At 45.6% G+C, this 144179-nt stretch overlaps 3 protein-coding genes across 3 annotated transcripts in view; all 3 read right to left on the bottom strand.

Annotated features, from left to right (window-relative positions):
- Positions 1-1265, bottom strand: part of NCF1 (neutrophil cytosolic factor 1) — a 9149-nt gene extending 7884 nt beyond the window's left edge. The window contains exons 1-3 of the mRNA XM_054394429.1: positions 1194-1265; positions 674-754; positions 310-385 (exon numbers count right to left, since the gene is read on the bottom strand). Coding sequence (XP_054250404.1) covers positions 310-385; positions 674-754; positions 1194-1265 — 229 coding nt within the window. The remainder of the gene's footprint in view (positions 1-309; positions 386-673; positions 755-1193) is intronic.
- A 5702-nt stretch (positions 1266-6967) lies between these two features.
- GTF2I (general transcription factor IIi) lies at positions 6968-65529 on the bottom strand. The gene is given in 37 exon segments (XM_054394572.1): positions 6968-7322; positions 8610-8684; positions 11214-11250; positions 12978-13051; positions 14102-14130; positions 15123-15303; positions 16611-16694; positions 17396-17506; positions 18408-18460; positions 19058-19241; positions 20670-20735; positions 22225-22320; positions 22834-22910; positions 24010-24075; positions 24589-24772; positions 25991-26062; positions 28733-28809; positions 29108-29291; positions 30007-30078; positions 32314-32358; positions 32389-32402; positions 34086-34269; positions 35944-36009; positions 41058-41261; positions 41845-41958; positions 44484-44546; positions 46197-46256; positions 50795-50869; positions 54611-54639; positions 54831-55014; positions 55456-55587; positions 60211-60285; positions 61263-61291; positions 61483-61666; positions 62113-62237; positions 63908-64056; positions 65434-65529. Coding segments are annotated over 36 exon segments (3534 nt in total). The 3' UTR covers positions 6968-7322; positions 8610-8625.
- Positions 65530-94914: 29385 nt separating this feature from the next.
- GTF2IRD1 (GTF2I repeat domain containing 1) lies at positions 94915-141925 on the bottom strand. The gene is made up of 26 exons (XM_054394170.1): positions 141803-141925; positions 138786-138927; positions 134709-134855; positions 130654-130837; positions 129287-129582; positions 128726-128815; positions 127781-127864; positions 126489-126672; positions 125256-125281; positions 122512-122632; positions 119217-119254; positions 118611-118691; positions 116199-116288; positions 115605-115652; positions 115092-115157; positions 113731-113914; positions 112736-112794; positions 112495-112560; positions 110755-110838; positions 109685-109868; positions 108524-108552; positions 99576-99653; positions 98318-98510; positions 96789-96826; positions 95735-95871; positions 94915-94989 (listed from the first exon to the last, which is right to left on the bottom strand). The coding sequence occupies exons 1-26, from the start codon at positions 141923-141925 to the stop codon at positions 94915-94917; spliced, it is 2847 nt and encodes a 948-aa protein (XP_054250145.1).
- Positions 141926-144179: the final 2254 nt, after the last annotated feature.

Below are 144179 nucleotides of genomic sequence, written 5' to 3'. Positions count from 1 at the left end.
CAGGCTCCCTAAAGCCAAACTCTTTGCACCAGCCAGGAGTCAGAGCTGATGCTGTGGGATGTGTCTCTGGGGTGCCCAGCATTTAGGGAGGGCCTGTGGGGCTGGTGAGTGTTGGGAGAAGCTGCTGCAGCTGCTCAGACCTTTCTGGAACTTGGGTTTCAAGCCCAGTGGGCAGGAACAGAAAATGCCTCAAGCATCTGTACTGGAGGCAGCCTGCTGAGCTCAGTCTGCCCAGCTCAGCCTGCTGGGGAATTTCCCAACCAGCTGCAATTTCTGTCTCACCCCCCAGCCCCAGCAGCTGTCCCTCACCTGGCAAGTGTGGGATGATCCGCTTCTCCATGTTGATATCCCCGGATTCGATGGGGAACATCTCCTTCAGCTCTTTCTGTGGAGCAGAGCCAGGCACAGCCATGAGGATCATGCAATCACAGACTGGTTTGGGTCAGAGGGGACCTCTAGGGCTCATCCAGTCCAACCCCACTGCAGTCAGCAGGGGCAGCTGCATCTAGAGCAGGTTGCTCAGAGCTCCAAACAACCTGGCCTGGAATGCTTCCAGGGATGGGGCATCTACCACTTCTCTGGGCAACGTGGGCTAGTGTCTCACTACCCTCAGTGTAAAAAACGTCTTCCTTCCCTCTAGTCCACACCTCCCTTTGTTCAGTTAAAGACTCACATGGAATTCGTATATCTCCGTAAAGCGGCGGTAGATGAGCTTTTCCGAGAGGTCATTCCACTTCACCAGGAACATGTAGACCTGAGGGACAGAGCAGAGGTGCTGCATCTGGACCCCACACCTCACTGCATCCCAAGCTCTCAGGCAGCCCCAGGGATGTTTCAGTTTCAGAGAAATTGTGGTTTTCTTCCACCACCTCAACGTGAGGAGCTCTGCCTGGGCAGCAAGCTTGGCACCATTAGGAAGCTCAGAAGGGACAAAAAGGGGACAGAAACATCCAGACAGGTGGGAGTCAAAGAGGGAAAAGCTCTAAGCATGCAAAGTAACTAACAATTTGTAGAGGTGGTGCCCAAAATCTTGTGTGTTCAGAACATTTTAACCTCTGGCTGTCTCCAGCTCATGCCACCAGCCATGACTCCCCCTAGAATGGATCCCCTTAGACCCTCCCTCACATTTATCTAAAGAGATTTGCTGTCCAGCCCTCACTGCTCAGCATGTCCAAAGGTCAGGATGTACTCACATAGTGCTGGCTGGGGAAGAACCTTTTCTCGTAGCCCAGCAGCTCGATGTGCCGGATGAAGGCATCCCCCATAGCTGCTCCCAGTTGTGGTGGCCTGGTCTGGCCCCTGCTCCTGCTCCTGCCCCTGCTCCTCCCCCTGCTCCTGCTCCTGCTCCTGCTCCTGCCCCTGCTCCTCCCCCTGCTCCTGCTCCTGCTCCTGCCCCTGCCCCTACTCCTGCCCCTGCTCCTGCTCCTGCCCCTGCCCTTGCCCCTGCTCCTGCCCCTGCCCTTGCCCCTGCTCCTGCCCCTGCCCCTGCCTCTGCCTCTGCCCCTGCTCCTCCACCTGCTCCTGCTTCTGCCCTTGCCCCTGTTCCTGCCCCTGCCCCTGCTGCTGCTGCTGCTCCTGCCCCTGCCCCTGCTCCTGCTCCTGATCCTGCTCCTGCCCCTGCTCCTGCCCCTGCCCCTGCTGCTGCTCCTGCCCCTGCCCCTGCTCCTGCCCCTGCTCCTGCCCCTGCCCCTGCTGCTGCTCCTGCCCCTGCCCCTGCTCCTGCTCCTGCTCCTGCTGCTGCTCCTGCCCCTGCCCCTGCTGCTGCTCCTGCCCCTGCCCCTGCTCCTGCTCCTGCTCCTGCCCCTGCCCCTGCCCCTGCTCCTGCTCCTGCCCTTGCCCCTGCTCCTGCCCCTGCCCAGGTGTCTGGGCAGCCTCTGCTCCCCTCTGCCTCTCACGGCCCCGCTCTGCTGTTAAAGGCTCGGGGAAGAGGAAGTCCTGCTGCAGGCACACCCCTAATTCTGCACTGCTGTGGTTTGTATTGAGTCCCTGCTTCCCCAGGGGAGTCTCCAGATCAGCTCTAGGACTGGGGAGAAGGGGGGTAGCAATGAGGCCTTGGGGATGCCCCGGAGGTACCTTTGAAATCAGAGAACAGTGAAGGTCCAGGTCAGCTGCACCAAGTGATCCCTCTCACCCCTGACACTGGCCCATGATGGCACTGGGTGCTGCAGCACTCATTCTGCAGAGGCTCAAGGACAGACAAGTCCTTGGCAGTGGCAATGTGGTTGGCAGTGGCAACCTGAGGAGTCTTTACCCTCTCAAGTGGAGCTGGATGGGCTTGGTAAGGCACATCACACACTGCCCAAGCCCAGGGCATCAATGGGAGACTGTCCCATGCTCCCAGGGCAGGTAGGGAGGCTGGGGACATGGCACAGGCAGGATGGGGCAGTCACAGAGTGTGGATGCAAGAACTCCTGCCCTTGCATCACAGTTTCCTTTCAGTTACCTATAGCTTCCCCAAAAGGCTCCCTTGAGCAGCCCCCAAGGACCTGAGCCAGCCCCAGCACTGCAGCTCTGCTTGCTGCCTTACCTGGGCACTGGGCTGCCTGGGAGCACTGGTCACAGGGGACCCTAGCCTTGGGGAAACCCCAGGGTAGGCTGGAGACAGATCCCTGCCTCCCTCTGGGAGAGCATGAGGGTTCCTTGCAAAGCCCTCTGAAGTGGCACCAGCATTCTCTTCCTCCTCCTCACCCAGCCCTGAGCAGAAGGGCTGGGAGGGCAGCATGGATCAATCCCACACTGTTCACCAGAAAAGAAGCACCCAGGAGCACTTTCATCCCCAGCAAGGGCACCCTCGATGACAAAGGGAGACAGTGCTGGGGCCTGCTCTCCATGGGATGCTTGGGAAGAGCCTGGCTCCAGCCAGCCACTCAGCCATGAGCCCTCAGCCTCATCCCAAATTCCCTCTGCTGCATGCCCTCCAGGAGCCCATGCTCAGGGGCAGCTGGTGTCCCTGGCAAGCCAACACCTTCTGTGAGCTGGTTGGCAGAGCAAGCCCAGAGCCACCCTCACACAGATGTTTTGGTCAGTGAGGCAGCACCTCTGTCTCTGTTCCTGGCACGCAGCATCCCCAAACCACCAGTGCAGCCAGGATGGGTTCTTTCCACTGAACATCAACACCAAGCCATGGCACAGGATCTGATGCCCTCATGAGCTGTAAAGGCAAAAGCTTACTCTGGCCACATGAAAAAAAATCAAATACTAACCATAGCTTTCCCCTGAATCTCAAGAACAGTGCTTTGCAGCTGCTGAGATTGGTCCTTTGAATGTGGGGATTTCCCTGTGTGATATGAACAGAAACATTAAAAATGTCCCTCCAGGGCTGTTTTGGGTTCTGCTCTGTCAATAGCCAGATTCAGAGATTCACAGAATGCTTTGGGCTGGAAGAGGATCTTAAAGATCATCCAGTTCCAACCCTCTGCCATGGGCAGGGACACCTCCCACCAGCCTAGGTTGCTCAAGGCCTCATCCAGCCTGGCCTTGAACACCCCCATGGAGGGGACATCCACAACCTCCCTGGGCAACCTGTTCCAGTCTCTCCCCACCCTCACTGTAAAGAATTTCTTCCTAATCTCCAGTCTAAATCTGCCCTCCTCAAGCTTCAATCCATTCCCTCTCATCCAGATTTTGCTTCTTATACAAACCACCACAAACCAATTGCATAATTACACTTGTCTGTACTCAACTGAGAACTGCTTCACAGACAGAGCATTACTGGAAACCTCCTAATTCACATTTCTTCCTGTTTCCTCTTTCCTCATCCTGTGATGTGAGAAATGAAACAGAGCTTGGCTGTCTCTCTGCTGGCAATGGGTGAGCTCACAGTGAGACACAGCTCAGTGTCATCCACTGCTTAGTGTTTCCACCAGCTGTCTCCCAGAGTTACTACATGTCACCTACCATCATTTCAGAACGACACTGTGGGAGGATTAATGACCCATCTGAAACACAGGAGGAGTTTAAGGATTCCTGATCGGATTTATGTTTTGAGACATGAGGCTGGCATCTGAATGCAGGACCTGATCTTTGCGAGACAGAGAACTGCTGGCCTCCAGATGGAAAACTGGTACCTGAATTGTGCAGCAATGATCCCCTGCTTTGGAGTGAGAAGCAGCAGGCATGGGACTTCAGGTGACAGATTTCCATCGAGGTTATTGAAGATGAAGAGCTGGAGATTCAGAGTTTCTTAGGTGAACGGAATGTCCTCTTCTCTGTAGTGCCTCACCCAAAAGCAGTACCAGAACCTCCTGGAAATTAACAGCTGAAGAAAGGAATGCCACCCTCATTTTGCTCCAAAATGTCTTTTTTGATGTTTTACTAGTTTACATTTAAGCTTAATTCAACCCAGAGCCAAGGGAGACCTTGTTTGCGTCGCTGTGTGAACAGAACTATGTGCTCCATGAGCTGCTGCAAAATGACCAGGAGTCTGTCCTCTTCCTTAGCACTGTCACTACTGACAGGGCAGATGTAGAAAGACACAAAGGAGAAAGGGTTCAAGTTTTGTACGTGGAAAACTTCAAATCCCAAGGCAAAAATACTGACCAGCTGCTGCACAACAGAGGTGCTGGACCTCATCTGACACCTGATGGTTACCACTGAGAAATGCTGTGGTGCTGAGCCCCAGGAACACCAGGCTCCACCATGGGCACCCTGGGTCATACACTATGTGGGTCCAAACCTCCTATCTAAGAGAAGGGAGCCAGCCCAAGGCACAGGATGGGCCTCTGAAGTTCAACAAAACCTGGGGAATAAAGACTTGTCTGCTGCTTCATCAACACGAAGCTTCTCTGCTGGAACAGAAAAAAAATAAACCTTCAGAGCTCTGGTAAGTGGTTGCAATTTTATTTATTTACTTGTTCATTAGTACAAGGGTTTTTGGGGCATTGTCATTCAATACCCAAAGAGTGACACAGCTCATGTAGTACTTGTTTGGAAATGAGTCAGGTTTTCATACATGGTCAACACCTAAACCTCTGACATCTGTTAGGACTCTCTCTATATATAGATATATATATATTTTTTTTAAATATAAAATTGATATTTGGAAGTTGCAACGAATATTGGTGCAATTATTTTGTCAGTTTAATTTCTCTACTGGACAGCCTCAAGACCAAAAAGAGACGTCAGTGTTGAACACTGAGACATCCATCAGCACTAGTGCAAGCCCAGCAACAGGGCAGACACAACACAAACCACTCCTGTGACTCTCAGCATTACATAAGGACTCTAAGTCCTTCCAGTAAAACCACTGCACCAGTTTTCACTTCTTTTTTTTTTTTTCCTTTCTCAGCTCCTGCACACATTGCTGCAGGATGACTCCACTCTGCTGTCACACACATGACAAGGCAGCAGCCTGCAGTTACTCATCTCCACAGTTCTGTCGCTACTCTGCCTCGCCCTCATCTGCACGGAGCCCTAAGAGCTCCATCAGTGGTATATGTGTAGCCTTGCTGGGCAGGCAGCTGGCAGAAAGTACTTCCTAAAGATAGCTGCCAGTGAAGAAGTATTGGACCATCCTTCCACTTTTCAAAAGGGGAAGCTGAGAACCAGCAGAAAACCCCAGGGAAAGCTGCATGAGCTCACTTCCCCATTCTAAACATTTCTAGCATGGCCATTGCCCTGACAGCAACCTCTTTATGAAGGTGCATTAACTGAGCCTGCCTCTTCATCAGCAGGGAAATACCTCAGTGGTTACAATGTGGGACAGTACCCACACTGCTGAGCATCAACACGGTGCCCAGCAGGCTGCTCCCCATGGGACTGAGGCAGGGGCAGCTTGCTGAGGGATGGCAGTGCTGCACCAACCACCTCTGGCAGCTCCCATCTGGAGAGCTGGAAGGTGCAACTGGGATGAGCCTTTCCAAAATGACTTAAGATAGAGCTAACCCTACTCCTACTGACATCAGCAGCACAAGATCCCACTCTTTAAGTGGGAACACTTGCATCTGTAAGGAACAACTGTGAAAAGACAAGCCCATGTCCTACAGCTCACCCTTGCTTCCAGATGATGGAGCATGTGTTGCTCTGAACTCATCTGCTGAACTTCAGGTTGCTCCTAGGGAACAGACACTGTATCTGATTGAACTTAAGGCTTCACATTTTTCCTTGAATTGCAACCACCTCACCGACCCAGAGCTGGAGTTCTGTCTGAAAGCCATGACTGGAATTTACCTCCTTCACTGGCTTGCTCTACCTGCCTACAAAATGACTGCCAGAACTTGGTTTGTTGTAAAATATGTGAATGTATCCTGCATGGACAGTCATGAAAACCATCAGAAAGGCCTTTATTTCTTAACAGGAAATAAGGTTTAGCATTTGTGCATGATGGAGCCATGCCAATAAAAGAGAAACCTTTCCTATCACCTGCATCTCTGCTATAGAGATTATCATACCCAGGCCTTTGCATCTCTTATGGTTTGTGAAACTTAAATGTGTAAATGAGTCTTTTAAATGATGTGGGGCATAACCAGGACTATGGGAGACTTAACTTCTGACCTGGTAGGACCTACTAGCAATATGCTTCCATAACTAGTTCTAGATGAACAGCAGGGAATCCCCCACAGCCTGTAGGACAAAAGCTCTCACTCAGGCCCATGCAAATTTTGCCTACATTAGGACTGCAAGACCAGACCCATCCTATACAAAACCATCTGATAATCTGATGAAACACTACTTGGACTTGATGGAGCAAACTGTAACAGGGCTTAATTTAAACTGGTTCCTAATCCACACTCTGAAACCATTCACAGTCCATCTCATCAATGCATACTAACGGTCAAGTGAAGCAGTTTATCTTTTATTTATGGAAAAAACATGAATTGTGAGAGGTATCATAGGAAAAAAAAATCAGTTCAAATGTACAGACAATACTGTCTAACCAATCATTTAAAAGAGTAAAACCACAGAATTAATTTCTTTCCTCCCCTCCTTTCCTCCTTCCCCCACCCCCAGGTAAAACTAAAACTGAACTTCTGGCAGGAATTTGTCTTTATTACAGAAGCTGAGGTGCATCCAGGTGTGGTGAAATCCAGCTGTTTGTTTTGGGAAACGTAGACAGGCTCTGTTAAGTCCATGTTGATCTTAATCTCTGTCATCTTCCCAGCACTGCTGCATCACATTTTGTGTCTATAATATATTCCAAGGTAAAACCAGCCATTTCAAATCTACAGCCAGCCTTTAAGTCAATTCACAGAACTGCTGAAAAAGTAGATATTTCAATCTAAAAGTACAAAACCAATTTGTATAGAAGGTATTTCTCTTATACAGTTATATTACACAGCTCAGGTGAGTCCTGGCAGGCTCTTCTCAGAACTGGAAGCTTCTGACTAGATAAGAAAAATGACAAAAGCCAGTTAGTTTCACTGCAGCTCTGGATCTTATTACAAATACAAGCAGTTTGTGTTGCTTTTTTGAGTTCTTCAAGCCCAGATTCATAGAGCATGCAGAAGCTGAATATTGCTCTCAAGAACTATGAGATTAAATGTGTGGCTTCAGTGGTCTCTGTAAGAATTTAATCATAGAATGGATTAGGTTGGAAGGGACCTCAGAGATCAACTTTTCCACCATCCCTGCCCTGGGCAGGGATGCCTCTCAACTAGACTTGGCTGCTCAAGGCCTCTTCCAACCTGGCCATGAGCACCCCCATCCACAACCTCCCTGGGCAACCTACTCCAGAGCCTCATCACCCTCATACTGAAGAACCTCTTCCTGAGATCCAGTCTAAACCCACTCCCCCTCAGCTTCAAGCCATTCCCCCTTGTCCTATTGCTAGACACCCTTATGAAGAGTCCCCTTCCAGCCTTCCTGTAAGGATCCCTTCAGGTACTGGAAGGCAGCTAGATCAAATACTTGCTTTAGCTTAAATTCAGTGGGTGGCATAAAGCATCCAAGAAGCTGAAGCACTGCAGCACCACATTGTGCAGCCACTGCTCAGACAAAATTTCTATGACCTTTAATGGACAAGTGACATGGATTTTTATACCTCCCCTGGGTGAAGTGCTTCCCATGACAAATTAAAAGGCTTTTTTCAGCATATTTTCTTCTGCCACATTCAGTTTAATGACAATTATTTCCATAGCAAACTTCACCAGTTTATTAGGAAGACTACTGCTGTACCCCCAGTTCTCAGGGCACAGACAGCTGTGCTGGGTGCATCCCTTCAGTCCCTCATCCTGATGCCAACAGCAGCCCCCTGTGCACAAGGCTGTGTTTATGCTGCACAGATGGGGCCACGGCCAAGGCTCTCCTTGTATCCAAAGAGCTGGATGGTGCTAGGAGTGAAAGCCACAGGCTCCAGGCTCCTCCAGTCACTGCTTCATGTGAGGGGCAAACCACATTATCTCTCTCAGCTGCTCTGGCCAGCAGAAATGAAGACCCAGAGTTGGCTTTTGCTGACTGCTGTCCATGCCCTCAGAACTGGAACAGTACACAGATGTGTTCTTCTCTGAGGTGAATACCACATCTATTTCTTACTAACGCTAAACAGGCTAGATCTCAAGCACACTAAACAATCATATCCAGCTTTGTATCAATCAAGTCTTCTCCCCACCCAAAACCATAAAGATATTATTCCTTGACAGGTGTTGACTTCAAGAAACACTAAATTTTTTTACCTCATACTGATGACATCTACCACGTTGGGTCTGGTTCTTTCTTTGATTGAAAACTTTCTTTTGTTTCTGTAACATCTGCTGAAAAAGCAATGATGAATGAAAAAAAAAAAAAAGGAACTTCCCAACCAATTTTGTCATTGTTGTACTTAACAATTATGAAAATATGCAAAACATTAATTTATCCTTTTAAGCTATTAATGATAAATGAAAACGTATCCACAACAATCTGATTCTGTGAAAACTGCCAGATTCACTTCAATGTAAAGCAACCTGGGATCTTAGAGAACTGTTTTTTTAAAGAGCAGAAATAAATGTTGGTATTAGATGTGTATGAAACTTTCAAATGCTTCTTATGTAGCTGAAGTACTCAACGGGCTGGACAGGTACTTAATCCAAAAGGGAAAAAGCACATAATCAGTGCAAACATGTCAGGTAAATCACTGTTTTGCTCTGCAGCCTGCTCTTCAGTCCTTCTCCCTCCTCTCTGTCAACCCCCAGCACCATTCCCTCCTCCAACACCTCATCAGTTATGTGATGCTGGCTGAAGCTTTTCCAGCACTCACAGGTAAGCTCATGACTTCAGACATCTCAGGCACAAACACTGCTTCACCTTTAAGATGCTGTCTTCAAAAGCCAGCTAACAACATGGGAACCTACTTGTGCTCGAGTCGTGCCTTCTGGGTTAGGGACTGAATTAACATTCACTGCACAAACTCTTCACTGCACTATTGCTCACATTTTTTGTCCATCTCTTCTCAACACAGACTTTTGCATTATTGTATTTCAGTCTGTCCAAAGCAAATTTTGACCCTAGCTGATTTTTCTTCTTCAGTGCACAATATCACATAGGAAGAGGCATCATAGGATCATAAAGGAAAAAAAAAAAAGAAAGAAATGTTATCTTGTTGGTAGAAGCATTCATCATCTTTTGATAGAATTCTTTTCATTTCCAGGAGACTTCATTACAAAAATCTTTGCTTTTTCCTTTTTCACAGGGGCACTCAGAGGTAAATCAAAGAAGTCTCCTGCCTGTGTAACACAGCCTGTATGACCCAGAGCCTGATTTTGTTCTTTTTATAAATAGACAAGATAATGTTGGAAAGAAATTGGTTTTCCACTGAAGTTGTTTGGGACTGGGGTAATACATCACTACATCATTTTATACCTTCCAGCCTAGCACTGAAGTGATTTTGAGTTCTTTAGCAACTGCAAGCCTTTTCTCAAGATGACTTCTCTGGTTGCAGGGTCTGAATCCAGGTTTGGATGACAAATTCAAAACCATGCTTGTCTGCTTCTTTCACAACCACCACTCTTGAAAGCTCATAGCTAGATTTCCTCCACATGAAGGTGTTCAGGAATGGTTTCTCTCCACCATCTAATAATTTCTGTGATCCCACTTATTTTTAGCATTATAAAGACATCTGATATTCCAGCTTTGGGTAACTGTGAGCCTGAAATCTGCAGCTCAGCTCTTCTAAAGTTTGCCTTCTTTTTGTCTTGATTGCTGCAACCAGACTGATCCATACTTGGAGTAAGACCTACTCATAACTCTTGGAGTGAATCTGTCACTGAGCTTCTAACAGCAGTTCTGGCTGAGCATCTTGGCTTGTCTCAAGAGTTCAGTCACATAGCAGGGCAACTGAAGCACTGGAGATTGGAAAGGGCATTTCCATGGAAGAGCATACAGGAGAATGGGAGTGCTGAGACTTGCTGCTTTCTCTTTTGGGGGAACCTGAGCAGGATTAGGCAATGAACTCAAGCTGAGAGTGCCAAGATGGCAAGTGCTGATGCATGGCAGCCTCCACCCAGTGCTGTTGGCTACACTGCTGCTACTGACACATCATAGAGCCCCTCTGAGAGTACCTGGCACAAAGGTAGCACCCCATCAAACTGCCACAGCACCTCAGATCCCCTATGCCAGCCACTGTCACCCAGGCCCATGGTGACAAGCTGGGACTTCAGCAGAGGCAGCACTTACAAGACCAGAGCACCCAGCAGACACCAGTATGCCAGTTCTCAGATCAAGTCAGTGTTTCTAAGCCTCAAAGACCATATGCAGAAGCACAGGGAGGGTAGAAGATCCACACCCTCCTCAGTCTCACGTGTATCACCATTTGAAAAAGATACAGCTCAGGGAGATTCTTGGACAAGAGGAAAGCTGGATCTTTTTCAGAGCTCAAGTTCTGGAAGAACAACAGTACTTTCCCTCCTCAAAACAGTATATTCAGGCCAACATGGCATTCAAATTTCCTGATGATGGCAATCATTCACTTGCATAAATTGTGGAAACTACTGAGCTGAATAACTAGCTGCATGGCTCAGGATGTGAGCAATCACTCCAAGCCTATATATAGTGATGACTCACCAGCCAACAACAACGATTCATAAAACTCCTTTGTAAAATTACTTGAATAATAACTTTTGCTGCAGGGTATTTTTCACATGATGCTGCATGACATTAATACAGATGAAAAAATATCCTGGGAACCAATAAAAGGCCTTTTTGTTTTGACTGACTGTCTCCTTCATAAAACAAAACATATGTAAGTTTGTTCAAAGCTACTTACAAATATTTGTTGACAGTAACTGATGACAAACACTTACCTTCTACAGATACTTCTGTTTGGCTTGGTTCAGCTGACTCTTAAATGAAGAAAAACAAAAAAACCCAACAGTTAAATTAATACAAATACAGGGAAGTCTTAGAGCAGCCTTCCAGTACCTGAAGGGTGTCTACAAGAAAGCTGGGAAGGGATTTTTTAGAAGGGCTTGTAGTGATAGGGTGAGAGGGAATGGATTGAAGCTCGAGGAGGGCAGATTTAGACTGGAGATGAGGAAGAAATTCTTGACAGTGAGGCTGGTGAGACACTGGAATAGGTTGCTCATGGACGTAGTTCAAGGTCAGGTTGGATGAGGCCTTGAGCAACCTGGGCTGGTGGAAAGTGTCCCTGCCTATGGCAGGGGGGTTGGAACTGGATGATCTTTAAGGTCCCTTTCAACCTAAACCATTTTATCAATCTATGAATCAGATAAGCAACTTAGAAAAATGAGGGAAATTAAGTTTTCTCTGAGAAAGTGTTTATTTTTTTCTATTAAGGCACAAATATCTTTGCCTGAGATAAATGTGTGCAACTCTCTACAGAGTCTGCAGCAAAACATAAAAAAATACCCAAACATGTATTACATTGCACTACCTAAACTGTTCTCTTCCAAGCATGGTTCACTGCAGCACACATATCATGAGACCCAGCAGAACATAATGTGCACTTGCACAGAATATACCAAGTGTGAAACAGCTTTACTCAAGCTGCTCACATATAAAACTGTATTTTTAAAGAAAGAAAACCCTTCTGGTTAGTATTGTCTTCAGTGATGTGTATGAGTATCTTGGGGAAGAGTGCAGAACAGAGGGTGAAAGTGTATTTTAATTCCATGATGATTATCCATTATCTGTCTTGATGGATTGTGGATGGGCAGGTGCTGGGAAAGTCATTTAACTTCTGACACTGCAGATGAGGTAAGGACAGATGGACTACAGCAATTCACTGAACATCAGCAGCTGTTTCCCCCTCCTCCCACCATCTCCAAATGTAAACAGAGGAGCCAGTAGTTTCCTTTGTAATGATTTCTACCATAATGTGTCCCTCACTCTTAAAATGTTTCCTGAGTGTTCTCTCTTAGTTTCCCAGCTTCTCTGACTAACAGTTCATTCAGGCAATTCAAAAGTCTTTCCCACATTGCACCAACTCAGGACAGACATTTTTAAAGGTCTGTGAACGTTCAGAAACTATACTGAGTCAAAAGGAAGTTGCTCAACTACGTTCACTTGAGCTATCCATAGCACAAAGCTAAGTTCTCCCTTCAGACTAAGGTAGGTGTGTGCAGTCTAGACAGTCTAGCAGGGGTTAAAGAGCTGTGCAGAGGGCACAGCTTCCATTAAGATCCCATTCTAGGTTCTTAAATGTTACACAAGCAAGCTGCAGTTGACTGAACATCTATCTGGTGCAGACACACACGTACTTTTGAGTAGGGATCATTAATAACTGGATACTGAATTGGCTTTATATATTGCCCCTTCTAATTCTTCTTCTCAGCTCACTCATCATCTGCAAAAATCAAATCATGGAATATGCCAATGACACAGCTTGAAGGAAGCAATGGCTCTTTCTATTAATTTATTAATATTTAATAGCTATAAAAGTCACTGTCACACACCATCTCTCAAAATAAAATGGTTCATCCTGAGCACTGCAGACTCAGGGCATGACTACTAATATCATCTGCCAGTGAGATCCAGAACTCTACACCCTAACCCTCCTGCAAGGACATGCACCACACTGCCTCACCTGCTGGTACTGGTGCTGGTACCGGTGCTGGTACTGGTACTGGTGCTGGTACTGGTGCTGGGGGTGCTTCTGCTTCTTCAACTTTTTCCATCAGCTCTAAAATTAGACATGATCACTGTTGAACTTCACAATGAAAATGGTCCACATGTAACAAAAGGGCAACTTTGCTTCTTGAATCTGCAAGTCCTGAAACTTGTTGCATGAGCAGGTTACCAACATTTGTCATTGAGCTGCTCTTCAGTATTTTTTATTACAGAAAAAAAAAAACCACCACATTCCCTATCTTACCTGCAAGCACCAAAAATGTCCTTTTAAGTTCTTCCTCAGGAGAAAGCATCGTATCTACAAACATTAGGCTCAGAGAATAGTAAGCTCAGAGCCTTTCAATCTTTCACCTTGCTATCTGTCAATATCAGATCATTTTGATCAGAATTAATACATGGATAATAAATGAATCTCCAGTGGACAGTCTGCTCCTCCAATGATGGAAGAAGGTCAGCTGTGTTGCTCTTATCATCTACTCCAACCAGCCATGGGCAGGGACACCTCTCAACTAGACTTGGCTTCTCAAGGCCTCATTTGACCTGGCCTTGAACACCCGCAGGGAGGAGGCAGCCACAACCTCCCTGGGCAGCCTATTCCAGTCTCACCACCCTCATACTGAAGACCTTCTTCCTAAGACCCAGTCTAAACCTACTCTCCCTTTCAGGTAGCTGTACTCTGCCTCTCTGAACTGTTCCAGTTTCAGCAGAAAGCAGCATTTTTCACTGGAATACAGCTGTGCAGCTACTGGAATGTTCTTAATTAGTAACCTCTACTGCGATGGATCTGAACATAAAATGTATAGGCCCTGCCATGTAAATCTGTCACTCACTCAGGGTCCTAAACCTCTTTGGGACTCTGCAGCTGAAAAAACACACAATCAGTATCTTGTATTTTCATATTAAAGTTAATGCTAATCTGATGCCATTCTGTAAATTTATCTCAGTGCTCTCAAGTTCATTGCACCTGCACATTTAGTCGAGAAATCTTACTGAGGGTAACACAGACAGGAGTTAGGCAAAGAATTTAACCACTGTGCAGCCTCTGCCACTGAGCCAAAATGTAGAAAACGAATCTTGGTATCAGTGTCTCACCAATACTTACGATTGTTAATCACAAGTCCTGGAATTGGCCTGTAGAAAAAATAAATATATTTAATAAAATAAGATTTCACGGATTCAAAAGTGCACTGCATGAGATTTCCCTCCCAAGGCAACCTCACCTAACCTTTGGTAACAGAAGTCAGGAAATTGAACTAAACAGAAGGAGCTGCCATAGCAACTCTTGGGCACTGTCGTTTGTTTGCTAGCATTTTGAAAAGCAGCATACACAGAAAGATCTAAATCCTTCCTTTGGTCACCACAGACAAGGGAGTCACCTCTTCTTCAGAGCTCAGTTAAAAGTATCAAGCAAGAGTTCTTTCAGTTGGAACACCACAACATGACTCAGGGTTGACAGTTCAGATCCTTCAGTAAAATATATTCAAGAAATTTCTGTCTCTCTAAAGATAACCTGAAGCTTCTAGACTCCTCTGAAGCCAACTATGACTTGAGAAGTTATATAAGCTGCTAACATTTTATTTTCAGTTCCTGATCTTCTACTTGCTATGATTCCACTTTCAACTACCCTGCTTCAGGCATACAAACAGATTTTGTATATACAAATAAACTTCACTCATATTGTAAGCAGACAATATTGTAGTTTTTAAATACTGTAAGGCAAAGTCATTTTGAAGGGAAAAAACATTTATCAAAGAGCTTACCTGAACACAAGTGAAATATTTTAACAATATTAATATTACTACAAAAGTCGTAAAAGTCAACAAGCTCTGACCTTGTCTTAAAATTTGATCTTAGAAATGAGTGAGCAAGGCCCAGAACAATTCAGGACTCTGGTATATAATATGATTAGATTTCAACTTAAAAGACAGATTGCTCTAATATGCCCTTTGTCACACTAAATGGGGCATGCCCTCCAAAGAGTTACCCTCTTCATTCATTCCATTAATGTCTGGGCTTCATTTGACCTGATACATTGTTGTTATCCCAAAGAGCCAGCATCTTCCACTATTTAAAGGTGCCCTGCAACTTCTGTTCTTTCAAACTCATCAATGGCAGCTACATACCGAACGATAGTAAACTTGATCGATTCTGGTGATTCCAAAATCTTCCTCATTGAGCTCATTTCCAGGTAACTGGGAGCTTTAAATTCCACCCCAGGAGGCAACCCTTCCACCGCCACACAGCCAGGGTAATTAGTGATTTTCCTGTAGGGGATTTTCATAGAATCCACACCGATGGCTTCAGCTAAGGGAGAGAGAGGGCAAGTTTATTTGAAAGACTACAGAGAACCATAGAATGCAAGGAGTTGGAAGGGCCATCCAGAGATCGAGTCTAACCCCCCTGTGAAGCAGGACCACTTAGGACGGGTCACACAGGAATGCATCCAGGCAGGTTTTGAAGATCTCTACAGAAGGAGACTCCACAACCTCTCTGGGCAGCTTGTGCCAGGGCTGCAGTCACCTTCATGGTAAAAATGTTTTTTTTTTCTCATGTTGAGATGGAATTTCCTGTGACTGAATTTAAGACCATAGCCTCTCATCCTATCTCTGGCTATCACTGAAAAAAGACTGGCTCCATCACCCTGACAGCCACCCTTCAGATATTTGGGTACATATGTAGGATTATATTGAAAATCCTCACATGATTAAGAAACTAAATGCAAACCCAAGCCTTCTATCAGATCTACCACGAAAATTCACTGGACAATGAAACCGTTGCAGTGGCAGATGTTTTGGATTACACTCATGAACACTGCTACATGACTGGTAGTTAAAACTCCAGCTCTGACAGTTCAAAAAACCCAGGTTCTGTTATTACTTTAAAAAAAAGATACAGAACAGGATCTCTAAGGAAATGGCTACATTAAGGAAAACAAAAAGCAATTCAACAAAGCACTAGTGAAGGAATTTCAGATAAACTCCGGTTGCTATTGCTGTACAGTGCAAGTACAGAACCAAACCAGAAAACTGTATACAGCAAAAGGTGAAGCTTCATTTTTTAAATTACTTTAGTCCCAAGTATTAAAAGGTCAGGATTATGAAAGCCTAAGAAGAATCATGGATTGTCAGCAATTAGTATTTCATCCATGTTAAGAGAGAGCAAAAAGGTAAGCAGAGAGGGAACACAAAGCAATGCATTTGGATATAAGGAGGAAGTTCTTTACAATGAGAGTGGTGAAATATTGGAACAGGTTGCCCAGGGATGTGGTTAAGGCCCCATCCCTGAAGACATTCAAGATCAAACTTGCTGTGGCCTTGGGCAGCCTGATCTAGTTGAAGGTGTCCCTGCTTACTGCAGATGACCTTTGGGGGTCCCTTCCAAGTCAATGCAAGCTGTGAATCTGTATTCCCTGAGGATTTTTGTTTTAAACGCCAAACCTCTCGCACCGCTTCTACAAGATTCTTTTTGAAGCCAAAGCTCACCATTCATGTACCACTCCCATATGTGTTATTTTAATGGCTGCATAGATAATTCACTGTGATTTTTCAGTAACTTTTGATATATGAACACCATTCACACCTAGGGAAAACTGGGGAGCAAAAAGCAATTACCAAATTTCCGGCTAAAAAGGTCATTTACTTCCTCTCTCAAGTGTCTGGCCCTTTCTGCTTTCCGCAGTCGCTCACTTTCATCATCTGGAAGAAATGGTGAGAACAGCATCAGAATTCTACAGATAGGTTTTTTTTTTCCCTGAAGCTTGTTCATCATTGCATGTTTGCTCAAAGCAGGGATACCTGAGTGCCTCGACACAGGGTCTGCCTTTGCTCCTAGTTTTAGTGGTAACACCGCTAAGTTATAGAAACACACCCAAACAGGAGGTTGGTATGAAAAGCTGTGAGAAGCTTCCAAATGGTTTAGTGCGACTTGGTTTAGTGGTGACCTGGCAGTGCTGAGCTAATGATTAGACTTGATGAGCTCAGAGATCTTTTTCAACCTAAACCATTCCATGATTCTGTAATACATGCCTGAGGAAACAGTAATCAGTGTTGAGACAAGGCAATTGGACCTGCATGGCTATTCAGTTCAGTCCAAGTACTTATCTCTTGAAATTGTCATGTAAACTTCAAGCCAGTATTTAATTTATTGCATGAGAATAAAGGGGAAAATGTGGGCGCCTCTTAACAGGGGGCTGGACCAAGAATATTCTAGAAATGGTGCTGAATTTATGAGTCTTACAAAATATTTAATATCTCAGTAAAACCAGAATGCTAAGTTATGTTCTTTGTTGACTGTATTTGTAACTCAGTGAAGCAGCAGGAAGAAACCTCATTGGACTAAACATATGTCATGAAGAATATAAGCACAAGTAAGATGTGAAACCAAGTTGTATACATACCTGATAGAGTTACTTCAATGATGTTCACATCTTCAGAAGGATCAGGTTTGCTCACCACTGTGTTTGTGGCGGTGCTTGCTGTGTTTGACACACTAGATGAATTTCTTTTTCCTGAAATCACAAAAATTTCTTCAAAAAAAAACATTTGTAGAGAGCTCAGAATCTTGAATGTTCTATAGATAAAGAAAATACTAGCATAGTATTATAGGTAAAGAAAATAATAGCAGACTCAGTTCCATTTTCACAAGCAGCTTCCTGTAAGATCTATTTAAAGAACTCTGTCTTTGCAATTCAAGAGGAGAAAGAGGTAGAAAATTTTGATCTTTACCTAGCTTGTTTTCTAAAACTAATATTAAAAATAGAATAAAAACAAACAAACAAAAATAACACCAAAACCCCAACCACAGAGTACGTGGAACATGTATTTTGGTACTTTTATTAACACAAAAATCCTAGCCCTAGCAGTTACTTTATTAACACCTACTGATCCATTCACAAAAGAAATCCCTCACTTACAGATGGGAGCCTCACTGCCCAGTGGCACAAGCTAGCATAGTACAAGTAACTCAAGAGTTTTGCCAGCTCATAATAACAGACATTTATATGAACCAAAACATTTAATCCAAGACCTGCCTGACACAATTTTCTGCTGGCTATCTGCATTCCTATTTGTGGAGCACTTGTCACTTAGATAACATATGGATTAGGTGCAAATAATTTATCTCTAGATCTGGACTGTGGATCAGACATGACTTACAACATTTGATAAAAGATAGTAAAGAATACATTAGAGGCATGAATATTGTGAATAACTTTCAAAATAATAATACTCCTTTGCTAAAGATAAATGTAAACTGCAACTGGTAAGTGCTTTTCCCATCTTATAAATAAAACCAACCACAAAGTGGAAAGAATCTTTCAGGAATTGCTTAACACCACACAGCTCTCGCAATTTGCATTTAATCCTCACAAGAGATTGTTACCCAGAACATTAAGCAGTTGCAAAACTCACTTTGGGGGCCTCTAGCAGTGTGTTCCTTAATAGCTGCCTTAAACTTCTCAGGCCTGCAAACAGATTGAATATTTCATGTAAAATAGTAACATTACATTCAACACCACCAAAGAAAATGAAATAAAATAAATGAATTGAATTTATTAAAGACAGGAAGTAAGTGACAGCCTCTTAGCCAAATAGATAGCCAGGAATGAAGTGGCTGGAAGATTCCATAACTCCTCTTCCCACTGTTTCTGCAGCTGGCAAGTGGGTATCTAAACCTATTCTAGAAAAGAAAGACAAATTCTTGCAACCACCCAATATATGAATCTCCACTTTTCAGCTCTTACTACACTGCCAACAAGATTTATGAGTAACCCAAAAGGAGTCTATGCAGCAGACACTAAACCAATGCTGAGATAATTGAAAAGGGCTGTGCTAAGAAATCAGGACTTGCTGTTCCTCCCAAACAGGCTGTGATTATCTATTCAGAACAAAGAGATTGCTGTACCTTGCTCCACTTCTTCAAGAGCTTTCTGAGCATTTCCTCATTTACTCATGTTATCCCAATGTGTATTTAACAGAGGAATTTAGCAACACTATTTCATTTTTTGGTCTATATTGAAACTCTTACAGAACAGATTATCAAGTACATACGAGAGTCTTACTTTTTAATAATGAATTTTATCTTGGATTTGCTTCTCAGGATCTTCTCTAGCCTTGGAATTCCAAAGGTAGAAGGCCGTCGGAATGGCACTCCCTCAGGTAGTCCTTCCACAGAGAAAACGTCTGGGTGGGATTCAAACAACCCATAGGGCACCTTCACTGGCTCAGTCACCCCCAATGCTTCCGCTGAAATGCAAAACAGCAAATGAGCTGCCAGATGGGCCACAGATCATATCCTAGGCTGCATCCTAGGCTGGAGTGTGGCCAGCAGGCAAGAGTGATGATTCTGCGCCTTTACTCTGCTCTTGTGAGACCCCCACCTCCAATACTGCCTCTAGTTCTGGTGTTCCCATCGTAAGAAGGACACAGAGCTGTTGGAGTGAGTCCAGAGGAGGGCCACAAAAATGATCCAAGGGCTGGAGCACCTCGGCTCTGGGGATAGAATAAGGGAGCTGGGCTTGCTCAGCCTAGAGAAAGGAAGATCCCAGGGGGAGCTTATAGCTGCCTTCCAATACCTGAAGGCATCCTACAAGAAAGCTGGAGAGGGACTTTTCATAAGGGTGTCTAAGCAACAGGACAAGGGGAATGGTTTGAAGCTGAGGGAGGTTTAGATTGATCTTAGGAAGAAGTTCTTCAGTATGAGGGTGGTCAGACTCTGAAATAGGTTGCCCAGGGAGGTTGTGGATGCCTCTTCCCTGTGGGTGTTTAAAACCAGGCTGGATGAGGCCTTGAGCAGCCAAGACTAGTTGAGAGGTGTCCCTGCCCACGACAGGCAGGCTGGAGGAGATGTTCTCTGAAGTCCCTTCCAATCTAAGCTATTCTATGTAATAAAAGAAAAACCTCAGGTATAAATAGTGTAAGAGCTGGCACATATATACTAGATTAGGTGGAACCAGCAGGCTTTGCCTTTTTTTTGGTGACGGCTATGAGTAGGCAGAAGAAAATTAACAGATGGTCTCAAACCACTCATTCTGTTGCAGTTAAAGCTGATCCCAACTGGAAGTTGAAAAAAATCAATAATTTGCAGCCAACTCATGCTACTGGCTTATTCTGCACAAAGGAATATCCTATTTGGAGTCCACTTTGTTACAGGCAATGCATTCTGTCTCTGCTAGAAAACAGCACCAAGGGCAGGTGAGATTAGTGCTCTTGTTCCAAACACTGCATTCAGACAAGTAGCTAGTTGCCATCACTTTCAAAAGTCATTAGCTTCCAAGGACCCTGCCCTAGAAAAAGGATGGAACATACCTCTCCAGATACCATCCATAACACACCAAGTCATTCAGAAGCATAGGTCATACAAAGCCCCATTCATAAGCAGAGCAAATAAAGCTAAAACAAACGTGGCAGGATGTGGAATCACTATGTCTCTGGGTCACAAAACAAGTAGTAATCTGACCACAACTTCTTCATTTCCAAACCCAAATAAAATAACTTGTGGAAATGTGTCACAGAATTGAAAGCAGCCCACATGAGAATGAACTCTAAAGAGAAATTGCCTAGAGTACACAAGGACTGCAGGGCCTTTGGAATAAAGCTGTGACCGTATCTCTCATAGGTCTAACTGCATGTTCCTAAGAAGACATCTCAGTAAAAAAGAAACAATAAACTTACCACACTTTTCACTGAAAACTTTGTCAACTTTCTGCTTTAAGTCATTTATCCTGGAGTTCCATGAGTCTGCCAGGAGGAAATGAGAATAATTAAATTAACACTCACACAGTGAATCAGGCCTTGAAGAGTATCTTAATAAATGACTAATAATTAATTATGCTTGATAACCAATTTACTCTGACAGTAAAATCTGCGAAACGGCTTTCTTTGTGCAAACTGCACCAAAACATTCTGCTGCAATCTAAACCTATAGCCACATGAATTCTCATCTTCCTATAGCCCTAAAGACACTGCTACTAGATAAAGCAAAGGAGAAAGTAATTGGAATTGATCCAAGAGTGATCCAAATTTACTGTATCAGGCAACATAAACTTTACTCATCTGAACCAGCACCCAGAAAAAGTGGCAGGAATTTCCTATGTTCAATGGCACAGCCCTGAAACATAAACTTCCCTCTTGAGAGCTCCAAACTCTATCACAGCTTCAACTTCAGTGGGTGAGATTGTAAATCCACCCAGCTAGACACTTAGTTTCTGATAGCTATCAGCAACAACTCCTAAACCAGTTTACTTGTGGCTGCAGCCAGTGGTCCATTAGCTGGTCTGTAAAACTAAGAACTCACTCAACAGTTTAAAGAAGTTGCAGGCTTCTCTAAAATAAAGCTGAAGTCTAACAATAACAAGTCCAAGAAAACTGTGGATGACTCTGAATACAAGTAGTGCCCAAGCCAAAAAAGCGCAGTCATACAAAATTAGTATCTTACATTCATGCTAAAGTGGCCCAGTAGGAGGAAAGAACTCCTTTGTTTCACACTTTATGACCATGTGGCCAAAATGAAAGCATGGAGGACAGATACAATAAAGCAAATAATAACAAACTCCTATATAAATACAAGCAAATAAACTCAGAATGTAAGAATGCTGAACAAAAAGGCTTCCTAAGGAGCTGCTCAGTTTCTCTGAATACAGTCATTCATCTCACCTGACTATCAGCAATTTACCTGCGTTGCAAATTGACTCTGTTTTCAATGCAAAGATTTCTGTGCTCAAGCTTTGCACAGACAGGTTTGGTCCTCCATGGCTACAAAGCTCTGGTCCAATGCTCACAAACATCACTACATGGCCTCCAGTCCTGTCTGGCTTTTCTTTCACTGATTTTCCAGAACTGGAGAGGTCTGTACCAGCTTGGATTTTGCTTTAGTAAAGCTATTTCAAATCCTTCCTAGTTCCTGTATACCACTGGGGAATTTCTGCACAGTGATGCTCAGTAGTGCATGTCTGTGGAGTGCTTATTAAGCTTGTGCACAATATCAGATCTCAGCTGGGTTTGTGCACCCTGCCAGTACTGTGCACCAGGCAAGTCTTCATGGCTCTTCAGTACTGCCAAGCAACAGGCAGCAAAGGTCTAAATGGACTGATTCTGAACACAAATTAATCAGATCTAATGTATCTGTGCTGCATTTTCACAGCATTCTCCACACATCCAAAATATCTTTGATACGCAATCAACCAGAATTTTCAGTATGTGCATGTGTGTTAATTCCCACAACACTTACCAAAAGAAAAATCTCTTCCTTGTGAATTTAAACTTGGGTGGGACCCATTGGTTGGAGAATTGTTTTGAACATCTGTTTTTTCTGGTGTATTAGGGCCTGTAAAAAGACATCACATACATAAATGCAGAGAGCAGAAGCAAGCCACTATATGAAAACAAACAATGCATCAGACTTGATTGCTGAAGAAAACTTCTCAATCAAGAACAGAATAAAAAACACAACACAAGAAGCCCTGAAGAAGTTCTTCTAGGGTTGTATTTAAGCATTTGCTAAAACTGAACACGTCTGCCATTTTTCTGCTCAGGCCTACGTCAGTTTCCACATCTCTGCTTGGCACAGGTCCATGCAACTAAAACAAAAGGCCCAAGCAAGCTGTCAAACTCCAACACTTCACATAACCATCATCTGCACAGAAGCCAGTATTACTCACAAATGAAAAATAAAACTGTTCCTAAATTAAATTGTATCTGGAGCTCTGAAATTAAACTGATTTTGCTACATGAGATGCATCTGTTAAGTTAATTAGAGGCTATGAAAACTGAGCAGAACTGAAAACATTAGAAGAATAGAATAGAATTAGAAGAATATTTAATGATATTTATTCCATACCATCTTCAACAGTGACTTCAATCTTTGGGACCTTTGAATTGCTTGCAGGACTTTTGGAGTTCTCTGAACTCTTTGGACTTGTTTCTGCACTCTTTGGACTTGTCCCAGAACTCTTCAGACTCGTTTCGGAACTCTTCGGACTTGTTCCTGAGCTCTTCAGACTCGTTTCGGAGCTCTTCGGACTCGTTGCTGGAAGTCAAGATAACACAAGGTATAACACAAACCCTGTACAATGTATATCCTGCACAGCTACTGAGAAAACAGCTGCATTCAGGAAATCCCAACAGACTGAGGAATCACTTCTGTCTGTACGAAGCACTAAGTAAAACCTGAACAATAAGGCCACACTCACAGCCTTAAAAAGTAGCCTTAGTACTCCTGAAAAGGGCAGGTATCACACTTCATTTTTCACTTCACTAATTCAGAACAGAAGACTTCATTACTTTAAAGTGTGGAGGACAGCTTGGGTATTTTTCATCATCTAAATAACAAAACTATTAACTTCTGAATTTTTAACAGACAAAAGTTTTTCTTCTTAGAAAGCATCATTGTTATTTACCTCAGCTCACAGATGTAAGTTAAATATGGTTTAGCCCATTAAGAGCAAAATAAAAGTTGTTAAATTTGGGTAAATTCTGTTTTCTGTTTTGGAATAGACTTAAGCAAAAAAAAAAGTTAGATAAATTAGATAAATTCATAATTTGAGTAACATTTGCAAACAACAGCAGATTTAGAGGCTACTTATGCAAGATCATGTTAAATAATGCCTTTTGCAAAGCAAAACGTGTATTTTTTTCAACTACAAGGATCTCTCAATCTGCTAAGGAAGCTGGGGGGACCTTAGAGCTGCCTTCAGTATCTGAAGGGAAGGCTGGAGAGGGACTTTCCATAAGGGTGTCTAGCAATAGGATAAGGGGGATGGATTGAAGCTGAGGGAGAGTAGGGTTAGATTTGATCTCAGGAAGAAGTTCTTCAGAATGAGGGTGGTGAGACTCTAGAAATAGGCTGCCCAGGGAGGTTGTGGATGCCTTCACCCTGGGGGTGTCCAAGGCCAGGTCTAGTTCAGTGGTGTCCCTTCCCATGGAAGGGAGGTTGGAGTAGATGATCTCTGAGGTCCCTTCCAACCTGAAGCCATTCTATGATTCTATGAATTGATAGCAGCAAATAATACTGAACTGTTTACCTTCAGTGTTTATTTTACTAGCTAGTCCTGGAGGCAAACAGGAAATGACAAGCTCCGGCCTAAAAGTCAAACAGAAGACAAATCAGACAATCACAGGAAAATAATACAGCAAAAACAGTACAGATTCCTTGGAATTGAGTTCATATTTGCATAACATCAGCTCTACAAAAGAACTCTGCTTGAAGAATGGGTGACTCTCCATCTACCATAAACACAAAGTTAGGAAACAAAAAGCTACATTTTTCTACCCTGAAATTTTTTCTGGGTTTATTTCAGGCAAAAATAGAAAGAAGGGGGAAAAAATGAGAAGAAAAAAGGAAGGAAAAGCTTTCCCAGGTACAAAGTAATTTTCCCCCCCATGATCCTTAATGCTTGAAACACAAAATTTATACATCTGTATGAATTTAGTAAGGGAGGTATATCCCTTTATGAGATAAAACATATATGCAAAATGTTCTTTTTGTTTTAAGGAAACAGAATTTAGTTAGCATTTAAAGCCTAAAGTGAAGAAAATGAAGGAAGAGAAGAAAATCAAGTAAGTTCAAACTCCAATAACTGAGTTACAAACATACTTCTTAACAACAAATTTGATTTTGCACTTCCCACGGATAATTCTTTCAAGGCGTGGAATTCCAAACCATGTGGGACTCCGGAAGGGGATTCCTTCTGGCAAGCCTTCAACGTACAAGTATTCAGAATTTGATTCAAATATAGGATAGGGAACCTTCACTGCCTCTGAAAGCCCCAGAGCTTGACCTGAAAATAAAGATTCAATGACAATTTACACCCTCAAATGCAGGAGATTTCATCTCAAGTGATTTTAAGAAACTTGGCTTACAGAAGTTCTGTTACTCAATGATCAGCAAGCAACCCAAGAGAAATATTTAAACAGATTGTCCATGATTTTCTGTAGAATAAGTGCAAATGGTCCATCTTGTTAGAGATGACAAAGCACAAATCCAGGCTGAATGAGGAGTGGCTCAAGAGCAGTCTTGAGGAGAAGGACTTGCGGGGTGTCAGCTAATGAAAAATTCAACATGAGCCAGCAATGGTCACAGGCAGCTCAGAAGGCAATGGTATGTTGAGCTGCATCAAAAGCAGTGAGAGCAGCAGGACAGGGAAGCGATTCCACCCCTCTAATCTGTTCTGGTGAGACCCGACCTGGAGCACTGCATCCAGTTCTGGTGCCTCCAGCATAAGAGGGACATGGAGCAGGTCTAAAAGAGGCCATGAGGATGATCAGAGGGCTGGAGCACCTCCCCACTGTGGGGACAAGCTGAGGGACAAGCTGAGGTTGTTCAGCCTAGAGAAAAGGCGGCTCTGGGGAGACTTAGAGCAGCCTTCCACTATGTGAAGGGGGTATAAAACAAAGCTGGGAAGGAACATTCTACAAGGGCTTGTATTGATAAAACAAAAGAGAATGGATTGAAGCTTGAGGAGGGCAGATTTATACTGGATATTAGGAAGAAATTCTTTCCAGTGAGGGTGGTAAGACACCGGAACAGGTTGCCCAGGGAGCTTGTGGATGCCCCCTCCATGGGAGGTTCAAGGCCAGATTGGACAGGGCCTTGAGCAACCTGGGCTAGTGGAAGATGTCCCTGCCCATGGCAGAGGCATGATATTTAAGGTCCCTTCCAACCCAAACCATTCTACAAATCTATGAAACATCTAAACCTGCACTGTGCAGTATTTTCTTCTGAGCATTCTGAGCAAAAACGATGCACATCTTTTTGTGCACGTACCATCACCTCTCGTCATAAAACTGGAAAAAACATGGCCTAGCATGTTTTTATAAAGTCATTTATGTCAGTAATGTGGAAGAGTCAATAAAAATTAGGTGAGAGGAGTCAAGATTTCCATAACTGTCCCAGTAGGCTTCTGATGTTTAAGCACAGTAAAATTTAACCTGTTTTTTACAGGGGAGTTTTAAAATGCAGCAGCATTATAAAACAGTTCATTGCACATTTAACTTACCAAACTTTGTATTAAATATCTCTTCTACTTCCTTTCTTAGCCTTGTGATCCTGATATTCCAATCTTCTTTCCCTGAAAACCAAAAATAGGTATGTGTCAGAGTATCACCCAGTTCTAGATAAAAAGACACATTTGAACAAGTTTCTTTCACCACAGAACTATCAGCACAATCACATCTGATTAGGTAAGGACACATGGTGGGCAATGATTATTAATTAAAGCTTAAATAATAGATGAATTCCCTCTACAAGCCAGAAAATCTGTTTAAGTGTAGTTACATATTTCAAACCTTGGCCCAAGTGGGAGAACTTTTTCCTCAGAACCTTTAGGTGCAGGAATTATTCTTGTGGCCCTTATAAAGTTGGAATTAATGAATCATGGTGCATAAGAATAGCACTCTTTAGAATGGAAGATGAGGATTTAAAGACTGCTTTGCTAATCATTTTGATTAGCATAAAACCCAATCTCCGATCCTGTCCCCCACTGTAAATAAAAGTGAATTACAGGAGTGCTAGCCTGAGCAGTTTGTAGCTTATCTGGAGAAGAAAGCAAAAGACACTTCCTCCCTGACAAACAACAACATCATAATTCATTACTTTTCATCATAACTCAAGTAACTGCAACTGAGCTAAAAGCATTGAGAGTCATAGAAAACAGGCATGAAGGAAGCCATACAGAAATTCTATGTTTCTGAATCGTATTCTTGGTTAACAAATTACCTAACCTCGCTTATTTTTAGCTTTTTTATTTTCAAGTCAAATGCATAAATAATCCTTACAATCTGGCCTACTTATTTGATAGGTTTCACAAGTATTTAACACTTGCACATGTGTTTACAGGTATTCACATGTTGCTGTCTCACTGGCAAAAGAATTAGACTAATTTACTTAAAAAAAATTTAAATGCTGTTCACAGACGCAGTTTGCATCTGCAGTAAGAAAATCCTCAGCCTTTGCTGAGAATGATTTTCAGTTTTCATTGCAGTGATTTTCAGATTTTCATTGCAGTGAATGATTTTCACTGGGCTGTAAGCCCAAGAGAACATTTGCTGTGTTTGCCAGTCTGACATAAAACCTTGGATCCTGCTAAGCTCTGTGGGCACTGGTAATACCAGACTTGCCTGTAGGTTAGTGAAAAATTACAGTGAAGGAACTAGTACAAAAAAGAAATGTGACTCTGGACAGTCAAACAGTCTGAGTTTTAAGAATAATGAGCAGTGCATGTCAGTTCTTTCAGAAGGAGATTCTATTAGCTGCTTTTTTACTGCTATCATTGACACCTGCTATTATTACTTAATCGTCAAATTTTTCACTTATGTTGTCATATTTGATGACAATCAGGGGTTTGGCAACAAAACAAAGAAAAAAACCTTGACGCTGCCTTTTCCTTCTGCTCCACATTAAGCACAGCTTTTTCTAGTGAGCTACCCTCTTGCTAAATATGAGCCTTGCCCTACAATCCAAACAAAACCCACAACCCATTGTGGCAATGTAAGATGACTACTGATTACATGATTATTGCATTATATTCTTTCCTCTTTCCTCTTTTTTTTTTTTTTCCCTAAAGTAAGCTCTACACAGTAATTTCCTAAAGCTGTGGTTTGTTTATCCAGTGAAATGGGTGTGGAGAAGAACCTAGGAAGCTCTGGGTCTCTTGTATTATTACTACAAGCAGATTCATACTCTAAAAAACAACCTAACACGGTCTGGACTCTACACTTCTGGAGCAAGAAACTGCCAATACACTCCAATTCAGAGCAGTCAGAAATAAAACCCAATTTGATTCTTCTCCTGTGTTAAGGCACTTCATGCTTGCATGAAGTCATTAGAATTCCCTACCCACAGAGGCCTGGGAAAAGCCCTGAGTCAGCTGTGAAATACTAAAGCGCTCCAGAGCTTTGATTCAGGTCAGGCCAGTAACTCCAGCTTTGACAGGCTGTGAAGGTGATCTGTTCTAGCCATTCCAAGACAGCTTGACTGCAGCATGATCCAGAAAGCCACACATGGAATCATAGAACTGTTTCAGTTGGAAAAGATCTCTAAGATCATTGAGTCCAACTGTCAACCTATGACCACCATGGCCATTAAACCATGTCCCCAAGGGCCATGTCCACACATTTCTTGAACACCTCAAGGAACAGTGACTCCACCACCTCCCTGGGCAGCCTGTTCCAACGCCTGACCACTCTTGCAGTGAAGAAATTTTTCCTACTATCCAATCTAAACCTTTGCTGGCACAAAATTTCAGGCCGTTTCCTCTCCTTCTATCACCTGATACTAGGGAGAAGAGAATGACCCCCACCTCATTCCAACTTCCTTTAAGGGAATTGTAGAGAGCAATGGGGTCTCCCCTTCAGCCTCCTCTTTTCCAGACTAAACACACCCACTCCCCCAGCCACTCCTCGATGACCTATTCTCTAGAGCCTTCACCAGCATCATTTCCCTTCTCTGGACACACTCCAGCACCTCCATGTGTGTTTTATAATGAGGGGCCCAAAGCTGAACCCAGTATTCGAGGTGTGGCCTGACCAGTGCTGAGTCCAGGGGACCCATCACTTCCCTGCTTCTGCAGGCCACACCATTCCTGATAGAGGCCAAGATGATTGCTCACAACAATCCACTTATTCTTTCCATGTCTCATGAAGAGCATGTCAGCATACTCATCACAGATGGGTTACTTGTTGAAAAATGTTGCATTGATTTGGTGTTCCCCCACCAAACCCTTCCATTTTCATTTGCAGACCGCGCTCATCCTACTTACCTGAGGTGTCTGGCGTGTGCTGAGTACCTGCGGGTGTATTGGGAGCTAGCAGCTCTGGCCTGCAACCAGAAAACACATCACTGCCCACTCTTGAGATAAATTAAATATCATTGCTTTATAAGACATGAACTGAGAGGTTTGGGCGTTCCTATTATGTACTTCACACCTATTTTGGAAGACTTGTCTGGATTGCAAATACCCACTTCAATTATGCGAAATATTTAATCTGTAACTAGAGACTGAGTGCTTCAGGCTTTAATGAAACCAAGTGCTTCCTTACATAAAGGGTCTTGGTTTGCCCTTTTTCTTAGGAAACCCCAAATTCAAACATATTTAGGCATTAAAACAAACGCTTACCTTTTGACGACAAATTTTATCCTCTCCCTCGCCTGAATTATTTTTTCAAGGCGAGGGATTCCATACCAGGCAGGACTTCTAAAGGGGATGTTATCTGGCAGCCCTTCAACATAGAAGTCAGTAGCATGGGTCTCAAATTTCTGGTATGGAACAGGTTTAGGCTCAGTGCTCCCCAAGGCCTCAGCTGTTGGAACGAAATAAACCCAAATAACCCAACAGTTTGACCACCAACCTTCACTCCAAGTGAGCTAAGATACCAATTCTTCAAGTTGAGCAATCATGACCTTAGAACCTGGGACAATGTAGGTCACCTAAACCCAACAGAGTCCAAGTCCCAGCATATCAAAACCATAAAAACTGACCATATTGTACCACGTTGCTATTGGGCAGTCACAATGCTAGACTGAAGATTACTGGGTTCCTCAGTTCCTTCCTGGGGCACAACAAAGTGATTTTATCCAAAGTTTTTCACTTGTTATAGAGCATCATGTAACATTTTAGTCTAACTCTTAGGAAGCTGATTTTTAATTTAATTTTTCTTTTATATTGGAGAGAACATAAAAATTTACCCAGAAATGTTCTAACACTAATTTTAATTATGGATATAAATAAAGAAATGTTTGGTTTATTCACCATCAAAGGGGAAAAAAAAATCTAAAAAGGAAGGAAATGAGAGCAATTAGAAGAGTTGTAAGTAGAAGACATAATTTTTTAACTATGAATTTCCTTTGTTGTATAAACAGCAGAATAATACAATTCTTTTTCACTCCACTGCCAGGATTCTAGATATTTGAAAAAACTGATCAAAGGTCTCCTTCATGTAGACATTCAAAGCAAATAATGAAAGCAACCTTCAAGAAATACAAAGCCAGAAAAGAAAATAATTATACTGTACTCACCAAGCTTTTTAGAGAAGAGTTCATCTACGGCCTTTCTCAATTTGGTGAGTCTGGCATGCCACTCCTCTTTCACTGTATTTCAGAGTGACAAGAACAAAATCAACATTGCCTAATTATTTTGGTTCTATTTTCAGTTGTTCATTTTTTAAGCATGCATAACTATCCTGCATTTTCAGGTAACCCAGAAAATACTGTGTGGAAGAAGCATGGATTCAATCTGGAACTAAGAAAATTGATTTAAAAAAAAATGACAGAACATTAAAACAGTACTAAAAAAAAAAAAAATCCATTGAACCATGATGAGACTCTTGCTACAAAATTCACAGTGTAGTGCCATGAAGAACTTCAATGTATTCATCCTCCTCCAGTCTCCAGTAGATCCAATTTGGAGATGGGATTCATTTATTGCCAGTTCTGTTTTCTAAAAGACTATCTTGATATTCAGTGCAGAATGTGGTTATGCATATGGGATGAAAACTTGCTTTCAAGGAATTTTCACTGCACACTGACAACCCCAAAGCAAGTTTTACAGTAGGTGCATGTAACAGTTTGCTCCTTGTTGTATTTTCATGTTGAACTTGAGCATCCATCTGTCCCACTGCTTGTGGACAATACATTATAAATAGCGGTTTAATAACTACATCAAATGACTCTAGGGATTTTGTCATTCTTCTTGGTAAGGCAGCTTAGTTCCAATGCTCCAAAATGCTTACTTGACACTACCTAAGACATGAATTAAGGAGCCACAAGGAGCTGAAAGGAGGGGCTGGTGCTACATAGTTCTCTCTGCTGAGATGGCAGCAGATGTGGAGCAGCAGAGATGATGAGCTACTGAGAAAGCAAACTGAGACAACAGAGGCTCAGACAGCTGCTGTCTTCTGAGCTGTGTTCCCTGAGATGTTATCAACAGCTTTCACAGATGTTCTCTTCTCAGAGGTCTATATGCCTGCATCATCATTACAAGTTAGCGAAGACAAGCAACATAGAGGGACTGTTCCTAACCCTGGGCCATAAAAATGGGTTACCACTTGTTATTTTTAGCTACACAGGCTTTACAAGACATAAAATATGCCTGCTTTGTTGTCATAATTAGTATAACCATATTAAATACTACTACAACAACAACAGAGAAAAGGGCTGATTTAAAAACTCATGTAAGAGAACAGTTAAGTTTAAGACTCAGTCATTAGCCTACCTATTACTTTTGTAGCCAAATCTGGTGCTCAAAGGAGCAGCAGGTTATTAAGACTCAAGACACTTGGTTAACTTCTGCTGCAGGAAAAGTTTCATTCCTGTACATGTAAACTTGACATCCTTATGACAGAACTTTTATTCTCAATTTAGATCCTTAATGTTTACTTTAAGTACACTCTTTGATATACTTTCTACAACAGAAAACCATGAGCACAATACAACGGTGCTCACATTCCTGTCTGAACTAAGAATCTCTCTGGTATTCCTAAAAGGCTGAGGTTGCCAGTTAGCATTTTGGGGTTGGGAGCAATTTGTTCATGCACACAAGCTTTCAACAGTTGGCTTAACTGGACAACTGAAAAACCACTCTGAAGCCCAGGAGACAGTAGAATACTGAAGAGAAAAAACAGTCCAGAAGAGTAACTTATCACCAAGTGCCATTGCAAAGGCAGAATTCATTTAAACTCGGTATTTTTTTTGCCACTCTCCCAACTTGAGTGGATAGGAGTTCAATGGGTACCATTGTAATAGAAGTCTGTTCTTGTAGTTTTGTTTTCCCATGGTCATTTTTGTTACCTTTGGATGGGGATGCAATGAAGACCAAACATGTAAGAGCCAGAATCTGTTGAGAAGTATTCCTGAGGGCAAAAGTGGTTAGAATGCAACATCCTTGCACTGCTATGTGAAAATGGAGTGCTAGCATCTGAGCAAGACAGATTCTAACAGTAATAAATGTTGCTCTAGCCAGTATGTTCATTACTGCATTTCACTTCATCTAATTTTAGCACATACTATATATAAGCAATTACTCCACAAAATAGACATTTCCCTACCCAGTAAACAACCAGCTATGCAAACTGCTGCCTTTTCTGTTTCTCAGCAGACTTAACACTTGGCTCATTGTTCTGCCTTCTGGTCAGCTGAATCCAAGCAGTTGATCAGAGCGTTAGCAACACTGGCTTGGATAACCAGAAAATTTCTGTCATTTTGTAGCTGAAGAAAATTCAAACCACCTTGCAAGATGTTATTAGTAAAACAAATGGTAGCCACCTCCAAGGCAGACAAACAGGAAATCACTCTGTATTTGCACAACTCATACATTTGAAGACCTACCTCCTGCAACTGGTTTATCCTGTGGTGCATCTTGTCGTGATGCATCTTGTTGTGGTGCATCTCGTGGTGTCAAACTCAAAAGCTCCTGACTAAAAGATTTAAGATACATGTTTCAGCAGTGCCATACACTTTGACAAACCAGAAGTTACAGCCTGCAGCTACAGCCTCAAGTTACTACTAGAAGGATGAGAAAAAGACTAACGGGATATAACACAATTCAACATTAAATTCTAGTTAAGTATTTCAGGAGCTGGTTGGAACCATACTGAAAAAAGTATTTTTCATGCCTGATACCCATATCTACTTGAGTCATAACATGGCATGGTGACGTACAGATTACAAGAAAATGATCTGTGAGGCCTAAGATGTGCTTCATCAGAAAACAAATTATTCAAAGCAAGAATTTAACCTTTAAAAATTAACATTTCAAAGCAGACATTTTTCTTTCCCAAATACATCCAGTTTTACCCATATTGGAACAACAATATATCTTGAAGTTCTGACATTTCTCACCAAACTGAACTGCTTTTTTGTTACCACACATAACAAAACTGATTAGCAGCATAAATTAATTACTGTCAACAACCAAGAGAAATTTGATGAAAGCAGCTGTCAGAATTGTATAAAACCTAAATTCTATGCACAGTGTATGATTTTAAATGAGATCCAAAAAGTACATCTATACTACTTCCTCTTTTCTGGTTATCTGCAAGCATTAGGATGACAAAAACTGAATCTGTATCTTTCAAGTTTGAGAAACTGGCATCTAATTCGAAGGCAGCATGCTGCATGCACAGAGGCATGGGCTGTCAATACCACCACCAGTACTGCAATCAGCAGATTCCTATCCACTTTGAAAACTCCTGGGTTAGTCCCTATACTACTTGAACAACAGTAAAACATCAGCTGTTACTCACAGAAGCCTCATTTAAACTGTAGATGCCCATCTGTGGTGTGAAACATCACATCTGTCTAAAGTGAAGCACCAAGCTATAAAAGGTAAATATCCACCCACTATCAAAGCTGCCTCTCAGTTTGCCACAGCTGTAGACGCAGTGCTGGATCTCAAAGGTGTAGAGCCCTCTGAGATCCAACACTTGGCACACAGATGCCAGCATCTCTCCCTGCATATCCTGAATTCAGGGTTGGTCCAGACTCTCTCCCAATCCCATCTGCCTTTACAGAAAGTAGTAGCAGGGCTATTCAACAAAAGACACCAAAGAAAGAAAGGGGAAGAAGAAAGAAAGGAGTCCAGAACATCTCCTGTCATGACCTCACCTTAAAGGCAGATGACACCCTGCCAGGCTAGCTACAACAGGCAACTGAACCCTCAAGAAGTTTCAGTGTACATCTACAGTCTCTCCTCATGAACACTAACAGATCCACCTCCAGACACACTAAGGACAGGCACCTAACTGAATCACAGGAACCAGTAGCTAGTTTGGTCTCAAACAGCATAAAATATCCCTAAGTCAATGGCTTCCAACATGTACTACAGCTGCAGAGATTAAAATAGTGCATAGAGATCTGCCCAAAACAAGAAGCCCATAATATTGAGGAGATCTGTTCAGATCTCAGCCACCACTGTGGTGCTCTGGCGATCTCAGAGGCTGAATTTATCAGGGCAAACATCAGCTCAAAAGCAATCATCAGTACTGCAAAAGAATACAGCAGTAGAAATCAGTTTGGAAGTTCCTGAAGATAAAACGAAGCAGAGTGCAGCCAGCAGAAAACAATGAGTAATATAGGGATGAAAATGCAAAATTCCTTACTTTTTAATGACAAACCGGATCTGCTCCTTTACTAGAAGGATCCTCTCGAGGCGGGGAATGCCGTACGTGGACGGTCGCCTGAAGGGAACTCCTTCTGGCAGCCCTTCCACAATCAATTCTTCTTCATGTGACTGGAAGGTTGTGTATGGGATAGATACTGGACCTTTTGCTTTTATAGCTTCAGCTTTAAGAGAAAAGGAGAAAAAAAACATTAGAGTGGCTTGTGGCTCTACTCAAATGATTTGTTGGATACCGCTCTGCAGAGCACTAAAATTAGCAGGCAGGCAGTAACTCCTCAGCAGACTAAAACATGCAAGCATTTGTGGGTTTGTTTTACAGCAAAATCAATCCAATTAACAGTAAGCAAGCTGCAGATCTGCATACATATGCAGATTCTCCCCTTCTCCCTTTACCCTGTGAACACGCAATAACAGAGCCTGCACCTGTTACAGTGAAGCTTTGTGTTTTGGTTTTGTTTAATAGCACACTTTGAAAGATGAAATTATCTACACTTAATTACAAACATTTCAGTTCATTAGCTCTGAATATTATTTATTTATTACTACTATCTAGGTAACAAGAGTTATTAATGCCTTAGAGGAGGGCCATACATCCCTTCGGAATGAATTCTTAAAAGCTTTGGTGTATTTTAGCAATCCAAGGAATCCCTAATGAAGTAAAAAAGACACTCTTGACACCATCAAAAAAAAAATAATCCCATTTAGTTTACATCTAAACAGAAAAATAAATCTGTTTTCAGACATGTCAATTGTAATGGATGACAATGACACCGCTAGAAGACTGGAGCTCCAGAAGCCAACAGATCTGAGAAGCATTCTGGGAATTATGGACATCTATAACTCATTTCAGTAAATGGCAAATTGCATGCCCATACAGATAGGAAGAATTGGAATATAATATGGAACTAGTTTGTGAATCAATGAAATGCTGTCCTCAACAGGGGAAAAAAGGATAATTTAATACAATCTGGCTTGCCATGGAAAATCAGGAATAGCAGCTCAGTATTCAACAGACTTCACAGGAGATTTTTAAGCTGGCTACATGCAAACACCAACCCCCAAATTAAAGCAATTCACCAAGAATGATATTCTTCTACACAGCTATTAAAATCCTGTGAATCAGATTACGAACTGTTTTGACTTGGTGTGAGCGCTCTCAGTGGGCTGTTTAAGCGTCAGATGATAGTCACATTCAAATCATGCAATAACTCCAAATCACAAGGTCCATCCTGAAAGCACTTCCACTTTTCACAGCAAAAGAGCACTACCATTTATTTAGAAACTCCTGTTGATGTTTTAGTCTGTGATATGTGGGCACAAAATATGTCAAGGAGACTAAGTTTCACATATGTGTGCTGCTTTTTCTCTCCAAGGGGGTATATAACATATAGTAACATATAATAGTTACTGTACTGCAAATCAATCATAATCAGAAACATAATCAGAACAATCCCTCAGTAGCAACCTCTCCCCAGAGCCATGTTAAAAGATTGTTTCACTGAATGACACAAAGTGATTCCAGAAAAAAAGGCCAAATCTCTCAGATGTGGGTATCCAAGATATGAGCATGCTAAAGCTCCAGGAAGTTGAGTACAACCAAAAAAAATAAAAAAAAAAATCAAGTTTCACATTTGAGTGCTAAACACAAGCACCCAATTTTGAAATTACTCATCAATAAGGCAACTATTCCTAGTTTTAACTCTTCTGATATTACTTAACCCTTTGGTACTGTCAGTAGTGCTGTTCCCCTGAGCCAACAACAAGATGCAAGCCAAAAAGCTGTGATTTATGGCATTTATGACTAGAGGCACCTGTTTGGAAAGGAGTGTCACACATACCGTATTTTCTTTCAAACACCTCTTGAACTTGTTTTCTCAAGTTTGTAATTCTTGCATTCCATTTCTCTGCAAAGTAAAGAGGAGGATGCATCAGAGTAGAAATGAAACTGAGAACATCTTGTAAAATCTCTGCTACCACTAATTCAAATATGCTGGTCTGCTTCTACTGCAGAGTATGGTATAGGCTGTACCTTAAAAGACATGGATACATTCAGTAAGAAAAAGGAGAGAATAAAATCACCTCTAAGACTTGTGCAGATGTTAAATCAAGTTTAAAAACAAACATAAAGCAGGTTAAAGGTTACTTCTAAAAATGGTTTCTCTGATGGCTCAGTCAGCAGCTCTTGCTACCATCAAGGGTAAAGTCATTTTGCAGCTGCTGTTGATAGTTATCTAAATCTGGGCACTGAAAAGCTTAATTAAGCTTATAGCAAGTACATGAAGTTGTTTTGGTGCAAATTTGTATAAGTATCTGGGTCAGGAGGCATCATGCCAACCTCTACTTTAATCCAATATTTCTCTAAGACCTGATGTTGCAAAACATCCCCATAAATCCTGTTTCTGAAAGAAGATGCAGGCTGCAAGACAGAAGTTATCCAAATCCAACCATGTATTCCATGGAGAGCTGGATTAAATGGCAGAATTTTAACATCTAAGTTCTTGCCTGTGACAGAGAGCACACATTTTCACAGCTTTTTGTACCATCTCAATGCTTTTAGGAAAATGCCACAACTCTTTTGTAGATGGTACCAGATGCTATCTGGCGTTTTAAGAATGATTTAATAAGCAAGTGTACTTACTTGAAGACTTGAATCTAATAGCTTACAGAGGTCATAAAAATGAGGCCAGTCAAGCTATTACACTTCCAGTTGTCAAAGAAATTCTTGTCTCAAACAAGAGACTGAATTTTGAGTCTGTATCAAAAGGGGGTTGAACATTCATTCTCAGAGCAAGGTACACAGCTTTGGTTGCCATGTTTAAGCTCACATTTTTTCAAATGTAATTTCATGGGTATCAATAGAACAGTGTGCTTCAGATGTGGGCAAGAAGATCTTGTTTAGAGGGGTAAGGATGTTTTGGCTTGCTGCCTTGTGTCCACGTATAAATTCTTCATTCTAGTTACCTGGTGTATCACCTGCATCAATTAACCTCTTTATATGTGGAAATAAAATCCTTGTGGATAAATTTATAGAACTGCTTCTGCTACCCTTTTCACTGCTACCCTGTAGTGCACAGCTGCTTAGCTGATAAACATGTCTTGAACTCCCTGTGTCATTTCAAGCTTGTACTATTTCCCCCTTTAACTGCAGAAGTATAGCCAGCAGAAGCTCTCTCTGATTCCAGCACAACCATTAACTGCATATTTTGTTGACCTACAGAATAAGAGGTTAACAGCAGCTTTACCAGTAAGAGCCTGAAAAATAAAGTGAGAACTTACTGGCCTAAAGGGAAAACCCTCTTTACTCAACTGAGCTGGTGAACACACATGGACAGTCCCAGGACAAGGGTTCTGAAAGGCACCTGTGTGGTTCCAGATTGCAGCTCAGGGGAAAGTGGCACAGAGTTGAGACCCCCCCTCAGTTCATCAAGCTCTGGGCCAGTCAGCAAATACCTCCTCTAGAAAGAATGTCACAGCACATTACAAATCAACCACATAAAAGTATATAAATAATACTATTCTGAACACTGGTTGTTGCTGCTATTTTAGAAGAAGCTGCTCCCAACCAGCCTGGTCTCCCTCCACTTGTTAGCATGCTCACCAGTGCTCCTACACGAGCCATTAAGCTGTCAAGGCTTCATTTTTCTTAGTCATCAAACCTCACAAGTACTGGCCAAATATTCCACGTGGATCTTCTCAGGCAGATACTTTCATGCCCCTCTCTCTCCAATGGAAACACTTCAGGGATTACTAATCAAATACACCACAACACAGGCATGTATACTTGGAATGGTGGTTACAGAGAAGAGGCAATTGGAAAAGAAAAAGATCAACCATAAACTGGCTCACATCTTGATCAGCACACTGCTTCTTAGCTACTTTATGTGCTGAGTAAATTGTCAAGCAAGGCCACAGAGATATTTCAAAATTCAGAGGGGTTATCAGGTAACTGGCAGGAGTTATAATCAGCTTGTTACAATTATTAACCCTTTGAATCAGACCAATCACTGTGGAAGACATTCTTCTGTCACACAGTTTGTGCTTATGCTTCAAAGCTGAAGACCTACCACAAGGCTGAGCTGATACTGTCCTGGCAGTCACTCTCTGCAAAATAGTTTAGTTTTCCTGTCTAAGCACCAAGGTAAGTGGTGGTTTCCTGATACAGGGGAAACACTGTCCCAGTTAAACAACAATGCTGACAACTTCCCCATTCCATCCAGTCCCTTCAATTTACCCCATTCTCTGCACCCAGGGACATGCTCCATATAACACCCACTACAGTAGGGGCAACCTACAGTGCACGGAAAACGATGCTCAGGTACCCAGCACAATCCCATTCCCATCAACACACCACACAGTACTCCATGGAGAAATAAAATGGCAAACACACAGCTACTCCAAGCATGCTGCAGGATGTCATAACAGGGAAAAGAAACTCCTATATACACCTTCCATCACTGTCATAGTGAGATTACAGCTAAAGAGACTTTTTTTTTCCCCCACTAAAATGGCATGACACAACTGCAAGTCACAATTTGAATCTCCTGAGCTTTTGATAAAATCTCTAAGAAAGCAAAAAAATAAAATGCTGAGCGAAAAGATTTTTACTGACAATATCAGATCCTGCCAGCAAAGATATTTTTAACCTTAAATAGTTGGTTCAGAAATATTTTGGAAATCCAACCTCCCTTCCCAAAGATTATCAATTTCTATCAAGCATTTTAGCAGACACGTTTTGTTCCTCCCCCTGGTTACAATTATTATGTTTTCCACTTTGTTTTCCTGTTTCCACGAACGCTAAGGGCACAGATCATGATTCACCCAGTTTCTCAGGCCACTTGGGGTACCTGATCTCAGACTCCATCAAGACATACAGGAAGTCTCTCCGACTCACAGCTATCAAACATCTGGATCTCATCACTCTTATGTAAAATACTGAAAGTGCTTATCAGATGAGATTTCTCTCTCATGCATCTATATCTCCTTTGCAGGCCTCTGAGTGCATGTGCCTTTGTCATTCTGCAGCTGTGAATGATAAAATTAAACCACTCATTTCTGCTGTCCAGTTATCTTAGACTTCACTAGACAAACGTGCAATGTCTTCTGAACCATCCAAACAGTAGCACTGCAACTACCAACGGTTGCTCTTTTTCCCATTACAGCAAATGAAGTTTATTTCTCCAAAGCTTCTCAAATTCATTTGCTGTTTAACCAGACCCTGCAATGCCATAGAGAAATCTCACTTTCTGCAGGTCAGCATTAACTGTGAATGGAAGGGGTGATAACCTTGATACAATTTAGGAAGCCCAGGAATAAAGATCTCTGAATAACACATGAGCTGCTTTCTGTGTGACCTGGCCTAGGTGATCCTGCTCTGGCAGGGGGGTTGGACTGGACAATCTTCCAAGATCCCTTCCAACCTCTAACATTCTGTGATTCAGTGCTGCAAAACACTGCAATCTAACGGTGCAGCAGGTGGTTAAGAGCAAAGGTTCCTTGGGAACAGCCCAGAGAGCTAACCTACAAAGTCAACTCAGAAGTGAGCAGATGAGCCATGAAATGTTTTTAACTGGTATTTCAGCATTGCAAACAACTCAAAGCTTTATCATTTGTATCCTACTTTTACCTTTTATCAAGGTAATAATTCATTACCTTTGCTCTCTTATGTTTACTCAATCTCACTGTTTATTCTTTTCAAACACTGCAGGCCTGCCAAGCTTGGATGTTGTTTTCTACTAAGCAAAACATTCTAGCAAGCTTCTGCAGTATTTCCTGCTCAGTCTTCTCCTCAACTTAATGTTGTCATTATGTTCTTCCTGATCCAACCAAAACTAACTTATGCTACATGCCTATTAGTATTAGTAACCTTGTAAGAGTAGAGCTCTCCACAATGTTTTATCCATTTTCACTGAAATTAGCATCAAATGACATGTTTCACACAAAACAGATGTCAGAAGAAGTTCCATGGGGATTTTTCAACTGATGTCAAAACCCAGCCTTCCTAATAAACATCTCAAATACTGTGTGAAAGGACCTGTTCCTGATTCTGCAGAACCTTACAGAAGTACACACATTTGTAGGGTATCTGGCCAGAAAACAAAACAAAAGAAGAAGTAAAGGAAAGGTATGGGGCTGCAACAAATCACCCAGCAAGTATCTTTAAGCCAGAATAACTGCAGTGTGTGGATGCACTTCTGCAGTGTGAACTCTAGAGAAGGCATCATGAAAGAACACTACCAAAAAAATCCCAAATTTTTGAGTGTCCACAGGGGTCAAGGCAGACTACTTGGTATAGCAGAGCCATTTGGTTACCTTCCCAAATGTGCCTTCACTCAGCACATCTTAGAATCACAGAATTGTTTCGGTTAGAAACAATAAAATCAAGTCCAACCTTCAACCTAACACCACCATGGCCATTAAACCACATCCCAAAGTGTCAAGTCCACACATTTCTTTAACATCTCCAGGGACAGTGACTCTACCACCTCCCTGGGCAGCCTGTTCCAATGCCTGACCACTCTTTCAGTAAAGACATTTTTCCTAATCTCCAACCTAAACCTCCCCTGCCACAACTTCAGGCCATTTCCTCTTGTTCAAGCTTCATGGTTCATTAGCAAATCTAAAAACAGACCAGCCAAACAAGCTCTTAACCTCTGGTTTGCCATCACTCAGTACACTCAGTAAACTCAATCTTATTGCCCAAGAAGTCAATGGGAAAAAACCCAGACTTATTTTTTATTTCATTCAAGTACTTGCAGCATCTGTTCAGATGATCACCTGGAATAATGAGGAACAACTGAGGTAGCCTATGATGATGGTTATACTTCTGCTATAACATTGACAAAGAGCTCTGGACTCTTCACTGCATTCTTGCACTGTTGTGTATCACTCCTGCAGTGTGAAACTGTCTAATACTTTTTTATAAAACAGAAAAGGAAAATCATCTTTATCTTACCAAAGTTGAAGTTTCTTCTTCTTCTCCCAGGCTTAGCAGCTTCATTAATTGACTCAGTGTTCTTTGTTCTCTTGCTAGGAGGCACGTACTCTTCATCTTCATCACCATCACCATCATCATCATCACCAGCGTCATCATCACCACCACCATCATCATCACCACCATCATCATAATTACCACCACCACCATCATCCTCATCATCACCTTAAAGAAATTAAAATATTACAGTTTTGGAGTCCATTGCACTCATGTGCAATGTTGGAACTGCTTTGAATTTCAAACCTCACACATGAAGGTTGAACTGTGCTTTATTAAGCATAAAATTTTACAATTAATTAGTTTTCTGAGTAACTTCAGAAAGCCACTGGGCTGTGCAGGAACAATTTGTGTAAGAGAGTCAGCACAAGGTAATTCTGGACTTCCTAAGGAAAACTACATTGTGTTTTGAAATGTAGCTGGACATCTCATGATCATAAAATGACCTCTGGTTTGTCATCACTCAGTACACTCAGTAAATGCAATTTTCTTGTCCAAGAAGTCAAGGGACAAAAATCCAGATTTCTTTTTATTTCATTCAACTACTTGCAGTGTCTGTTCAGATGGTCATTTGGAATAATGAGGAACAACTGAGGTAGCCTATGATGATGATTATACTTCTGCAATACATCTACAAAGAACCCTGAGCTCTTCACTGCATACTTGCACTGCTGTGTCTCACTCCTGCAGTGTGAAACTAAGACATTTTTATAAAACCGAAAGGGAAAATAATCTTTAATTTTTCTCTTACCAGAATTCAGTGTTCTCGTTGCCCTTCTCACAGTACTGGCAGCTCCATTAGCTGACCTGGTGTTCCTTCGTCTCTTGCTAGGAGGCAAGTATTCTTCATCATCATCATCATCATCATCGTCATCATCATCATCACCACCATCATCATCATCATCATCTTAAAGAAACAAAAATATTGCAGTTTTAAAGTCCAGAGAACTCATGTGCGATGTTGAAACGGCTTTGAATTTCAAAGCTCTAATGTGAGTATTGAACTGTACTTTATAAGCATCAAATTTTACAATTAATTATTTTTCTGAATAACTTCAGAAAGCCACTGAGCTGTGCAGGAACAATTTCTGTAAGAGGGCCAGCACATGGTACTTCCATAATTCCTATGGAAAATTGTATTATAGAATCACAGAATGGTCCAGGCTAGAAGGCATCTCCAAAGGTCGTCTAGTCTGACCTCCCTGCAGTCAGCAGAGACATCCTCAACTAGATCAGGTTGCCCAGGGCCTCATCGAGCCTCCCCTTGAGTATCTCCAGGGAAGGGGCCTCAACCACCTCCCTGGGCAACCTGCTCCAGTGTTCTACCACCCTCATAGGAAAGAACTTCTTCCTGGTAATCCAGTCTGTTCTGAAACACAGCTGGACATCTCATGATCATAAAATGACCTCTGGTTTGCCATCACTCAATACACTCAGTAAATGCAATCTTCTTGTCCAAGAAGTCAAGGGACAAAAATCCAGATTTCTTTTTATTTCACTCAATTACTTGCAGTGTCTGTCCAGATGGTCACTTGGAATAATGAGGAACAACTGAGGCAGCTTATAAGGATGATTATACTTCTGCAACACATCTACAAGGAGCTCTGGGCTCTTCACTGCATACTTGCACTGTTGTGTCTCATTCCTGCAGTGTGAAACTGTCTGAGACCTTTTTATAAAACAGAAAGGCAAAATAATCTTTAATTTTCCTCTTACCAGAATTCACTGCTCTACTTGTTCTTCTCCTAGTACTGGCAGCTCCATTAGCTGAAGCGGTGTTCTTTGTTCTCTTGCTAGGAAGTAAGTATTCTTCATCATCATCTTAAAGAAACATAAAAATATCACAATTTTAATGTCCATAGAACCCATGTGCAATGTTGGAACTGCTTTGGATTTCAAAGCTCTAGCATAGGTATCGAACTGCTTTATTAAGCATCAAATTTTACAATTAATTACTTTTCTGCGTAACTTTAGAAAGCTATCGGCTTGCGCATAAAAAATTTATTAAAAGAGCCAGCACAAGGTACTGAGGAAAACTATACTGTGTTCTGAAACACAGCTGGACATCTCATGATCATAAAATGACCATGCAAAAGAAATCAGGAAATAAATTGTGTAGACATAGGTTATGTTTTTTATCTAATTGGAAGTATCCTTTCATTAAGAAGTCTTAAAACAAAACCTATGTTTTATCTTGAAGAGCTTAAAGGTGCTAAACCCTGTTTCAAACCCAGATAAAAGTGGTGGATGTAGCTGAAATTCATTTAATACAAAGAGACCGGGGGAAAAACTGCTACTTGCTCTGGTAGAGAAAACCTTTCAAAGCATTTTACTTTTGTGGTAAAGGCCTTTACATAAACACAGAACTTAATCACTCTTCTCTTATCACCTCTTCCACTGAGATAATGCAAGAATTATTGTACTGCTGGATTATATAAAGACAAAAGTAACACCACAAGTGTCAACCCGGTCTTAAAATGCATTGCCTAATTTCTCAATTGCTAAGTTGGTGGCCCTAGTCTTAGCCATTCCAGAAGGAGACATTGCAAAAACCAATTTTAAAGCAGTTACAGGACATGAAATACAAGAAATATAGCTGACTTCTAACCAACATCTTTGCATGAAAACAGCATGGACACTGACTTTACTGCCATTTAGATGAGAAAGAGAGGTGGTATATATATAAAGGTTCCTATCTCACATTCATTGATACTGAAAAAATAAATCGAAGCTTCCCTTATACCACCTGTAACACGCAGTTTCTGTCATGGTATAATTCTTCCCAGAAGCAAGCATTCAGCTGAAATTTTGTATAACTATAGTGTGCTTCCAAACCATTCATATTCTTCATGTTTACTGTTGTAAAATTCTTTTAAAAATCTAAAATAATGACTTGTTATTAAATATTGAGTATTCTCCATTACCAATGCTTGAAAAATAAGTGAAAGATGTGAATCTGTTGTGCACAATTTCAAAACCAGACCAGTATTTCCAATATACTTCAGTGTATTCTGGGTTTATCAAGAATCTGGACTAGGTATGTTCGTCAACCAGTGAAAGATCACAACTGCAATCAACACTAGCACATCATCCTGGGGTTTTTTCAGTATGAAGTAATGTATAGACTGTAAAAATAGCACTTTTTGGACATTAAAAATGCCCAATGGAACAAAAGCACTGAGTGGGAGAACTAACCCTCAAAGGTGACCTCGACCTCAGGATCCTTACTTGCTCCTGAAGAGGTTTGCTGAGGGGAATATGAAGGGAGAAAATCCACACTACCACATCATCCTGTTTTTTCAGTAACAAGTAACATAGGCATTGTTAAAACAACACTTTTTGGACATAAAAACACCCAAAGGACCAAAATCACAGAACTGGAGAACTAACCCTCAATGGTGACCTCGACTTCAGGACCTCGACTTATTTCAGGAGATGTGTTCTGGGGGGGACCTGCAGTGGGGATAAAAAAAAACAGGACTGATGAATGACGGACACAGAAAAGATTTTACCAAACACTCCAGGATTTTGCATTTAAATTAGCACTTGTCAAAGAAACTGGCAAATGAGAAGGGACTTTATTAATGTCTATAAATATGAGGAGTGGTGTCCAGATAAAAGTGCCAGTGTCCTTTTTGTCATGCCCAGTAATAGGACAAGGAACAATGTGTATAAAATGGAGCACTGGATGTGACATTTTAACATGAGGAGAAACAGAGCACTGGAGCAGGTTGCTCAGAGATGTTGTGGAGTCTCCCTCTTTAGGGACTTTTAAATCCAGGCACACATTAGTTTTGCCACTTCGTTTTTCACCATTTTGTCAAGCTTACTGGAAAGGAAAATCAGTGAAAACCACCAGTGATCTGCACCAAAAGATCACACATCCCTTTGATAGTTATTAAACTTTATAACCAGTTATGAAACAGACTGAATTTCATGGAAAACATCTCAACCTGCACCAATTACTAATGATCAATCTGATGTTCCTTTTTGAATCTAGAAATGAAAGTAATGAGATTCCCTTCTATATGCCTCTCTACTTGAACACCTGAAAATTAAGGCAATTGAAATATTCATTTTTGTTGAAGTTTAAGATCCATTACCCTAAACTTTCACTTCAAATCAAGGAAGCAAAGCTTTGAATAGCAAACCTCATACATTCAATTTCCAAACCATACGTGAGAAAAATACAACTAAAAGCTTTACCTGTGTAAATTTTTACAAGAGCAACTCTTTTAGCTGGCTGTGATGATCCTAATGGGGCTGCTAAGAAACAAAAAGAATGGCTTCTAAATTGTGTCTCACCACAAACACATTTTCCCAGAATGAAAAGCAAACCTCATACATTCCACTTCCAAAACACATTTCAGAAAAATACAACTAAAAGATCTACCTGCATAATTTGTTACAAAAGCAGTTCTTTTATCCGGCTCTGGTGCTACCGAAGGGGCTGCTAGGAAACAAAGAGAATGGCTGTTAAATCGTGTCTCACCACAAGCATACTTTCCCAGTCTGAAAAGCAAACCTCATACATTCCATTTCCAAAACTGATGTGAGAAAAAGAGAACTTGTTGTAGGTTAAGGACTAACCACCCTACCACAGAGATAAATTCCTCCAGAGGACTAGATAGTCCACAATGGGAGGACACAGGATACTGTAATTTGTTATTCCCCTCTGTATCCTGCATCTCTCGGTCAGATCTCTCTCTGTCGCCTCTCTGCTCTGGACCTGTAGCTGCTGCTTTCTCTTTTTGGCTGTGTGGGAGCAAGACCTTGCTGGCAAGGGATTTTCTCGCTGCATAGCTGAGGCCTACCTTGGCAGGGGGGCAGTGAGACCTAATCCAGGGCCTACTAGGGGCTTAGTGTCAGGGGAGGCTTGGCTGGTTGAAGCCTGTTTCAGGGCCCAGCCGGAGAGCTGGGCCAAGGCAGATTCTGAGTATGTGCATATATCCTTTGTGCCTTGATACCTTTTATACTTTTGTTTATTTTTGTAAACTGTTATTTCTATTTAACCTCCACTTCTGCACGAGTGTTTTTATTTACTCCTTTGGGGTAAAATATTTTCTGTCCCAGCTCAAAACAGGACACAACTAAAAGCTTTACCTGGATAATTTTTCACAAGAGCAGTTCTTTTATCCAGCTCTGATGCTACCGAAGGGGCTGCTAGGAAACAATGGCTGTCAAATTGTGTCTCACCACAAACACATTTTCCCAGTCCACAATAATGGAATTTGTCAAATAACTCCTAAACTTCACACATAAAATGCTTGTTTCATACTTTCTGTAATGCTGAACTTAGAAAAAGCTGTGTGAACAACGAAGAATATATATGAATTTTCCACTCATCCAGCTCAACAGAATAGAAATAGGAAAAGCTGTGTGAACAATGGAGAATATATATAAATTTTCCACTCATCCAGCTCAACAGAATAGAAATGCTGGGAGGATAATGGCAGAGGATTACATTTCTTAGACTAATGAACAGAGATTCTGAAGTGTTAGGGCTGAGCCAGCCACTAAACAAGTGACAGGCACTCTCTACCAGCCTCTCCTCCTTCACAGAGGGAAGATGAAAGGAATAAGGGCGAGAGACTTAACGATTGGAAAAGAAAACTAAAACTACTTTAATGAAAATAGCAACAATAAAATTAAAATATATAAAACCAATACTGAACCCAAGCCCTCTGATGGCCAGGAGTCACCATGACTACTGATGCTGCGGCAGAAGTGCCAGACTGGACTCAGAAGCAGCTGGGAACTAGAATCAGGAGTTGGATTCTGAAACTGGATTCAGGAATACATGGATTGGGATCAAAGGCAGAATGGACAGGAGTCGTCCTCAGACATCAACCACCGGAAGAAAGAACTTGACGCTGGTGACCCCGCAGCTTTATACCAGGTATGGTAGAGATGGAAGGGAATAGAATCACTCCTTAGTCAGTTCAGGGTCATCTGTCCTGTCTGCTCCTCCCTCCAGGTGTGGCCTTTTACTCTGCACTTCTCACGCAATACACAAGATTTAGCAGTGACTTTGGTCTGCATCCCCAATCCTTGGTGTTTACCCTAAATATCAGCAGTATCACTGCTACAAGCAGTCACTGTCTGCACAAGCATGCTGGTAACTGCAGAACATGCAGTTACTTAGAAGAGACTGAGCTGAAAAGTAAAATCACTGAACAGAATTAGTTCTGCTCTTACTCAGCCCAGGACAGACTCAGCACAACTGCAGGGTATTCTTTTCTTGTGTTAATAAATTTTAAAACATGCAATGTTGATGTTTTGGGTTTTTTTCCCAATGAATTTTTAATCAGTGAAATCTTTTTTCCTGTTAAAATTTATATTCCTAGGCAGTCCTTTTTGACTTTAAAATTTCTACTTACATTAAAGAGAGATTAAATCATTTACGACACTTCAAGGCTGTTTGCTTTTCATCACAACAGCTCTTTTGATAGCTATATGGAGACTGCTTTACAAAGGCTGTGGCAGAAACCAGCACCCAAGTGACAGTTGAAAGATTAAATTAACACCCCTAAAATCCTCCTGCTTAATGCTTTGGCACTCCTGCAGTTACATGGAAAAGAGTGAACTGCTTACAGCACAAATGGCCTCACACTGAGCAGATCACTCTACAGCACAGGTATTTACAGCTACCCATACAAGGGTGTTATACTAAGACTAACTGGAACTGAAGGATTTAGATAACTTATTCTGTGTTAACTATTTCAGTGTTCACTTGCAGAAGATCATACAGCCTTCCAGAATTTGTGGTTGTTTAGAGGCAGGTTGGTAAGTGTATCAGCAATTAAAAACAACAGCTTCTATTTTTCAAGGGGCAATGGGTACAAGCTGGAGCATAGAAGGTTCCATGTGAACAGAAAGAAAAACTTTTTCACTGTGAGGGTTACAAAACACTGGCATGGGCTGCCCAGAGAGTTTGTGGAGTCTCTTCTCTGGAGGCATTCAAAACCCACCTGGATGTGTTCCTATGTGACCTGCTCTAGGTGATCCTGCCCTGGCTGGGGGCTTGGATTCCACGATCTTTTGAGGTCCCTTCCAACCCCTAATGTTCTGTCATTCTCTGATTCTATGACTTAGTCATGCAGATTTAGCCTCCTGCAGAGGCTCAGACCTTTTACTGTGTCAAAATCTGGACCTTTCTTCCAGAACAGCTACCCTTTGGTGCCACCCAAAACACTTAACACTGCGCAATCTTCACATTTGACTAGGACACAGGAAAAAAACCCACACCCAGTGCCATACCGCTAGGGCCCACTGATGGAAAGCTGTCCCTAATACTCTGTCAAAACACCCACATGAAGTTTGTGATGGCTAAAGTCCCCATTTCTCAGTCTTCTCACTGTGTACTGCTAAACTATTTCTAAATTTAGTAATTCAGTATTAACTCATGGCGACATCCAAACGCTGCAGCCTACCACAAGGTAAGAAGAGATGAAAAGAACATCCACCTACAGGTATAATTTTCCCTCTGTGTGATTAATGAGAGAATTTCGCACGCAGCGCTGTGGTCAGCATTACAGATTGGTGAGAGAAAGCAAACACTCCAGACAGAAACAATAACCATGACATTCCACCACTAAATCATATTCTGCAGGAGGCCCCAGGCACATTGCTGTTCTCTCACAGTTAAGTTGTTTCTCTTCACAAAAATCGATAAGCCTGGCTTTTGCTGTAGGGTATTTGCAGCAAGAACTGTGACCCCAGCCCTCTTCTTTGTTTTGTCTCTACAAGGGCAATGCTTGGGCTCACTTGGGTTAGTCCTCAGGAACACACCTCAGGATAACTGTACTCTTCTAAGATTCACTTCTCTGCATAGCACCATCATGCCCACACAAAACTCCTGAATTTATAGCTCTCTGCACTTTGTTCAACCCTTTGGCTTGAGCAGTAGCAACTTGAAGAAACAAAGGAGAGGCTGCTTTCCTCTGGGGAAGGTCTCACGACTAGATGTGGTACCACTACTTCTCATCACTACTACCAACATAACTCAGTTGTGTCTTGTTTTCAGTGGAAGTTTGCAAGACTGCACTGAAAGAGGAAAAAAGAGAAGTTATTCACTGAGCACCGTTTTATCTGGAAGAGATATATATTGCTCTTCACCTATCAGAACAACTCCACAATCCCTCTGGGCAGCCTGGTCTCGTGTTTCAGCACCCCAAAGTGAAGAAGTTTCTCCTTAAGTCGAACTCCCTGTGTCCTAGTTTGTGCCTGTTGCCCCTTGTTCTGTCACTGGCCACCACTGAAAAGAGCTTATGGTGAACTTGTCTACCAGCACTCCCAGGTCCTTCTCCACAGAGCTGCTTTCCCCCCAGTCCACAATGCCTTGACTTTACTATGGAAGCATATTGTATGCATGGGATTTTTTAGCTCAAGCAGGCTGCAGTATGATGGGTCACTACATTGTAAGGAAATTATTTCAGCACACATTCTTTAAATAGTGTTGGATTACACTTTGGGCTGTTGGCCAAATTCTGATATTGTTTTTATGCACGAAATAGAAAGCCACAAGGAGCTGAAAAGCAAAAAGGTGGCAGGACTTGGCTTTGGAAAGAACAACAATGAAATAGTCTCAAAGAAAGTATCTGTTTTTACTACAGTCTTTAGTGACTGTAAACCCTCCTGTCCCTTCAGGCTAGGCAGTGTACAAATAATGAAGAAAAAGTAATCCTGACAGAAGAGAATTCACCTTTCCAATTCTGAACTTGAGTGGTGACATTTTGCTCTGCTGTAGGGTTAAGATCTCCAAACAGTGTTTGTGCACCACTTGAGACATGCCAGTATGAAAATAGTGATTCTACAGTCCTGCAGTTGGTTACTAAAGCACATCAGAAAATCATCTCAGGAATCTGTGTGCCTGAACATGCACAGAAATGTTATCTCAGTAATATAATATTACAAAATGAAAGATGTGCAGTTCTGCTCTTCATTTTTGAACACGCAGCTGTCCTTCAGAGATATGTGATAGCTTGCCTGTGTTCCTCTATATTGCTCAATTAACCTAACAACAAATGCAAATAGGCTGAAATAATAAATTTAGGGTTCTAGTTATTTTATATTGCCCTTTATAAACACAACATCTTAATTATTGTTCATGGCAACCTAAGGAAATAAACTATATCTTTTTGTCCCCACTCCTAGATGAGCTTGACTCGTAGCATTAACTGGATACAGAGATGAGACAAAGCAACTCAGATACTTCAAACATGCACAGAGCTTGAGTCGTGGACCTTACAAATGTTGTTCTGCTTGGAGTATATATAAATATAAAAATCATATAAGCAAAGCGATTCATACACTACAAGAGCTTCTGAAACTTCAAATGAAAGATTCATCAGTGCTGTAGACAGCAGTGTTATTACAGTTTATTTCCCATTTAAAGAGGTTACTGAAATTAGAGGCTGCATACTGGACCCTCAGAAAAAAACCCAAATAGTTCAAAAGACAGACAGGAATTTCTCCTTCAGCCCACACACACATATGGCCATGCTGAAATTATACTTCAGCTCTTTTGGCATTCTCCAGAGTAACTTAAATGATAGCCAGCAGGGAAATGTTGTATCCTAAGAGAGCTCTGTAATTGCACCTCTAATGACCAAGAATAAGTAATCAGGTACATAGAGAGTAACACTCAAGCAATCAACCCTTTCATGAGATGAACAGATATGAAAAGGCAGCATCATTACCTGGAGTACTATATTGATAGTATGCAGGATCCTTTGGCTCCTCCTTCACTGCTACTTTAGCCATTCCCAAAGAAGCTGCTATAGAAGTGACAAAGGGATCAAATATCAAAAGTAATAATAATCAGCTTCCAAAAACCAACCAAGCAAAACACCTACCAAGATCCTAGCTGGTCTCCATTCAAAACATAAAAGAAAGAAAAAAGAAAAAAAAAAAACACCCAACCAATCAAAGAAGCAAGAAGTATTTTTCAGGTGCTGAGACATTACACAATTGTTGAGCTAAACCAACAATGACAAAATGACCTGCTGGCTTTTTACATATCAGTTTGGTCACTGTCAGAAGGGATTCAGGATAAAATGCTTCCCTCCAAAACTGACATCCTTGCAAATGCTATTGTGGATGTGAAGAATTAAAATAATTAATGGTCTCCCTTTTTGCCCACTAGCATAGCAAAAAAAACCCCCATTTTATCACTCATTGTGCTGAAGGTTCTCCTATACCTCCTGCTGCTCACTGCTCTGTACAGCCAAGTTAGATACAGTCTGCATCAAACTGTGCTACTGTTGGAGCAATACCAAAGGTCCTCAATCTGCTCCTGGCTCCCTTGAAGAGACATATCCCCTCCAGAAGCCTTCACAGCACTGCCCAAAATGCTTTCTGACAATTCTGACAAAATGAGAACTAGAGGAAAGCACTGGGCTGAATAGAAAAACTGAATTCTTGTACAAAATGCTGAGCACTGTGGCCCAACCCAACAAAAGGGATAGCCACCAGCTTATCTCTAAGCACACCTGTCATCCCACTGCCTTTAATGGGATTATTCATGCCTTTACCTCCCAGCACACACTTACTGCTCTGCTGCAGATCACACAGCCTTGCAGGATCGTTTCCCACTTGCAGGAGAACTTAGGAATGCTTGGGCATTTTTAAAATGATAAATTACATGGTTTGGTATTATTGATTTATTTCCATTTTAGCTAGAAGATGGAGAAGATGGACATTCTGTCCCTTCCTGCATTTTATTAATATTAACAAATAAACATAGTTTTTCTCTCCGTAATAGGAACAAAATGATTTTCAAGTAAAACAAAATTAAAAAGAGGATTTTTTTTTTTTCTCTCCACTTAAAACTATTGAGAAAGATAAATTATTTTAGTCTACAAATTTTACAAATTTCCTCCTCCCAGAAACAGAAACATTTGCCTAAGGTTCAATATTTGATAAAATCTACAGCTGATGATAATTTTAAGGAGAGAAAAGTTTTTCCTTCTCACAAAGGATGGCTTCTTCCTGTTTCTGTCCTTTGAGCTTCCTATTCTTGCTTGAATTCAGCCCTCAAAAAACCCTCAAAACACAAAGTGATCATTTTATTTGCAAACAAGAGCAAAATGTGGAACGTACCAGCATTCTGTTTTGATTTTGTTTTCACTTCAGTAGGGGGAATAGGAGGACAACTACAAAAATAAACAAGCACATTGGTGTTATAAAAACCCAAATATCACAGTTCTGGAGCGTTTCTCAAGCTTTACAGGTTGTCAAATGGGAACACAAAAATAAAGCCCCCTGCATCTTGGCTTATCTGATTTATCTCAAGGGAATTGCCAGGAATCTCTTATCCCTACATTTTCAGGGCATACCCAATATTCAAAGCAGGTTTATCATTTAATGAGAAGCAAACTCCTAAGCACAGAAAACTGATCCCTGCTTTCACATTAACCAATTTTTTAGTTCTTCCAGTTATAATCTCTTCATTTACTAATAATCACACAAAAATTAATTCTAGTTTTAATTGAGGAGGGGGAAGGAAGCAACATTACATCTGTTCCCCACTGCTGCCATATCATAAAACATGACAAACTCATCCCTGACTGACAGACTGTGAATTAAGAACACTCCCTCTGCTACCTAAACCAGGGGGAAACTTTGCCATCTGCTAACAGTTTCCCCACAAATAGTGGTCAAAAGAAAGAGAAAATTCAACTTCATGCTTTTTATAATCCCAGGCAAGCAAAAGGTACTTGCAGGTCATCTAAATAGAAAAAGCACATTAAGGAAAAGATAACCTCTATGAAAAGACACAGCTGATACAAAAAAAAAAACAAACAACAACATTGTTTTAACTTCACCTTGCACTTGGAGGTATGTTTGCATGATCTGGCAGAGGAGGTCCTGAAAGTTAAAAGACAATCATTGAGTTTCCTGTACTCCATTTACCTTCAGCACAAATTGAAAAGCTAACACTGACATCATGAAGCAAAGCCCTGAGCGCCTTTTACAAGCACTTGTGCACATTTGCTGTGTTCACAGGTAGGAGAGACAGATCTCATGGAACTGCTTTATTAACCTGCAAAGCAACACCAAGATAAAATTCCTTCTAATGTACATTTCACCATGCTTTTCTCTACTTGATCTCATGATGTGGCCAGCAGGTCAAGAGAGCCCATTCTGCCCTTTTACTCTGCTCTTGTGAGATCCTACCTCCAATATGCATCCAGTTCTGGTTTCCCCAGCACAAGAAGGACACAGAGGTGTTGGAGTGAGTCCACAGGAGGGACACAAAGATAATCCAAGGGCTGAAGCACCTCTGCTATGAGGATAGACTGAGGGAGCTGGGCTTGTTCAGCCTAGAGAAGGCTCTGGGGGGACTTTAGAGAGCTGCCTTCCAATACCTGAAGGGATCCCAGAAGAAGGCTGAAGAGGGAGTTTTCATAAGGGTGTCTAGCTGAGGGAGAATAGGTTAGACTGGATCTTAGGAAGAAGTTCTTCAGTACAAGGGTGGTGAGACTCTGGCATAGGTTGCTTAGAAAGGTTGTGGACACCTCCTCCTTGGGGTTGTTCAAGGCCAGGTTGGATGAAGCCCTGAGCAGGCAAGTCTAGTTGAGAGGTGTCCCTGCCCATGGCAGGGAGGTTGGAGTAGATGATCTCTAAGGTCCCCTCCAACCTAAGCTATTCTACAATTCTATGATGCTAAGTGAAAAGATTGGGAAATAAATAAATCCTTTACCTAAAAGAAAATGGATATTTTCACAAAGATCCAGCTTAGTCCTAAATTACAGCTAGACACAAATAGATTATGCTTTTAGAATGGCATTTACCACAATGAAAACCTGCCTTGCATCTCTGTAATTTCCTACTCTCTAGTCACAGGCAACACATTTTTAATTTTACTAATCCAGCATTAACTCCTGTCTGTTTCTCCTGCTAAAGTGAAACCTTTTTGGAATACAAACCTATAGAGATTGCTTCATCCTCTTCATAAAACAAACCCTCACACACAAAAATCTTGCAAGTAAAGCACTATGATCCAATGAAAGGAATAGGAGAAGGGATTTCTTTGAAGCTAGGAGTGAATCTACAGAGTTTTTAAAAAATCTCCTTAGCTCAGATTTTTTAATACATAGAGACTTTCATAGGAACTACAACACTCAGCCGCTTCAGAAGATAAAATCAATTTTTAAAATGCACTACAAATGCCAAAAATTCAGTTAGGTATTAGAACATAGAGCACTGCAAAGCCTTGGCACCTTCCAAAATGCAATGCAGTCCTCCATCAGTTCACTTCTCCCTTCCCTAAGACACAATTCAATTCATATTAAATTTAAGTTCAGTAGAAGGATTAAAAATGCAATTGAACAAATTTTATCTCCAATTAGTTGCTCCTGGCAGAATGCATAAAGGAAAAGGTTACAGTTCCATAAGTAAGGAAACTCAGAGTCTAGGAATTTCTGCAGTTTGCCATTTAATCCACATATCAAAATTATGTATCTAAACTAAAATTCTGACCTGTTTCTGTTTAGTCTGAGTCAGTAACTTACCTGGCTGTTTCTTCAGCTCCACAACAGCCCTGCATGCAAATATGGAAAGAAAAGGGCATAGCATTAGCAAAGACATCATTGCTTACTTGGTGGTGTGACAACAAAGAGAGAGCACTCATGTTTAAGAGAAACAAGCTGCAAGGTACTTCATTAAAAATGAAAACTATTTGGACTTAAGTCCACCAAACCAGACAGAACAGCACAAGAGAGAACAAATAACCTTTTGATGACAAATGAGATCTGTGACTTGTGGTCCAGAATCCATCTCAGTGTTACTACATCATATTTGGATGGATGCTGCAATGCAACTCCTCTGGACAGGCCCTGCACTACCAGAAATGACTGGTCACTCTCAATCTTCTCATATGGCACAGGTACCAACGTTGACTTGCCTAAAGCCTTGCCTAGAAAACAAACAAACAACAAACAACCAAACAGGAGATTGTTTTCAGGTCAAGAGTGCTCAGGTTTGCAAAAGGGCAAGTCCACCATAAAACCTTTTTACTTTGGAAAGGTCTGGAGTGCAAGCAGGGTGCAGAAGCAAATCTATGCAGGAAACTAAGTATGGCTCTCATTAACATGCACTGGAACCCACTGGAAAACAGAGACTTCCTTGGAAGAAAGCCAAATGGGCTGTGCTCTATATAAGAATCTCAAATCACTTCCCACAAAACACATCAAGAAGAAAACTATGAACTACCCAATGTGTGTGCACATCTTAGCATTGGCTACTAAACCTTAACAGCAGTTTAGTTGGAAGGCAAAGTCATGCAGTACTTTCCTCCCAATTCGAATAAGAATTCAGAAATCCAGAAAAGCTATTTAGGACATTTCAAAGCACCTACCATAGCAAAAGCAAAAAAAGTCATCCACAGACTTCACGAGAGCTTCCTTTTCCTGAGTATCTACTTTCAGTCCATCTACAGGAGGCAGTGTCTTTGTTGTCTTCAGTTCTGCAGCTTTCTCTTCTTTACTACCTGGCAGTTGTATATACAAATAAGACAAAAATAAAATAACTTATTGGGAGCAGCAGACTGAAATAGGCCACGAAGCATGCGTGGCTCCAAAGTGCCTGGCTCAGAGGTAAGGGGAATGCTGCAGTTTGGAGGAGGCAGGCAATGATTCCACTGCAAACAAGTGACAAAAGCAGCACTGTCCACATCTCACCAAAGAATTGAAAAAAAAAAAAACAAGTTTCAACAGAGAAACAATTTACTTAACTGATGTTTCCTCAAAAATGTGACCTGAAGAGGAGATGCTACACAAACAATATAGAAAAGCTGGTACTGCCAGCACAAGGAACTAAAGAAAACTATACTGTGTTCTGAAACACAGCTGGACATCTCATGATCATAAAATGACCATGCAAAAGAAATCAGGAAATAAATTGTGTAGACATAGGTTTAGTTTTTTATCTAATTGGAAGTATCCTTTCATTAAGAAGTCTTAAAACTACCTATGTTTTATCTTGAAGAGCTTAAAGGTGCTAAACCCTGTTTCAAACCCAGATAAAAGTGGTGGATGTAGCTGAAATTCATTTAATACAAAGAGACAGAGGGGGAAAAACTGCTGCTTGCTCTGGTAGAGAAAACCTTTCCAAAGCACTTTAATTTTGTGGTAAAAACCTTTACATACACACAGAACTTAATCACTCTTCTCTTATCACCTCTTCCACTGAGATAATGCAAGAATTATTTTACTGCTGGATTATATAAAGGTGAAAGTAACACCACAAGTGTCAACTTGGTCTTAAAACACATTGCCTAATTTTCTAATTGCTAAGTTGGTCACCTTGGTCTTAGCCATTCCAGAAGGAGGCATTGCAAAAAAAATTTTTGAAGCAGTTACAGGACATGAAATACAAGAAATATAGCTGACTCCTAACCAACATCCTTGCATGAAAACATCATGGACACTGACTTTACTGCCATTTAGATGAGACAGAGAAATGGTGAATATGGAGGTTTTTATCTCATGTTCACCAATACTCAATAATTAAATTTAAGCTTCCCTATTTGTTTCAGTGATGTAGACATTGTTTAAAAAGCACTTTTGGGACATAAAAAATGTCCAATAGACCAAAATCACTGAATTGGAGAACTAACCCTTAAAGGTGACTTTGACTTCAGGATCCTTAGTTGTTACTGAGGATATGTTCTGGGGGGGACCTGAAGTGGGGAACAAAAATCAGGACTGATGAATGATGGACACAGAAAAGATTTTACCAAACACTCCAGGATTTTGTATTTAAATTAGCACTTGTCAAAGAAACTCCCTGGCTCACTGAAATGTTCTGCACAGCGTGCAACAAAAACAGAACCAAAGATCTTTTACCATAAGCCTTTAAGCATTTCCAGACAAGGTAAGGAGGTGGGGATTATACTTGTTAGGTTGCATGTGCAGCAGTGCAGTTGGTGTTAAAGACAGTAGGAAATTCCTTATTCTTGGCTTAATAGGATTTATACAACCAAAAACATTTTTTCCCTTTGTTATCAAGGATTACTGCAAATATAGACAAAGGCTGTGTGCCCCCACGGATGATGTATTGCTTTACACAGACTCAAGAGCTCTTGCACTATAATGATTTCCAGAACAGGCTGCAAGGCCAACAGTGAAAAATGAGAGGGAAGTCTGCACCAACATCATCAATAGGATTAGGCTTACCAACATTGTGTGAGAGAAAGAGCAATTTGCATTTAATTCTACTAAAGTGTAAAAAAGTGAAGTTAATTATATTGGAAACTCTTTAAAAACCGAGTAGCAGTGGACGTAGGAACATATTTTAATTCTTCTGGCAGAGTAATGCTCTCCTTGTGCATTTTGAAGAGTATCTTCTCTCAGATCTCTGTAAGCTGCAAAAGATCACTTTGGCAGACAGTCTGAAAGAATCTCTGTTTCAAAGGCTCTTCACATGATGTCCTGTGTAGTTGACATTCAGCAGCATCTGCGGAGTCACCTTAACTACAATATATTTGAACTATGTCAAATTTATCACCTAGTTCATGGAAAACATAGTATGATGCTGGCAAATGAGAAAGGACCTTACTAATGTCTATAAATATGAGGGATGGTGTCAAGATGAAGGTGCCGGTGTCTTTTTTGTCATGCCCAGTAATAGGACAAGGAGCAATGGGTGTAATCTGGAGCACAGGAAGCGCCACTTCAACATGAGGAGAAACAGAGCACTGGAGCAGGCTACCCAGAGAGGCTGTAGAGTTTCTTCCTTTAGAGACTTTCAAATCCTGCCTGTATATGTTTCTGTGTGACCTGCCCTGGGTGATCCTGCATGCGTAGAGGGGTTGGACTCCATCTCCAGAGGTCCCTTCCAACCCCTAACATTCTGTGATTCTATGAAATGCAAAGCACAACAGAGAGAAAGATCATGGTCTTTTAGCAGACATGAAAATAACAATCAGTTCAACTGATCACTTAGAACCCTTCTTCAGAGCACTAGAAAAGTTAATAAGAAAGAAAGAAAGAGAACAGTGGGAAATACAAGAACAGCCACAAAGACTGGTAAGTGGTCCATTTAGTCCAGTGCCAAATGCCTGAGATAGTTTCAATTACAAGAAACATGGAAAAAAGTCAAAGCAGATGGTAACACAGTTCTGTAAGAAAACTTCCAGAGAGGACATTTCTACTGAAGTCATATTAAACCAACTGGTGTAAACACAGAAGTAAGGTTTATTTACCAACTACTATCACCCCTAGGTACACAACAGTAGATAAATACAGCTCCTAAACAGCAGCCCTCTCACAGGGCTAAATGTCATTCTCTGGCACTGTCTCCAGTTTCTCAGACATGGTTTCATTCAGTTTAAAGTTATTTATTTTGATGCACATAACCTCAGCTTTCTGCATCTCAATTTCAATCACACCATGCTCCTCAATTCACTAACATGTCAGACACCTGTATCAGCTAACAGCTGATCTGGAGGATTCCAGGCACACATTAGTTTTGCCACTTCCTTTTTCACCATCTTGTCAAGCTTACTGAAAGGAAAATCAGTGAAAACCACCAGTGATCTGCACCAAAAGATCACACATCCCTTTGATGGTTATTAAACTTTATAACCAGATATGACACAGACTGAAATTCATGGAAAAAATCTCAACCTGCACCAATTACAAACAATCAATCTGATGTTCCTTTTTGAATCTAGAAACAAAAGAAATGAGATTCCCTTCTATACACCTATTTGGACACCCAAAAATTAAGGCAATTGAAATTTTTCGTTTCTGTTGAAGTTTAAATTCCAATACACTAAACTTTCACTTCAAATCAAGGAAGCAAAGCTTTGAATAGTAAACCCCTACATTCAATTCCCAAAGCAGATGTGAGAAAGATACAACTAAAAGCTTTAAGTGGATAATTTTTCAGAATACCAATTCTTTTAGATGTCTCTGATGTTACTGAAGGGGCTGCTGGGAAACAAAGAGAACGGCTGTTAAATTGTCTCTCACCACAAACACATTTTCCCCGTCCATAATGGAATTTGTCAAAGAACTCCTAAACCTCACACATAAAATGTTTGTTTCATACTTTCTGTAATGCTGAATTTAGGAAAGGCTGTATGAACAATGACGAATATATATAAGATTTCCACTCATCCAGCTCAACAGAATAGAAATGCTGGGAGGATAATGGCAGAGGATTACATTTCTTAGACTAATGAACAGAGACTATGAAGTCTTAGGGCTGAGCCAGCTACTAAGCAAGTGACAGGCACTCTCTACCAGCCCCTCTCCCTTCACAAAGGGAAGATTAAAGGAATAAGGGAGAGAGACTTAATGATTGGAAAATTAAAACTACTTTAATGAAAATAGTAACAATAATATTAAAAGATAAAAAACCAATACTGAACCCAAGCCCTCTGATGGCCAGGAGTCACCATGACTACTGATGCTGTGGCAGAAGTGTCAGACTGGACTCAAAAGCAGATGGAAACTAGAATCAGGAGTAGGATTCTGAAACTGGATTTAGGAACACATGGATTGGGATCAAAGGCAGAATGAACAGGAGTCTACTCAAACATATACTGAAGAAGAGAACTTGACGCTGGTGACTCCTCAGCTTTATACCAGGTATGATGGAGATGGAATGGAATCTCTCCTTGGTCAGTTCAGGGTCATCTGATCTGTCCTGTCTGCTCCTCCCTCCAGGTGCAGCCTTTTACTCTGCACTTCCCATGCAGTACACAAGATTTAGTAGAGACCTTGGTCTGCATCCCCAGTCTTTGGTGCTTACCCTAAATATCAGCATGCTGGTAACTGCAAATGTGCAATTACTTAGAAGAGACTGAGCTGAAAAGTAAAATCACTGAACAGAATTAGCTCTGTTCTTACTCAACCCAGGACAGACAGGAATTTCTCCATCAGCCCACACACACATATAGCCATGCTGAAATTATACTTCAGCTCTTTTGGTATTCTCCAGAATAACTTAAATGATAGGCAGCAGGGAAATGTTGTATCCTAACAGAGCTCTCTAACTGCACCTCTAATGACCCAGAAGAAGTAATGAGGTACATAGAAATTAACACTCAAGCAATCAACCCTTTCATGAGACAAAAACACATATAAAAAGCTAGCATCATTACCTGGAGTATTATGTTCATAGTATGCAGGATCATTTAGCTCCTCCTTCACTGCTACTGGGGCCATTCCTAAAGCTGCTGTAGAAGTGACAAAGGGATCAAATATCAAAGGTAATAACAGATTCCAAAAACCAACCAAGCAAAACACCTGCCAAGATCCTAGCTGGTCTCCATTCAAAAACTAATGTACAGCCAAGTTAGATATAGTATGTATCAAACTGTGCTGCTGATGGAGCAACACCAAAGGTCCTCAACTGCTTGTGGTATCTTTGAAGGGAAATAAGCCCTCCATAAGCCTTCACAGCACTGCCAAAATGTTTTCATACCATTCCAACAAAATAAAAACTACTTTAATAGCCTAGAAAGCAGCACTGGAAAGAGTCTGGGACTGAGTTCACTCAAAGCTGAAGTTAACCCTTTTTGTCCTTTGAGCTAAATGTTAACCACAAAAGGCTCTCAAAGCGCAAGTTTAAAGTTGTAAAGCACAAAGAACTAAAGCAAAGCACTGGGTTGAGTAGAAAAACTGAACTCTTGTGCAAACTGCTGAGCACTGTGGCCCAACCCAACAAAAGGGAAAGCCACCAGTTTATCTCTAAGCACACCTGTCATCCCACTGCCTTTAATGGGATTATTCATGCCTTTACCTCCCAGCAGGTTAAGAGAGCTGATTCTGCCCCTTTACTCTGCTCTTGTGAGACCCTACTCTAAGGTCCCTTCCAAACTAAGCCATTCTATGACTCTATCATGCTAAGTGAAAAGCTTGGGAAGAAACCAATCCTTCACCTAGAAGAAAATGAATATTTTCACAAGGACCCAGCTTAGTCCTAAAATACAGCTAGACACAAACAGGTTATGCATTTAGAACACGATTTTATCTCTAATTAGTTGCCCCTGGCAGACAGCATAAAGGAAAAGGTTACAGTTCCATAAGTAAGGAAACTCAGAGTCTAGGAATTTCTGCACAGTTTGCCACTTTATCCACATGTCCAAATTCTGTATCTATATTGCTACCTAAACTAAAATTCTGATCTGTTTAGTCTGAGTTAGTAACTTACCTGGCTGTTTCTTCAGCTCCACAACAGCCCTGCATGCAAATATGGAAAGAAAAGGGCATAGCATTAGCAAAGACATCATTGCTTACTTGGTGGTGTTGCATTAAAGAGAGAGCACTCATGTTTAAGAGAAACAAGCTGCAAGGTACTTCATTAAAAATGAAAACTATTTGGACTTACGTCCACCAAAGCAGACAGAGCAGCACGAGAGAGAACAAATAACCTTTTGATGACAAATGAGATCTGTGACTTGTGGTCCAGAATCCATCTCAGTGTTACTACATCATATTTGGATGGATGCTGCAATGCAACTCCTCTGGGCAGGCCCTGAACTACCAGAAATGACTGGTCACTCTCAATCTTCTCATATGGCACAGGTACCAACGTTGACTTGCCTAAAGCCTTGCCTAGAAAACAAACAAACAACAAACAACCAAACAGGAGATTGTTTTCAGGTCAAGAGTGCTCAGGATTGCAAAAGGGCAAGTCCACCATAAAACCTTTTTACTTTGGAAAGGTCTGGAGTGCAAGCAAGGTGCAGAAGAAAATCTATGTAGGAAACTCTCATTAACATGCACTGGAACCCACTGAAAAAGCAAGGCTTCCTTGGAAGAAAGCCAAATGGGCTGTGCTCTGCAAGAATCTCAAATCACATCCCACAAAACACATCAAGAAGAAAACTATGAATTACCCAATGTGTGTGCACATCTTAGCATTGGCTACTAAAACCTACACTTATGTGTACCTTAACAGCAGTTTAGTTGGAAGGCAAAGTCATGCAGTACTTTCCTCCCAATTTGAATAAGAATTCAGAAATCCAGAAAAGCTATTTAGGACACTTAAAAGCACCTACCATAGCAAAAGCAGAAAAAGTCATCCACAGACTTCACAAGAGCTTCCTCTTCCTCAGTATCCACCGTCAGTCCATTTACAGGTGGCAGTGTCTTTGTTTTCTTCAGATCTGCAGCATTCTCTTCTCTACTACCTGGCAGTTATATATACAGATAAGACAAAAATAAAATAATAACTTACTGTAACTTCAAGTACCCAGTTCCCTCCGCTTTAAACTAGAGACACTCAGGAAGGATTCCTGCCAGAAAATCCTAAGAACTTGTTTGCCTTAGAAGCAAATGCACTTATCCATGTGCATAAACAATGAGTAAATTTAAATTCACACTAAATTATATCCTCCTTACAACCTTTGTAAATATCACCTTCTTAGGTGATGCATCCAAGCAGGCTTCTTTTGGTTGTATAGGCAGAAATCACTATTAGGAGAGGGTACCTTTCACTGCTGTTTAAGCAGTGTCCATCAACAACTCTTTCAAAATAAACACCTATCAAGGCTTCCACAAACCCTGAATCTTGGAAACCTAACTGCTAAAATTACCATCCTATACTTAATGGATTGTGTTTCATGAACAGAAAAGTTCCACTGTTTTACTATAAAAAATGACATTAAATAAAACCCACACTTTAGATGTACTTAAAGGAGTACCAAAGTAATGTAGATGTAATTCCAAGTCATGATGGTTGTCATGGTTTAGAGCGAGACAAATTGCTTTTTTGCTCCAAAAGGGGCAAAAGAAGAAAAATGCTCACACAAAGGATTGGATAGGATGGAAAGTTTAAATGGAAAGGCTATTCACAACTATAGACAATAGCACAAAGCATACAAAATACTCAGAAATCCATAGTCTGGCCTCAACACAGAAGCTCATTAAGTCAAATCTTCACTCAAACCTCCCTTTACACCAGGCTAACAAACCCAAGCCTTCATGTCCCCTCTCTAACAAGCCTCTCTACCCTCCATACCACACCATTGTGACACAGCACAAATTCAGCTTGGCAGCTCCGGGCCCCAATTAGACCACTCCATGCCTAATTGGCAGCATTGCCAAGGCCGACACCAGGCCTCGCTCCCCTGCAAAGACAAGTAAGAGCCTAGGCATCCTTCCCAGGAGGAGACAGAGAGGGGAAAAAAGGGAAGAAAATTGCTTTTGCAGCCAGTTGTATAAGGATGCAGGACTTCTGGGTATGAAATACATCTTTCCAGTCTACTTCCTGGACACTCTGGCCCCTCTGGAGGTCTGTAACTTTGTGGTTCTTACAGGCACCCACAGACTCAAACTGCCTTAATGGTATAGATACAAATTTCTATCTACTAAATAACAGTGATATAAAAAAGCCACTTAAAAATATTACCTTGTCCAAAATGTGCATCTGTTTCATGAAGGCATGAAGTGATCTAAAGAACCAGAAACATTTGAGGAGTCCACTACCTGTTCAATGTCCTGTCCAGCCATCACAAGCAGAAAAAAAAAGACTTGGAGGATGGGATACAAAGAGAAATTAACATTCCCTAAGAAATGCAGAATGTGCTGTGAGGTTGGACAGTCTAATACCTCTTACTGTCAGATTGTCTTAAGAAAAAATGAACATTTCCAGGCATAGCTGGAAGAAACACTGCAAACAAGACCACTGTTACTGCTGATTTTTATGTTCTTAAACAGCTGGTTTTGCCATGGTCAATGTAATTAGATCAAATGGCCCTGATATACAGATCTTTGCTCCCCAAAGTTTAGCATTATGCAACATACATTAAGTAGCCTGTGAAATTAAAAAAAAACAAACCAAAAACACCAAACTGACACTTACAGTATTTAACAAAATCCTTCTGAATTTCTTTCCTAGAATTGATAAAGTTTCTTCCGCTCTCAGTTCCAACTATGAATACTTCTGCTTCAAATACAGCAATACAGGCAATTTCTGCTTTGGACTTAGCAAGTTCTTTACACTAAAGAAAGAAAGAAAAAAAAAAAAGATTTTATTAGCATAATTAAGAGTACAGTTAACAGAAATCTATCTGGTATCCTGTAAACCAGTGATTATTTCTGTTGCCAGCACCCACCCTTCAGAAGGTACTGTGAGTAACATAACATCAGCCATTAGCAAAGGGTAATTTATACATCTAAAATGCTTCTCAGCAGGAATCTTAAATGCATTGCAGATGCATTAAGTAAAATCAAAGCCTTGTCTAGACTCTGGTTTTAATTAAAATTATTTATGACATCAACCCATGTGAAGTTATCACTTCCCTGTTAACAGAATCATATTGGGTGTCTTATTCCAACTTTCAACAGAGTATACTGGAGTTTTGTTCACTCGCAGCTTCTCACACACCATGTTCTGTTCAGAAAGGTGTAGGTGCAAGCAGGAAGGCTGCTGCAGTCTGCCCTGTACTGTCAGCTGTGCTCAGGTTCTGGTGAATTCCTCCTGAGCAGAAGGACTATGCCTTCCCGGTGAACACCTGCATGTGTTCTGCAGGGGGAGCTTTCTGGCAAGGGAGAAAGGCAGGAAGCATGAGGCACAAGGAGAGAGCAAAGATCCTAAGAACATTAGTGAGGTCATGAGAAAATGATCGTAAAAGTCCATTTCTCCCACAAACTCAGATCAGAGTTTGCTGCAACCTATAAAGACACCAACAACTGCAGTATGAGAGGAATAGGGACACAAAGCCTTTAGGAACTGAACATATCCACTGGGGAAAAAGCCTTATAATCACTTACCTTATAACCATCCCACTCAAAGTTTCATTACTAAAAAGAAAATTCTTGTTCTGGCTCATCATTTAAGAAAGCAATTTTAAAGAACCAAATCTTTGACAGTTCCTTTAAGGAAACAGCACAGGCCGTTTCCACTCACAGCCCTAGTCAGCCTTAAACCCTGCCATGCAACAATTAACTAACTTCTACAAGACTGGTGATATAGCAACTTTAAAAAGGTGTTTTCTGATCAAGTTTTGTTAAGTTTATTCAACAGCTGTGGACAAGGCATGAGCTCCAAGACCATTTATTCACTCTACATTACAGATCAGAATGCCCAGAACATACTCCTGCCTTTTAACCATGCCTCACTGCTGCAAAGAATAAATATGCCTAGTTGAAAACATAATTTTTAAAACTACCAACCAACTACACCAAGAAACAAAATTCCTGGTAAGAATCTGTTAGCATGATTTTCTATAAGCAAAGAGCCAAAATTACAGCTGGTTGGACAGCACGCAAGGTAAAAATAGAACATCACACCTTTCCAGCTCCCCAGCAGGAGGCAGGTGCCATCCTGCACACGCCAAGACAGAGTAATGGGCTGGCTGCTTAACTTCTCTACTAACCATTGACTCAAGTGCTGACATCAGGAACGTAACCACCAGTTTGCTACAAGAGGTGTCCTCCTCCTCAACGGATGTTGCTGGGGCAGTTTGGGCCATTTTCCTCCTATAAAAGGAAATTTAAAAGCTCTTTAGATATACACAGCAGTGCAAGAAAACAAGAACTTCTCTTATGCAAGCAAATTAAAACAAAATAATATTTATAAAACACAGAACACCCCCCACACACACAAGTAAACACACAGGTAAATTAACTGCAGGAAGTGCTCACTCTTCAATCCAAAACTGCAGTTAAACATTCAGAAGTTTCAATGTTGTGCCATGACAACCCTCTGTGCCTAGAAAGATGCACATTAATTGATTAGCTGAATTTGCATCAATTTTTCTTTCTAAGCATGTTTGCAACTCCAGGAGTTAAGATAAACACACCAAAAGACACTAGCACAGACGTATAGAAATGGCAAATCATAGTTATGACACAAGCATTAGAACAATCCCTCCTGAGTGACACAGCTAAAAATTAGCTTGGCCAAGGCCAAAGCCAGGCCACAAACCTCCTCTCCATGGCAGAGATAAGGTCTGTGCCACGAAGGGAGAGAGTGAGGGAGAAGAAAGGCAGTTGAACAGCCTGTGCTGTTCCTTTAGACAGGGACAATGCAGGCATTATGGGAATGAAATAAGAAAAGATCACACTTTCCGGTATGCACCTTCCAGACTGTCTAGTCCTCCTGGAAGACTTCTCTATGATTCTTAAGGCCATCCAACCTTAACCCACATTATGGATACACTGGCAGTGGCACTGTCAGCTTTAACCCCATTATGGATACACTGGCAGTGGCATCGTCAGCTTTAACCCCATTATGGATACACTGGCAGTGGCATCGTCAGCTTTAACCCCATTATGGATACACTGGCAGTGGCACTGTCAGCTTTAACCCCATTATGGATACACTGGCAGTGGCACTGTCAGCAGCTGTTGGAGAATGCAGGTCTGTTAAGAGCCAGTCAGAAGATTGTCTCAACCTTGTCATCAGCAGCTGGGACAATAAGGAACCCTGAAACTTAAGCTACCATCTTGGCATGAGTTTACAGGAGCCTGCCTGAGGAGCAGTTACTGATCCCAACAATGGGATGAGGTCTCTGTGGATACACACATGCAAACATTTCGGGAAGGGGGACTGCATGGTACAGAGAGCACCATACCACCCTCCGTTGCCAATGAACCATATAGATGCTGTCCAAAAAGATGGATCACACCTCAGCATTGATGAAAAAACGGTGAACTTTAGGTGAATTTTCCTCATTATAATGTAATTATATTACAAAACCACACACCTGGTCACAAGCTACCCACCTCCAAGGCAGACCATGCCTCAGACACTCCTCCCTGAGCATGCATGGAAGCCTCACTCGAGAAAGGCAGAGATCCATGGGCAGAGTGTGTTGCCAAGCATGAAAGAGAGCTTCTTAGCAACAAGAGCTTCGGAAGCTTTCCCTACCGCAGGCCAAAAGAAGCCCAGCAGGACACTGCCTAGACCTGGAACCCTAGGGATGTCTTGGACAGTGCCTTGTCTTTTTCAGATACCCATTCTTTAACCAGTTTGCATGATGCCAGATCAATGTTTAATGACAATTCAAGAGACATCCTTCTGTACCATGGCAGCAAAAGAATATTTTTTCCTACCCACTTGACAGCAAGTCATAATTTTTTTTTCCCTACACTTTGCCAGTTTCTCCCTTGCAAACAAGATTTTTCTCCACTACCCTTATCGATACCACTAGGACAGTGTTTATTTGCCTCTCCAAGATCCATCCTTCAGAAAATGTGGTAACACCACTGCCCAACATAAATCTCCACTGCAAAGCCTTGAAAAAAGCATAACACCTTACTTTTTACCAACATGCCACATGAAAAAGCCAACGTAAAAACCACTCTTGGAACAATTCAAAGATGGGTGCCAGAGCACCACTTATGATACATCTATTAATCTTAATCACATACTGCTAAAAAAAAGAACTTGCAGATCAGTTAACATTAGTTATAATGCTATATAAATCCTTCAGTTTAACTGAAAAAATGAGTAATTGCCCAAGTAAAAGCTTCTAACAATGACCAAAGCCTTGCAAAACACACTGGCAGAGTAGTGAGGATGTAACATTTAGCCATTCCTGCCTGTGGTTTAACCCCAGCTGGCAACTAACCCCAACTCAGCTCCTCACATGATCCCCACTGAAGGGACGGGAGAGAGAATCAGAAGGGTGAAAGTGGTAAAACTTGTGGGCTGAGATAAAGATGGTTTAGCAGGTAAAGCAAAAGCCACACAAAAAAGCAAAGCAAAACAAGAATTAGTTCACCAGCTCCTCTCAGCAGATAGTTGTTCAGTTATCTCCAGGAAAGCCAGGCTCTGTCAGGCACAAGGGTGACATGGAAAGCCAAACGTCATCAACTCTGAATGTCGCTCCCTTTCTTCTTCTTCTCCCAGCTTTATATACTGAGCATGACATCATTCATACAGTATGGAATATTCCTTTGGTCCCTTGCAGTCAGCTGCCCCAACTGTGTCCCTTCCCAACTTCTTGTGTATCCCAGCTTACTCCCTGGTGGAGCAGGGAGAGGAGCAGGAAAGTCCTTGACTCTGTGCAAGCACTGCTCAGTGATAATGAAAACATCCTTGCGTTATCAACACTTTTTTCAGCACAAATGAACTCCATCCCAGCTAAAACCAGCAGGCTGCCTGATGAGAATGTCACCACAATAGAGGGCTAAAAACTCCTCTGGGTTTCCCTCTTACAATGAAAAAAAATCAAAGACCAAAACCAGCACCTTTTCAGGAAGCTAAATAAAACCAACACATTATATCACTCCACATGTTTCTGGCAGGCTTCTAATTTTAAGAACTGGAAACACTAAAGGCAAGAGAACAAACCCACAAAACTTTCCATCTTCCCAGTACTCACACAGGGGCAGACAGGCCAATCTTGATAAACCAGTAATAGATACTCTCTGTAGTAGCTGCTTGTCAAACACACAAAAAGCAAAACTAAACAAAACAATTAAACTTTATGAACGTCCTGGTTCAAGTGGAGGACAGAAAGGTATTTTATCCCAAAGGAGTAAATACAAACACTTGCACAGAATTGGATGTTAAATAGAAATATTTACAAAAATAAACAGAAGTACAAAACATAAAGGCACAAAGGAAACCATAGACACAAATCAGAATCACCTCGTCCCAGTTCTCCAACTGTGCCTAAGAGGTCTCACTAGGCCAAAACCTTCCAAGACCAGGTCTCAACCAGGCCAAGGCCTTCCCCCCACACACTGTTCCCCAGCAGGCCACATGCCTGGAGAGCTAGAAGGGAGACATATGGAAGAACTGGCTGTGAAGCCAGTTTATATAGGGAGATGCAGGATTATGAGATGGAATAACAACTTTACAATGTCCTGTTCCTCCCTCTGGGGACCATCTGGACCCTTGTACTCTCTGGTACTCTGGAGGGATTATCTCTATGGTGCTACAACAATGAAGAAAAGCTGTTAAATTTAAGTATACAAAGAATATATATGGAAAATGAAGGGGGGAAAATTAAGAAATGTATGTTGCTGGGAGAAGCTTCTTAATAAGCAACAACAGCATATCTTTGACACTGATGGAAAAGAGCAGACCTCCTGAGAACTCCAAAACACAGCTGTAGGCAAGTTTGTATGAGCTCATCCTTATACACCACTGATTATTTGCTGCTCCCAAGAGGAAAGAAATCCAGCTCCTGATAGATCCCCATGGGCCAACTTTTGATATTTGGGGGAAAAAAAAAACTTACCTTAGCAGAGTACAAAAGCATGCATTCCATTACAAAGCTGGAGCATGAAGGAAAATAACAAAATATACCATCAAAAAACAAAATCAAAATCCAGCTAAGCTGGACTGATTCTTTGGCTGTTGTAGTTTTCGCCCCTCAGCTTCTTTCTTTGCCTCCTGGGTCAAGGCACAATTTCAGCGTATTTAACTCTACCCAAATATTGGCCTTTTGAGACAAAGGACAGAAGCTGGTTGTTGTAGTGTGGTGGGTTGAAATTTCCCTCCCACATTAACAACACCAGACTAGCTCAGTTAGGAAGCAAATGTAGCTGTTTTTACAAGCAAAAACTACAGTCTACAATGGAAGGTAATGAATATATACAAAATAGACAGTATTTACAACATTTACAGATATGTACAATTAACAGAAACAGCACAAAACCCTCCTGGCCAAAGCCCGGAAAGCTGTCCCTCTGCCTCCCCCTTCCCTGCCCTCTCCCAGCCCCCCTGTCAAAAGGAAGAAAGACAAGAAGCAGAGAGGTTGTTAGAACTTAGCTTTCAAGGTCAGTATGAGGGTGTGTTATCTCCGAAGCAAAGCCAGAAGAGAAACGCAGAAGCGCCCTGCTAGACTGCCCAGCAGAGAAACACCAGACACACTGAACTTTGCTTTGAGTACTGAATCTTAAGCATTTCAATCTCTCCAATGGAAGTGTTTAGAATAATCATTATTTTTCTCTCTTACATCCAATCGTGATTTATTTACATTCTTTTACTTTTCTGCTCGAACTCTGTGAAAAGAAATTAAAGGCATAGCCTTAAAACCACCACATTGGTTCTTTCCAAACTCACAAGCCGTTAAGTGCAAATGTATCTTTTTAAGCAGATCTTGGTTAAAAAAAAAAAAAATCAGTGTGTTGTGGTTTGGTTTTGCACCCCATTACAGTTTAGAATTTACCCCAAGGAGTAAATTACCACACTACACAGAATTTGGAAGTGAAATGGCATTATTATTTATAAAAGTAGGCTAAATATAAAAGGTAATAGACATATTCAAATACATACACAACTAGACAATAGCCCAGAACCCCCTGTACAAACCTCCCTGTACACTGCAGCCCGAAGGCCATGCTGTCTTACCTCCCCCACCGCAATAAAACTCAAACAACGGTCGGCGCGAGAGAAGTAAAGGCAAAGTTCAGAAGAGGCAAAGAGGGAAAACATGACAGACAGAGGAACACACTGTAACTCCAAATGTATAACATTTTGCAGGCCAATGGGATGGAATAAACATATTTTTCATAGTATCCTGTCCAATCCCTCTGGAGATTGTCCAGCCTCCTATATTCTGGAATTTTCTGGAAAACTTTTCATTTATCATATAATATTCAAACTATAACACAGCGTTATTTTTCCTGTAATTTGGTTCAGCAGTCTCAGAGGAAGCTCACTCTGATGGTTCTTAGCTAACCCGGTGCAGAAACTGTTGGGACGCAAATTTACCACCATTTTTTTTCTCATTTTCTGTAACACATTCAATCTAGCCACAATGCCTACAGGATTAGGGGATTCTCACCTCCACCCTCCAGCATCTGTTCATAGCTAACCTGCATAATTCCACTAGAGTGATCTATTTTCCTTGTCTTGACATGTCACAGAATCACAGAATGTTAGAGACTTTGAAAGATCATTCAGTCTGATCCTCCCTACCAGAGCAAGATCACCTAGAGTAGATCACACAGGAACACACCCAGGCAGGTCACTGAACTTTTTAAAATTATACAAGTGCTCTATAAGCAATAGTCTTCAGCTCCTTCAAACCAATACACTGCTCACATATAGAGGAAAAACAAAATGGTCAACAGTGAGGGTGCTCAGAGTGTGTGACGCTTCTACCAACCATTTTTGGTGTGAGGGATATAATAATGATTTGTGTTAAAGGTATAAAACTGGGTGAGCTAAGATTAACGTTCAAGGGAGCTTGTTTTGAGGGTAAGTGTATAAGAGACTGTATTTGAAAAACTCGAACAAAGGGAGCTGAGCTGTGTGCGCTTTTGACCAGACATACCAAAAACCAAGAAGGAGCCGGACTAGATATAAGTGCTGTGTACCCAGTTCTATCCAGGAATGTGTGGAATGTGTTGTCTCCAGATAAAAAAAACTGAGGAATGGCACATGCTTAAGAGTGGGGTTTTTTATTCAGTGGACACTGTGAGGAAGACCTCCTTACTTCATCTATAGACCCCCGAGAAGACCCCTACCAAGCAGAATGCGCATGAGCAAGGAAACCCCACCCAAACCGAGAACTCATTATCATATCCCTGTCTTTTATTTAGCATAAGCCTGTTTATGTAGAGGATGTAGCTATATAAAGAAGAAGAAGCAATTGTAGGGGTGCTGTGAGGTAGAGCACTTGCATTTTGCTCCCTCAGCCCAGTGTGCTGTTTGCTCACTTTTATTTCTAATAAAATGTTAAATTTTCTCGTGAATTCATCTATAACATTTGGAAAGGGAGTATCTTCACAAGCCATGGCGCAAGAGAAATGGAAGCAATGGATCTGGGATTTCCCTCACAGAAACATTGCCAGTTGTCCCGTGTTAACACAGCCTGCTCTCACAAACCTCCCTCTCTACAGACAGATGGGAGAGGAACACAAAAAACCCCTCTGGGTTGAGATAGAGTTTAATGAAATTATAAGGTGCACAATTACCTTAGCCTATTTGCAGAAAAGCAGAAGTTGCCGACAGACTTTTTTCCAAATATTTCACCAGCTTGTTAGGATTTTGCACTTGCTCAGGGTGAAATTCCAAACCAACCAGACGTGACCACTGGCCTAGGCATTTGCTCATATTCGCCCATGCATCCTACCACTCAACTATCCGGCCTTGGGGCAGATTACCAGGTGGTATTCTTGAGATCTGTATTACTCTGGATAAAAACAGAGCAAACTGATCCACCAGCAATGTCACAGCTCTACGCCATTCCCCTCAGCACCACTGTGAATACATACAGGACCCCAGCACACTGGCCCCAGCCACCCCTGGAAGAAAACTGATCAACACAGTGAATATCCCACAGGAAAAAAACACATATATAAAACTCTCTTAAACAAGCCTCAAGCCTTAACTCAATCCTCTGCTCATCTTGCTTTTCCTTATCTCAACCCTTTCTTCTTCTGCCTTCAAGCCCCACAGTAGGGCTCCTGGGTTAACACAGCCTGCTCTCACAAACCTTGCTCGCTACACACAGACGGGAGGGAAAGTAACACAAAAACCCCTCTGAGTTGAGATAAAGGGAGTTCAGCGAGATAAGGTGCATAATTACCTTAGCCTATTTGCAAAAAAGCACAGCGAAATGCACAGGTAGCAGCAGAATGTGGTGGGCTGAAATTCCGCTCCCCCCCCCAACACACATTAACTTTCCCAGACTAGTTCAGTTTGGAAGCAAATGGAGCTATATTTACAAGCAAAACTACAACGGAATGCAATGAATATGTACCAATATACAGTATTTACAATATTTACAGGTATTTACAATTAACAAAACAGCCAAAAGACCAGGGAAAGCTGGCTCCCTGCCTCCTCCCCTCCCCCTGCTCAAAGGGAAGAAAGAGAAAGAAGCAGAGATATATTAATACCAGACAAACAACACAGTCAAGGTCGGCAAAAAGTGTTAGAAATCCTCCCAGCAAAAAAGCAAGAAGAGATTGTTTTGGGAACTAAATCTTATGGGAGCTATCCCTCCAATGGAATTGTTTAGAATAATCGCTATTTTTTTCTTTTTATACCCAATAGTGATTTATTTACATTTTTCTATTTTTCTGCTTGAAATCTGTAATAAATTTAAAAGGCACAGCCTCAAACTACCACACAGAAGGAAGCAACATACCCCTCTCCCACCTCTCCACTTGCAGCCAGCCCAGCAGAAAACACCAACAGCCCAAACCCAGAAAAGGAAAGCAGCAACTGGAACAGCAAGTCTGCCATGTTACAACCCATAATACTTTGCTCCAGCCAGCACTTTCATTGTGAAGTTGCCATGAAGGGCAGCAAGGTATTGAGTATCAGCAGCAGATTGAACTCAACCCGTGACATTCTCCACCCTTCATTCTATACCACCTAAGTCACACCCAGCAGCAATTAACATCAAACAACACCCATCATATATCATTCACTCTTCATTCTCACTCAGAATGAGATTGCTTTGCAGCATACAGAAGACTTCTCACTGCAGATGCCCTGGAGCTCCACCCTGTTCCAGTACAGTCTGGATCAAGTGGTAGGGCTGTGTTTCCATTCCTGGGGCAGTCAATTCCAGTGACACTTTTGTTGTGGGTTGGATTTGCCCCTCAACAAATCGGAGATTTACCTTCGGAATAGACTTGCCACACTAGCTCAGAATCTTGGAAAGCAAAATGAAGTTATATTTACAAAATGGACTAAATATGGAATTATAAAAGGCAATAAACATATACAGGGTATATTTACATATATTCACAATTCAACAACATCAGAAATGCTCCCTTATACAAATTCAGCTTTCACACACACCCCCCCCCCCCCGCCCCCTCTGGAGACAAAGGGCTCCAAAGGAGGCTGCATGCAGTTAGCCTACTTTCGCCTGCTTCCAGCCCTGTATCTCACACTCACAATCAAAACAAGAGATTATTCCAGCAAGAACAAGGTCAAAGGAGAGGCAAGCTGCAAGCAAGCAAGATGCAACAGGGAAGAAAAGAGAAAGAACTACCTGTGCTTTCAGATATAGAGAAGTTTGCAGAGCCAATGAAATGGAATAGTTATCTCTAATATTCTGTCCAGCCCACCCCCCTCAGGCATTTTGTCCACCCCAGGGTTAGAAACCTCTAGAAAAACCTTATTTACAATTAAGTGTAGCCTTTTAAAACTTTAACAGCCTTCCACCCCTCCAAGTGAAAGCAAAATGTGGCTTGCATTCCAGTGCTCTGCTTCCAACACACCCAGATGTTTGGAACCTGTCACACCAGAAATATAGATGGTGTTATGCATATAGTAAGTGATTTGTGTTAAAGGGTGAGTTAGGAGTAAAGTTCAAGGAGCTTGTTTTGAAAGATCGCAAGAAGCTGTTTTCAAAAAGCTCTTAGAAAGACTTTTAAGCCAGAAGAATCAAGCTCCGAAGGTGTCAGACCAGAGATAAAGCTGTACCAGCTTTTCCCAGCTCTGTCTTGGAATGTGGATTTCAGATAAGAAAACTTGGGAATGGTGCATGCTTAAGGTGGGAGGTTATTCAGCAGACACTGTGAGGAAGATTTCTTCCTCGACCCCCCCAGAAGACTTCTGCCAAGTAGAATGCGCATAAGCACCCCATTCCGAGAGCTCATTATCATATCCATGCCTTCTATTTAGCAAAGCTTGTTATGTAGATGAGGTAGCTATGTAAGACTGTAGAAGCTATTGTAGTGGTTGCTGTGATTTTGTCCCCCTCAGCGCAGCGCGTGCTGTTTGCTTGCTTTTATTCCCAATAAAATTTTAAAAGACTTTTTTTTTGGCTAGCTTATTTATATCAATGGGTTCCAGTCCCAGGAGATACGTGTGTGTGTGTGTGTATGTATATATATACCCCCACAAACACAGGGTCCTGACAGACCCTAAGCAAATGGCCTAGGCTTGCTAGAAGCTGATAAAGATCAGCTTAACATCTCCCAGACATTAGCTGGCTCTCTGGGTCTAGAAGTCAGCCCTCTGACTAATTAAGAAATTGACCACAGCATAACAACTCGCAGGGTATAAATGGAGAGAGTTGAGTTCTCGCCACACAGAAGCAGCCTGGCAGTCAGATTTTCTCCTCTAATGGAACCTAAGGAGTCCTCGTCCCCATGTCCTGCAGAAAAGAACCCCACAACCCACAAAGAGGTATGAAGAGGTATGTTATATTATGGCAACGGATGCAAGGGGGATCACTCTGCCTAACTCACATAACTTTCACAGGCACAAACCATTATTTATGTTAAAAAGCACACATATTCATTAGGTTTCCGAGGATAGGTATAGCTAATACAAATTACTCCCAGGAACTCATTACCATAGGTGTCCTCCCATTCTCCAAATGTAATCAAACCTGGCCAGGAACTCATTAGGTTGATATAAAGTAGAACCCCCACCTTCAAGGACACAATTATCTCCCATCCCATTCCTTCTTATCAGTGGTTCTGCCTGCCTAACTTTTGTGAGGCCCCCAGTTACTTTTCCCCTCACCTTGGTGAGTATCTATACTGAGTGAGCGTGTGCACATTTTGGCTCATCTCTCCAAATAGTTTAATTAGTTACACAGCAGTATTTTCCCAACTGACATCTGAATCTGTAATTTGATTGTGTTGGAAGAGCAGATTTCAGATGGCTGTTGCTCTCTATTTGTGGGTGCTTCCATGACACCTTCTAATAATACTCCAATGCTCTTCATCAGTCTGTTAGCTAGCTGATCGCAAGGTTCACACATGCTCAGAGAGTTGTGAACCTTAATTGTTTAGATCTCTGTCTTTTCTTATCATCAAGAAAACGGCTTACTTCACAGTCTATTACCTTTCCTTACACCATTCCTCATCTCCTTATCTGAGGCTTACAAAGATGGTCTCTCTTCTGTGCTCACCACACCCAATAGCACCACAAGGTCACACCAATCCAGCAGCATTGTTCATTGTGCACCCGTGAGAACCCTCTAAACCCAGTAACAATTAATTCCCATTTTTCTAGGTATTTTCATGATACCACATCATGACTCTTTAGTCAGCCTAGATAGCAACTACCTTTGTTACTCTTAAGAACCATTAAAAATGTAAATCACAATCCCAGCAACTGTTGTTTTAAAAGGACCTCTGATTTCTCTCATTGAGTCTGCATAATGTTCACAAAGAGATATTTAAATCTGGTCTTCACTATTTCTAAAGATTCCAACATATAATCACAAAATCTTAGATGAAATAAAAATGCAGTATGTAACTACTCCTCACAAGCCAACTATACAGAAGTGAACGTAACAGCCAGGTCAGTGTGGTGGGTTGAAACTCCTCTCCCTACATTAACTTCACCAGACTAGCTCAGCTTGGAAGCAAATGGAGCTATATTTACAAGCAAAACTACAGTGGAATGCAATGAATATGTACAAATATACAGTATTTACAATATTTACAGATATTTACAATTAACAAAAACAGCACAAAACCTTCCTGGCCAAAGCCAGGAAAGCTGGCTCTCTGCCTCCCCCATCCCCCCCCCCCCCCAACTTCCTGTTCAAAGGGAAGAAAGAGAGAAAAGGAGAGATGATGTTAGAACTCAGCGTCAAGGTCAGTACAGCAGCTGTTATCCCCTCAGCAAAGCAAGAGAAGTGAAGAAACACCCTGCAGACTGCTGCAACAGAACTGAACTTTGTTTTGAGAACAAAATCTTAAGGGAACTATCCCTCCAATGGAATCATTTAGAATAATCATTATTTTTCCTTTTTCCACCCAATAGTGATTTATTTACATTCTTACTACTTTCTGCTCAAGATCTGTGAAAAATTTTAAAGGCATAACCCTAAAACCAGTACAGTCAGAGTAGTTAAAAAACCATTGGTATAAACTTCCACTTCTGTATCAAAGCCAGAAAGACTCCAGGAACAATTCACTTAAGTTTTTAAGTACGCAGTGTCCCGCTGCAGTACCCAGGCATTCTGGAATTACAGTGAAACCATGTCAACAAAATGAAATATTAATCACAACAGTCCTGACCATCTGATAATTTCTGCCTTTGCCAGTGTAATTATATTTACTTAGTCAACGTGAGGATCATGTTGAGTAACAATTACTTTAGTTCTGTGTGCCCATCAATACTTACATATAATATTTGAGAATTGAATTCGTCTAAGCTCTATCAGCATCTATTTAATTATAACAAAACTGGTGCTGACATATTTTCCAGAGTGAGAAATTGTTGTCCTTGCTAGTGTGAGCTGGGGTCTATTCCTTATAGAGAGATGCACAATACGGAAGGGAGTAACAAATTACAATATCCTGTTTCATCCCACTTTGTACTATCTAGTCCTCTAGAGGAATTTATTTGTGTGGTAGGACAGTTAGTCCTTAACCTACACCACCTTGAAAAGAACTCCATCCAATCAGTACAACCAGTGTCTGAAGCGCACATTTAACACAGGAGCTTCACAGTGAACTGTGACATCTGCACCAATGTGCTGATGCCCTCCACACCACACATCGAAGGAGCTGGAAAACTCATGACCCCATCACTTCTCAGTCATTCCATCCCCTCCCTCAGTCCTGTTATTGTATTTAACCAAATGAACCACACCACCGATTTCCATGAAATAGATGACATCCATTCTACCTTGAGTTAAAACATTGATGCCAGTCCTATGAGAAGTCTCTCTCTATCCAGGATCCAAGACCAGAAACAAAAATCAATTCCACAAGCAAGTGTATGGGAATGTGCCAGTAACTTATTGTCAGAAAATGACACTCACAGTATTTCCAGAGGAATATGAGTTACACCCAAACTTCTATGAAAAAGTTCTCATGCCCTGATGCAGAAGACATAGGGCTGCCAGTAGCCTCTTACCAGGCTGTACATGGACCAAACTTTTATGCCATTCAACTTACCTAATGGATTTACAAGCCTTTCATTTTATTTTTGTCTGTTTTTTTTACGATGTTTTATAGGGTTTTGTTATTTTAATTCCATAGTTAGGCAAGCAGAAACTAGATACATTTAAAAAACATATTTAGTGTAAGAATTGCTCCGGATTGTGAGATATTAACCCAAAGACTTGTACACAGTGGCAACAACTCAGCTACATGATCTGCTTATAAGGGGATGGTGACACCCATTTAACATATATTTTTCCCAAGCAACTTACACATCAAAGCTTTGGCAAAAGAAGCCTGCAAATAAAGAACTCACAACAGGTGGTACCCAAAACACCATGATGATTAAAAAACACTGTTGTGAACCCAGGTGAGGCAAGCAATGTTACACATCCAGACAGGTATATGGGTTTATGATCACCTTCAGAATGACAGACTTCTGTAACATCTCTTTCCTGCTGGCTAGGGAAGTTCTTTCCTGCTGGCTGTGCTGTTGCACACAGACCCACCTTTGCTGAATCCTGCCTGAAGCAGCCATTGTGTGAAGCCTCTCCTGGGTCTCTGTTGGGCTCTACTGCCCTAACACTCTTCTTTTCCCTGGCAATCTGCTCCCTTTCACAGCCAGACACAGTGCAGATTTGTCCCCAGCAGGGTAGAACTGAGGTGCTAGGCTTAACTCACAGTTGACTGGTATATAGGAGAAAAAAAACAAACCCCAAATATCTCTTAAGATAAATTAAATACAACGGGACAACCATTTGGCCATCAGCATCCTGGCCTGTAGCAGGAATAGTATGGCCAGCAAGAGTAGGGAAGTGATTGTCCCCCTGTACTCAGCACCAGTGAGGCCACACCTTGAATACTGGGTTCAGTTTTGGGCATCTCATTACAAAATAGACATGGAGGTGTTGGAGCATGTCCAGAGAAGGTAAATGAAGCTGATGAAGGGTCTGGAGGTGACATGTGGCACAGCTGAGGGAGGTGGGGTTGTTCAACCTGGAAAGAAGTAGGCGGAAGGGAGACCTTTACAACTTTACAACTACCTGAAAGGAGGTTGGAACCATGTGGAGATCAGTCTGTTCTCTCTAGCAATAAATAATAGAAGAGGAAATAACTTCAAGTTGCACCAGGGGAGGTTTAAGTCAGATATTAGAAGCTTCTTTACTGAAAGAGTTCTCAAACACTGGAACAGGCTACCCAGGGAGGTGGCTGAATCCCCAGCCCTGGAGGTGTTTAAAAGAAGCAGAGACGTGGTGCTGAGGATCATGGTTTAGCACCAGACTTGGTGGAGTTCGGTAATGGTTAGGCTCGATGAGCTTGAAGGTCTCGTCCAACCAAACCGACTCCAGGACTGTACGAGTCGCTCTGTGGAACTGCACATGCTCCTCATCCGAGATGCCTCTGCACCCCATCCCCAGTATGCCCGGGCGCTGGCCTACACCAGTCCCTGCTGTCCCAGGGCAAGAGCTCGGTTCTTTGTCCTTGCTCAACAACCCCACTACCTGTCCCTGCCCGCGAGGGGTACCCAGTGTCCGAACGGGTCGCCGTCACTTCTCGCCGGACACGACTGTAGGAAGCGGCACTATCTTCCCCCCGGCCCCCGTTCCGTATTTCCTCTGCATACCCCGCCCCTTCCCGCCCTCGCCCAATCGCCGCCGCCACGCGCAGAGCGCCGCCAAGCGAGCGCCGCCCGGCCAGCCAATGGAAGGCGGCGGCGGCGCGATGGCAGCGCTCCCTCCACCCAGCGACGGGAGATGGGGGTGAGGGCCTGAGGCCCCGCCTCGGCGCCGGGGAGAGGGTGCCCCCCCCCCCCGCACTCGGCCTCAGGGAAACGGCGGCAACAGCATCTGTTCCAGGCCCGGGCCCTCTCGCACCCGCCAAGCCATGGCAGGAGTTTCTTCTGGAGCCGGGGGCTGCGATCTCCCCCGCGCTCCTCGGGGAGATCTCCTCTCAGGGAGACACAGGCCGACCGCCCCGCGACCTGCCGAGGCCCCGCTCCAGCCCTCCCACTTACCTGGCGCCAGGCGCAGAGAGCTCGGTCCTGGTGTCTGAAGGCGAGACGTTGACGCCGGGTGGCGGAGAAAGGCCGGCGACGGCGGAGCTTCGTTAGCAGGAGACTGCTTCCCCGCGGCCTCTCGGCGGCTGATGGGGCGGTGGGCCCGGCCGCCACAGGGCCGCGATTTTTCCCCTCACGGTCTCTGGCTGAAGCCAGCGCTCCTGCAGGGGAGGGGAGCCGGCGCGCGGGGGCCGGTTTTTTGTTCGAGGAGCCGCGGCCGCGCACGCGCGGCCCTCGCGAGGGCTGCCGGAAACTGGAGTCCGATAGCCGAGCTGGGCTAGGCGGCGGATTGCGGCTCCCGCCGTGCCCCGCTGCGCGGCGGGAGGGGAGACCTCACTCCCGCGGCGGGATGGGGAGTGCCTGGAGAAGCGCTGGCTGGTCCGGGGGCACAGGCGAGGGGGCTAAGGGAGAGGGTGGCCATACGGAGAGCGGGCCTTTTTCTGCCGTGCTGCCTCCTACTGCTCTGCAGCCGCCGGTCTGTTCTTTCCTTACGGCCTGGACCGGGAAAGCGAGGAGAGCTCCCAGCGCCGAGCCCCGAAACACCCTCTGCATGTCGTGACAGCAGCTGCTTCCACTTGGCAGCGGTGCTGTCACCTGGAGCTGGACCTCGCCGAGCTTTGGCTGGGCACCACCTTAGAAATCAGGTGTTGTGCCTATTCTGTTATGCGAGCTTACAACCCCGCGTTTCAAAAGGTTTCACCATCGCATTTCAAAACCAAAGGTTTATTTCCCATGAGCTCACTATGTGTTTTGGAATATCTAGAGAGATTCTCACAAGCTGTAGAATATACTGTTTTCTTGCACACAAAGTTTTTGATTTTAAGATAGTAAGTTAGATAAAGGGAGTTATGGTCTTAATGCATGTGAGAGCAGGTTTTGAAGGACCCCAGCCTATCTGCATGAGCACAGGTGCCCAAACTCTGAGTTATACTCCATGAATATGTAACATGCAGGAGGAATAGTTGTATTGGATAGGCATGACATTGTGAAAGCTCCCTGAAAACTTTGCTTCAGGGCCCCCTGGTACTTCAGGAATCACAGAATACATCTGGTTTAAAGAGACCTCAAAGATACCCAGTCCAACCTTCGACCCAGCACTGAAGAATCAACACCAAACCATGCCCTAAGCACCAGGTCCACGCACCACTTGAATAACCCCAGGACAGTGACTCCACCCCTGTCCTGGGCAGACCATTCCATTTCAGTGAAGAAATACTTCATAATATCCAACCTGAACCTCCCCTGGCACAGCTTTTAACCATTTCCTCTGTTCCTGTCACTTGTACTCAAGGAGAAGAGGGTGCCTGTTTAATGCTAAATAAATGGAAATGCCTCTTGGAGAAGGTTGGTTGTCACATTTATTCCCTCCCTGCAAAAACCAGCCAGCCCTAACAGGCAGAGCTACTCCCAGCATCTCCAGGATCAGCTCTGGTGGCCACATCTCCCTACAAGCAGAAACCCCACTTACAGTTTAGTAAAGAACTTCACTTGCCCTGTTGCTGCTCATTATTACTTTTGTGGGGCTGCTCAGCATCATGGATGCCATCTATGACATGTTTTCTTGTGTTTAACAAGACAAATGTTTTGGCTATTTTTCTGTTATTTTCTGTTGATTTTAGGTTCAGTGTGGGAAATGTGGATAGAAAGTTTTCCATGCAAAGGGAAACGCTGCATGTCAAAATTTGTACCAACTCAAGAAAAGTGCTGTTTAAATAGCTCATTTTTAAATAAAACCATCATTTTTGTAAGTAACACTTTGTTTATAGTGCATATAGGACTGGTACATTAGATTTAACCCTGGTATTTTCAAAATGTTAACAGTGTGCTTAGAGTTGCTCAAGAGCAACCACCAAACACTGCAACTGCAAGGAAATTTCATTCTAAAGGGAATATGCTCAACTTAAAAGCATTCAGCTTCCTCTCAGCTGCAATAAACAGCAATAAATCAAACTGAGGAGCAAAGCTCAGAAGCTGTCTGCTGGGAAAGGGCCCTGCAGGATACATTTTGGTTGTTCCCATACCACCAGTGTTGAGTCTACTGACTTCATGCAAAAAGTACCCGTCTGAAAATGCTGATCAGCGTACCCTGAGCAAACCTTCTGAGTGATTCAAGATGTTGTGGCTGTTGGTGACTCTTTGGAGGGTTTAGCTGGATGTAACATTGTGGGAAAGGAGACAAACTTTCTGCAGTGGCTTAATGAAAACAAACAAACAAAAAAAAGAAACAAACCAAACAGCAAAACAAGCAAACTGACCACCAAAACAAAACCACCACACACAGAACCCTCCCACCAAAACACTCCAACCCCCACACACACCAAAGGAAAACAAAAAAGAAAGCCACCACCCACTTTCATCACCACCTTAACCTACATCAGAAGATTTTGCCCGTTCCCCTTTGTAGATCCTGTGCAGGGAAAAGCTTAACTTCTGGTGGTAAACTTAAGCACCAGGGACACCAAATCTTCCTGAGCAGCCATAGTTATTTTCTAAATCTGTATGTCAAGTCTCTTTGCCATTTAGATGGCATTTTTAGGGGCATCACTCCACTATAACCTCGTGCTGTCATCTTTCAGCTGTACCTCACTGCACACACAGCCCATCCCAGCCATTTCACACAGATTTAGATGTCCTAAATATGTCCTGTACAAACAGTTACTCAAGCAAATCTGCCTGGAAGATGGGAGGAGTTTGACCTGCATAATAAATGGAGTTTATTGGCAGGACATCATTCAGGAGCTGCTCCTGGACCCTTCTCCTGCAGGCATGGATGGCTCCTGGTCACTGAGAAGATGCCTTTTGGTTGCATAGCATCGTGTAACAATTTATTTTGAGAGTCAAATATAGCAGCTGCTTCCTGCTAGCAAGACCATAGTTGCTGTGGCTCATTTGCTACCAGGCAGGTCCTCAGAAGAGTCAAAATATGTCATTTCTTCAGGAAAAGATTCTTCAAGATCTTCTGCATCCCCCTCTACCACCTGATCCAGCCACATGAGCCTTGGAGCTGAATAAAGTTTGGGAGTTAACTGAAGTCACACTTTATGTGGAATAACATTTATCAATTGTGGTTACAAGTTGACTAACTGGAAAATCAGTTCCTTAAGGCTTCTACATCCATCAGAGACATTCTCTGGGGGTTTTAAAGTCAGTGCTCAGACTAGAAATAACTTGTATGATTTTAGTAGCCGGAGTGATTAACAACTCTAACACATTGCTTTGGACTGAGAGAGTTTCTCCATCAGTTCAGAGCCTGGAAATTCAGGAACTTCCTTCTAGAACAGAGATCCAGCTTAATACATAGCTCTATGGATTTTTTTACCAGCAAATTGTGGAACTGACTGTTATATACAACATCTGCCTAGTAAATCTTGATACTCTTTCTAGGTTTAAAATCCAAGGTCAGGTCTTCTGGCAGAAAGCATTTTGATCTAAATTCCTTGGTTTAAAATGGTTTCAATTGCTTTTATTTTTCCCCTGCTAGTTAACCAGCTGGGCTTCACATACAGATTGAAAAAGATTTTCACACAACTACAAGGCAAAATTTCTCTGAAACAAGGGAGCCTGACTGAAAAAACACTGCAAGAGAGGAGTTCAGAGTTATTATAATTAAAAAAAAAAAAAAAAAAAAGAGAGAGAGAAATTCCATTTCAAGCTCTTAGCCTTCTTCTGAAACAAAACTGAGAGCAATGCATACAGTTTGGTTTTATTTATTTTTTTACTTAGTCATTAGTTTGGGGAATTATTCTGTTTCATTCCCAGCAATAGACATTATTCTTTTTAGCACTCACAAGCTAGACTGTCTTTATCAAAAGCTTTTGGTTCACTACATGCAAGGAGTTACACATTTAACCTCAAGCTAAGCATAACGTAGGGGATTTCAGTCAGCTCACCCTTGAAGTTTCTATAGATAAATGTAAATATCCTTGACAATTTCCATCTAGCATCTGAGAGTCTGCAAACCTTAGGAAACGCCTGTTAAAACTGTTGGAGTCCTTAAATTCTGTGAAGGGCAAGGGGAAACCAACCACTTACACTGATCTTACACCAACCACCAGAGACCTGCTTTTCCAGGCAGGAAAACTTGAAAACCCCTGCAAAAACTGCACACATGGGGAGTTTAGATCCAAACCACATTCTTCCCCCTGGTGCTGCCTTATTTTTGTCCAACACAGGATATGTGCCTTGGTTTGCCACCCTTTCCTTGGTGTCTTGCCCTCTCTTTCTAAAAATGCTTTCCTTGCAAGATTCCTGTACAGAACCTTTGAACAGAAGGGGAGTGCAGAGGGAAAGGAAGGAGAAAGCTCCAACCTCACAGAAAAAACAAACAGACCAACCCCCCAAAACCAAACAACCTCCCCCCAACCAACCAACAAAAAACCCCACAAACCAACTAAAAAAAAAACCCCACCAAGGCAGAATGCTGTTATATTTTGTGCAAAAGTCAGACAACAGTGCCTGTAAGTTATGTGCAAATCTGTCAGACCCTCAGAGCACAGTGTTCATCGTTCCTTGCTGTGCCCTGTTTCTTTTATATGCAAATAGAATCTCTTTCCTTTTCCCCAATTTGTTTTTTGTATTACACTTCCCAAACCAGTATAGCTCCACTACAGCCCAGGAGCAGCAACATGCTCGGCTATCAGACCTGGACAAGACTATAGTGAGCCACATTTTTCCAGCACATGGCTCCAGATAAGCTCATTTCATGCCCTTTTACCAATTTTCCTTTGCTCCAGTTGTCTAGATTCCTTGGCAGTTTTCTTTCACTAAGCTTTTTCTCCCTTAAACAGTAAATAAGGACATACTGTAATTTTGCCTTTACACACAGGGCACGTGATAAGGCTGGTAAATGCATGGGCAGTGTAAATATTTGGCCAGTAAAAGCACAGGCACTGTTTTCTCCTATCATTTATTCCTCTGCCCTCAGCTAAGGGTGTTCTGGGAAGCTTAGCAAGGGAGGATGTACTAGAATGTCTCAGCTCTCCCCTCCACGTTCTCCCAGAGTGATGATCTTAAATCAAGATCCTCAAGGTACCAAAATTTTAATGACAACATAAAGTGTATTGAGCAGACAGGAATTCTGCACCCCTTTGTGTGCTGTAGCTCTTGAAAAGAAGAAGGAAGCATTTAAACATAATCCACCTTTTCTGCCAGATGATTGCTGGGGCAGTAAATTAGCCTTTTTCCAAAGATCAGGAACAGAAAACCCAACCTGACAGGCTGTCTGATATTGCAGGTGCCAGGAACAGATCATGAGGACCCCTAAATGCATCTACTTGCAGCACAAAAGGAAGTTTCCACTCTGAAATTACCCAGCCAGGCTGTGCAGAGAGATGCCTCCATAAGCACAACAGTGAATGTGGATGTCAGAAGCATCCACAGCTGCTGAGGGATTGTTCTCATCTCCGAACGGTCGCTGCACTCACAGGCTCATACAAACACTGCTGCATCAGCTTCTCCTTCCCAAATCTTCCTCCCAGCCAGGCCAGCCAGGCACTGAGTGTTTGTGAAATGAAACCAGAGATGGTTGTGCACAAGATGGCAGAGTGAGAGCCGTGCCAGCCTCTCGCCACACGCTCCTGATCCCGCTCCAGCCCAGCACCAGGCAGGGGCTGGCACTGCAAAGAGTCCCAGGCAGCAGAAGGGAGAGTGAGCAAACACAAAACCTGGGGCTTCAGATTGTGGGGGGGGGTTGAAATTACCCCCCCCCCCCAACACAAAATTGCCAGACCAGCTCAGATGGAAGCAAATGAAGCTGTGTTTACAAGCAAAACTACAATCTAAATAGGAAATGCAATGAATATGTACAAAATATACATTATTTACATATATTTACAATTAAGAAACGGCACAAGAACCCCCCCCGGACAAAACCAGGGGCTACTAATAGCTTCCCTCTTCCTGCTCCTTTCCCCCCTGAACATGGTAAAGGAGAAAGAAGAGCAGAGAGTGGTTTGTTAGTACTTAACCACAACAAAGATGTGTTGGTGTGAGCTGAAATTCCCCCCCCACCAACAATAACCAGGCTAGCCCAGTCTGGAAGCAAATGAAAAGCTGTATTTACAAGCAGAGTCTAAAATCTACCATGAAATGCAATGAATATGTACAAATATACAAAAATTCACAACATTCACAAATACATACAATCAACAGAAAAAGCACAATCGATCTCCCTTTGCTTCCCCCCAAGGGGACCCTCCCAAAGGAGGCCTCCCTCTCCCAGGAGCTTCCCCCCCAGACCCCCCTGGACAGAGAAGCAGAGTTAGTTAAGCAGAAAGTTGTTAACTTAGCTGCCAAGGTCAGTGTGTGTTATCTTCAGCCAGAAGAGAAGAAGAAACAGCAGCCAGACAGCCCAGCAACTGCCCCCACTGCCGAACGCAGAATGTGCCGAATGCCTGCTTTGTTTTGGGTAATAGTTCTTAAACATTTCTATCTATCCAATGGAAGTGTTTAGAACAATTGTTATTTTGCTTTCTTACACCCAGTAGTGACTTATTTACATTCTTTCACTTTCTCTGTTCTGAACCTTGCAAGGAAAAATTAAAAAGACAGTTTCAAACCACCACAAAAGAACACAGCCAAGGTCAGAAAAGCCAGCAGAAGCCAGAAGCTGGTATCTGCTAGAGCAAAAGAAGCCAAAAGGAGAGGAAGTTAGATTATACAAACTAACTTTGTTAGATATCTGTCCAGTGGGATTATTTAGACCTTAGCATTATTTTCCTTTTTCCATCCAATGGCAATTTATTTACATTCTATCACTTTCTGTTCAAAATCTGTGGAAATTTTTCTAGGCAGGGCCTAAAGCTACCACACAGATCTACATCTTTGGACTGCAAATTAATTCCCCTATGTAATAAAGATCTTCAGGTAAGGCAGAAGCCAGCACATTGTGCCTTGTTTGTTCAACCAAACCCTCAAAAAAACCTACACTAGTTATTTTGTTATTAGAAAGAAATTAGATCAGGAGTTTGACAGCGATGCTTTGTTAATCCAAGAGAGGGCTCTGGGGTTTGTTTTTGTTTGTTTGGCCTTTTCTTTTGCTTTTGTGCTCCTCAGTAAGAAATCTGCACCAGTGTAATTCTTGATCAAGCCACTGACAAACAGACCAGCAATTTGGGCACCTACAGATTTGATGCAAACACCCACAACACTGAAGGCTGAAAAGGGATTCTTGTGTTTGTTTGCAGTAAAAGAGAGCCATTTCTACTGGACTCATGTTTCTAGAAGAAAGGAGTTTGGGAGCGTTTTTGCTTTGCGTTACAGAAGCATTTCGTTGGCAAATCATCTGTAAAAAGATGTCTTTATACAGAAGTAAAAAAAAAAAAAAAAAAAAAATCAAAACCAATACACATTGTAGGGAATCGTCTGTGTTCAGGGTATGGTTCCAGCCTGATCTTCCCAGGCACTGTCCATCCCTTCCACCTTACAGACTCCAGCCTGTGCAAGCTGCTCAGGGCTTAGCCAGCCAACCGTGGCAGCAGGCTGACTGTGATGGGGATCATCTTTCAGGGTTAGGAGCTCCTCAGTAGGGCTGCTGTAAAGCTGCCTGCCACCTGGATCTATTCACCTCCCCAAACCATAGCACAACTTCTCCCAGGGGGCCAAAAGCCACCTGAAGTTGGTGGTGAAGGAGTTTAAACTGAACAGCAAGGAGCATCCCAATGTGCCTAGCAGGGAACCGAGGATGTGGGAGTGCTCTGCTCTGATTCTTTCAGTGGCAAGAAGTCAAAGCCATCTGCAGTTTCTCAGCTGCAGAGCTGGGTATTTTTTGTGCAAACTAATCACTCAGCATTCCTCACAGGGAGCATTTGTCCACATCATCACCAGCCTTCATGGAGAGGCAATGTTCATGGAGAGGAGCCTGGCAGCGCTGGCACAAGCAGCATGTCAGCACTCTGCACAGGAGCTGAGGCTTCCTCAGGCAAACACTGGGCCATTTCCTTCTCTTTGGTTGAACACAGTCAGCTGTCACCATCACTTACAAGCCTGCAGATCTATTTGCACTTCTAAATGTAATCAGCCTATTGCATCCTTATCTGCAATTATTCTGCACTCAGGTCTATCGACACATGGGCATGAAGAAGAGGAACTATTTTTTTGTCCTGGTTGCAACAGGAGACAGATTTACTGATGCAGACATCAGCAACATAAACAGCAGCTTAAAATGAGCCATTAATCCCAGGAGAGCAACTGCAAGGAAGCTTGCTCCTTTACACAAGCTAGATTCATTTCTTTCCCAAGGATCTGATAAGCCTTTGTCACACCTTGAGCCTGCAGTCAGCTCTCCACAGACTGACACCAGCACTGCCAGGGTTTGTCCTAAAGCTGGAGGTTTCTAAGCCTGCAAGCCAACGGAGGGTGTTTGTAACAGGAGTGAGACCCTGTGGCACACACAGAGAGGCAGTGATGGTGATGCATGAGGCAGTGAGAGTTGTTTTCTTAGTTCTCCTTACCTGTTTGGAGATCAGTTGTGTCCATGGAGTCAGAGAAATGGGGAAAGTGTTTCAGAGAGGCTTTTGAAGCAGGACAGGAAGAGAAGTTGTCATCACAGGTCACTCAACTGCAGCTGCTTCTAGGGGCTTTCCCAGGACAGGCTGTGCCCCAGGCACAGCAGCACCTTGCTGGTAGGTAGGGCTGGATCACAGCCAGGCACACCACTACATGGGGGGGCAGAAACAGTTCCTTGGTGTTCACACAAGACCCACAAGAACAAGCCCTGGGGGTCCAGACCAGCTCAGGCTTGGGTTCAGCAGGACCAAAGCCAAACCTGAGCTGAGAGGCATGATTAAAAGAGTCCTCACAGATCACCTATGACCCTCCCAGCTCTCCCAAATCCCAAGAATAGAATTGCTGAGCAGGTGTGCACATACCTTTAGAGCTGTGTGTCCAGAGGACTAAGAAAAGCAGGAGATCTCCATGAAACATCTTTCCTTACCCAGAGCACTCCCCCATAGTGAGCCCCTAATTACACAGGCATACTCATGCTCACTTAGCCTGCATAGGTGCATTTAAGTGGCTTCTTAATGAGGAAAAGGTTTTCATCTGGTGAAGTCCTTCGAAATTTTCTAAAGACATTGATGCTTGAAGCAGAGGAAGCTCCAGCAGTTAAGTACAGGCTGATCTTACTTGTGCTCCACAGGTTCCATAACACTGCATCAAGAGCTGTGAGTGGCATTGCTGAGAGCAACCAGGACAACATGTCCTGTGGTGTTTCATCCTACATTAGAGGCAACCCAGTAAACTAGGGGATATTATTTGAAATTCCTGCAATTTTACTTCCATTCCCTTCCTGGAGTTTGGCAGCACAAGGTAACAGTACCCACCACTACTACCAACCACCACACAATTAGCTTCTACTTTGTGTCTGCTGACAGCTGTGCATAGGCAAGATGTGGTGGGAGCCAACTCTGCTGTGAGGGCAGCATAGGAAGCCAACAAGAAGAAACATCCTAGCTTGTGTGTAGGTAAATGCAGCCCAACAGGAACCACCAGTGAAGTGAGATACCCTGGGGCTTGTAGATTTGGTATCCTCCCAAGCAGCCATGTGCAGCATCCCTGTGGGATGACTATTGCTGGCCATCCCTCCAGGCTGCAGAATGGGTCACAGCCTTTTCATGGAGCAAAACTGCCCCAAAAGCAGTGGCTGTGGTCTGCTGGAAGGTGGGTGGTAGTGGGCTGTGATGGTTTGAAACTGTCTTTTTAATTTTTCCTTGCAAAGTTCAGAACAGAGAAAGTGAAAGAATGTAAATAAGTCACTATTGGGTGTAAGAAAGCAAAACACTGATTGTTCTAAACACTTCCATTGGATAGATAGAAATGTTTAAGAACTATTACCCAAAACAAAGTAGGCACTCTGCACATTCTGCGTTCTGCAGTGGGGGCAGTTGCTGAGCTGTCTGGCTGCTGTTTTCTTCTTCTCTTCTGGCTGAAGATAACACGTACTGACCTTGGCAGCTAAGTTAACAACTTTCTGCTTAACTAACTCTGCTTCTCTGTCCAGGGGGGTCTGGGGGGGAAGCTCCTGGGAGAGGGAGGCCCCTTTGGGAGGGTCCCCTTGGGGGGAAGCAAAGGGAGATCGGTTGTGCTTTTTCTGTTGATTGTATATATTTGTGAATGTTGTGAATTTTGTATATTTGTACATATTCATTGCATTTCATCGTAGATTTTAGACTCTGCTTGTAAATACAGCTTTCATTTGCTTCCAGACTGAGCTAGCCTGGTTATTGTTGGTGGGGGGGAATTTCAGCTCACACCGACACATGGGCACAGGAGCAAAGTTACTCATCACAGCTCTGCTGGGTGCAATGGGCTGCTTTATTTGTTGCATGGGGTTTTGGTCTGCTCAGGCCCTTCTTTCAGGGCCACTGGAGGGTTTTGATGGTGAGTAGAAGTGTTTCAAGGCAGCTACAGATTTACTTTTTCGGCTATGGACTTGCATTTGCTGTGGAGTTGGATGCAAATGATCACATGAGATAATAAATGCCCAAAGAAATGCAGGTGACAGCACAAAGGCAACAGCTGAAAGAAGGGCAAAGATCTGTATCAGTGACCCCAATTAGAATGAGAATTTGACATCTGAGTGGTTGGCATCAAAATCCAAAGTCTTTCATGTCTCTGTCTGATGCTCAGACCTGTGGCATCTCCAATTAGGAAACAAAGAAACATGGTTCAGAGGTAAAAATACAACTTTCTGTTCACAGATAACTGAAAAGTCCTTGTTCAGAGATCAAACCCCACTAAGTAGGTGGCTTCTAGGAGGGCACACTCATTATATATGTTGACTTTTTTTCTGTTAAAAAATAAAGGTCTGATGCCATAGCAGGGAAGGCAGCAGTATGGTTCCATAATGAGCAGAAATGTTTGAGGCTGCCCCAGGTCTGCTGCTGGTCCCCACATCCCATAGACATGCCAGCAGTGGGGGGAGGCTGTTCACAGGGTGTAGATCTGCAGCACTGCACCCTGCATGGGGCCCTAATTAGTGCTTCTGAAAAGCAGGGTGAAGGCAGGCAACAGAGTCAAATTAGGGCATGGGAGCTCCACTGGGGACTAATGATTTAGTTCAGAAAGCCAAATGCAGTCATAAAGACTGCTGAATAGAAGGGGGTGGGTGGAAGCTGAGCAAGGATGCAGCACAGGGCTCGTTTCCCACTCTGCCTCATCCCTCTCCCCCAGCTTGAAGCCTGGTTAGCCAGATGGGGCAGGGGAGGGCTGGTTGTGCCACTACAGCAGGGGCTGAGCCAAAGCTCAGCTGGGGTCAGGCTTTCTTCCCTAAGTCTTCTGACCCATTGTTTGAAGTTCTGGATGCCCCCAAAACCACTCAGCGAAGGGCAGCTTCCCACTTGTGGCTGCTGCCTTCTATGTTAAAGATGCCTTCTTTATGATCCCCTTAGGAAGGAAGTGAAACCTCAGTTTGCTTTTACCTGGGAAGAGACACCATAGACCTTTAATTGGCTGCCACAAGGATATAAGCTTGCTCCAGCTGTTGCCCACACCACCAGTCTGCTTGGCTGAGAAACTCTGTGGCTGCCTGGCCCCTCCAGCATCCCCCAGTTGGGTCTTGAGGCTGCTAGGTTCAGGTAACAAGATGTATCTTGGGGGACTAAATAGCAGTAATTCCTGCTGCAATTTCAGGGCCACAACATCTGCTCTCCATCTTCCATGGCTGAGGTGGGAAACTCCTGCCCTTGGTGCCTGTGTTTGCTTGTGACCCAGGAGAACTGAATCTTCCCACTTTGGAGAAATGACAGCTATCACTTTATTACTGTTTCCCCTCAGCTGGAATTCTCACAGCTTCCCTCATCTTGCTCCTGCAGTTGCAGGGTGTGTTTACAGCCAGGTCTTGTGTGTAAAATGATTATCTGCTGAATGGGATCTGCTCCGTTCCAATTAGATGAGTGAAGATGCAGAGCTCAACACTTGAGCCACGTTTCTCATTTATTACTTTTCAAAGACTTTGGTGCAGGGTAAGGGGGGGAGGGGAGGTGTTGTTTATGTGTTTACAAATCCAATAACAATCCTCATTAAGAGTTGCAAAACATGAAGCCATTTTGATCCCAGGCAGATGGCAGCTAAATGAAGTTTAATTAAAGAATGAGAGCTTTGATTCCAATCATTTAAAAAAAAAATATAGTGCACTGAGATACCAGAGAACAGCATAAACAGCATCTGGGCTTCTATTCAGAAGCCCAAATGCATTTATGAGGAAACAATTTGCAAACTCTTTTGGAGCAATCATGGGTTGTGGGCTGCAGCTCGATGGGACGATGTGCCTGGGTGGGTGCAGAAACCTCCTTTCCCTGATGCCATGGTAAGGCTGGGGAAGGATTTATGCAGCCAGGTGGGAGGTCTTGCTTCCATCTTTGGGTGTTTTTTGGTTTTCCTCTGTGAAGAGTTCAGCTGATGCCAAAGACTTGATGTGAGGCACAGTTAGGTTTCAGGCTGGTTTCCAGCAGTTGTTGCTCCCTTTCCCACCCTGACCAGCCCCTTCTAGCAGTGTGCAGAGCAGCATGGTGGGAGTACACATTAGGTATTGTAATTGTCACCTATGCATTAGGTGTGGTAATTGTCACCTATACAGTCTCTAGTCTGGTCTTTATCAAAGGCTAGAGCTAACAAAATGGAGGCTGAAGTGCTGTGGCAGGCTCTGTCCTGGTGGTACCAAGGTTTGACTGCCCCAAGAGCTCCTGGGTGGCTCTAACCAGAGCCTAGCACTTCCCTGCAGGTCAAACCCCATGCGCTTGCCTGGCCATAGAAGAGTTTCAAGCCCACCAAGCACTGGTGTGGAGGATGGTGCAAGGGAAAGGACAGGTGCTTTTCCACACCAGAATTCTGCAGGCTCCCAGTGGGAAGCAGGCACAGGTTTCTGTGCAGACTCTTTGTCTGGCAGAGTGGATACCCAGAGTCTTCCCAGGAGTGGCAGCTACTTGACAACACAATGACTTTTGTTTAGTGTGTCTGCAAGTTATGTGACCTTCAGCCATGGCTTTCCTTCCCCTGGCACTGCTGAAGGACCACGGTGTGCTCAAACCAGGCAGGGTGTTTGGTGCTTTCCATCTCCCATGGCACTTGTATACGACACGTAACTTGTGCTTTGCCACTTCTTGGATTAATTTCTGTGGCTAATGGCTCCAACACTGTTCAGTTTAAACTGGAAATCCTGTTGATTAGGATTGCCTCATCCAGAGAAACAAACCCCACTGGTGTGCCTGTGCTGCTGGACAGAAGAGCTGCTGAGCAGCCGTGATGCCACAGGCTCCGGAGTTGACCAGGGGAATGGAGCAGAGCTGTAACTCATGAAGATGCTGGCAGTGGAGTGTCTAAGTCTTCTGTTAAATGAATTAAACAGCTGTCTCAGACCCAGATAGGGCCATGGAGTACAAAGGCAGATTGATGTACCTGAACTGGTGTGCTCTCATGCAAAGATTAACGTCTTTCTCATGAGTGAGGCTTTCTGAGGGCTGATGGTTAAGTGGAATGAATCTCCTGAGCCATCATTAAACTTATTTATTATTTTTTGCCCTGATAAGATTATGAAATGGGCACGCTTAAGAGGGACAGGCCAAGGCCCCAGCAGGACAATTCATCTTACTAAAATGGTTTCATAGTTCCACAGCACGGGCTGGGATTTCATTGCTGCCTGTGGGATTTGGAGGGGCAGGGCTGTGGCAAACGCACTGCTGTTGGCAGGCTGGAGGACAAGGCAAGTCTGCTGCTTCATCCTGTTCTGCTAATGGCAAATGGTGGCAGAGAAGACTGATGGACATCTCCCCAGGTAGGGGAGGCCACAGGAGGGTAAGGAAGCTCCTCGTTAACCTGCACATTAATACTACTCTGAGAAGGGCTGGAGCAGAAGCTTTTAAAGGGAAAAGGGAGAAGAGGAGGGGTGCTGGGAATGGTTCATTAGGATCAGGAAGGTATCTGTGTAACTCTGTGCCAAGGGATGCCATGGAAAGTTTGTGTGGGCTCAAGGAAAGGCTGGAAAAGTAGCCTGGAAGCCAGATATGCTGAGGGCTACCAGGCAGCAAACCACATCAGGTGTGGAAACCCCCTCGAAACAGCTGGAATCTGGGTGAGTGCTTGGGCAAAGCATTGACTCTGTTGCCCACAACCACAGCAGTGTCCACCCATGCTGAGGCTGCAGGCTCTCATATGATGAGAGATGAAAGTCCTGGAGCTCTTTAGCCTGGAAAAGAGAAGACTGAGAGGGAATCTTTTAAGTGCTCACAAATATCTAAAGGGTGGAGGTCATGAGGATTGGGTTGGGTGCTTTGCACTGGTGGCCAGTGATAGGACAAGGGGCAATGGGTACAAACTGTAACACAGGAGATTTTCACTTGAATTTAAGGAAAAATTTCTTTACCTTGAGGGTGCTGGAGCCCTGGAACAGGCTGCCCAGAGAGGTTGTGAGGTCTGCTTCTCTGGAAACTTTTGAAACCCACCTGGAGGCACTCTTGTACAACCTGACCTAAGTGAACCTGCTCTAACAGTGGAGGGTTGACTAAATAAACTCCAGAGGTCCTTTCCAACACCCCCATTCTGTGATTCTATCTGCTCCAGAGCCTATAGGACTCCTAGGTGCAGGTCTCTGATGCTGCTAAGGGCTGGTTCCCTCATTTGTCACCACTGCAGTTTGGTACCACTCCTCCTGCAGCTCCATATGTAAATTTTTATGCCTTTGATGTAAATTAAATGAAGCATTAGAATGTCTCAAACCTCTTAGCTTCAGGCACTGGTGACACTAAAAATTTAACTGAGCAGCCAAAGCATGCCCAGGTCTGATCTCCTGCACTTCCTCCTACCTATCAGTGCTATTTATCAATAACATACATAATAAAATAAGTACTTTTAAGAGCAAGGCAACACTTTTTATTTTTATTTAAAAAGGCCTTGATGGCAGGAATATAGTGTAAAAATCATTGGAAAAACTAAAAGGCATTGATACATATTGGAATATACACTTTTTACATAAATTACATTTATTTATTTAGTCTTTTCATTTGAGGTTCTGATTCGGTATTGAGGTCTAATAGTTAATAGGTCCTGGGATCTGGACGTTTAGACCACCATAGTCTAACATGTACATGTTCATGGGCCATTGCTGAAAGAGAGGGAGAGAAAAAGAAGGCAAAAGTCTCTGTTAGGACACCACACAAAACCATGCATCCATCAAATCTCTGACGTGGTCCAACACAGGTTGTTGCTCCCACTTTCCAAGTAAGGCAAAAGAACCAACCCCAAACCAAAACACCACTGGCAAACCTGACCAAAAAGAAAATATAAAAGATGAATCATCTAAGTTCATATTTCTCTTGTGTTTTTTTTCAGTTTTGTGTTTTGAAAAGCATTTGGTATCATCCACTACTGAAGCCAAGCCCTGAGGGGGAGCAATTGGATGCAACTCCCTGATTTTCTCCTGTTTTCAGTTTTGCTCCTAGGATAGAGCCAGAGCAGCTGGACTATGGGAGTCCTGCCAAGAGGTATCCTGGGGTGCCAGCACTGGGGGTTTTAACCCAGTGGGGTTGGGGGATTTGCTGGAACCTGCTTCATGTACAGCTCCTGCTAATGCTGAGCTTCACCCCGAGGCACTTGGCAGGATTGATGTGGGAGAGCCCTGAGGGGCAGTGGGTACTTTGCTCCACTGACACCCCCACCCAGACAAACCTGGGAGGAAAAGGCAGCCCCAGAGCTGCCTCCTCTCCTTCACCAAACCTGCTGGTGCCATTTTACATTACACTTTAGAGTGTTTGTCAGGCAGAGGGAGGTGGTGACCGTTCGTGGACAGCAGCATCCTGAAGCAGAAAGATAGGTAGGCAGTAACCCCCCTAATATTTGGAAGGCTTTACCACAAGTGAGATCTGATTTGTTGATGATGTAGACTCCATATTGGAAGAGGAGGAAGAGGAAGATGAGGAAGAGGAAGATACCGAGTTCCCTTCGGAGATCCTCTTCCGCTTCCGTTTGGGAACGCTGCTGTCTTTCTCTGCAGGGAGAGAGGGAAGGCATGAGGTGGTGTCTGAGCCCTCTGAGAGGTCCCTAAACATGAGGATCCATCCCACCACTCCAACCTTGCCTCTTCCTGAGCATCTCCCCCTGGCAACCTGCTGTGCCACCACTGGTGGCATGGCCTTTGCCTCCACAGCTGGCAGGGAGCTGCCAGCCTTCCTCAGGAACCAGCGAAGAAAATCCCCAAAATCCAAGAATCCCATACTCCAGCACTCACAGAGCCTGATATCCCACAGACCTGTGTCCATGCTGGATGCCTTGGTGCCATGAGGGTGCCAGCTGTGCTGATGATATCCCCATGTATCTCTGCACATACCAAGTTTCTCGTGCATCTCTTTTTACATCATGTTGCAGGGGTGCTCCTGCTTGCCAGCTCTCCCTTCTCTACCTAGCCATCTATTTTCATAGAACTAATAGGATCCTCATTATCTCTGGCTGCTAATTCTGACACACTTGATTAAAACTAGCTGAGACTTACTGGGGAGGATGGAACAGAGAGAGAAATGCGTTCCCAGTGATCACAAAAATCTTGCTTCCTTAGAAGCTCAGCAGCTAAATGATGGCTCAAATTAAGGGCTTTAACCAGTGAATAAATTGCTTATGGTGAGTAAATTGCTAATGGAAAAGGAATAATCATCTCCTCCAGAATATGCTGGAAGTTTGTGTCTAACAGCCCAGCTCCTCCTCAGCTCACAGAATTGCAGTCACCTAAGAGCACTGTTTGCTCCTGCACAGATGCTGACCCTTTTTTCCAGGCGGGATCTTCTCCCCAGCCCCCTCAGGGATGCAAGAGGTTCAAATGCCTCCCCACAACCCTCATCCATTTTGCCTATGTATTCTCTCTGCAATGGCAGGGCAGGGAAAGCCATGGTTGTGTTTTAGCCCTCCCCTTACCTGTTTGTTTGGCCTCAGTGCAGATTTCAGCAAATGGCCTGTGAAAGAGACAAGGAGGTGAGACCAGGGGGGTGCCATCCTTTCTCCCCTGCACGCCTGCCTGTGCTGGGACACAGCTCAGATCCCAACTCCAGCCTGCCTCCTCCAACACTCCTCTGGGCAGGGATCAGATGAGAGCCTCCTCATCACCCCTGGAGGGCAGCAACCTGAAATAACCCAGCTGGGTCTCTGAGCTGTCTCACACTCTGCACCCATGTCATGCCCTTTAGGGTCTCTGAGCTGTCCCACACTCTGCACCCATGTCATGCCCCTTAAGAGTCTCTGAGCTGTCCCACACTCTGCACCCATGTCATGCCCTTTAGGGTCTCTGAGCTGTCCCACACTCTGCACCCATGTCATGTTCTTTAGGGTCTCTGAGCTGTCCCACACTCTGCACCCATGTCCATGCCCTTTAGGGTCTCTGAGCTGTCTCACACTCTGCACCCATGTCATGCCCTTTAGGGTCTCTGAGCTGTCCCACACTCTGCACCCATGTCATGCCCTTTTAGGGTCTCTGAGCTGTCCCACACTCTGCACCCATTCCATGCCCCTTAAGGGTCTCTGAGCTGTCCCACACTCTGCACCCATGTCATGCCCTTTAGGGTCTCTGAGCTGTCCCACACTCTGCACCCATGTCATGCCCCTTAAGGGTCTCTGAGCTGTCCCACACTCTGCACCCATGTCATGCCCTTTAGGGTCTCTGAGCTGTCTCACACTCTGCACCCATTCCATGCCCCTTAAGGGTCTCTGAGCTGTCCCACACTCTGCACCCATGTCATGCCCCTTAAGGGTCTCTGAGCTGTCCCACACTCTGCACCCATGTCATGCCCTTTAGGGTCTCTGAGCTGTCCCACACTCTGCACCCATGTCATGCCCTTTAGGGTCTCTGAGCTGTCTCACACTCTGCACCCATTCCATGCCCCTTAAGGGTCTCTGAGCTGTCCCACACTCTGCACCCATGTCATGCCCTTTAGGGTCTCTGAGCTGTCCCACACTCTGCACCCATGTCATGCCCTTTAGGGTCTCTGAGCTGTCTCACACTCTGCACCCATGTCATGCCCTTTAGGGTCTCTGAGCTGTCTCACACTCTGCACCCATGTCATGCCCTTTAGGGTCTCTGAGCTCTCCCACACTCTGCACCCATTCCATGCCCCTTCCCAGCATCATCATCAAATTAAAGAACGGTTTTGGTTGGAAGAGACCTTTAAGATCATAGAGTCCAACCATTAACCCAGAACTTCCAGGTCACCACTAAATGACGTCCATCATCTCAAGCTGTGCAAGAAAGAGAGGACAGACCATTCCCACTGAGGCTTTGCTGGGCCCACCCAATGCCAAGCACGTCCCTGTGGGGCAGGGCAGCAGGTGCTGGGGTAGGAGCTCTGCCCTCTGCGGGCAGGCAGTGGGGTGGCCTCGCTCTGATGGTCCCACTCGAGGGCAGCACTTAACAAACAGAAACCTTCCCTGCTTGCAGGGCTGGGGGAACGTACTGGAGCTGGTTTATGATCACCATCCGGATGCTCTCCCGTGCCTTCAGGATCTTCTCCAGGCGGTGGATGTCGTAGGTATTAGGGTTTCTGAAAGGGATATCGTCCGGCAGCCCGGTAACCTCCACGGCGTCAGGGCTGTCCCTGATCAGTTTATAGGGCACCATGACAGGCCGGTTCAAGCCCAGAGCCTCTCCTGTAACACCAGAGCAGAGGACAACACAACAGCTTTACCCCACAGGGCTCCAGATCTGACCCACCGAAGGACCAAGAGCCCTGAGAGGACTTGGAGAAGCTGCAGCTGCTGCGATGCTTGACCTTTGCTGCAGCCACGTCATGCCCAGCTGTTTCACATCTGCCTGCCCAATTTATTGCCTGCTCCATCAGTCTCCGTGCAGGATCCTGCCAGGAGACTCAGATGAGGGCTGTTATAAAGCAGCAGCACTTGCACACCACCTCTCCTCCATGCATGGCACACCACACTTGCACCAGCCCTTAGCACCAGTGTGGAAGACAGCCCAGGAGAGAGGGCACATGGGAGAGGTCTGCCCAACTTCTCTTGTCTCCAGCTGCCAGTAGGTTTGGGGGTCACTGGGCTGGAGATCACATCCATCATCATCACATCATGTTGCTCCTGCCCAGTTTTTGAATGACTTTGTCCCTCCAGGGTTGGGGACTTGCACCACTTTCCTGGGCAGCCTGTTCCAGGCCTTGACAACCCTTTTGGGAATGAAATTATTCCTCATGTCCAACCTAAATCAAATTTCCTGCAATCTCCTGACCTCCTTTTCTGCTGCAGCTCCAGCAAGCTTTTCCCCAGCCGTGCTCCATGTCAGGCTGTGGCTCCAGCCTTGCTCCCAGCCCAGCAGGCAGAGCTGGCAGGGGCTGTCTGCCAGCACCCTGGCACAGGGTGGGCATGCTCAGCACACACACCATGGCTCATGCCAGCTCAGGACATATTAAAAAAACGCATCAAAGGCTGACACCAGACTGAAAAAAAAAACCCTGCTCCTCGCCTGTGGATCCCCATCCTCCCTCCCCTTGCCAAGGATGAGCTGTCAACAGGAAGGTCACAGTCCCACCTGCCAGGAGCGAGGCACAGGAAGGTCCCTGGGGACAGGCAGTGGGACAAAAGCTGTGCTGCAGCAGACTGCCATGCACTCAGCCTATAAATAGAGGCCTTGGGATGAATTAATTTTAACCCTGGCTGCTGTCAGCAAAGCCAGCCCTGCCTGGCAACACGTGCAGGCAGGACACTCACCGTATTTTTCGTTGAACAGCTCTTTCACTTGCTCTCTTAGGATCACCTTCTCGCCCAGCCGGTTGGCATCGTCCTCATCTGCAAAGCAAAACACCCAGGGAATAACATTCCCTGTTTGCTTCTCAGCCCCTGCAAAACCCACCCCGCTGCCACAACCCTGTCTCTCTGCCCCAGCACGGTGTGGGGACACCTGAGAGGTGCCTGCTCTTGCACATGCACCTGGTGTCACCTTTTGGAGCTGTGCAGAGCAGCTCTGAACCGCTGCCAAGTCTGCGTTTGCCGCGTGCAGCCACGGCCCAGAGCCTTTTACATCCACTCTGCGGTGCTGCCAGTGACTGCAAAACAGGCAGCACGACAGAGACCCAGGTCCTCAGTGCCACAAATGCTCCCACAAGTGATACCAAGGAGTGAGGTAGGACTTTTATAGTTGGGCTCCTAAGCACAGTATTGTTTTATAATATGCCATGTAATCAGCTTGCCTTTACTCACTGCTTTAATCATCCTCATCATGTCAAACAGTTTCTCCTCCCTTCTCTCATTTCAAGCAATGTGCCTATGTCAGTAGATTTTCCCTCCAGCTATTCAGCATCCTCAGAGGACTCCAGGAAAAAGGACTTGGATCAGTACCAGCCCTCTTTGATGCTTTCAGTTTCACCAGCTGAATGAACCTTATCCACCTCACACTGGGGTCACCCTCACCCCTAGCCTCAAGCCAGCCAGGGTGCACAGTGCAGGGCAAGCTCAGTGGGATCTCCTCCTGGAGAGAAGCCATCCCCACCACAAGCCTCACTGCATCCAACACAGGCATCTTCACCCAGCTGAGCACACCACAGGGTGGAAATTCAGGATGGTTATTTAGAACACCTAGGCAAGTGCTGCAGACCTCAGCATGAGGGTCCCAAGCATCCTCTATTCTTGGTCTGCAGCTATGGAAATTGATTTTGAGCAGTCACACAATTTTGATTCTGATTTGGAGCCAGCACATGAATTAGATTTGGGGTTTAAGCAAACACGTGGCTTGCAGCCTTGTTTTAAATGCAAGCTGACAACCTGATGCAAGTTCCTGCCTCCCTGCACAGGCCTGGATGTAACTAGGAAAAGCAAAAGGGAGATGTTTCTGTGGAGGAACCTCACGGCCAAGATGTGCTTCCAATCTCGAAATGGCAACAAAGCAGCTTGAAAGGGATGGAGCAAAAAACAAATAAAGCAGAAGAAAAATCAAATGAATGATCCAAGGAGCTCTGATTTCAAGAACCAAAACCTTGCCTCGTGATGCTGCTCCTGAGGCCATGGCAGGGGCAAACCCTGTGGGCTCCCTCTGTGACTTCCATGTCATCGATGCTCAGTTTCTGGGCTGTATATACACACCCCTATGGATGTGTAGATGGTAGCAGACAAAGAAACCCCAAAATTTAAGTGTTCTCACTTGTTTAACTCTCTGGGACTGAAAAAAGCAGCAGCTCTGTCCTTCCTGCTCACGCCCCGAGTCACCTGAGTGCAAGAAACAAGATCCCAAGGGGGTATTTTCCACCTTGCAGTGGGCAGAATTCTCAAATTCCCATCCAAGGACACAAACAAATGCCAAGAAAAATGTGGAACTGAGCATGCATAACAGAGAAGCCAGAGAGGAGGCTCGGGCCGCTGGCACTGCTTCCTGGGGACCTGCCCTTGCGTCCCCAGGCCAGAGGGATCTCCATCTACCTTTGACTTTACCCACTTGGGTTTGGGAAGTAAAGGGCTCAAAGAAGCCACTGGTACCTCTGGGACATGCTGAGCCCTTCCCATAAAGCAGGTTTATGCATGCTGCTGGCTTTTTGCTTTTCAATTAAAAGAAAGGAGCCAGCTGATTTATCATTTTCTTCCCAATCCCACTTGCCAGAAGCAAGGACCCCTGCACTCCACGGGCTGGAGTGGTCACATTTTTAAAGCACCATTGGCTCTTTTTCTTGCCAGAGAACCACCAAGTCACATTTAATGGTTGTGGAAAATGGGGTTTAGCTGTCTGATGTTGGTCAGCAGGACCCCAAACCCCACCTGTTCTTCTGGTAACTGCAAAAAACCACAACAAAACCAGATCCAAGCTATACCATGGACAAATAATGGTTCTGCCTGGGTTTGTGATGCCATGTGCAGAGCCCTGATCTCAGCAGTGAAGCTGTGGCATGGCCGCGGGGTACCCGATGGAGCGTTCCTCCTCCCTGTGCCACCACCAGCATCCTGTGGTGCTGCTCTAGGTCCTCCACTCTTGGAGTAACAACTTCCTGTCACCCAAACACCCAGCAAGAAGCCCATTTCATCAGAGAAAGAGCCCCACCAGGAAAGAGGCTCAGGTCTCGTCCTCAGACAATCCCAGCTGTGCCAAGGAAACGCCCAGCCAGGGTAGGCTGAGCAGTGGTCAGGATCTGGCCCTGAGTCTTAACAGGATGAGTACTACACCTGCAATTCAATTACACCCCTGTGTAAACCTGGAACAAACCCACTGACTTCACTGAGGCTTATTCCACTGTAACTCAGTTTAAATGCCATTGGAATTAGCTCACCATATGCCCATTTTCAAAGCAGAGCTATGAACTTGCAGGAGCAGGGAGTTCACATCTAGTCCTGTGGCCAGAATCCCAGCTGATGGGACTTAGGCTGGATCTGCTGGAGATATGCCATGCCCTGCCACAGATACAGGCAGATGAGCTCATCTTTACTCCTGTAAATTAGTCTATGTGTTAAATCCCTGGAGCCTCCAGGACTACACACCAACCCTGGCTTAGAGGAGATGTTAAAGCAGAGCTAAAGAAACAGACCCAGCCCAAATCCGTGCAGGTCTCCTTGTCATGGCAAGTGGATTTGGTTTAGTAAATTCATTGCTGGGACACATGGAGGTGTTCAAAAAAATGTGGAGACATGGCACTTCAGGACATGGTTTAGTGGCCAACAGTTGGACTCAATGATCTTAGAGGTCTTTTCCAACCAAAAGCAATCCCATGACTGTATGGATGAGCTGAGGATAAACTTGGCAGGCTGCTTTGTCTTGAGCAGTACCAGCACCAGTGCCCAGGGACTTGCAGCAACAGTGCTTAGAAACACAGGGAGGATTGAGAATAACAACAAAACACTGTTAAACACATCCAGCACCAGGAAACAGAGCAGAGAGGAGAAAAAAAACCAAAAATACCTGCATTTGGGGGGTTTAAGACATTTTCATTCCCATATTAAAAAGCATTTCTTGTCTGCTACCATCTACGATGCATCAACTGAGCTACCTACCATTCAAGGCAGCGTAGGCTTTTTCCAGTGATGTTATCCGTCTAGGGGCTACAGCACAAGTTACAGAAGACAAAAAAAAAAAAAAAGAGAGAGAGAAAGAAAAAAAGAGAGCCATGAGTGCTGCAGCTTGGTTTCTTGGTCACAAACAAAAGCAAAACGCAGGATGACACCGTCCCTAGCAGCTCAAAATTCCTCTGCTCCTTAAGGAGCCCCGGCACAGAGATGCTTTGGGGAGCTAAATAACAGCCCAGTGAGCTGGGAGGGTGGGCTGGGGTCTCCATCACGCACCAAGGGACCTTTTTTGGGGATGTGCTTGAGCCTGTGAGCATCCCCTGAGCTACATTGTGCTGCTGAGCAGCTCAAGGTCCAGGCGTGCCCAGGCAGCGTTTATGGCACGTGGCAGAGCAGCAGTGGCTGGGCTGCACCAGAGGAGAGAAAAAATATCTGAGGTTAAAGCAGATGAAAAGCAAACAAGGAAACTGTGTCACTTCTGCAGCAGTGGGGGGGGGGGGGGGGGAAATGAGAGGAAAAGGGATCCCTAAGGAGAGGCTGGTGCTTGCCACTGACTCTGAAGTGAGGAGTGATGGCAGAAAGAAATGAATATCCTGGGGAAAAGCTGCAGCAATGGGGCAAGGGCCAGGATTGGCAGGAGGAATGAAGTGGCTCCTCACTCTGAGGCTGGCAGCCATGGGGAGAGCTGGTGAGGGGGACAGGAGCTGTAGGTCACGGCACCAGGGAGGCTCTTGCTGCCAAGTTACAGCACACGGGCACTGGCAGACTGGAGGCGATGTGTGTTTGAATTTGCTGAGCAGCAAGATGAGCAACCTGAAGCAGCTCAAAACATGGATCAAAAGTTTTGAGCAGGCTCAGGGAAGCAGCCATGGCAGCACAGTGGAGATATGATTCCCTCTCTGGAGATATTCAAGACCTGCCTGGATGCATTCCAGTGTGATCTGGTGATCCTGCTCTGGCAGGGGGGTTGGACTGGATGATCTTTTGAGGTCCCTTCTAGCCCTAACATTCTGTGATTCTGTGATGAGCTCTGCCAGTTCCTCCAGCCTGACTGTCAGTGCAGGGACAGCCCCTGGGTTCAGCAGGAAAGGATGGGAAGAACAAGAGGGCTGCACAGGGCAGCTGCAGGCACCAGTGTTTTGCTGCAGATCATGGTGAGCTGGGGTCAAGGTGGACAAATCCTCCAGACAGCTCCAAAGTCACTCCTCACTGCCACACTGCAGGACCCAGATGGAAAATAAGCAATGCTGCCTGTGTCCTGGTCCTCTAAACTGCTGGGTGACATCCTGCCTTTGTGGGAACCCTGTGGGCAGCACCACCATGCCAGATGTTTAGGCAAATACACAGTGCCAAGAGGAAGAGATGCAGATGGGTCATGTTGGTGCTGGAAAAGCCAAGCTAGAGTCCAAGCCAAGAGAGAGAGCGAGGTCCTGGCATAGCTCCCATCAAGGAGCAATGCAGGCAGGCTGCAGGCAGGCAGGAGCACAGACAAGCAGCAAGGAAGAGAAGCAGCATCTTTCCAATAGGAATTGGGAGTGCTTTAGGAAGAGCAGCATGGCATGTCATTTGGCTGGCAGCAGCTCAAAGGCATTTGCAATGTTTCAGGTGAAGATTCCAAGGTGCCATCATGCTGATCAAGAAAACTGGAGCAGGGTAGATTTAGGCTGGACATTAGGAGGAAGTTCTTGACAATGAGGGCACTGAAATACTGGAATAGGTTGTCCAGAGTGGTGGTGGAGGCCCCACCCCTCAAAGTCAAACTTGATGGGACCCTGAGCAACCTGATCTAGTTAAAGATGTCCCTGCTGACTACAGGGATGTTGGACAAGATGACCTTTGAGGGTCCCTCCCAATCTGATGCATTCTATGGTTCTATGATTCTAAGAAAGAGAATTAAAACTTCTTGTCCTGGTAACCCACATGTGCTGCTCAGCCTTAATCATGGGAGACATCCCAGCAGGCTCAGGGTCCCTGTGGTGTGAGATATGGAGGCATCCCTAAGTGCTGGACCACAGCTGGGATGGAGCAGCACCCATCTCACCATGCAACAAGCACCCTGAAAAACGGTAGGTTTGGGGTCTCTGAAGGACACAGCAGGATACAAAACTCACAAGGAGCAGGAGGGATGCAAGAGCAAAGCTAATGAGAGGGCTGGGATGAACTGGGTGATGGTGCTGCCTTCTCCACAGTGTGAGAATGCCACACATGCAGGGAAAAGGGGACAAAAAAAAAAAAAACAGGCAAAGAAAAAAGTGAGTGGAATCACAGGGATGCTCATAGGCTTTGAAGCCCCGCAGCTATTCAATGTTCATCATCAGACCAGAAACACTGATCTGATGAACACTAAAAAAAGAACTCACTCTGGATAAAAGGAAACTAACCCAGCTGCTCCTGTGGTGGGGAAACATTGGGGCTGAGGAGTGAAGGGGCAGAGGCAGGGACCTCAAAAAGCAACCTGCTGATGGAGCAAGATGCACACAGCTCCCATCACTGCCCCACCAAGTGCTTTCCAATTTTCTTTCACTCTTGGAGGGGTTGCCTAACGCAAGGCACATTTCTTCAAAGTCTTGAGGAGGATTGTGCTCTTGTGATTAGAAAGAAAGAAATAAATAGATAAATATAAAGGATGCCTGGATGTGATTTTTTTCTTTATAATTAAAGAACACTGCCTGCCCTACTTTATTAATTGGAGTATGGGAAATAATCTATCAGGGTGGTAGGGAGTTTGGGGAATAGGACAGATGGAGCTGGTGTACATTTTCAATCAAAGCACATAAAAATTAACATACAGAAAGATTCTCTGTGTGTGCTACATTACTTAGGCTTGATATATACTTTTTTTTTTGCTTCAAAGGCTCAAATTAAGTCTGTTTTGTATCTCTGTGCCTGAAGTAAAGAAAGGCTAAGTGCTGTGTTTATGTCACTGGAGCTTCACCCCTGCTCACTCCCTTTTGCTTTAATGCTGAAAGATCATTCTGCTTTCAAAAAGGGATTTTGAAGGTATTATTTTTTTGCAGGGCAGAGACCAGTGGTGGGAAGAAACAAAACTGGAAATCAAAAGGGAACTCTCAGATGCCAGGAGGGTTGTGCTCCTGGGTTGAATGCCTGCAGAAGCACCAGGGACAGGGCCACCACCACACCTCTGAAAGGCTGCAAAGCCACACTGCAAAAGGGGCTGCAGCCACTTGACCTCCTCTGGGCACTGGGGAGCATCACTGGCTTTATTTTTCCAAAAAGCAGCCTCATTTTTGCCTCCAAAGCCCACCTCCACCTGCACACAGAAGACACTGAAATCCTTTGATCTGTTTCTGTCACACTTTACAAATGGGTTTCCCCCAAGAAAGAGAGGTAAGGAGGCTGCTCCTCCACGGTCCTGCCGTTACCTTGCGATGCTCTTTACAACACAGGAAGGTGCACAACTTGCTTAAAGCAAATCAAACCCCAGATTTTAACCTAAAGACAACTACAATCACCCCAAAATGATTTTTTTTTTTTAATAAATCCTTTCAAATTTCCCTTTTCCCTTAAACCCTGTACTTTTCATGTCACTTTTGGCCAAAATGATCCACAAAACCTGTAGCTTCCTTTACATTTATACAGCCATCTCCAGGGCTTTCTAGCTTTGAGATGCCTTTGCAATGCCATCCTGCCTGGGAGCAACTATTGCCTTCATTTTACCACCCTTCTGCCCAACAAAAGTGATTTTCACTGATTTGGTTTTAACACCAAGCAGACACTTCTGTTGCTGCTCTTCACTTTACATGGCAGGACTTCATGACACAAAACTCAGGTTAAAAAAAAAACAAACACAAAACCAAACCCCAGCACTCTTACATTTAAATTTTTAATGATCTATGGCTAGTTGGAAATAATTAATTTTTGTTAAGGCAGCTGAAAAGTGATCAAAGCCAAGGCAGTGAAAGCACCATTGTTGCCACCCTTCACTTCAGTGCAATGGGGTGGAAATGCAGAGGAGAAGTTAATTGCTGTCAGCAGGGATTTTTTTTTTTGGTTTTTTGTGGGGGAAAACACAAACAGCTTTTCTCCAGCAGACATTCTGACTACTAGAAGAAAATTCTAAATCCTGCAATTGTCTCTGAAAACTCTGCAGCTATATGAAATAGCCTGTAGCAATTGAGATGTCAAGTAAGAAACCCCCCTCACCTGGGACTTGCTCTTATTTAAAACCCCATGGGAGGAGAGTGCACAAAGCCCTGAGCCCAGCAGAGATGCTGTGGCCTCTTCCTGAGCCCACTCAGGTACCACAATACACAGCATAAAATATGGCTTTGGGTTGGTGCTAGCACGGACCAGCCCCTGGTGGAAGCATTCAGCTGGAGAAGGAGGGAAAAAAAATGTTGTGCATCGAAAAATCAATTTCCTCTACATCTCTATTTCTCAGGCTGCCTTTCCCAGCCAGCTGGCAGGTTGCAGTATTTGCCTTGTGATGTGCTCCTTTGTTCATGGTGTGACTGGTGTCAGAGCAGCATCTCCGAACGTCGTTATCCCGATGACGGCGCAGCATGGGCAAGGCACAAGGTGTGGCTGGAGGAGTGGATACATCCTCAGCTCACCCCTGGTGTTACAGCCATGGGATTCCATGGAAAACCAGAGTTCTGCAAAGCTGGCATGTCACTGAAGGCTGGCTGACCCCAGCTGGTACCTTACTGCTTAGCAAAAGACAGGAAATCTTAGGTCAAGGTCTATGGAGGTCTTGGGGACCTCTCCATCCTCTTGGCTGGGCTGTACACAGGGATGCAGAGGGTGGAGACAGGGACCATGCCCTGCACTGAGTTTCTCAGACTGCTTGCCTTCTGTTAGAGCCCTCTTGGGTGTCTAACACCTCTTTGCTGTTCCTAATAAGGGCATATAAATGTCTTCCTCTCTGTCATATTTGTCTTCCCTAAATTGTGCCATCCCCGTGGAGGCTGGCCAAGGAAATGGGAAGCCATCAATAAAGATGACAGGGGTTTTTGCACCCATCTGTGCTCTTCCAACAGTTGTAATTACAGACATTTAAAACAGAGACAGGGTTTTACCCACGTTTCTGAGGGCAGCTCTTATTTTTAGGCAGCGTAGAAGTGAGAGACAGACCACTGCAGCGATGCAGAGGGAAGGAGACAGCTCCAGGGCAGTGATTTCTGCAGCTGGCTACGGAGCGTCCTGGACACCTCATCCTCCCTGCTCCCACATCTCCCTGGTGTATCCACATGTGGGATGCCCACAATCCAGAGAGGGTTGTGACTGTCAGTGCTGCTGCAGCCCAAAGCAGACCTTGTGGTTAATCACTCCCCTCCCACAAGCCTCTCTCACCACCAAACCCACCAGCTCACGGCAACACTTACTTATTTTAAGAAAACACTTAAGAAAGTGGGAGCTTTCTTAAACACAGGAGACAGAGCTCTGCCCTAGATTAGCTCCTGAAAAACACTGTCACTGCAAGGCAGCAGCAGCAGTACTGATGGGTGATGCTGAGGCCAGCTGTCTTGGTCAGGAGAACTTCAGCAAATGCACCAAACAACAACAAAACTGAAGTGGGGAGCCCAGGAAAGTGAGGCCAGAGGCAACCTTCCTCCAGCTGATAAAATTATTGCTTGCCTTCCACAGCTTACAACTCCCTGACCACCACTAAACACTTGGCCAATGCAGTGCTTAAGCAAAAAGGCATCATCTCTTACCAGGTTTGGGGATGAGTCCTTGAAAAGGCCTGTAAAAAACAAGGGGAAAAGGAGATTTAAAATGCAATGCCACTGGGAAGCCAACACACCTGGACTGAGCATCTTCCCATGGCCCAGGGAGGGTTGGGGCTCAGCCTGTCCTTCACACTGTGCAAGGAATCGTGCAGACCCAGCAGGAGCTCTGCAGGGAAGGAGTCCTTGTGGCCCTGCTGACAGCAGCAGATGCCCCCTCAGGCAGCGTGGCTCAGTGAGAGGGTGATGGAACCACTCCTGAAGCCATTTTCACCCTGTCCCACACTACAGTGATGCACTGATAAACTGCTTTGCCACTTCCACTTGTGTCCATGGTCACTTGTGGCCAGTGCCCAGTGACTCAAGTGCTGTGGGACACCAGACACTGCCTTGCACCAGCCACAAACCAGGCAACATTCCTCCTATCTCAAGCCTCCTAGAAAAGAGGTTGGGATTTCTTTGCACCACTGCACCAAGTACTGCTTTCTCCTGCCAGTGCTCTCCCCACTGTCTCCTCAGGCAGCAGACAGGAGGAAAGAGCCAGAGTCTCTATTTTATGGTCCCCTTCTTCCTGTTGAACCAAGGCAACACAGCTGGTCAAGTCTTGTGAGGGACTGAGGGAATTGGGATTGTTTAGTCTGCAGAAGAGGAGGCTGAGGGGAGACCTTCTGACTCTCTACAACTCCCTGAAAGAAGGTTGTAGTGAGGTGGGGGTTGGTCTCTTCTCCCTAGTATCAGGTGATAGAATGAGAGGAAAGGGCCTGAAACTGTGCCAGGGGAAGGTTAGGTTGGAGTTTAGGGAAAATTTCTTTGCTGCAAGAGTGGTCAGGTGTTGGAACAGGCTGCCCAGGGAGGTGGGGGAGTCACTGTCCCTGGAGGTGTTCAAGAAACCTGTGGACATGGCTCTTGGGGACATGGTCTGGACAGTTGGACTCAATGATCTTAGAGATCTTTTCCAACCAAAACCATTTTCTGACTCTGTGATCCTACCATTAGCTGCCAACTTGATTGCCATCTCGGGGGCTGGAGGCACTTGTGGCATTTACAGCCCTGCTCCAATGGAGCTGGCAGAGCTGGGGGTACTTTTAGGTCAGTTCCCTCTTCTCCCCATGCTGCTGGGCAGGGTTGCTGACACCTCTCACCACGTACCTGGTCACGGTGAACTTGATTTTATCAGCAACAGCCAATATCCTCTCCAGGTTCTGCGAGCCAAAGGTGCATGGCTTCCTGAAGGGGATCCCGGGGGGCAGCCCCTCTATGATCACTGACCCTGGATTGCTCTTGATCCGCTTGTATGGCACTTGCACAGGGTACTTGATCCCCAAGGCCTCACCTGCCAGAGAAGCAGTAAGTGAGCAGCAAGCATGCAGGAGATCAGGGATGCCATTTCTGCCATGCCTCTGGCTCCAGCCCCAGCCCCACCAAAGCACAGCACAGCACGAGCAGCCTGCTCAAGGCATCCTCTTAAGTGTAATCAAGGACCAACATTTTCAGGCCACACCAGGAGTGGAGGGGTCCCAAGGCAGCCATGTGCATGCAGCAGAGCTGGTGGGGCTGAGGGGAGGCACTGCCCTGTATGATGCTGCCCATGCAGTGCAGCAGGAGGGATGTAAAGCCACTGCTCTTTGCTTTGGGACGTCGTTTGGAGATAACTCCAGCCACATTCCCTCTCTGAGGTCTGGTTGTAGGACCTGCAAAGTCTGACTTCTGCCTAGAATGTGGAGATAACAGCATTTCCCTGCCTTGATTTGGTAAAGAGCAGACACTGGAGCAGGCAGGTTGTGGGAGTACCCTGGGCAGATGCCCTACAGACAGGAGGTGCAGCATCTCCTGAGAGAGCTTGCTATGACCCCTTCCTTACTCCCTTCCCCACCTCCCACCATCCTCTGCAGCTGAATTTACCATTGCTGTTCTTCACAGAGTGGGGTGGGTAAAAAGAAAAAAAAACACCAAAATGTGGTCAAGGAGGGCAGGCAGGCAGGCAGGAGGGCTGTGGCATGCTCCTCATCATGGCCTCCCCAGGGCTGTGTAGAAGCTGCCTAGGCAGCAAGTGCCTGCAGCAAAGAGCACCAATTCCCAGAGCCACCATTCCCTCCCCAGCCCTTCAGGAAAGCACTTGGCAAGGAGGAATTGGGAAGCGAGGGGGAGGAATAAAGGGGGAAAAGAAGTTATGAGGGGTTGAGAGGGGGATAAAGTCAACTTCCCCCCTGGTTTCTCACCATATTTCTTGTTGAACAGGTCCTGGACTTGCTCCCGCAGCGTGTTAGCAATGTCTATTCTGGAAAGCCTGGCATCATAATTTTCTGTAAAATAAAGAAACAATTATGGACTTCTGCTGGTAAATTAAAAGGCACTCTGTGACTTCTAAGCAATGCCATTTTCTAATTATAGGAAAGTCCTTATCTTGCAATTAGCTAATCTCTGGAGTGGGCCATTCAAAGCCCTTAAAAATAATCTAAACAGAAATATGTGGTGGGTTTTCTTTTTTTTTTCCTCCCCTTGCTTGTTTGCTAAGAATAAAAGCTGCATGAAATCGAAGATTCAGTTGTGATAATTACCAGCATTAAAATAAAACACACTCCAAAGGCTCTCTGGAAAGTCAAAGCCTTCGAAAAACCTCTGTCCCTCCCTGCAAACCCTCTCAGGCCCCCAAGGAAAGGGATGCTCCAGCTGAGCAGCACTTGTCCCCAAGCCCATGAGCTTCTCACCACTACTCCTTCCCCAACAGAGCCAGCTGCTGGTGCACACCAGAAGGGAGCAGTGTTTGTACAAACATCACCCAGGTGGAAAAAGCCCCAGAAAAGGCAAAGCCTGAGGCTTGCAAGACTTAATTATGCATCTCACAAGGTCAGACAGGGAGATAAGCAAAGCCAGTTAAGTAGGGCACTGTCAAGAGCGCTTCAAGACTCTTCCTTGGACCTACAGGACTGCCTGTCCCTGGTTGTGTGTCTTGTCTTCCATCTGCCAGTCCTTCCTATTCTCTCAGCCCACCTCCTCCTCTCCTCTCCTCCCTCCCAGAGGGGCTGGAATCTTTATGAAGAAAGGCTGAGAGTTTGGGTTGTTCAGTCTGGAGGAGAAGAGGCTCCAAGAAGACCTTACTGTGGTCTTTCAGTACTTCAAGGAGGTGACAAGAAAGCTGGGGACAGACTTTTTAGCAGGGTCTGGTGTGACAGGACAAGGGATGATGGTTTGGAACTAAAAGAGGGAGATTCAGACTAGAGAGAAGGAAGAAATGTTTTACACTGGGGGTGGTGAGACCCTGGCCCAGATCACCCAGAGAGGTAGCAGGAGCACCATCCCTGGATCCATTCCAGGGCAGGTTGTTTGGGGCTCTGAGCAACCTGCTCTAGTTGCAGATTGCAGAATCACAGAATCATCAACCAGGTTGGAAAAGACCTCAGAGATCATCAAGTCCAACCTATTACCTAATACCTTAACACCTCCTCACAACTGAACCATGGCTCCAAGTGCTACATCCAAGCTTTTTATGAACACCTCCAGGGATGGTGACTCCACCACCTCCCTGGGCAGCACATCCCACTGGCCAATTACTCTCTCTGTGAAGAACTTTCTCCTCACCTCCAGCCTAAACTTGCCCTGGCACAGCTTGAGACTGTGTCCTCTTGTTCTGCTGCTGGTTGCCTGGGAGAAGAGACCAACCCCCACTTGGCTACAACCTCCTTTCAGGTAGTTGTAGAGAGCAATAAGGTCTCCTCTGACCCTCCAGATGTCCCTGCTGACTGCAAGGGGGTTGGGACTAGATGGCCTTGAAAGGTCCCTTCTGACCCAAACCATTCTATGATTCTATGATTTTCCTATTCTCGCCCTGCCCTGCTCCTCTGCCAAACCATTGAGCCCTGATGCCCTGTGGCCACCCCCTTCCCACATCTGTTTGCTCTGCACCCCAGAACGGGCCAGGGACCCTGCCTCAAGCCTGGCAGAAGCCTGCAGACTCTCACCTTGAAAGCTCTGCCTCTTCACAGCGTCCTCCAGCAGCGCCTCCCCCGAGTCCCTCTCGCCAGCGGCTGAGACAGGGGACAGAAGAGGAGTTAGGATTCGTGGTGCCACCAAGGGGCAGGCACGGGAGGGGGCCAAAAAACGAGGTGGGGAGGGAAGGCAAGAGGCGCAGTGTAGGAAAAGGCTCTCACTCCTCTCCTACCTCGTGCTCAGGGCCCGGCTGCCGGGCGCCTCGCAGCCTACCTTTGGCTGCCGGGCTGTCCGACGCCGGCTCCTTGACACCCTCCGCCAGCAGCTCCGGCCTGGAAAACAGCAAGCAGCAGAGGGCACGTGTGTGACCCCCTGGCTGGGACACCCACTGCTCCAGCATCCCCCAGGACCATGCTCTGACAGCCACCAACCACTAACCCTGCCTGGCAAGCACTGCTTTAGAGCTCCGGCAATGCAGTCGGGGAACTTTGGAAGCGATTCTCATGCCAAGAGACTTTAGTGAGCTGATGTGATGCTTCCCCAGGGTGAGATTTAAGCCAGAGACGGCTGCGCACTTTAAGTCAGGGGTTAGAGACTTTTAGGAGACATGATCCTGCATGTTTCTTCTTCATTTTCATTTTCAGTCACCCAACATCTTGGTTATGCCATCTCTCTCCCCTGCAAGGGAGGCTGAGCCAGCATTTGGGTGAGAACCCCCCTCCCAAAGTCCCTAAAGGCATTTCTAATTCCACCTCTTCTGGAGCTGTTCCCTCTTTCAAGGCAATGTTGTTGTGTTATGTCCATCATGGCATCACGCAGCCCTTCCAGCTCTTGTGACCTCTCCTGCTCACCAGCACAAGGGCAGCATCTTCCACAATGCCTGCAGCACCCCATGTGCACATCTGGACCTCAGCCAGAGTTGCTTCCCACAGGACAGCCCTCAGGGGCTCCCAGCCCCTCTCTGTGCCCCACACCTGGGCATCCTGAAGGCTAAAGGCTCTGGCTGCTTCACCCACCTGTGGCTGCTCCCTGCTGCTGTGGCCAAACCTTTGCAAAAGCAGATTAACACCCCAAAAGACATCTCAAGGAAGAGACACCACCACCACCACCGCCTCTTGGAGACAGCTCCAACCTTTGGTTGCTTCTAATCAAGCAAATTTCTTGAAGTTGCCCAAGTAATGGATGTTCCCCAGGACACTGCAGAGCAGCCAGAGCTCCCAGCAGGAACATCCTCCCTCCCCAAGGGATAGCTGCTCCGTCTGCCTTACCTTTTAATGACAAACTGGATGTTGTTGCTTGCTTGCAGGATCTTCTTGAGTTTGGCAATCCCAAAGCAGTTGGGGCGTCGCAGCAGGATGCCCTCTGGCAAGCCCACCACAAACAGGTCTTCAGGATACATCAGGAACTTGGAGTAGGGAACTTTGACAGGCTCTGATATTCCTATGGCTTTGGCTGCATGGGGACCAAATCTCATTAGCCTGCTGGCCCCCCATGATGGGTAAAAGCAGCAGCAAGGTGATATTTGGGTAAGGGTGTCTAAGAAGTTTTTGAAGAGTTGTCACTCTGCGCCTGGTGGGGATGTCCCTGACACTGGATGCAGACAGCAGAGCCAGACAGCCACCAGGAGCTGGCTTTTGAGGTATGCTGTGGTAACACAGACTGCCTTTCTGTGCACACTAATATTAAAGGGGCTTCCTCTAGAGGCTGCAAGTACATCTCCACAAGGCAATGGGATCCCCCATCCAGACCTCCACAGATGTCCTTCTGCCAGATCAGGGGACAAAGAACACTCCTGGAGTGCCCTGCCAGCCTGAGCAGCCTGGCATGGTGAGGGCTCCCCTTGATCTGCCAAATATTGCCAAAAAAACAGCCAACAGGCAGTGCCAACAGTGCTGTGCGGCCAGAGGTGAGAAATCAGCACAAAATCCCATGAGCACGGGCAAGGATTCCCAGGCTGTGACTAAAGCATGGGGAGCACTGAGTGCCATCATTCTGCTGGCTGCATCCCCACTGCCTGATCCTGGCCTTTCTCATTTCCCCAGTCATGGGGGGCTCTGCTTTCCCAGGGGCTGCAGCTCAAATCAGCTTCTGTTTTTGGGGGACTGCCAGGCACAGCTACATCTGCTAGTGCCAACCTTTCTGCCAGCTCTCAAAATGCATGTGTGACCTCACTTGTGTTTTTTTTCCTGGGTTAAATAACCTTTCCAAAAAGGGGTGAGCAGAGCATGCTGAGTTCCAGCCCCTGGCATGCCAGGGTCCCACCAGCCTTCCTGAGCCACACCATGACCACCTTGGGTGGAAAACCCTGTCTGGTATTTCAAACAAGTGATGAGGGGAACCACTTTGGTCTTTCCCTCTGCGGGAGGAAGGCTGAAGGTCCTGGCAGCAATTCCTGGGCTGCAGCCAGCGAAAAGGCAACGAGGAAACCAAAGGAAGAGCTGCAATAACAAGGCCCAGGGAGATTTCAAATGCATTTGTAAGCCCAGCAGACAGCAAATGAACAAATTAGATTGCACTTTTACTCAGATGCTGGTTTGGAAACGGGAGGTGACATTTCTGAGCAATTAGGAGGTCCCCATGGCAGAGGCCAGCACTGGGCATGATGAACGTGTGTTAATGAGCAGCTTACCGTATCTCGTGTTGAACAAAATTTCTACTTGTTTCCTCAAATGACTTAAAACGTCCCCTATGCCATCTGAACAAAGGAAAAAGAAAAGAAAAATGCAAAATGCTCTGAGAAACCAGTTGCCTCCTGGCCAAGCAACATCCAGCACAGGCAAGAAGCCCCTGACCCCCCAGCAGAGCTGGCCCCACGCTTGCTACACCCTTGGTGGTTCTCTGGCAGCTGACTCCAAGCTCATCCCCAAGTGAGAAAGGGCAGTGATGCCCCTGCCACACAGCTCTGCTAGTGGCAAGGAGCAAGAGTTACAGGGGAAAAAGTAAATCCAGGCAAGAGATGGGAGGAGAGAGCCTGAGAGCACAGCGGTGTTCTTCTGTGCTGAGCTTTCCAGAGGGTGAAATCTTTGCTGACAAAGTAGGAAGCCCACAAAACCCAACCCAAAATAGCTCTCTGTTCATCCATCCTGCCCAAACACTTGCAGTGATGGGCAGTGCTCAGAGCCCATTTTGCACTCACCTGAGCCCTCCAACTGCTTTTCTTCATGCCGGGACTCCTCACTGGGCCCCTTCTCTGTCCCTGCTGAGGAAGAGGAGGGTTAGCAGCAGCCAGCACCAGCAAAAACAGACCAAACACGAGCAGGAGGTCCCTTGCAGCCACCTGACCACCCCTTCCCCTCACTAAGCTCTGAGCACCCATGCTGGTGCAGGCTCAGGCTGGTAGCATCACTCCAGGAGCTGCACAAGCAGAATGAACCCATTGCCTACATCCAAGAGGTCTGCCTGCCCTTTGGTGGGGGCTTCCTGGGAGAGGTGGGACCCAGCACTCAGCACAAGCGAGGGCAGATGCAGCACTGGTGCAAATCCCCCCATGAAAATCCCAATTGTGAGCTGGGATTGCACATGCTGGGGCTAGAGAGGGCCTGGCAAGGAGCAGCAGTGCCAAAATAGCCATCAGTTTGTCTGCCAGAGCTCCCAGCTGGCTTGCTTGAGGCCATGACTCTAGACATGGGTGCTGACTCCCATCACCCTGGCTCGTGAATGGGGTTTTCTCATTTCTGACACACACATGAGCTCCTGTGCCCCCTGTGCAGTGCCCTGGGTGTTTCATTCCTGGTACCTGCTACCGTGTCTAGGATGTAGTTGGACTCCTCTGAGGCCAGGTGCGTGGGCACTGGGTCGTGCATCTCATCGGAGCCAGGCGATCGGTCTGTGGACAGAACCCCCCAGGCAGCTTTGGTTTTGATGTCAGGGGGCACTGTCCCCAACACAGGGTTCAGAGGGCATTGGCTCATCAGCCAGGACTGAGCATAGGGTCCCCTACTCCTGAGAGCCCTGCACACCACAGCCCAGCACCAGGAGTTGCTCCAGGGGTGCATCTGCCTTCTTTCTCCCCCAGGGACCACCCAGATGTCACCCCTGAAACAAACACAAACCTCTCAGCTACAGGGAAAGGAGCAAAAAATTTTTCCTACCCTCTGTGGAAGGTGAAGAGCAAAAATAGTTCAAAACTATTTAGTTGGTTTAATTCCATCTCCACACTTAATTCTGGCTTAGTGCTGCTTGACTTGGCTGCTCCACTGTGGGAAACCACTCCATTGCTGCTGCCTTCCTCCCCCCAAATCACACATCCTTGGGTTGGGTTCCCTTCTGTCACCTCTACACCCTCCTCATTTTAACCTGTCTGCCCTCATGCTGGATTCTTCCAATGCCCTCAAAGAGCTGTCCAAATTCAGCTTTAAATAAACCTTCACCAGTTTAAATACTTCAATCAGGTCACCTCTTAATCATCACCTCACAGGATAAATAATCCCAATTCCATCAGTTTCTCCCTGTAGGTGAACACCTCGTTTCTACTAATCCTCCTCCCTGCCCTCAGCTGTACTCCCTCTGATTGAACTCAATCTTCAAATAAGGTAAGAAAAGGCAGACTCTGGACTTGAAGTATGATCTGCCTGGCACTGGAGAAGTGATAACACCTCCTTCTCCTCCTCCTCCTGCTCCTCCTCCTCTCACACACTGCCAGCTCACCACATATTAGCTTTCTTCTCCTCCATTAGCTACCACATTGAAAACTGGAATGTTTGCTCCACCACTACACCTTGTTCCCTCTCCTTCTTCTATATTAACCACATTCTGTGATAATCCTGGAGTGGCTCCCCAAACCTACACTGGGTAAGGAGACTGCTACCATTTGAGATCACACTGGGGCAAGCAGGGCTGGGTGTCACTGCTGTCCCCAGCACCACTCACTCTTGGGCTCACTGGGACTCCTGTTGCTGTCCTCATTCTGGTGAGATTATTAATTAATGCTTGTAAAGCACACTGAAAATGCAAAGTGCTAACTATCCACTCATTAAACTCAGAGGATCATCCTACCATTTGCTGTGCTGTCCAGGTCAGCTATGTGGAAAATGACTGCCTCAGCGGCCCCTCAAGCACCCAACCACTCGTCTCCATCACCACCCATCTCCACCAATCTCTCTAGGCAGAACATGGGGAGATGCATCAGTGCCACCAGTGCCACCACATCTGCCTCAGTGCCACCAGTGCCAACATGTCTGCATCAGTGCCACCAGTGCCGACATGTCTGCATCAGTGCCACCACATCTGCCTCAGTGCCACCAGTGCCGACATGTCTGCATCAGTGCCACCAGTGCCACCACGTCTGCATCAGTGCCACCAGTGCCGACATGTCTGCATCAGTGCCACCAGTGCCACCACGTCTGCATCAGTGCCACCACATCTGCCTCAGTGCCACCAGTGCCACCACGTCTGCCTCAGTGCCACCAGTGCCACCACGTCTGCCTCAGTGCCACCAGTGCCGACATGTCTGCATCAGTGCCACCACGTCTGCCTCAGTGCCACCAGTGCCACCACGTCTGCCTCAGTGCCACCAGTGCCGACATGTCTGCATCAGTGCCACCAGTGCCACCACGTCTGCATCAGTGCCACCAGTGCCACCACGTCTGCCTCAGTGCCACCAGTGCCGACATGTCTGCATCAGTGCCACCAGTGCCACCACGTCTGCATCAGTGCCACCAGTGCCAACATGTCTGCATCAGTGCCACCACATCTGCATCAGTGCCACCCCTGCTGACATGTTTTCAAGACATGCTTGATATTGAACCTTTCTTAGGAACTCTTCATAACCAGGCTGTTTTTCTAAATTAAGGAGCTCACCCCAAGCATCCTGTGCTCAGTGCCTGAGAGCCTCCAAGTCCACAGGGGAAGGAAAGCAGCAGACCAGGCTTGCTTGCTCAGTGGAAAGGCAATATGGAAAAGCAACGAGGAAGAGATTGAAACGAGAGAGCCCTGAATCACCTTCCACTACCCTCAGGAAACCAGCTCATTCCCAGTACGCTCCTTAAAATGATTTTCAGTAAAGAAAGAGCATTTCACAGGCACAGGGGGACCTTCTGTGCCAGGAGATACCCTACAAATGCTTCTCATCACCGCGAAATGCCGAGAGGCGATGCGGCAGCCCTGCCCGCGCAGAGGCCACTGCACGCAGCCAGTACCCAGCACCTACCTGGCACAGTGATCTGGATGATGTCCAGCTCATCCGGCTCGATTTTGATCTGCCTGATTCCACTGAGCTCTCCTGAGGTACCTGCAGGGGAAAGGCAACACAAGGCAAACTGCCAACAGGAACCAGCAATGAGACGGCTGCCCGCCAGCGGGCAGGGAAACCACGGCTGGCTGTGACTGTGGGGCCAGCTAAGCATCCCAAAGAAAAGCCTGGATGAGGCACTTAGTGCCATGGTCTAGCTGATTAGATAGGGTTGGGTGATTGGTTGGACTTGATGATCTTGGAGGTCTCTTCCAATCTGGCTGATTCTGTGAACGTGGCTTCAGCCAGGTGGGCACAGAGATATGTAAAGGACATCCATGGGCATGGCCTCTGCATGGGACTCAGCTAACTGGAGCTGTTGGTGCCCTTGCACCAGCCACCAACCTTGTTATGTGCTGGTTTCCTGGCCTTCTTGACTCTTCATCTACTGAACAGTGATAAAGACCTTAGAGAACTGCACTGTGGGGCAACCAGGTAACTGGTGTACTTGCAGGCAGCTTTCTCCAGTGTGTGTCGTTCCCCCCCCTATCGCTATTTTGCAAGAGAAAAGGAATTATTCCTCACCTGGTTCACAGCTTTCAGAAACACTACACTTGTCAGACCTGGAAGGGAAAGGCAGACAAGAGAAGTGGTCATGGAGCAGTCAAAGAGGGAGCTCAAAAACCAGCAGGTGTGGGTAGGACTGATCCTGCCAGGAGAGAGAAACACTGCAGCCCCCTGCCATGCCAGGTCCCTGGGCACTCTGCATCTACATCCCAGCAGCAGCATGGCATCTGTACCTGCAAGGGAAACTCACAGTCTGCAGGCTTCCCTGCAAACAAGTCCTGCACCCAAAACCTCCCTGGGCCTGCAGCACTGCTGATGGCAGCTCTGTCTCTAGACACTGATGGATGTAAGCTCAGCAGAGAGCTCCTGAAAGCAAGAGGGGCTTTAAGCCCAAAACTTGGCTCCATCCGTGGCTTTGCAGCAGAGAGTAGTGCATAGAGCATCATTACAACACAGTTATTCATGGAGCTAAAGCAAATAGGGAGGAAAGAAAAAAAGTCAATTGATTTGGTAAATATTTATTCTGCTCAAAGCTTTTCTCCCCTGAAAACTGGGCACCATCCCAAACTTGCATCTACAGCTCACTTTGCATGCTCAAGAATTTACACAAGGTGTTCAGCATACAAATGAGGTTACTTTGCTTTCTGGCTGTCTCTTTCTTAGGTAAGAACATCCACCACTCCTTGGCAGTAGGGAAACACTGCTCCCTGATGCTGGTCCTTCAAGAGAAAGGAAAACCCTTCTGAGCCACCACCACATCCCTGTTGGCTCAGGAGGGATGTTCAAAAGCACTTCTCGCTTGCCTAAAGCCACTCAGCAACATCCACAGAGCCAACTGTGGGCAACACAAAGGGAGCCAGCAGTGCTCTTGAAATGTTCTTCCTAAATGTGGTGTGGATAGAAAGGATCTCTGGTCTGGAAAGTACTGGAAAGCCTTGGGAAGGGTTTTAAAGTCTCCCGCTTTGGGTCAAACTTTCACTGGGGAAATCTGGGAGGAGGGTTTCCCTGGGGAGCATGTCCCCCCTCGCAGTTTCTGGCCCTTCTCATTGGAGTAATACTGCCCTGTTCCTGGAACTAGACTCTGACCTGGGTGAACCACAGCTATGGAAATGCTCTGCTCCTACCAGGCAACAGAGATTCCTCCTTTGCAGGAAGAACAAAGTGGGATTTGAATATCCACTCTCCTGCAGAGAGGTGATATCCATGTACTGGGAGGTTTGGGGAGACTGAAGTTTACCCCTGGGGTGGGCAGTGCCAGCTATGCACACACCAGAGCTGCAATTTGTGATCCCCTTGGTGACCAGAAGTGCACAGGAACCTCATGGTTTGGTAGCACACAGCCTAAATCAGGAACAAGGCTCACAGCTAGGACAAATTTAGAAGGGACCTCAGGGTGATCTTCAGGTTGTGCCTGATTTACACCAGCGGCAGGTGGTCAGCCCAGTGCAGCCCACATCACAGCACCACCACAGGGAGGGCAGTCCAAATCCAGATGGATACAAAACATCCCTAAACCACCTTTTCCCCTTCTAAAGTGGTTTTATTGCTCCATGCCACTCCTGCCTGATTCACTGCTGGAGTGTAGCAGGTGAGATGGGGACAGTGCAGCATCAGCGAGGGCTGCACAATGACCACAAGCCTCAGGCCACCCTTGGAGCTCTGCAGTGGCAAACCTCAGCTCCCACAGACACATGGTGGCTGCTTATCTACCTACTGCTTTGCAGAAACCTGCTTGGCAGCCCTAACGTCCTGTCCTTCCACCTTCTTGTTTCCAGTCACAATGATTTAGCTGCACAGTGGGATGCTCTGTTGCAAAAAATTAAAAGTGTCCTAATTGCAAATGTGCACAAATGAATGGGAAAATGAGAAGCCTCAGGCCAGGCTTCAGCCCTGCAGTCTGCTTAGATGCCAGTGGGATTTGAAGCATCACCATTTTCCCTGGCATCCAGTGAGCAGCAGATGCTCTGCTGTGCCCAAGTCTAAATGCCTCCGGACATGGAGACGGTCAGCGAGGTGCAGAGAGCAAAAAGTGGCTGAAGAATGGTTGTGTGGCTAAGCCCTAGCTGAGGAGCCTGGAGATTCAATTCCCCATAAGACCAGGGAAGCACCTCAGGAGCCAGCCCAGCTGAGTTCCCATCACAGACATCTCCAGACAAGGCTCTCATCCACAGCCCCTTCATCACCAGGAAGAGAACTGGACACTTGTGGGGTTTGATTCCTCTGAGCCATTTGAAATGGTTGAAAAGGGCTGATTCACCCAGTGCACTGAGCCTGTGCTGATGAAAGGTTCCAGAGTCACCCAGCCAGCCCTGCTCCAGCACAGACACTCAAAGGCAGGTGCCACCAGCCTCCCTTCATCAGAACAGGTGAGTAGCTACAGCCCTAAGCACCACATCCATGTGTCTTTTAACTACCTTCAGGAATGCTGACTCCACCACCTCCCTGGGTAGTCTGTTCCAATGCTTGACAACCCTTCCTGTGAAGAAATTTTTCCTGATAGCCAACCTGAACCACCCCTGGCATTTCCTCTTGTCCTGTCACTTGTTGCATGTCAGAAGAGACCAAGCCCCACCTGGCTCCAACCTCCTTTGTAGCAGTTGCAGAGGGTGATGAGGTGTCCCCTCAGCCTCCTCTTCTGGAGACTAAACAACCTTATTTGAAGTGATTTTAAAGGTCAATGTTGGGGCTAAGTATTACTTGGCTTCTGAGCAGCTGAAGCAAAACCAAAGGAAACTGGAGCTACACAGAGAAAAATACATTCTGGATCTCCCAGCATGGGTTGGAAAGCAGCACTACACATTCCATGGGCCCTGCCAGCATGTTACAGACCAGTCCAGCTCATGGCATGGTTGGACCAGAAACAGGTAGTCTCACAAAAGCCTCCTGCCCTGCTGAACTCTGTAACCCCACTTTCATTAAAACCTCTGCTAATCTGCTATTAGTCTCCCTGGGAGCCTTATAAACAGCACTTCACCAGTAGGATGCTGTGTTACAGTGAATCCTTGGGCCATGTTTTACACCAGAGATTGCTCCTGCAGATAATCCCAGCCTGCCAGGGCACAGCCCTGATTTCATCAGGTTTGCACAAAATCAGTGCTTCCAAGCAGTGCTATTCTGGCTGGGAGAAGGATGGAGGTGCTCAGCCCCCTCCTGTGCCAACCCAGCTGTGCCAGTACCAGGGGTTTGGAGGGAGGCAGGAGAGCAATTCTCTTAGAGCAGCAGAGCAATGACCTGCTGGCCACGTCAACACCCCCAAAAGGACTCTCTGAGGGCTGTCACTTGGTGGTGGCCAGGGAACAGGGATGCCACTTACCGGCTGTTGGCCTGAGAGGTCCCCACCAGGTCCAGAACAGCCCCGCGGTGTGGCTCGGGGGAGATCTCCCCAGGGGGGCTGGAGGGCTCCAGCTTGGTTGGATCTTTGGTAAATTTGCTTCCTGGTGCAGGGTGGGTTTGGAAGGAAAAGCAACAGCTGAATTAGCAGCCTGCCAACAACGCAGCTTTTGCAGCTTTATTTTCCCCTCCCCCAGTCCCAGAGCTCAGGCTGGGGTGGGGGACAGGTTATCAAGTGCCACCTGCTTGCAAAGAGAAGAGCACAGAGGTAACCAGGTTCACACATTAAAACAAGAGCAAAACTTTTGCCTAAACCTCATTGTAACTAAACATCTGCTGGGAAGTCCTGCCAGGGATGGAACATTTATAGAAAGGGCTGGATGCTGGGACAGGGTGCTGAGAGGTGGGGAAACCCAGGACTGGCCATGGACCTTTGGAGCAAGCCCCAAAGTGGGGTGAGCCCTGTCCTAACAGAGGTGATGGGAGCCTGATGAAGCCCAGAGCAGCAGTGTCACAGAGAGCCCCATCCCACAGCTCCCAACCCTGCATGCAGTGGGAGAAATCTCTGCTGCAGCAACACAGAGGGGGACAAAAGCTTCCTGTCACCATGAAAAACCTTCTCTCTCCCTTCCCTGTTCCTCAGCAACCTAAAAGGAGCTGAAATGAAGCCTCAGCAATGACCTTGAAGATGAAAAGAGTGATCTGAAGGCAGGGTAGGAAATGAAAATTGGTCAGGGAAGGTGAGCAAAGAGCTGAAGGATTAGTGCTGGGGGAAGGAGGGAATGAAATTACGCTGTGACCACGTAGGTGCCTTGTTAAGCAGCTGCTGCCAAAGGCCCTGCACTGCTCTCCAAGTGCCACTGTGACATCCCCACCCTTCCAAATCACATCCCATCCATGGGAACATGAAGCCTTTTTTCCTTTCAGCTCCAGCCTGCAAGGAAGGGCAGGGCTCTGGGCACTGGGACCAGCAGCAATACAGAGCCTTAAAGACACTATTTATCCAGTGACACTCCAAAAAGGCTCCTTTTAATTTGTGCTTTCTATGGACCAAATCTTGTTCTTGCAGCAGTGAAGCCTGCCTGAAGCTGCTACCCAGGGGAGTAGCAAAAATAGGTTTCCTAGCAGTGGTGGGTATTTTAATTAAAGGGTGAGCAAAACTGTACAGGGAAGCTTTGGGATACTTTGCAGTCGGCAATTTAAAGTACAGCTCTGCTCAGAAAAGAGTGTCTTTGCAAAAATGGCACCTCCTGACTCAGCAGATGCTTTGCCTTTTGCCTTTTTTTTTTTTTTTTTTTTTTTTCCCCCCCACAGTCAGATGTGCTGACTCCAATCACAAAAAGCCAGGTTTAATGTGTTTTGCTTCTGGTAGCCCTGCAGGGACCAAAGCAAGTGAGGGGGAAACTGTCACCCACTCCAGTCCTGCTGGCTTTGCTTCCTCATCTCTTGGTTTCCCACTTGCACTTCCCTGCCACACAACCCTTGAGCTCATAGCATGGTGCTTTCCATCTGCAGCTCTTGAGCTGAGGTACAGATCTGTGTGATGCCTTTCACCAGGTATCATGCAAGCATGATGGATTTTCAAGGAAAATCCAAACATCCCAAAAGACAGCTCAGTGTTCCACCCCATCAGAGTGGGTTAGATCTTAAAAATATTTTTCTTGAGAAAATAAAAAAGGCATTAATGGGGCTGGAGACAAAGAAATCCCTCCGTGGAGGAGAGGCTCCCTCCAGGCTGTGCTGGAGGTCCCCTTTGGGTGGCTCTAGTGTGATTTTCCCTAGGGAACACCCCTGGGGGTCAGGGATGTGGTGGGGACACAGGGGTTAACTTGGCCAGTGGAGATGTCACAAGAGAAGGTGGTGTCTGGAAAGCTGCCAGAATTTGGGGTTGGCAGCTTGGGAGCAAAAAATACCAAAACAACAACCCCAAAACACGTCTTTACTTGTGAGCCAAGCCCAGGCGTCGTGGAACAGGGCTGGGTGGTGATAAATTCAGGTGCAGTGCTGTATTTCAGGTGAGTCCTGGGCTGGTGGGATGGGGGCAGCTGCTGGAGCTAGAGTCAGGTCAGACAGCACCAGTACCTGTCTCCTTTTATTTGCCAAGAAGCACTGAGCTTGGCTTCTCCAAGCTCAAACCAAAAGGAGTGAAAACATGGGGCAAAGAAAGCCAAAGAAATGCCCTCCCCAGGGTTTTGTCACTGAAAAAAACCCACAAAAAAACTCCAAAAAAGGACTTGTTGCTGTTTTTCTTTTAAAGCCAGTCAGTGGCTGGATGATGCTAACGCTTCCCAGCCAAAAAAAAAAAAAAAAAAAAAGAAAAGAAAAAAAGAGACAACAACAAAAGAAGAATAATTTAGCAGTGAGGAACCCAGCAGTGATTTTTCTGCCTCCTGAAAGCACAGAACCACGCTGTGTGCTGCCTGTAGCAGCAGCTCAGTGCAGTGCAGGGAGGCTGGACTTGATGATCTTGGAGGTCTTTTCCAGCCTCAACAGTTCTGTGATTCTGTGAGCCAGCCCAGCCTCATGCACTGCACATTCCTCACTTAAACCTTCAAGGCACTCCTGAAGGGGTGCATGGTGTGACCTCAGCCTGCTCAGCTGCAGGGCTCAGACCTCCTCACTGAGCAGAACTCCTGCACTTCTGCTGCTTACAGGTGGCATGATTTCAACTCTGCTTCTCTGGATAATCTTTGTGGGCAGAAAATCAAAGGGACGTGGAGAACGTACCTGTAAAAATCCTCTCGTCAAACATCCTAGGAGGAAAGGCAAACAACAAAAACAACAACAACAAAAGGATTAGGTGCTTCTAATGACTGAATTTTAGGTGTTATTAATGAACAGCATTAAAGCAAGTGAAAACAGTCATTTTATTCACTTCCTAAACAAAACAAAACAACACAACCAAGGAATGAGTTTTTTCAGATAAAAAAAAAAAAGGCCTTTTAGCCTGTTGTGCAACCCAGCAATCTTACAGCATATTCATTTTAACTGAAGCACCTTTAAACCTGCTTACAACTCCTTCTCTTAATTTAATTAACTTATTAAATGAGGCTGCTCTAGGCTGGCTTTGCCAAAAGAGACAGTAGGACCGAAGGAGCTGTCGCTGGACCTTCACTTCACACACCGACCATGGACCAGATGTCACTTGTCTCTTAAATACCATATTTTGATGCCACCTACAATGTGGGGGCAAAGTGTGTTCAGGGCCATGTCCCAGAGCCTGATCCAGCTCAGCACAACCAAAGCAGTGCAGGACAAAGAGGCTCCTCCACCAGCTGACATCTGGAAAGTAAATTCCTTTTAGGATGCCTGAGCCCTGTTGATGTTGGTGATTTTAGTCCCCTAGGGAGCCTTTAGCTAGGGTTTTTCACACCTCTAGCAGGGGAACAAGTGCTGCACAAGCAGAGACTGAATAAATAAATACATTATAAAGCAGATTTTCCTGAGAGAGAAGCAAAGAGGGGTTGTGCAGCACAGAGCTAACTGGGAAAGCATCCACTCCTCTTCCTCCAGTCCAAACACAGACACCAAGACTCTACACCCTGCCTGGGTGGTGACACGTCTTCATCATCATATATACCAGGTGTCCATAAGTGATCACCATAAAACAAGGTGTGTTGTGAAGAAAGATGTTCCTCCTTCCACCTGGAAGTACGGCTCCCATCTGCCAAATGTCATTGGAGGGAGTCCTGCCAGGATCAGAGTCCCATCACCACCTGAAATGCTTAGGGTGGCACCAGCAATGTCTGCCTGGACTTACAAGAGGGTGGTGAGGCTTGTGGGGGGGACCATGTTACACTCAGCTCTACCACACCCTCTCAACAAGTGATGGAAACCAGAGGCTTAAGGCAAAAAGCGTTTTGGGTGTCAGAACAAACCCTGTGAGCATGAAGGGAACACAGCTTCAATCCCCCGGTGCCCTCACGGCCGTGCACTCTCCCCTGCCTCCCAACCAGCCACCTTTTGATGACGAAATGGATGTTGTGCCTCTCCTCCAGTATCCGTTTGAGCTTGGGGACGCCGTAGGTGCAAGGCCTCTTGAAGGGAATCTTGTCCGGGATGCCGATGATCTCCACGGCCTCGGGGTCGCAGGCGATCTTCCGGTACGGGACAGGCACCATGTGGTCTAACCCCAAGGCTTCAGCTGCAAGGTGAGAGTGTGGTTTTCACTTAAACACCAGCTTTTCCTTCTCACAGGTGATCAAGTGAAGGTCTAAAGGCTTTGGCTCAAGCAGAGCAAGTGCCTCCTGCAACCCTCTCCTTTGCTTGCCCCAGAGGGTGAGCCCTGGGAGCAGCGAGCCCATGGGAGATGGGGAAAGGGGAGACAACGCAGCAGCAAACACAGCTGAAGTGTCCTCCAAAACCATGCAGCAGCAAACACAGCTAAAGTGTCCTCCAAAAACCCCAAATGTGCCCAGCACTGCTCACACCAGGGGTGAGCTGGTTCACAGGCTGTTCCCAACCTCCCCATAACCACAGCAGGTCACTGAGCTATGTAATATACTCTCTCACCTGCACATGTGCAACCTTCTCTAGAGGCTGGACTAGGAGATTTCCAGAGGTCCCTTCCAACCCCCACCATGCTGGGGTTCTGTTCCACACGCACAGTTTGTAAGTTACAGAGCTCATTTACAGCCCATGTCTCACTCACAAGTGACACAGCACACATCTATAGCCTGTCTACAGCTCAGGAAGTCCACAGTGTGGTGAAGGTGGCACAGCCAACAACCTTCAGCCCATCAGCCCATTCCCAAGCAATTTCCTGAGCCATAGAGCTGCCCAGACACCCAGAAACTAATCCAAAAGCCCTGCTCAGGGCAAGGGAAACTCCAACGACACCCAAAAGCCATACAGGTGGAAAAATGCAGCTACAACAAAGCCAATCTCCTTTTTTCCCCCCCTGCCACATGAATTTAAACCAGCAGCTTGCCACTGCTCCCTGTCTCCTGCCTGGGTGCTCTGACCCAGCCCAGCTCACCACACTTCAAACTGGGGCTGGTTTACAGCCCAGTTATAAATTCCTCAACAGTGGTGGCTGGGGGCAGGGGGGGGAAGCTCCAAATGGAAATATTGACATAACCTTCAGCAGACACCCAGAGACTGGGAGCTGCTGGGCTAAATATGTTAGGAAGAGAAGGGAGCTCTAGCATATGGCTTCTGCTGCTGTGTTAGGGAACAAAAATGATTGCTATATAATGATATGCAAACCACAAGCACTGCAGATGCATAATGGGATATTAACTCCTACTCACCATATCTGCTGTTAAACAGAATTTGCACGCACTCCCTAAGGGTGTTGATATCTTCAGTTTCTTTTATAAAGCTGTCCCACTTATCTATCAAAACAAAATATAAGAAATAAGGAACTTCCATATGGTTGGTACACAGCAGATGCACTTTCCTCACACGAAGCAGGAACAAGATTTTGCTGCTTTAAAAAAAAAAAAAAATAATGATTTTTCCCTCTTGCTGAGTGGATTTTGCCAGGTTGGCAGATACAGTCTGGGCTTCCCCAGCCCCAGCCCCAAGCAGCCTCCTCTGCAACCCTCCATGTGCAAAGCAGATTCCTGAGGAATGACCCCATAAAACTTCTCAACCCTGAAATGAAAGACCCTCCGGGACAAAGCAAACTCAACCTGGAACAACCCCCTGGAAGGCACAGCCATTTCCCACAGCAGCTTTTTCATCTCCTCCTCTTTCCCAACTTTCCCATCCATATTTTTTTCTTAACACAGGCAAGCAGGGGTTTTGATCTGAACACCTCAGCATTTTTAGGTTGCGTTTCCCTTGGGTAGGGTGGAGGTGGGGAAATAGCAGAGCCTCCTCCTCACTGCTGGTGCCCCCAGGCACTGCTGCAGAATCACTCTGAGGTTAGTGGGTTTCAGCTATTTTGAAATACCATCAAGTTCTGGGTGGGTATTTGCTGCAGCTTGGGCAAACTGCCTCACTCAAAGGCATGCTTCAGTGCCCCGTCATGGAGACGGGAGGGATGGACCCAAGCAGGGATAAAGGTCTTGGCTGCAATGCTGAGATGCTGTGGCATATAAAGGGAAAAAAAAAAAGCAACTCTGCTGGGTCCCTGCAGGGAATGGGGATGGCTGGGAGACTGATAGGGAGAGACAGGGATGGGGAGAAATCTTTCCCTAAGAGGTGGCTGCCAGCCACCTCCAATGCTGGAATGGGACACAGACACAGACCTGTCTTGTCATGGACAATGGAGAAGAGGATGCGCTTGGATGAGTGCACGTTCTGGATGAGGGGACCCCCGGAGACCGATGATTTCTGTCCTGGACAGGAGGGGAGACAAAGAAAAAAGGCTGATGAAAGCCTGACCAATGCTCCAGGCACTCAAACAAGCTCCTGGGTGCTGTTCCCTGATGGTGACGTTGACCTGACCCTGTTGTCTCTCCCCCTTGGTCTGTGACCGCTTGGCGGGGTCCCGGCCAGACTGAGCCCCCAGCCCCGCATCTGCTCCTCCAGCCTCACAGCACAGCACCCAGCGTTTCAGGGGAAAAAAATGATCATAGAGTGGTTTAGGTTGGGAGGGACCTTTAGAGGTCATCTAGTCCAACCCCTATGCAGTCAGCAGGGACACCTGCAACTAGAGCAGGTTGCTCAGAGCCCTGAGCAACCTGACGGTTCCAGGGATGGGGCAGCTACCACCTCTCTGGGTAACCTGGGCCAGTGACCTGACTGTCAGGGCCAGGGGGTGGGCTTTGCAGCAGGCTCTCAGCTGAGAGCAAACTCCAGGCTATTACCACAGCAGTCGCTGTACTCCTGTGAGGAAGGCACCTTCAGCTCTGCCGCCGGCCGGGGCAGCAGCACCTCGCCGCCCGCGCTGGGCCCCGAGGACATCTCTTGCTTTAGGTCGACGCCCATCTGGGTCGGCAGTGAGACTCCGTACAGGAAGTTTGCGATGGCAGACGGAGCGTCCTGGCTGGCAGGCTTGGCCATGGGGCCGTTGGCACCAGAGTCCCGGCCACCTTTGGAGGTGAGGGAGGTACAAGTCAGCTCGATGCTGGGGTTTGGCTCTCGGCTGGGCTCGTCTGCTGGCCTGAGGGGAAGGAAGGGAGAAGAGGAGGAAAAAGCAGGTTCCTTTGGGTCTATTGGGTCCTTTGGGTGCTGCTAAGCTGGGACAAGCAGGGATCTGGAGGGAAAAGGAGAGCCATGTCTGGGAGGATGGGACACAAAGCACTGCAGGATGCTAGGCTCTTTATTCTGGAAATCACAGCCATCACCTAACCTCTTCCAGCTTCTTCAGGCACCTGGAGTGGTTTTTGTCTTCTGTAATGGGAGTAGGCTGGTCTTAGTTCAAAGCATTTGTATTAGCTGGGGCAAAGATGCCTAACTCCACAGCCTGGTATTTTTATGGAGTAAAACAGTCTGTGTGGTCATAACCACTTACCCCCAAGGCTGATGACAGCTCAAGGGGGACTTCTGTCAGTCCAGGGATGAGCTTCAGACCAAGCAAGCCTATGTGCTTCACATGAGTCAGGTGGCCACAAGCTCACAGGCAGCTCGAATTCTGCGTGTCCTAATTTTAGCTGTCTCAGTCTGATTTTCCAGAAGAGCCTTCACAGGAGGTATTTGGTAGCTCTCAGTACTTCTCTGAACGGATCTGAGGTGCTTCCAGCCAGGCAAACGCAGAGGAAACACATCCAAAACTGCCAAGCCCCTTGCGAAAAGGCAGCCCAAATGGGGAGCTCTCCACGCTACAATCCCCCACCTCTCTCCTTGTCTGGCGTTAAAAATCCCATTTCAGCCTGGGAAGAAGCTTGCAGCATTTACACTGGAAAGCCCTCTGGAGACAGAGAAGCACTTAGCTTACCACAGCGGAAACCTTGCGGAGCCACACAAAGCGATGCGGTTGCTGCACACCTTCACGTGTGCTTTTTATAGGAACCAGGCCAGAGTGGTCTGCAGCAGCCCAGCACTGAGGAACCTCCAGGAAAGGGTGGGTTTGGCACTGCTGGACCCAGGTTTATAGGTCTGGAGGAGAAGCTGGGACATAGCAGGGGACCCTCATGTGTGCTCTACACAAAACCTCTGCCATCCACCGGCATTCTGAGAGCTGCCATCCCAAGGGCTCGCTGCCCTCCTGGCCCTTGGGGATGCCCCAAATTACCTTTTTAGCCTGAAGCGGATGCTGTGGCTGTGCTCTAGGATGGCCATCAGGGATTTCATATCGTACTCCATGGGTTTCTTAAAGCTGATCCCCTCAGGCAAGCCAGCCACTGCCAGCGAGCCTGGCTCTTTCAGGAACCTCTCGTAGGGCAAAGGGACCACGCTGCTCTTCCCCACAGCTTCACCTGAGGAGGGGACAGAGTTACACACTGATGGACACCCCACACCCCTGACTGCAGCCAACCAGGCTGGGGGAGCAAATGCAAGAGTAAGAGATCCTGGTGGAAATATTATGAGAAGAAAACCTTTTCCTACCTCTGCACTCAGCATGCAAGGCCCTGCAAGCTCTAAGCACTAATTAATAATAAAACTCACAAAAGCCAATAAGCAGATGTCTCATCTTTTGGGTTGCACAGTAAAATCCTCAGATGGGGTCATTTGGCACAAGCCCACTCCCTGGGAGCACCCAGACGCCTGCCAACAAGGGATGTGGCTGCTGGCAAGCCAGGAGGTAGCTGAGAGCTGACAAAGGAGGCTGAAGGGCTCGCACTGATTTTTATTTCTATTTCACACTTACTGAGATATTCTAGGAACCTGCTTTTCAGTTGGTTTTCTTATTTTACCTCCTGGAAGAATGGGAAGTTCTTTGATTGCTGTTGGGTGACCTGATGCACTTTGACAGACAAGAATGAAACAGCTCAGCAGTCCAGTCCTCCATTTGGAACATCTGACTGCACCATCACCTCCAGCCACCCAGAAATCTCACCCACTCCCCTTGATGGTGGACACAATGCCCTGCTGTGTCCCCACCACAGAGGGCTGGCTCCCTTGCACCTCTGACACCAAGCCAAACTGCCTTCCATTCTCTGGCAGCAGAAGACAACCAGCCAGCACTGCAGCTATCCAAAGATTTTTCTAAACTGGCTGAAGAAGCCACCAGCTCCCACTGGGGATGTCTGCAGTGCTGCAAGACACTGTTGGGGAACCAGCCCCACCTGAAGGGTCTCAAAGAACAGCCAAAGCCCTTGAGCTGCTCTCTGTGGAAAAATTACTTTGGAAATCAGCCCATGTCAGTGCAACCAATAAACCTGGTGCTGAAAGCACGAAGCAGAAGAAAGAGCCACGCGGGAATGTGACCTGCCTGGCATAGCAGCATCCAGATGCAGAACATCTGGCTGCATGGAGAGGTGTCTGTGCCTGTGTTCCCAGGTTGAGGGGCAAGGCAGAGGAGATTATGGGACCTTGAAATAACTGTGGGATTTTCTACTGTTGATTTTTCTTTAAAACATTTTCTTTTTAATCTCTTCCTTGGAAAAAAAAAAAACCCGAAACAAACCAAAACAGAACCAAAAAACAAACCACCACAACAAAACCAAAACAACAAAACCCCAAAGCACCAGAAGATCTTAAGAGAAACCCTGGAAATCTTGTGCTGCTGTCAGCAAGTCCTTATTAAAAGTGATTTCTTCAACATGTTCTTTGAAGGGCCGCCTGATAACTGACGACGTGCGACTCGCACGAGCCATCAAGGCTCCTTACAGGCAGGGAGGATAATGTTTTAATTAAGCCACCAACAGAAGTTTCCAAAACGAGCCTCTGAACCACACCACCCCGAGCAGACTTTCTGCAAGTTTCCCCTGCCCTGCCACACCAGCTCTAGCAGCTTTCCACCTCCCTCCATCACCTCTCTTAGTGATGGGGAGAAGCTCCTGACGGCCACGGTGGCTCCTTATCGACCAACACTCAACAACTCCTTGGACATATCTTTATGGGGAACATGCTGCTGTCAAAGTGACCTTCACCAAGCCTCATGCTGCCATGCAGAGGCTCATGGTTTAGCTAAAGAGAGACAATAATCATCATTAATGCCTGTTTAATAGGAGCTGGCAGTAATCAGTCATCCTGTTGGTGCAGAGATTACCCAGCTCTGGTGGGAATACTCCAGCTTTTTGACTGAGTATTTGCTAACAGTTTTTGTTCCCAGTCCCTGTTAATGGGAAGTGACTGAAAAGATAAAAAAATGGAATTAAAAAAAAAAAAAACCAAAAAAAAAAACCAGAAGGAAAGATAACTGTTAATTTCTGACAGTCCTCTCAGTGTTGGAAAGACAATCACCCTGGGGCACCTATTATCTCCTGTGGTGCTTCTCCCCACTCAACCAGGAGAGGCTCTTCCCTATGGGCATGCCTGGAGGGGAGCATCCACCCTGCAGGTTTCACCATAGAGCAGCTCAAGGATGGAAACAGCTGATCCTACTGAATCAGCAGCACAGGCTGAACGACACCAGGCTCAGTGATGCCCAACCTTCTCCCTGCCATGGCAATGCCTGCCACTGTGAGTTGGGGACTCAGCTAGCTTGTCTCTCACATGTGTCTGTGCACCTCCACAGGGTAAGAAGCATCACAAACTCACCCAACAGATGGCCCACCTGGTGCAGATCAGATGCACCCTGATCAAGTTTTACATAAAATTATATACTTATGGTAAGTCATGTATAAAAATTCCCAAGAGGATTCCAAAGCCTGGCACTCTCCCAGCAGCAGGACCATGAGGCCTGCAGCCTGGAGCAGGGATCCAGCCCATGCCAAATTTCCTTGCCATTTCCTTGGCATGTCTTGTATTGTCCCTCTTTGGCCCTGGCTTTTTGATGGCAGTGAGATGACTTGCTAACCCCCACTAATGGGAATATCATCTCCAAGTCCTTTATTAAGTGGTTTCAGAAAACCTCCTGGCTGTCCATGCCTGGGTGAAGGGATGTCCTCTCCCCTTTCTGTCTGTGAAGCACCAAATGCCAGCCACAGCAAATCCCACATGCATGCCCAGGGTGGCTGGTGGGAGCACTGGCTGGTTGGTGGTGCTCATTCCCAAAGTCAGCACACAAACAGAGAAAACACCCGTGCCTCGGGCTCAGGGAGACCCAGCCAGGCTCAGTAGCTCACCCCAGATCCCAAAGTGTGACAAGGAGCAGCACCCAGGAAGGTGAAACACCCAGTTCTGCAACTGGCTCAGCCACCAGCTTGAACTCCCCTGCAGCATCACACTGGGCTGACACAACCCTCTGAGCAGCACAGGGGAACACTGGGGCTCGTTGTCCCCTCCTCCCAACCCAACCTCACTGCTCCTACCCAGGGGACAAGTCGGGAGCACAGCCACTCCCTCCAGCGTTCCACAGGGGCTCCAGCAGGGACCACCCGAGTGAGAACTCGGCGCTGCCGCTGCTTGAGCCTCCACAGATTGAGCCCGCAGGGAGCTCTGCAACCCAGTGGGTTACATATCAACAGCCATATGGTCATCTGCATTTTAATTGCAGAAGCTTTATTGCCGGGGATGATGCATGTGCTGGAACGGCACCAGCTCGTCTCTCGGAGCCGCTGCCTGCTTGAGAACTCATCTTTTTCCCTTTTAAATAGGCTTGCCAGGGAAAGGGGTGAGGGAGTCTCTGCAGAGAGACAGTGCTTGTGAAAGAGGTGCTGTAGATAGAATCACTGAATGCATTGGGTTGGAAGGGATCTGTAAAGGTCATCCAAGTCCGACTCCCCTGCAGTAGGCAGGGACTTCCCCAACTAGATCAGGTTGCTCAGAGCACCATCCAACCTGACCTTGAATGTCTGCAGGGATGGGGTCTCCACCACCTTTCTGGGCAACCTGTTCCAGTGTTCTACCACTCTCATAATAAAGAGCTACTTCCTAATGTCCTCCTTCTTCCTAATGTCTTCCTAATGTTCCTTTATCCCTAACGCAGCATCAGGGACTAAGGTGTGGTTGAAAATCACACTCAGCTCACGGCAGAAGCTTCCCTTGGCTGGGGCAGCGGAGGATGTTCCCCCAGTACAGTGATATTTTCATCTAGTTTGGGATGCTGCAAGGTGAAGAAGCAGTGGCCAGATCCCATCTAAACACAACACCAACCCTACACATCCCACCACGCCACCCCTGCCAGGTACCTGCTCCTCACCAGGGAGCTGGGCTGAGGTCAAAAGCCACATCCAGCAATGGGCAGCTCAGCAAGCCCTAGGGGCAATCCAAATCCCCAAATGGAAGCGTGAAGGTTCTTACTATAAAGCACATCAAACACTTCCTCTACCATCTTCCTGAGGAGGTACACGTCGGATCCCTGGTCCGGGGAGACCCTGAGCACGCTTCGCCCGCACTCCTTAGCCTTCTTCTGCACCTCTGCGTCCTGCTCCTTCCTCTGCTGGACTCCTGTGAGGGGAAAGGAGAAAACAGGAGATGCTGTGGTGAGAGGAGGGGTCACAGGTGATGCCATGTGTGCTTTTGAGTGGCTGCAAAGCGACTGAACCCTCTGGCTGGGTTACACTGACTTTAGTCAAAGCTGAACACGTCCCTGCCCACCAAACCCCAGGCAAGATGGGGTTGCAGGCCCCTCACTTGTCCCCACAGCAAAGTCCTCTGGCTGGGCAGGCAGGTGCCCCTGGTCTCCCACCCACCCCCCAGCCCCTCAGCTCACATAGGGCCATGGCCCCCAGCAGCCCCAGACGTGCAGGGGAAGGTTTCAGCATGGGCAGTGATGCCAGCAGGGAGCTGGGTTGGCCATCCTGTGCCTGTCCCCCGCATCCCCCTCCACTTCCCTGGTTTTACCCACTCGGCTGCACTGGAACTGTTGTGATTAATTGGGTAGCACATTTCTTTTCTCTGGTTTCAATCTGCTTAGCCTCCAATCTCTCAGGAAAAGAAAATCCTCCTTTCTCGGGAGGCTTTTTTACCCTTCAGCGTCACGTAGCTCGGTAATACCAGCTATTTCCTGCTAATTTCCCCCATTAAACCTCAAATAAAGCATATCTTCAGCAACGACTTCCTTGCATCCCTAAATGCACAAAAAAATTAAACACTACAAGTGCATTATTGCTGCTCCAGCCAAAGCGATTCACAAGGGATTTTTCAGTGGCAAAGGACTAATTCCTTCATCATCCTCGACAGGCTCCTACCGGTGATCAACCCTGGATGCTGCCTGGGTGCTCAAGGAGGAGCTCATGGATTCCTCCTGTGGAAAGAGCCCATGGCTGGGGCAGCACTGGGATGGGGGCAAGAGACATCCAGTCACAGAATCACAGAACCACAGAATCACAGAATCACAGAATCACAGAATCACAGAATCACAGAACCACAGAACCACAGAACCACAGAATGTTAAGGACTGGAAGCTCATCCAGTCCAAACCCCCTGCCAGAGCAGGATCACCTATACAAGATCACACTGGAACATATCCAGACAGGTCTTGAGTATCTCCAGAGAGGTACCCACAGAACTAGCAAGGGGACAGCCACCCAACACCACACAACCCCTGGGCAGCTCCACATGCCTCCCACCACGTGGGGAAACAAGGCCTGGTGAACTTTTTTGGGGTGCTTTACCAAGATGGCGAAAGGCATCTGCACCCACACGCTCCCAGGCCACCTCCCCTGCTGGCTGGGTGCTAACTCTGCACCACTGACATTAATCCTGATCACTGTCAAGTCCCTCCGTGCGCCAGGCAAGGCTGAGCCAGAGGTTCAGATAAAGGAGGGCGTTGGAGCGAGGTCTGCGTGCCCCGAGAGATAAGAGAGGCTTCTTACATCTCCCAGTGATGTCTGCTTTAGATTATTTCAGATCCTTTCTAAGGGGGCAGCTAGCCCATAAATCAGAGGCACTTCCAAGGATGCTTTCCACTGCGTGCCAGTTGTAAGAGCTTTATGGAGTGGAGTTGAGCCTGGGCCATTTATAATTCAAGACAGAGTTATCACGTTTCACCCTGTCTCCAGCAGCAGCCACTTTGCCTGAAGCTCACCATCAGGAGTTTGTGCTGTCAACCAGATGTGACCATTTCATTTTGGCAAAGGTGTTAACGAAGCCAAAGGAGAAGAGAATCAGGATCTACCGTGGGGTGCCTTAGCCCCAGCCCGGTGGCAGGACACTGACCAGGGTATTTGTATTTATATTTCTAAAAGTGAGATTTGCAGATGGGTCATCAACATCCTGAGCTCCAGGGAGACACGGTTGGCATTTAATATACAAGAGGGAGCTCCCTCCCATTAGCCACCCCACTGCTCAGGTACCTCCCTGCATCTCATGAGTGGTGGGAAGGGGAGGCAGAGTCACCTGCGAATGCAGGAACTGTCCCAAAAACACCTCCTAGTCCTGCAAACCCCCAAACACCTCCTAGTCCTGCAAACCCCCAAACACCTCCTAGTCCTGCAAGCCCCCAAACACCTCCTAGTCCTGCAAGCCCCCAAACACCTCCTAGTCCTGCAAGCCCCCAAACACCTCCTAGTCCTGCAAGCCCCCAAACACCTCCTAGTCCTGCAAGCCCCCAAACACCTCCTAGTCCTGCAAGCCCCAGACACCTCCTAGTCCTGCAAACCCCCAAACACCTCCTAGTCCTGCAAGCCCCCAAACACCTCCTAGTCCTGCAAGCCCCCAAACACCTCCTAGTCCTGCAAGCCCCAGACACCTCCTAGTCCTGCAAACCCCCAAACACCTCCTAGTCCTGCAAGCCCCCAAACACCTCCTAGTCCTGCAAACCCACAAAAACACCTCCTAGTCCTGCAAGCCCCCAAACACCTCCCAGTCCTGCAAGCCCCAAACACCTCCTAGTCCTGCAAACCCCCAAACACCTCCTAGTCCTGCAAGCCCCCAAACACCTCCTAGTCCTGCAAGCCCCAGACACCTCCTAGTCCTGCAAGCCCCCAGACACCTCCTAGTCCTGCAAGCCCCCAGACACCTCCTAGTCCTGCAAGCCCCCAGACACCTCCTAGTCCTGCAAGCCCCCAGACACCTCCTAGTCCTGCAAGCCCCCAGACACCTCCTTGTCCTGCAAACCCCCAGACACCTCCTTGTCCTGCAAACCCCCAGACACCTCCTTGTCCTGCAAACCCCCAAACACCTCCTAGTCCTGCAAGCCCCCAAACACCTCCTGTCCTGCAAACCCCCAAACACCTCCTAGTCCTGCAAACCCCCAGACACCTCCTTGTCCTGCAAACCCCCAAACACCTCCTGTCCTGCAAAACACACCACAGCAGAGGGCAACTAATGGCAGCTCTACCAGGCACAATTGGCTTGGTGCAGGTGGCAGGCAGCTGCCCACAGTGGGCAAGGACAAAGGGCCAGAGCTGAGCCCTGGCAGTTTGCTGCTCCTGCAAAGCCACTCACCCTGCACACGTGCAGCAAATAACCCCAGCAGACAGCGACCCTGGCAGTGCCACAGTGCTGATGTTTTCATTAGAGCAAACCCTTTCCAAGCAATCTCTCCAACAGATTAAGCACCAGTGTGGTTTCCATCACCACCATGCGTGTGCACACACACCTGACTGGTTTCTTTCCATGGTCAGCGTGTGTGAGCAGATCCAGGACTGGGGCCTCTCCAGTCTGGGATCCTTGGCACCACCAAAGCCAGATCCCATCCCAGCTGCTGCACTGAGTAGGGAAAGCAGGGTTGACGCTTCAGGGATGATTCCATCCAAGAAATACAGGTCCTTGTTCACACAATGACTCCCACTTTCCCCTCAGCTCCCAGGCTGTTTCTGGGGAGCCAGCAGAGGCACAGAGCTGGGACAGAGGGCTGGGTGCCAGTCTCACCACATGCAGAGCTGTCACCACTCAGATCTCCCTGCAATACCCAGTGACTGGTCTGAGACTGGGTGGACCACAGCTCCTGCCGAAGGCTTCCAGAGCTCCTGCTGAAGGCATCCTCTCACCACTGTTAGCCACACAAAAAAATAAGCAACTCCACAACAAACACTCTCAGCTCTCATATCCATCTCTGTTTCTCCAAAACCAGGAAAATGCCTTGGCCCAAGAAAGCCTCTCTGCTCCTGGCAGATCAGTAGGACAAACCGTTTTTGCTAAGTCCTCAAAAGCTGCTCCAGCACACCAGCAGTGTTGCCACAGACTGACAGCAGAGCAGTCATCCAGTCTCACACCACCCCAAGGATGACTTCAGAGAGGAGAGCTGGGCTGCACAGTCTCCTCCCTGGAAGGGAAGAGGCTCCAGCTGTGGTTCCCACCTGCTTTAAACACTGCCCAATCCCACAGACAGACAGACAGCAGCGTGACACCCCCAAAGCACAACTCCTCCCTGCGCAGCAGTGTGTGGGGGTGGGAGGGCACAGCTGGCACAGCAGCCTTGGGGATACTCACTGCAAAACTTCTGGAAGTCAGTTTGCAGCTCCTTGCGGGCGCTGAGGAAGACTCGACCCTTCTCAGTGCCCACCACGAAGGCACTCTCCTCGTGGACGGCGATGCAGGCCACCTCCGCGTTCAGCTTGGAGAGCGCCGAGCACTGCGGGGAGACACCAGGTCAGCAGGTGCTGCGGGGCCAGCCCTGCCATTTTCCAATGTTTGGGGTTTTTTTGGTTTATTTTTAATTCACATCAATGTTCTGGTCCGGGTCAGAATGTCATGGGGTTCCTGACATCCCCTAAACACTCCGGTGACTTTACATCTCCAGACACGCTTCCAGCTGAGCTATGCTTTGCTGGCAAACAAGAACTATTTACCCATCAGTTGACTTCACTTTTTCCTATCCTAAAAGTAAACATTTTTCTGGGATTTCTTTAAGAGAAAACATTCTTATTAATTAAAAAAAAACCAAACAAACCCAAAACACCAAAAAACCAAACCCAACCAACCCCAAAACAAAAACCACACAACAAAACCCCAAACCCAACACCACTTTGTATTTTTCCACCAGCTCTAATGAAATAAGGAGCACGAGAATCTCATTTCAGCTGCAGAGCACTAATATGGTCAAAGTCTGGATTAGTCAAATGATTCTTCTTGTACAGTTATGCAAAACATTAAAGAGATGGAAAAGACTTCCTGCATTAATCCAGTTTATGTAATGTGCACTTCCTGCCCCACACCATACACATGTAGGTGTGCTTTTATTAGCATTATTTTTTATATGATAATAGTTATGCAGTGCTGGCAGCCTGAGTCAGATTCCCATAGCTACAGCACTGATGCTCTGAGGATGCTATCACAGGAGCACAGAATGATAGGGGTTGGAAGGCACCTCTAGAGATCATCGAGTCCAACCTCCCCTGCCCCAGGCTCACCTAGGGCAAGCCACACAGGAATGTGTCCAAGTGGGGTTTGAAAGTCTCCAGAGAAGAAGACTCCACAACCTCTCTGGGCAGCCTGCTCCAGGGCTCCAGCACCCTCACAGCAAAGAAGTTTCTCCTGATGTTGAAGTGGAAATTCCTGTGTTCTTTTTCATACCTGTTGCTCCTTGTCCTATCATCGGGTACCACTGAAAAATGACTGGCCCCTTTTCCTTGACACCCACCCTTAAGGTATTTGTAAACACTGATGAGGTCCCCTCTCAGTCCTCTCTTCTCCAGCCTAAACAGTCCCAGGTCTCTCAGCCTCTCCTCATAAGTCAGATGTTCTATCCCCTAAAACATCCTCATAGTCCTCCGTTGGACTCTCTCCAGTAGTTCCCTGTCACTCTTCAAGTGAGGAGCCCAGAACCAGACACAATACTCCAAATGAGGTCTCACTAGGACACAGTAGAAGGGGAGGAGAACCTCCGTCAACCTGCCAGTCACACTCTTCTTAATGCACCCAAGGTCACCACTGACCCTCTTGGCCACAAAGGACATTGCTCTCTCCTGGTCAGCTTACTGTCCATCAGAACTCCAAGGTCCTTCTCTGGGGAACTGCTTTCCAGAAGGGCAACCCCTAACCTGTAATGGTGCATGGGGTTGTTCTTGCCCAGGTGTAGGACTCTACACTTGTCCTTGTTGAATTTCATTAGGTTGCTCTCTGCCCAACTCTCAGGTCTGTTCCCAGGTCATGATTTTGAAATGGGTGAAACAGGGGTGGTTTTCCCATTGACAGCCCCAGTCAGACACATCACCATGACATAGGCTGAAGGATGCTGGCAGCCAGGGAGCACAGCAGCTGGCCATGGCCCAACTGCCCTGAGATACCTTCAGCTTTCTGCACACAGTTACAGTGAGCTTGATTCATGTGGGCTTAAACCAGTCTCTGTATTGGGCCATTGTACCTCCTGCTGACCTTCTTCAAGGAGGACTTATTGAATCACATCCCTCAAGGAGGTATTTCTAAGAAACCTCCTTTCAAAAACCCAGCAGCAAATGGAAGTGTTTGGCTCAAAAAGCCCAACTCTCAAACCAATAAATCCAAAATCTAGGGGATGTAAGATTTGAAGGCAGCCTAAATCCAAACCCTAAGCCTGCTTGGCGATGTGCAGGTGGCCCCACGGTTTATTTAGCACGCAGGCAAGGCAGGCAGGCAGGCTTCAGTGAGTGCAGAGCCTGGCACTGGTGAAGCACTAAGATAAAAGCTGAATTTCAGGAGCAGCCTAGCCCCCTGGCCCTGGTGTCAGCACGTGAGGAGGACTGCAGGGCAATGCATATTGATTAGGAGACCAAACTACAGCAACATGATTTGCTGCACGGAGTGGCACACAGAGCAGCAAAGCTGCCTGGGGTGCTTCAGCTCTGGGGAACCTGCTCCTTAGCAGGGTGAAGGAAATGACTATCAGTGAAAAAAACCCTACCTGCAGAGAGAAGATGCATCCCAGCCAAACATATTAAATAAGACTTGGCTTTAAACAGGGAGGGCCAGTTAGCATGATGCATTGCATGAGGTATTTGCTTCTGCACACTCACTTTCCCTTCTCGATCACATTCACAGTTAAAAACAAGATTAGCTCTGGTCCACGAGACTTAATCCAGACAGTTATCTTGTTTATGTAAGCAGGGATGACTTAGGCAAGGTTTCCACTGGGAATTCTACGTCAAAAGATATGAAAGTTATTTTCTTTGTTCTCGGAGATAAAAGCCATTGTTCTCCTGTTGTGTAAAAGCTCAGGGTAACATTGGTAAAACATCAAGGAAAAAAAAAACCAAAACAACAGCCAACCACCCTACATTCAGTTGATACCAACATAAATATTAATGGCAAAACAATACACATCTGAGATTAACTTGGGCTGACTTTATGATCCTTACGGCTGTCAGGGCTGCAGAGGGTTTTTATTTCCTGGCTCCGGCAGCTCCCTGGGCTTTCCAGCAGCAGAGGGGAATGGGATGGGTTTGACAGCACTTGTGCTCCAGCCCTGCTCCCAGCCAGCCCTGTGCAAGGGAGGAGAAAGGAGAGAGAGGTACAGGCCACTGGCCTCTTACCATGGAGTCTAAGGCAGACACTAAGCTGGTGATGATTTCATCTTTCTGGGGAAAAACCATATTCCACTGGTCAGCTCTGGAGGTGCTGAGAGTCACGTCTAAAGGCTTCCCTGCCAGGGCCATATTCACCTGAAAACAGAAAAAAGAAAATGAGATGCATCACTGTTACTGATGGGGAGCTGGTGCTGAGCACCACCAGTGCAGCCCTGCCACCAGTGTGTGCCGTGGGTTATGGTGCAATACTGGTGTGGATACACTGGGGAAACTGAGGCACAGAGCAAACCTGAGCCCCATGTCCCCATGTCTCCTCTGCTAAAGGCAGATAATTGCTGATAATTATAGCTGCTGAGCTGTAACCAAACCCTGGAAATGATTCTATGCTGCATAGCCCAGCAGCAGTCAGGTCAGCTCTGAGGAGATGCCACCACCATGTGGGGCACACCAGACTGACTGCATAGTTGCACTCCAGATGGGCAGACTGGGGCTGTGTTGAGCCAAAGGATGCAGCACTGTGCCCAAGCTCTAAGGCCAGCAGAGAGCAAGGGGTGACATAAGCATCCCCACAAGGACACCATGCTGGCTCTACCCATGCCTCCCTCCCTATATCCTTGGCAAGAGCAGAGCCTGGCACCCAAAGGCGTCCCTGAAACAGGCAAAGCCATGGGGTACTCTGCCTTCACCCCAAGGGGGAGAAGCAGCTCTGTCATCAAGTTATCCTGCCCCTCAGCTCCTGGGGGCCTGTGCTGATGGGACTACAACTAGGCAGCTTGCAGGGAGCCCCTGCATCTGAGAAAGGGCTCAGCCCCAGGAGCTCCATCCCTCACTGCAAAACAGGGAGAAAAAGGGGAAAAACCATCAAGGCCTGGCCACCTGTACAGCTACTGCACCAGGTCTCTGCACCCTGGTGCCCACATCTCACCAAGCCCCACGGCAGTGCCAATGCTGTAGGGGAAACTGAGGCAGGGGCTATCACCCCACTGCCACACTGGGGCACCCACACCCCTACAACACCACCCCCAGCACCCACTGTAGTCCCCTCCCAGCCATCGCCGCTCCATCCGCAGGGCAGCGTCGCGCTGCCTGCCTTTAATCCTGCAAATAAAAGGTGGCAAATTAGCTGGCAAGGCTGGGGAGCCACTCAAACTGGATCATAAATCATGTGCTCGAGGCTGCAGGCAGATAAAAAAAGAGGCCAGAGAATTTCTAACGAGGCGAGACGGGCAGGAGCCGGGAATATGAATGAAGCTGCCTGAGCCTAACTCCATCTGCAGCTCAGCCCTGCTGAGAACGAGGGTTAAAAGTTAACCACAAAACACCAAGTTCACCTTTCCACCCCAGTCTGCCCCTGTGTTCAGGCAGCAGGAGTGTGCACACCAAGTGCTGCCCCACACAGCTGGGAAAATGGTGGGGTTTGGTCCAGAATAACAAGTCACAGCCTGCCAGCATCTCTGCAAGGTGCATGAGTGTGCCCAGGGCAGAGGGCTGATGGACAGCCTTGCCCTGCAAACCCTTGCTGTGACGTGGACATGCACCAAGCTAACGAGGGTGGAGAGGACTCCCCTTTAAACTGTAGTGACTGAATTGCAGAGATTGCTCTGGAGACCTCCAGGCTGGCTTCCCCTGTGTCACCAGCTGGTGAGAGCAGGCAGTGATGAGGCATCACCAGCAGTTTCGGATGGCAGAGCCATAGCCACAGCCGTGACAGCTCTTCTGCTGCCCAGCAAAACCATCTTACAGCCAGCTGACACTTCTCAATGAAGCTGACATGACTCTGCCTGGACCCCCCCTAAAACTAGGCATAAGATTGGAAAACAGAGCTGGAAACCGAGCACGTGGTCCTGCAGCCTGAGCACTACCACCCTGCAGCACAGCCCCCCTGGACATCCTCACAGTGGGGACAGGGCTCTGTCAAGCACCTCCAGCCCTACCACTGCAGCAATGCCATGAAATGCTCCCCTGGCTCCAGCCATCCAGCATGCAAGGATGGACAGACAAATGGATGAGGATCCATTCCATGTGCCAGCTCCTCCGTAGAGCCCCATGGGTGCAGGGCACTCAAATTACTCTTTAAATCGATGTTGTGCTAACACCAGTGCCTTGCTGCAGCTGGCAGGGAGCAGCAAGGAGACAGCACTGCTGATACCAGCCCTGAACCACGATCCCAGCCCACAGGACACTGGGCAGCCACAATGCCAGGCTGGGGACCAGCCATCACCTGGGGACTGCCACTGGGAAAGGATTCAGACCAGGGAGCATCACCCCCTTCTTAACTCCCTTGGAAAACAGCCTATTTTGATGCCCACACGTATTTCTAAGTGCCCTGATTATCATTTAATGCTCCTGCTACAACCTAGATGATGTTCTTGTCTTTTGGCAG

Source organism: Indicator indicator, chromosome 30, assembly GCF_027791375.1.
Source record: "Indicator indicator isolate 239-I01 chromosome 30, UM_Iind_1.1, whole genome shotgun sequence".
Lineage (NCBI taxonomy): Eukaryota > Metazoa > Chordata > Aves > Piciformes > Indicatoridae > Indicator > Indicator indicator.
The sequence above is the reverse complement of the archived record's forward strand: the minus strand, read 5'-3'. Positions and strand labels throughout refer to the sequence as shown.

Coding starts and splice junctions, on each gene's coding strand:
- GTF2IRD1 (XM_054394170.1), bottom strand. CDS start 141,925: ATGGCCCTGGCAGGGAAGCCTTTAGACGTGACTCTCAGCACCTCCAGA. Junction 129,583..130,653: donor ATCCGCTTCAGGCTAAAAAG/GTAATTTGGGGC, acceptor CCTTCCCCTCAG/GCCAGCAGACGAGCCCAGCC. Junction 122,633..125,255: donor TGACGAGAGGATTTTTACAG/GTACGTTCTCCA, acceptor ACCCTGCACCAG/GAAGCAAATTTACCAAAGAT.